Source organism: Phocoena sinus, chromosome 10 (genome assembly GCF_008692025.1).
Source record: "Phocoena sinus isolate mPhoSin1 chromosome 10, mPhoSin1.pri, whole genome shotgun sequence".
NCBI lineage: Eukaryota > Metazoa > Chordata > Mammalia > Artiodactyla > Phocoenidae > Phocoena > Phocoena sinus.
Genome location: NC_045772.1, coordinates 102,672,044 through 102,816,222, shown reverse-complemented (window position 1 = coordinate 102,816,222; position 144,179 = coordinate 102,672,044). Strand labels below are relative to the sequence as shown.

Genomic DNA, 144,179 nt, shown 5'->3' with positions numbered 1-144,179 from the left:
CAAAAGAGAGAAATTCTTACAAAATTCGTTCAGGGGTTGTGATGCAACCTGGATTGACCACATCTACATCCACAGCCAGGTGAGACATAAGGCTGGACACTTGGGACTGAGAGGATTGGTGCGGCTGGGTGAGCTAATGCAGACCTTTAAAGTAATACTGCGTGCTACCCATTCCATGGGTCTCAACTCTCCAGGTTTAAGGGAATCTTCCTACAGCTAAAACATACATGGGAAAGCCAGAGGATGGTCCACCGTGTGATCGGGAAAGGTTTCTAAAATGCACGTCATTTTTCCTCTCCTGGTGCTCGGGTTCACCGTTCCAGCCTCTTTACTAACAACCTCGCCACTTGGAGAGTCAGCGCCTTTAACTTCCTATTTCTCACAGTGTGCAAGTTGTGCGGAGAATGAAAGGAAACAGGGGGAGCAAATGAGAGATTCGGTGTAGGTGTCTGGTCGGGCACATTTCACTCTAATTTCCCATCAGGAAGAAGAATTAACCAAAGGCTTAGCCTGCCACCCCAGAACTAGAATAGGGCCTGAAGCAATCCTGCAGTTTTGTGGCCAGCTCACAGAAAAGGGAGTTGAAAAATGGAGCTCAGGGGCACTGCAGTTCACAAACCTGCAGAGTCATAAACGACAACTATCGGTTAAAAATATATTGAGTTAAGGCAAAGAAGAGGATTCGAAAGCAAGGCAGAATTGCAGGAAACTGATTTCGAGAGGTCGATTGGAGTCGCCTTTAAATCACATGAAAAGCAGCAGAACTTCGACAATGATGCAGTTGGCCAAAAAGTGCATATGCGTTTTATCCTGAATATATTCAGGATAAAACGCATACGCACTTTTTGGCCAACCAAGCAAGCGGGAAATTCAAATCTGCACTACAAAGAAGTCTCATCCTAACACGTACCCTAACCCTATCCCGCTACCGTACCCTAACCTGTACCTGAGACCGTACCCGTTCCCTAACCCTAACCCTAACCCTTACCCTAAGCTGTACACAAACACTAACCCGTACGCTAACATGTACCCTAACAGTAACACATAGCCATACACTAAACTTTATCCTAACCCTACCCCGTATCCTAACTGTTTCCCTAAACCGTACCATAACCCGTACCCTAATCCTAACCCATCCCCTAACACTAACCCATAACCTAACCCGTACCCTAATCCTAACCCATACACTAACACGTACCCTAACCCTAACCCGTTGTCATACCCTAACCTGTAACCTAATCCGTACCCATTCCCTAACCCTAACCCTAACCCTTACACTATCCCGTACCATAATCCTAACCTGTACACTAACACTAAACCGTACCCTAACACTTACCCTACTCCTAACCCGTGGTCATACCCTAAACTGTACCCCAAACCATACCCGTTCCCTAACCCTAACCCTAAACCTTACCCTAAACCGTACCCTAATCCTAACCCATACACTAACACTAAACTGTACCCTAACACGTACCCTAACCCTAACCCTTTGTTGTTCCCTATCCTGTACCCTAAACTGTACCCGTTCCTTAACACTAAACCTAACCCTAACCCTTACCCTAACCCGTACCTAACACTAACCCATACACTAAACCTAACCATAACCCTGAACATAAACCATACCCTAATCCTAACCCATACCCTAACACTAACCCATACCCTAACACTAAACCATAGCCATACCCTAAACTGTACCCTAACACTAACCCGTACCATAACCCTAACCCTAAACCATACTCTCAGCCGTACAATAATCCTAACCCTAAACCCTAATCCTTACCCCTAGCTTAATTTTGTTTTTTTGTATTTAAAAATATTTTTTCTTGGGTTAAAACAAACTAGCAGAACAACAAAATAGGGGGCTTCCCTGGTGGTGCAGTGGTTAGAATCTGCCTGCTAATGCAGGGGACACAGGTTCGAGCCCTAGTCTGGGAGGATCCCACATGCCGTGGAGCAACTAGGCCCATAAGCCACAACCAGTGAGCCCTCGCATCTGGAGCCTGTGCTCCGCAACAAGAGAGGCCGTGATAGTGAGAGGCCCGCGCACCGAGATGAAGAGTGGCCCCCCACTTGCCACAACTAGAGAAAGCCCTCACACGGAAACTCAGACCCAACACAACAAAAATAAATAAATAAATAATAAACTCCTACCCCCAAAAAAGAACAACAAAATAAAACAGAAAGTAACCTGAGTGTCCCTCAAAAAGCTAAGTCTGAAATAGTTGGTACTTCTGTTCTATGGACTGTTATGTAGCCTATAAAAAGTGTGAGAGCTAAGTCTGTTTTTCTACAGTGAGAAGCATGATATTCCAGATGTATAGAACACCTGGATAAAATGAGAAATCTACACATTATGCTGGTCGTTTCAGTAAATGGGAAAGGATGGCAAGTGGTAAAATATTATCTTTTCCTTTAATTTTTTAAATTTCACTTGTTACAAAGAACTTCAATTATAATTGTAATTTTAAAAAGTAACAATGGAAATTTAAAAGAAAAAATATATATTGTGTGTTCAGTTACATTTCATAGAATTATGAAATGCTCCACCCTCTGGCCATTACCTGCAAAAGCAGCTTTAAAACCTATGCTAATTGTCACTTCATATGAACAAGTCCTGCAGGGCTGTAAAGGAAACCTGCCCTCATCATGTCTTGAGGGAGGTAAAGGCCAAAGTATTTCAAAATGTGGCACATATTTCAAGAAAACCATTTGAAGAACTAAGCTGTAATAACCGTTTGAAAAATAAAAGGACATGCCTGAAAGCTCAATTTCAAAGGATTATGAGACACATGCAAATCCAACCACACAGAGGTATCAGCTCACACCATTCAGAATAACCATCAGGAAAGAAACTACAAACGATCAATGCTGAAGAGGCTGTGGAGAAATGCATACCCTTAATTTGAAGTGGGACGTAACCTGGTAAGAGGCACTAATGGGAACAGAGTGGAGGTGCCTTTAAAAGGTAAACACTGAGCTACTATATTATCCAGCAGGCCCACTCCTGGGCCTAAGAAGACATAATTGGAAAGACACAGGCAGGCAAATCTGCACTGCAGCAGTATTACAATAGCCAAGACATGGAAGCAACCAAAAGTCCATCAACAGATGAGTGGACAAAGAGGAAGTGTTACATGTAGAGATGGAATATTAGCTCGGGAAAAAAATGAAACAATGCCATTTGCAGCACCATAGATGAGTCTAGAGGTAATCATGCAACTTGTAGCAAGTGAGAAAGTGAAAGACACCTAACGTATATCACTTATAGGTGTTACCTAAAAATTGATACCAATGAAGATATTTCCACAGAGAAAGGTAATCACAGATTCATTAAACAAACTTATGGTTCCCCAAATCGAAAGGTGTGAGGATTGGATACATTACGATATTGGGGTTAACAGAGATATACAAACACATGTGAAATATATAATCACCAAAGACCTACGGAATACCAAGAGAAGACTACTCAACATTGTGTCATAACCTACCTGGGAAAAGGTTCCGAAGAAGAATAGATATATGTATATGTGTGAAAGAACCACATCTTGCACACCCAGAACAAAAAAAAATTGTAATCAAATTTGCTGCAATAAAAAATAAAAATTAAATTAAAAATATGAACAAGAAATAATGAGACATAAACTGAAAGGAATTTTTCCTGGCACATTCCATTCTAATTTTCAACCTAGAACAGGACTTCCATTAAGGCTCTGTTGCCCTGGTAACCAGATTTGGTAAAGGAGAGATGCTGCCGCCTTGTGGCTGTTTCACACAACAGCAGCTTTAAACCAAGAGGTAATGGTCACTTAACATTCAGGATATGTGCAGTACTGTAAAGGACACCGGGCCTCAAAAAATGTCCGGGGGTCGTAATCGGCCAGAAAATTCAAAAGACGTCAACATTTCAAGAAGACAATGTCAAGAGGCATGTTTTACGCACATTTTGTCTTTTCTCTTTTTTCTCTTTAAAATAAAAGGGAATTGAAAATGCGCAACATCAGCAATGAATAAAGCCATGCAAATCCAATGACAGAAATGCTCACCTCACAGCCGTTAGAATGTTCTTCAGCAAAAAGTCTACAAAGAATAAATGCTGAAGGGCTTTCAGGGAACTGTGTACCCTCCAGCTGCTGGGGGGATGTAAACTGGTAACAGCCAGTAGTGAGAACATAATGGAGGTGCGTTTAAGGGTAAAAGTTGAGCTACCATGTGATCTGGTAGGCCCTTTGATGCGCCTATCACCTGAGCAGAGCAGAATGGAAAAGACACAGGCTGGCAATCCTGCACTGCAGGAACATTTAACATAGCCAAGACTTGGAAGAAACCAAAATGTCCATCAACAGAAAAATGCACAAAGAGGAAGTGGTCCATGTAAACAATGGAATATTAGCCATGGAAAACAATGAAACAGTGCCATTTGCACCACCACATAAAGACCTAGAGATAATCACCCAACTTGAAGTAAGAAAGAAAGTGAAAGACAGATATCCTATGACATCACTTCTAGGTGTTACCTAAAATTTGATACCCATGAACTTATATCCAAGAGAAGGAAAAGCATGGATTAAGAAAAAATTATGTTTAACCAAATGGAAAAGTATAAGGAATGTGTGAATTAGGATATGGGGGTTAACAGACATGTACTAATACATATGAAATATATAATCACAAAATACCTATGGAATACCAAGAGAGGTCTAGGCAACACTCTGTAATAACCTACACGGTAAAGAATGCAAAGATAAATGACAGATACATTGATATAATGAACCAGATTCTGTACACCTAGGAGAAACAAAATATTTTTATCAAGTTTGCTCTGATAATTAATAAAAATTAAATTTATAAAACAAACAAGAAGTAAGGAGATATAAGCTCTTGGGGATGTGCTCTGGCACATTCCACTCTAATTTGCAGCCTACTAACACGATTTCCAGGAAGGCTCTGCTGCCCAAAAACCCAGAGTTGGAAATGTAGAAATTCTGCTGCCTTGTGGCCGTTTTCCGCAAGAGCGGCGTTAAGCCCACAGCTAATGGTCTCTTAACATTCACAAGGACTCAGGGCTGCAAAGGACACCTGCCCTAAACAACTGTGCTGAGGTAGGGAATGGACAATAAAATTCAAAACTGGCAAATTTTTCAAGACGATAGTATGAAGAGGTAAGTTTGACTCACTCTCTTGTTTAAAAAAAGGAAAATGGGTGAAAGCTCAACCTCAGGAATTATTAGACTCATGCAAATCTAATCTACAAAAAGGTTTCAACTCACACCAGTCGACTGACCATCAGCAAAAGGTCTACAAACAATAAATTCTGAAAGGGTTTTAGAGAACTGTGTACCCTCTAGCTGCTGGTGAGATGTAAAGTGGTAACAGCCAATAATGAGAACAGAAAGGAGCTACGATTAAAAGTAAAAATTGAGGTACCATTCGATGCCGCAGTCACACCACTGGGCCTCTCACCTGAGAAGACCAGAATCGAGAAGACGCGGGCTGCAAAAGCTGCACTGCAGCCTTATTCACAATAGCCAAGACGGTGAAGCTACCAAAATGTCCATCAACATATGTATGGATGAAGAAGAAGTGGTCCACGTTCACAATAGAATATTAGCCATGGAAAACAATGAAACACTGCTATTTGAGGCGCCATAGATGAGCTTGGAGATAATCACAGAATATGAGGTAAGTCAGAAAGCAAAAGACCTATATCCTATGATATCACTTATAGGCGTTATCTAATAACTAACACAAATGAACATATTTCCACAGAGAAAGACACTCACAGACTTAGAAATTAAGTATGCTTATCTAAAAGGAAAGGTGGGCAGAATGGATAAATTAAGATTAGCGTTACCATACGTATACAAATACATATTATAAACATATATCAAAAAGACGGACCATATAGCAAGGGAGGTCTACGGAACACTCTGTAATATTTTACATGGGAAGAGGATCTGAACATGAATAGACATATATATTGTACAAATGAACTAGATTGTGTACATCTGGACAAACAATATCTAATCATTACCCCGATTAAATAAATTTTAAAAACCAAGAAGAAGTAATGAGACATAAACTTATGGGCATTCCTCCTGGCACATTCCATTCTAACTTAAAACCTAGGACCACGACTTCCAGAAAGGCTCTGCTGCCCTAGTACCCAGATTTGGGAAAGGACAAATGCTGCCTCCTTGTGGCCGTTTCCCACAACAGCAGCTTTAAACCCAGTGCTAATGGTCACTAAATATTCACCAAACTTGCAGTTCTGTAATGACATCTGCCCTCCAAAAAAATCCTGGGGTCGAATATCGACCAAAAATTCAAAAGAGGGCAACCTTCCAAGAAGACAGCTTCAAGAGATATATTGTACTCACACTTTATTTTTAACAGAAAGGAAAAAGGCGTGGAAAATGATGAATTTTAGGAATTTTTTAAGTCATGCAAACCCAAATTACAAAAACCTATCAGGTCACAGCAGTCAGATTGGCCATTGGCAAAAATACTGCAAACTATAAATGCTGAAAGGATTGTGGAGAAGTTCGTACCCTCGGTTCTAAGGGAGACATGGTAAGAGCCATTAATGAAAACACAATGGAGGTGCTTTGAAAAGGTAAACATTGAGCTACTAGTCAATCAGCCCACTGCTGGGCCTATCACCTGAGAAAATGAGAATCAGAAAGTCACAGGCTGAAAAAAAAAGTCACAGTCTGGCAATCTTGCACTCCAGCAATATGTAATATAGCCAACACTTGGAAGCAACGAAAATGTCCATCAACAGAGGAAGGCACCAAGAAGTGGTCCATATACACAATGGAATATTACTCCGATAAAAATATAAGTTAAATTTTAAAAACAAACAAAAGTAAGGAGACATCAGCTTTTGAGGGTTTATCTGGGCACATTCCACTCTAATTTATAACCGAGGAAGACCACTGGCCGGAAGCTCTGTTTCCCTAGTACCAGCATGGGGAACAAAGAAAGGCTGCTGCAATCTGGCCGTTACCTGCAAAAGCAGCTTTAAAGCCTGTGCTAATGGTCACTTCATGTGAACAAGTACTGCAGGGCTGTAAATGAAACCTGCCCTCAAAATGTTTTGAGGGAGGTAATGGCCAATAAATTTCAAAATGTAACACATACTTTAAGAAAACATTTTGAAGAGCTAAGCTGTAATCACAGTTTGAAAAATAAAAAGGACATGCCTTAAAGCTCAATTTCAAAGGATTATGAGTCATATGCAAATTCAACCACAAAGAGGTATCAGCTCACACCAGTCAGAATATCCATCAGCAAGAAAACTACAAACAATAAATGCTGAAGCCATAAAAAGAAACGAAATTGAGCTATTTGTAATGAGGTGGATAGACCTAGAGTCTGTCATACAGAGTGAAGTAAGTCAGAAAGAGAGAGACAAATACCGTATGCTAACACATATACATGGAATTTAAGGAGAAAAAATGTCATGAAGAACCTAGGGGTAAAACAGGAATAAAGACACAGACCTACTAGAGAATGGACTTGAGGATATGGGGAGGGAGAAGGGTAAGCTGTGACAAAGGGAGAGAGAGGCATGGACATATATACACTACCAAACGTAAGGTAGATAGCTAGTGGGAAGCAGCAGCATAGCACAGGGAGATCAGCTCGGTGCTTTGTGACCACCTGGAGGGGTGGGATAGGGAGGGTGGGAGGGAGGGAGACGCAAGAGGGAAGTGATATGGGAACATATGTATATGTATAACTGATTCATTTTGTTGTAAAGCACAAGCTAGCACACCATTGTAAAGCAATTATACTCCAATAAAGATGTTAAAAATAAATAAATAAATGCTGAAGGTGTTGTGGAGAAATGCATACCCTCAACTTTAAGTGGGATGTAACCTGGAAAGAGCCACTAATGAGCACAGAATCGTGGTGCATTTAAACGGTAAACCCTGAGATACCATATGATACAGGAGGCCCACTCCTGGGCCTATAACATAAGAAGACAGAATTGGAAAGACACAGGCAGGCAAATGTGCAGTGCAGCAGTATTACAATAGCCAAGACATGGAGGCAACCAAAAAGTCCATCAAGAGGTGAGTGGACAAAGAAGAACTGGTACATGTACAGATGGAATATTAGCTAGGGAAAAAAATGAAACAATGCCATTTGCAGCACCGTAGATGATTCTAGAGGTAATCAGGCAAATTGTACTAAGTCAGACAGCAAAAGACACATATCCTATAATATCACTTATAGGTGTTAGCTAAAAATTGATACCAATGAAGATATTTCCACAGAGAAAGGCAATCACAGATTCATTAAACAAAGTTATGGTTCACCAAATGGAAAGGTGTGAGGACTCGATACATTAGGATATTGGGGTTAACATAGATATAGAAACACATGTGAAATATATAATCACCAAAGACCTACGGAATACCAAGAGAAGACTACTCAACATTGTGTCATAACCTACATGAGAAAACGATCTGAAGAAGTATAGATACATGTATATGTGTAAAAGAACCACATCTTACACACCTAGAACAAACAAAACATTTTAATCAAATTTGCTCTGATAAAAAATAAAAATTAAAAAAAGAACAAGAAAAAAAGGAGATTAAAAAAAGAACAAAAAGTAATGAGACATACACTTAAGGGGATTTTGCTGGCACATTGCATTCTAATTTACAACCAGAACACGACTTCCATTAAAGCTCTGTCATCACTAATAAAGCAGCTTTATAAGCAATGTTGAAGGTAGCTTAAAAGAATTCTCACTAATTATTGACAGTAACAAGAAAACAAACAAAAGTAAAAATCTCACGGCAAAAAGTATACATAGAGTAAGGGTAGTAGATCAAACATTTACTAAACTTCTATAAAGAATAAAAGACAACAGTAGTATTTTTTTTTAAAAGACAGGGCCCAAATAAATCAGAAATGAAAGAGATGATGTTACAAGAGCCACCACAGAAATACAAAGTATCCTAAGATACACACAGGGTAACTCAGAGCTCAGACTGGACAGAGCCCACTCTCCATTCCCCTGTACATGACTTACAGGAGCCTCAGGAACTGAGGAGGGGGTCCCTGAGGAGAGGCACAAGATAGAAGATGTTAGGCATTAACATGACTACATTCATCTTAAACGTACCTGAACTACATTCACACGAGATGATTTTGTCCTGTATGTACATCAGCACCTCTAGTCGGAACTGCAGATCTTTGGCTTCACCACCTCTATGACAGCATTAGCTTCACCTGCTGTGGACCGTCTCCTATAGGATTTCTAGAACCACAAAGCATCGAAGCTTCACAGGACCCAGAGTCTGTGCAACTCCACTCCGAGTCTCAGAGTCTCAACTGCACTCAGAGACTCAGAGTCTCAACAGACCCTCCATTCTTGGAGGACACACACAAAGTAGTGTGCACATCAGGACCCAGGGGAAGGAGCAGTCACCCTGTAGGTGAATGATCATACCTAGCTGCTAGTTTTAGAGGGTCTCCTGCAGAGGCGGGGTGTGGCTGCGGCTCACCATGGGGACAACGACACTGGCAGCAGAAGTTCTGGGAAATACTCCTTGGTGTGAACTCTCCCAGAGTCCACCATTAGCCCCACCAAGAACAAGGTAGGCTCCAGTGCTGGGTCGCCTCAGTCCAAACAACCAACAGGGAGGGAACCCAGCCCCATGCATCAGCAGACAAGTGGATTAAACTTTTTATTAAACTTTTATTTAATCCACAGACAAGCAGATTAAAGCTCTGCCCACCAGAGCAACACCCACCTCTACCCACCACCAGTCCCTCCCATAAGGAAGCTTGCACAAGCCTCTCAGATAGACTCAATCACTGGAGAGCAGACAGCAGAAGTAAGAAGAACTACAATTCTGCAGCCTGTGGACGGAAAACCACATTCACAGAAAGATAAAGAAAATGAAAAGGCAGAGGACTTTATACCAGATCAAGAAACAAGATAAATCCTCAGAAAAACAACGAAATGAGGTGGGGATAGGTAACCTTCCAGTAAAAGAATTCGGAATAATGATAGTGAAGATGATCCAAGACCTTAGAAAAATAATGGAGGCAAAGATCGAGAAGATGCAAGAAATGCTTAACAAAGACCTAGAAGAATTAAGGAACAAACACCTAGAAGAATTAAAGAACAAACAAACAGAGATGAACAATACAATAACTGAAATGAAAAATACACTAGAAGGAATCAGTAGCAGAATAACTGTGGCAGAAGAACGGATAAGTGACCTGGAAGACAGAAAGGTGGAAATCACTGCCATGGAACAGAATAAAGAAAAAGAATGAAAATAAATGAAGACATCCTAAGAGACTTCTGGGACAACATTAAATGCAACAACATTCGCATTATAGGGGTCCCAGATGGAGAACAGAGAGAGAAAGGACTCGAGAAAATATTTGAAGAGATTATAGTTGAAAACTTCCCTAGCATGGGAAAAGAAATAGCCGTTGAAGTCCACGAAGTGCAGAGAGTCCCAGGCAGGATAAACTAAAGGAGGAAAATGCCAAGACACACAGTAATCAAATTGAAAAAATTAAAGACAAAGAAAAATTATTGAAAGCAACAAGGGAAAAATGACAAATAACATACAATGGAACTCCCATAAGGTTAACAGCTGATTTCTCAGCAGAAAATCTACAAGCCAGAAGGGAGCGGCATGATAAATTTAACGTGATGAAAGGGAAGAACCTACCACCAAGAGTACTCCACCCAGCAAGTATCTCATTCAGATTTGATGGAGAAATCAAAAGCTTTACAGACAAGCAAAAGCTAAGAGAATTCAGCACCACAAAACCAGCTCTACAACAAATGCTAAAGGAACTTCTCTAAGTGGGAAACACAAGAGAAGAAAAGGACCCACCAAGACAAACCCATAACAATTAAGAAGATAATAATAGGAACATACATATCGATAATTACCTTAAACGTGAATGGATTAAATGCTCCAACCAAATGACACAGGCTCACTGAATGGATACAAAAACAAGACCCATATATATGCTGTCTACAAGAGACCCATTTCAGACCTAGGGACACATACAGACTGAAAGTGAGGGGATAGAAAAATATATTCCATGCAAATGAAAATCAAAAGAAAGCTGGAGTAGCAATACTCATATCAGATAAAATAGATTTTAAAATAAAGAATGTTACAAGAGACAAGGAAGGACACTACATAATGATCAAGGGATCAATCCAAGAAGATATAACAATTATAAATATATATGTACCCAACATAGGAACACCTCAATATATAAGGCAACTGCTAACAGCTATAAAAGAGGAAATCAACAGTAACACAATAATAACAAGGGACTTTAACACCTCACTTACATCATTGGAGATCATACAGACAGAAAATTAATAAGGAAACACAAGCTTTAAATGACACAATAGACCAGATAGATTTAATGGATATTTATAGGACATTCCATCCAAAAACAGCAGATTACACGTTCTTCTCAATGGCACACGGAACATTCTCCGGGATAGATCACATCTTGGGTCACAAAGCCTCAGTAAATTTAAGAAAACTGAAATCATATCAAGCAGCTGTTCCGACCACAATGCTATGAGATTAGAAATCAATTACAGGGAAAATAACGTAAAAAACACAAACACATGGAGGCTAAACAATACGTTTCTAAATAACCAAGAGATCACTGAAGAAATAAAAGAGGAAATCAAAAACTACCTAGAGACAAATGACAACAAAAACACGATGATCCAAAACCTATGGGATGCAGCAAAAACAGTTCTAAGAGGGAAGTTTATAGCAATAAAAGCCTACCTCAAGAAACCAGAAAAATCTCAAATAAACAATCTAACCTTACACCTAAAGGAACTAGAGAAAGAAGAACAAAACCCAAAGTTAATAGAAGGAAAGAAATCATAAAGATCAGAGCAGAAATAAATGAAATAAAAACAATAGCAAAGATCAATAAAACTAAAAGCTGGTTCTTTGAGAAGATAAACAAAAATGATAAACCTTTAGCCAGACTCAAGTAAAAGAGGGAGAGGACTCAAATCAATAAAATTAGAAATGAAAAAGGAGAAGTTGTAACAGACACCACAGAAATACAAAGCATCCTAAGAGACCTCTACAAGCAACTCTATGCCAATAAAATGGACAACCTGGAAGAAATGGACAAATTCTTAGAAAGGTATAACCTTCCAAGACTGAACCGGGAAGAAATAGAAAATATGAACAGACCAATCACAAGTAACGAAAATTGAAACTGTGATTAAAAATCTTCCAACAAACAAAAGTCCAGAACCAGATGGCATCAGAGGTGAATTCTATCAAACATTTAGACAAGAGCTAACACCCAATCTTCTCAAACTCTTCAGAAATTTTCAGGGGAAGGAACACTCCCAAACTCATTATATGAGGCCACCATCACCCTGATACCAAAACCAGACAAAGATACTACAGAAAAAGAAAATTAGAGACCAATATCACTGATTAATATAGATGTAAAAATCCTCAACAAAATACTAGGAAACAGAATTGAACAACACGTTAAAAGGATCATGCACCATGATCAGGTGGGGTTTATCCCAGGGATGCAAGAATTCTTCAATATACACAAATCAATCAATGTGATACACCATATTAACAAATTGTAGAATAAAAATATGATCATCCCAATAGATGTAGGAAAAGCTTTCGACAAAATTCAACACCCATTTATGATTAAAAGTCTCCAAAAAGTGGGCATAGAGGGAATCTACCTCAACATAATAAAGGCAGTATATGACAAACCCACAGCAAACATCATTCTCAATAGTGAAAAACTAAAAGCATTTCCTCTAAGATCAGGAACAAGACAAGGATGTCCACTCTCACCACTATTACTCAACATAGTTTTGGAAGTCCTAGACACAGTAATCAGAGAAGAAAAAGAAATAAAAGGAATACAAATTAGAAAAGAAGAAGTAAAATTGTCACTGTTTGCAAATGACACGATACTACACATAGTGAATCCTAAAGATGCCACCAGAAAACTACTAGAGCTAATCAATGAATTTGGTGAAGTTGCAGGATACAAAATTAATGCACAGAAATCTCTTGCATTCCTATACACTAACAATGAAAGATCAGAAAGAGAAATTAAGGAAACAATCCCATTCACCATTGCAACAAAAAGAATAAAATACGTAGGAATGAACCTACCTAAGGAGGTAAAAGACCTGTGTGCAGGAAACTATAAGACACTGCTGAAAGAAATAAAAGATGATATAAACAGATGGAGGTATAAACCATGTTCTTGCATTAGAAGAATCAATATTGTGAAAATGACTATAGTACCCAAAGCAAGCTACAGATTCAATGCAATCCCTATCAAATTACCAGTGGCTTTTTCTACAGAACTAGAACCAAAGAATCTTAAAATTTGTATGGAGACACAAAAGACCCCGAATAGCCAAAGCTGTCTTGAGGGAAATTAAAAGAGCTGGAGGAATCAGACTTCCTGACTTCAGACTATACTACAAAGCTACAGTAATCAAGACTATATGGTACTGGCACAAAAACAGAAACATAGATCAACTGAACAAGATAGAAAGCCCAGAGATAAACCTACGTACTTATGGCTAACTCATCTATGACAAAGGAGGCAAAGATATACAATGGAGAAAAGACAGTCTCTTCAGTAAGTGGTGCTGGGAAAACTGGACAACTACATGTAAAAGAATGAAATTAGAACACTCCATAACACCATACACAAAAATAAACTCAAAATGGATTAGAGATCTAAATGTTAGACCAGACACTATAAAACTCTTAGAGGAAAACATAGGCAGAACACTCTATGACATAAATCACAGCAAGAACCTTTTTGACCCACCTCCTAGAGAAGTGGAAATAAAAACAAAAATAAACAAATGGGACCTAATGAAACTTCAAAGCTTTTGCACAGCAAAGGAAAACATAAAAAAGACGAAAAGACAACCTTCAGAATGGGAGAAAATGTTTTCAAATGAAGCAAATGACAAAGGATTAATCTCCAAAATTTACAAGCAGCTCGTGTAGCTCAATATCACAAAAACAAACAACCCAATCCAAAAATGGGCAGAAGACCTAAATAGACATTTCTCCAAAGAAGATATACAGATTGCCAACAAACACATGAAAGGATGCTCAACATCACTAATCATTAGAGAAATGCAAATCAAAACTACATTGAGGTATCACCTCCCAGCAGTCAGAATGGCAATCATCAAAAAATCTACAAACAATAAATGCTGGAGAGGCATTTACTGGAGAAAAGGAAACGCTCTTGCACTGTTGCTGGGAATGTAAATTGGTATAGCCACTAGGGATAACAGTATAGAGGTTCCTTAAAAAACTAAAAATAGAAGTACCATATGACCCAGCAATCCAACTACTGGGCATTTACCCTGAGAAAACCATAATTCAAAAAGAGTTATATACAACAATGTTCATTGCAGCTCTACTTACAATAGCCAGGACATGGAAGCAACATAAGTGTCCATCGACAGATGAATGGATAAAGAAGATCTGGCACATATATATAATGGAATATTACTCAGCCATAAAAAGAAACAAAACTGAGTTATTTGTAGTGAGGTGGATGGACTTAGAGTCTGTCTTACACAGTGAAGTAAGTCAGAAAGAGAAAAATAAATACTGTATGCTAACAGAGATATATGGAATCTAAAGAAAAAAAAGTTTATGAAGAACCTAGGGACAGGACAGGATTAAGGACACAGACGTAGAGAAAGGACTTGAGGACACGGGGAGGGGGAAGGGTAAGCTGGGACGAAGTGAGAGAGTGCCATGGACATATATACATTACCAAATGTAACATCGATAGCTACTGGGAAGCAGCCACATAGCACAGGGAGATCAGCTCGGTGCTTTGTGACCACCTAAAGAGGTGGGATATGGAGGGTGGGAGGGAGATGCAAGAGGGAGGGGATATGGTGATATATGTATATGTATAATTGATTCACTTTGTTATACAGCAGAAACTAACACTCCATTGTAAAGCAATTATACTCTAATAAAGGTGGTAAAAGGAAAAAAAAAGAAAGAAAGCCCAGAGATAAACCTACACACCTATGGTCAACTAATCCATGACAAAGTAGGCAAGACAATACAGTGGAGAAAAGACAGTGTCTTCAATCAGTGGTGCTGGGGAAAATGGACAGCTACATGTAAAAGAATGAAATTAGAACACCATACACAAAAATAAATTCAAAATGAATTAGAGACCTTAATGTAAGACCAGACAGCATAAAACTCTTAGAGGAAAACATAGGAAGAATACTCTAACATAAATCATAGCAAGATCTTTTTTGGTCCACCTCCTAGAGTAATGCCATAAAAAAGAAAACTAAACAAATGGGACCTAATGAAACGTAAAAGCTTTTGCAAAGCAATGGAAACTACAAACAAGATGAAAAGACAACCCTCAGAATGGGAGAAAATATTTGCAAACGAATCAATGGACAAAGGAATAATCTCCAATATATATAAACAGCTCATGCAGCTCAATATTAAAAAAACAAACAACCCAATACAAAAATGGGCAGAAGATCTAAATCGACATTTCTTCCAATAAGACATAGAGATGGCCAAGACGCACATGAAAAGCTGCTCAACATCATTAATTATTAGAGAAATGCTAATCAAAACTAGAATGAGGTATCACCTCACACCAGTTAGAATGTGCATCATCAGAAAATCTACAAACAACAAATGCTGGAGAGGATGTGGAGAAAAGGAACCCTCTTCCACTATTGGTGGGAATGTAAATTGATACAGTCACTATGGATAACAGTATGGAGGTTCCTTAAAAAACTAAAAATAGAATTACCATATGATCCAGCAATCCCACTACTGGGCATATACCCAGACAAAACCATAAATCAAAAAGACACATTCACCACAATGTTCATTGCAGCACTATTTACAATAGCCAGGTAATGGAATCAACCTAAATGCCCACAGACAGACGAATGCATAAAGATGTGGTACATATATAAAATGGAATATTACTCACCCATAAAAAGGGATGAAATTGGGTCATTTGTAGAGACGTCGATGGATCTAGAGACTGTCATACAGAGTGAAGTAAGTCAGAAAGAGAAAAACAAATATTGTATATTAATGCATATATGTGGAACCTAGAAAAATGGTACAGATGAACCAGTTTGAAGGGCAGAAATAGACACAGATGTAGAAAACAAATGTATGGACACCAAGAGGGGAAAGCCATGGGGGGGTGGCAGTGGGAGGAGTTGGGAGATTGGGATTGACGTGTATACATTTATATGTATAAAATAGTAACCAGTAAGAACCTGCTGTATAAAAAATAAGTAAAATAAAATTTTAAAAAATTTTTTAAATGGAAAAAAGTTATTCCCTTCACATACATGTATTTATATGAATGAATTATTTCCATGCTTATATCTATAAGTACAAAAAAGAGGAATAAAATCTACCTTGAACCAAAAAAGAAAAAACAAAAGAACTCACCAATTATACAGAGGAAAACCCTATCAGGACACTTGCTCCAGTGGTAAACAATTCTGAAGTTGGTCAGAGGTGGGGAATCGTCTCCCATGCAGCCAGCAGCCCTGCACCCCGCAAGGAGCGTCCTCATTGCAAAGCTGGGGGACCATGCCGAGGCGTCTGTGAGTAAACGTGAGCTGAGCCCCAGGCCAGCTGCTGCTGAACTGTTCCCACCCTTCCCAGGTAAAACACCTGAATATGTACAAGGACTTGAAAGCCTAGAGGAAAGGGCTTGGAGTCACACCAGCCACAGCACGCAGGCTGAGTTTGTGCCTGCAGGCCAGCCAGGATGGTCCTGGCCCCGGGCGCTCTTCTGGAAGCTTTCCATTTCCCTGCCTGAGATACCCCTCCTGTCCAGGTCCCCACTGCTTTTTTCCTTCCTCACCTCTGCCCGGGGAGAAATTCCAGTGTAAGGTATGGGTGACACATCCTCTTCTTTAGCAGGTGGCAGCCCGGCAACTCCTGCAGAAATTCCAGCAGAGCCCACTCACACCGGTCCACCCACAAAGCCGTGGCCCCTCACTCCCATCCACCAGCCCAGCCCCGACACTGCTGACGGGGCAGAGAATATGGCGTCAGGCACAGCTGCAGGGGCTCTTGCTGTCTGGAGTGGTGTTTATATTGACCTCAAGCCAGGCACACCTGGGGAGGGCTGGCCTGCATGGCCAGGCTGCCCAGGTCAGCCAATCCTCACCCCTCAGGGGCTCACAGTTGCAGAAAATGGACCTTGCTGAACCAGCCACGTCCAAGGAAGAGGTGTGGGCTCCTGAGAGTCAGGATAGACAAGGGGCTGAAGCTGTGGCTTGTTTTCTAATCATTTTATCTGGCCCGTGAGTGGGAGACAACTTCAAGAAGACCCTCTCCTAATGAGAGGAACCCAGGAGTCATGGAGAGGAGGGGTGGTGGGTGGAGACAGAGGCCTGGTGCCCCAGCTGCAGTGGAAGTCTCTGGAAGACCAGGTGGAGGGAAGCCCCACAGAGTGACGCCCAGGGTCACAGACCTGTCAGAGCTGCTGTTTGTTAGCTCAGGTCCTGCTCTGAGGTGCTCTGTGTCAGCTCTGAGCGACAGGTGAGCTGGGGGTGCTCTGCATTGAGAGTTATGTGCACTGTTCCTGTGTGCCCAGCCCTGCCGGGGTACCTGCCAAGGGGAGCTCTGTATCCTGGGAGGGGCCTTACCACAAGAGCCCCATGGGCTGCTGGCGTCTGCCCAGGTGAGCTCCATATCCTGGGAGAGGCATGACCACGAGAGCCCCGTTGGCTGCTGGGGACCTGCCCAGATTAGCTCCATATCCTGGGAGGGGCCTGACCACGAGAGCCCCATGGGCTGCAGGGGGATGGGGGGATCCTGCCCAGGTGAGCTCCATATCCTGGGATTGGCCTGACCATGAGAGCCCCGTGGGCTGCTGGGGACCTGGTAAAGGATGTCAGGACAGTCAGTGAAGCCACCCAGGATATACATCCAGTAGTTCCTAATCCCTACATCATGCTGGTCATTCTACCATCCACCAGGACATGGTATTCTGTATTAGACTTCAATTATACCTCCTTCTGTATTCCATTAGTCCCAGAGTCACAAGAAATTTTGGCTTGTGGGTGGCAGGACTCAACATACAACAAAAACAATACTGCTGGGCCGTCCTGCCCCAAGGGTTCAAAAATTCCCACACCATCTTTGGGGAAACATTAGGTAAACACCTAAAAGTTCTACCTCTGGAAAAGGGACCCCTCCTTCAATATGCAGACGACGTTCTGATTGCCAGCCCTACTAAGGAGGCATCTGAACTACCAAGCCGATAAAGGATAGAAATTGTCCAAGAAAAAGCTCAAATATCACAGACTAAGGAGACCTGCCTGGGCTTCATTCTCACAGAAGGTCGGAGAAGTCCATCCCGGGAAAGGGAAGAAACCATTTGCAGCCTTACCCCTTTCTAAAACTTGAAGACAGCTTAGGGGTTCCTGGGGAAGCCGGGGATTGCTGCATCTGGATCCCTAACTACAGCCTAAAAGCTGGGCCTCTATATGAAACACTGAAAGGAAAAGATGATGATACTTTTGAATAGAATCCAGAAGTGGCCTTTCAAGAATGGAAAGAGCAGTCAGTTCAGACCCTTGCCCTGGAACTCCCTAATTTAGCTAAACCCTTTGACCTTTACATTCCTGGTGAAAGGTGAATCGCCATTGAAGTATTAGTGCAAAAACTGGGACCACTTGAAATGGAACGCAAGAATGCCCTCCAGGTAGGATAAACTACGGTCACCAATGGCTTGGCCCACCACCCCATCCGACCAGGGTACTGGGGGTATCTAAGAACCTGGAAATCAGCAGCCCACAAGGCCAGCTCCCTCCTAAGGGAAAAGGACCCCACGTGGTGATCCTAACCACCCACCATGCCCTGAAGTTGCAGGGTTCGCTCCGTGGGCACACTGACCTCGAGTGAGGAGGTCCTCCAACTCCAACCTCCAGAGAGACAACCGGGGGCAACGGGCCCCCATGACGACTCGTGTGACCATCACTTGACCTGGAGCTTCTCTCAGAAAACAACAAGAGTGTGCCCCAAAAGAGCAGACTACTGTTTGCAGGACTTACGGCACCCAGAGGGGAGCTAATAAACTTGGCGGGGGAACAGTATATCACACTGTCACCATAGAAAAGCCTACAGACACTGTGATGATGGTGGCCAATAAGACCGGCTGGACTCCTGGCTACTTCAAAAGGCCGTTGACTCAGTGGCCGTCATGGTCCTGGATCACCACCGGGCCTGGACTGTCTGGGAGTTGAGCGGGCAGGGCTCTGACACCTGGTGCTGTTTCTACGTTAATTCAGGGGCCTAATTGAAGAAAGCGCAGACTACTGGTTAGAGCATCTAGGCTGGCAGAAACCATCAGCCTAAGGTGGCCGAACAAATGTGGGGCTGGGTGAAACCGGCCCCCACAGCGTCTCTGCGCGTCTCTTTCCTGGACCCTTAAAGGTCATTAGAATCTATAATACTTCCAATGCTGGCGCTCCGGTGGACGAGCAGTGAGGCAGGAGGCCTGGGGACAATCAACCTCACCTGGAGGCTGCTGGGGAGAAGTTCTGCCCCTCCCCCCCGGGTATGAGGACTCCCAACTCAGCACTCAGCAGTTACAGAAGAGGGGTCTGCACCCTCAGCGCCCCAAGAATGAGGAACGGGACAAAAGGCAGAGGAGGGGTTTGTCACTGCCAAAGCCCATGAAAAACTCCTGGGAGATAAAAATAGAATCTGGGCAATAAAATAAAGTCTAACCTTTTTTTCCTTTGTGCTTTGTCTAATTTCACTTGCTCCTAGGTTTCCACATGCAGAGGTCCCACAGCCGGCACTTCAGACCCGATTTCCTAATGCAGAATGGCTGGGTCGACACCTCAGCTCACGGTGCCCCATGCAGACTCCGTGACATAGAGCCTGAGCTGCAGCCAACCCGGCCCTCGAGAGCTCCGCCCCCTCCCTCCCGCTGAGGCTGCCAGGGATCCCTACACAGCAGCCCGGCCCACAGCCCGCGGGGTAGCGCATGCTCTCTTCTCTCCACTCTCTGATCAAAATATAAAATTTCCCTTGCTTCTGAACCAAACTCAGTCTCGATCTGTTGGCTCCAATGACACTGGGCGGGGGGACACTTGTTGGGGTCCACTCTGGAGGATCAGTAACAGAAACTGAGAACACTGTAACTTCAATGAAAGATGTGTGAGCCAAACTGTAATTAACATAGAACAGTGTATAAGACTTGGGTAAAATAAGATGTTTCTAACACTTCCATTGGCTATTTCCATCACTTTATTATAAGCAAGTTCAGTGAAAAGGTTGGTCTTATTTGTCAGGTCAATATTAGAGAAACGAAGTGATTTCTTTCCAAGGATGTACATCTAATAATCTTGGCTGAAGCTTCAATCTTGTTTTAAATGCTTTTCCATTGAAAAGCATACCTCTCGGGCTTCCCTGGTGGCGCAGTGGTTGAGAGTCCGCCTGCCGATGCAGGGGACACGGCTTCGTGCCCCGGTCCGGGAAGATCCCACATGCTGCGGAGCGGTTGGGCCCGTGGGCCATGGCCGCTGAGCCTGCGCGTCCGGCGCCTGTGCTCCGCAATGGGAGAGGCCACAACAGTGAGAGGCCCGTGTACCGCAAAAAAAAAAAAAAAAGAAAGAAAATGATACCTCTCAAGAGTAAGACACGGAGATCACCTTCCTCCCCACAGATACACCAGAAATACATCTACGAGTGGAACAACTCCTACAGAGCACCTACTGAACGCTGGCAGAAGACCTCAGACCTCCCAAAAGGCAAGGAACCCCCCACATACCTGGTTGGGGCAAAAGAAAAAAATAAACAGAGACAAAAGGATAGGGATGGGTCTTGCACCAGCGGGAGGGTGCTGTGAAGGAGGAAAAGTGTCCACACATTGGAAGCCCCTTCGCGGGCGGAGACTGTGAGTGGCAGAGTGGGGGAGCTTTGGGGCAGCAGAGGAGAGCACAGCAACAGGGGTGCAGAGGGCAAAGTGGAGAGATTCCAGCGCAGAGGATCGGGGCCGACCGGCACTCACCAGCCGAGAGGCTTGTCTGCTCGCCCGCCGGGGCGGGCGGGGCTGGGAGCTGAGGCTCCGGCTTCAGTCGGAGTGTGGGAGAAGACTGGGGTTGGCAGCGTGAACACAGCCTGCAGGGCGTTAGTGCACCGCGGCTAGCCGGGAGGGAGTGCGGGGAAAAGTCTGGACCTGCCGAAGAGGCAAGAGACTTTTTCTTCCCTCTTTGTTTCCTGGTGCGCGAGGAGAGGGGATTAAGAACCCTGCTTAAGGGAGCTCCAGAGACGGGCGCGAGCCGCGGCTAAAAGTGCGGACCCCAGAGACAGACATGAGACCCTAAGGCCGCTGCTGCCACCACCAAGAAGCCTGTGTGCGAACACAGGTCACTATCCACACCCCCCTTCCAGGGAGCGTGTGCAGCCCGCCACTGCCAGGGTCCTGGGATCCAGGGACAACTCCCCCAGGAGAACACACGGCGTGCCTCAGGCTGGCAACGTCATGCCGGCCTCTGCCGCCGCAGGCCCGCCCCGCACTCCATGACCCTCCCTACCCCCCCGGCCTGAGTAAGCCAAAGCCTCCGAATCAGCGGCTCATTTAACCCCGTCCTGTCTGAGTGAAGAACAGACACCCTCCAGCGACCTACACGCACAGGCGGGGCCAAATCCAAAGCTGAGCCCCTGGGAGCTGTGAGAACAAAGAAGAGAAAGGGAAATCTCTCCCAGCAGCCTCAGAAGCAGCGAATTAAAGCTCCACAATCACCATGATGTACACTGCATCTGTGGAATACATGAATAGACAACGAATCATCCCAAATTAAGGAGCCGTGTGGATGAAAGGCTCTTGGTGCTGCAGCCAGGAGTTAGTGCTGTGCCTCTGAGGTGGGAGAGCCAACTTCAGGACACTGGTCCACAAGAGGCCTCCCAGCTGCACATAATATCAAACGGCGAAAATCTCCCAGAGATCTCCATCTCAACACCAGCACCCAGCTTCACTCAACGACCAGCAAGCTACCAAGCTGGACATCCTATGCCAAACAACTAGCAAGACAGGAACACAACCCCACCCATTACCAGAGAGGCTGCCCAAAATCATAATAAGTCTACAGACACCCCAAAACACACCACCAGACGTGGGCCTGCCCACCAGGAAGACAAGATCCAGCCTCATCCACCAGAACACAGGCACTAGTCCCCTCCACCAGGAAGCCTACACAACCCACTGAACCAAACTTAGCCACTGGGGACAGACACCAAAAAACAACAGGAACTACGAACCTTCAGCCTGCAAAAATGAGACCCCAAACACAGTAAGATAAGCAAAATGAAAAGACAGAAAAACACACAGCAGATGAAGGAGCAAGATAAAAACCCACCAGACCTAACAAATGAAGAGGAAATAGGCAGTCTACCTGAAAAAGAATTCAGAATAATGATAGTAAAGACGATCCAAAATCTTGGAACTAGAATAGAGAAAATGCAAGAAGCAGTTAACAAGGACCTAGAAGAGCTAAAGATGAAACAAACAATGATGAACAACACAATAAATGAAATTAAAAATACTCTAGATGGGCTCAATAGCAGAATAACTGAGGCAGAAGAATGGATAAGTGACCTGGAAGATAAAAAATGGACATAACTACTGCAGAGCAGAATAAAGAAAAAAGAATGAAAAGAACTGAGGACAGTCTCAGAGACCTCTGGGACAACATTAAACACACCAACATTCGAATTATAGGGGTTCCAGAAGAAGAAGAGAAAAAGAAAGGGACTGAGAAAATATTTGAAGAGATTATAGTTGAAAATTTCCCTAATATGGGAAAGGAAATAGTTAATCAAATCCAGGAAGCACAGAAAGTCCCATAGAGGATAAATCCAAGGAGAAATACGCCAAGACACATATTAATCAAACCGTCAAAAATTAAATACAAAGAAAGCATATTAAAAGCAGCAAGGGAGGGGGCTTCCCTGGTGGCGCAGTGGTTGGGAGTCCGCCTGCCGATGCAGGGGACCCGGGTTCGTGCCCCGGTCTGGGAAGATCCCACATGCCCGGAGCGGCTGGGCCTGTGAGCCATGGCCGCTGAGTCTGCGTGTCCGGAGCCTGTGCTCCGCAGCGGGAGAGGCCACAACAGTGAGAGGCCTGCATACCGCAAAAAAAAAAAAAAAAAAAAAAAAAAAAAAGCAGCAAGGGAAAAACAATAAATAACACACAAGGGAATCCCCATAAGGTTAACAGCTAATCTTTCGGCAGAACCTCTGCAAACCAGAAGGGAGTGGCAAGACATATTGAAAGTGTTGAAGGAGAAAAACCTGCAACCAAGATTACTCTACCCAGCAAGGATCTCATTCAGATTTGATGGAGAAAATAAAACCTTTACAGACAAGCAAAAGCTGAGAGAGTTCAGCACCACCAAACCAGCTCAACAACAACTGCTAAAGGAACTTCTCTAGGCAAGAAACACAAAAGAAGGAAAAGACCTACAATAGCGAAGCCAAAACAATTAAGAAAATGGGAATAGGAACACACATATCGATAATTACCTTAAATGTAAATAGACTAAATGCTCCCACCAAAAGACACAGATTGGCTGAATGGATACAAAAACAAGACGCATATATTTGCTGTCTACAGGAGACCCACTTCAGACCTAGAGACACATACAGACTGAAAGTAAGGGGGTGGGAAAAGGTATTTCATGCAAATGGAAACCAAAAGAAAGCTGGAGTAGCAATTCTCATATCAGACAAAATAGACTTTAAAATGAAGACTATTAGAAGAGACAAAGAAGGACACTACATAATGATCAAGGGATCGATCCAAGAAGAAGATATAACAATTGTAAATATTTATGCACCCAACATAGGAGCACCCCAATACATAAGGCAAATACTAACAGCCATAAAAGGGGAAATCGACAGTAACACATTCATAGTAGGGGACTTTAACACCCCACTTTCACCAATGGACAGATCATCCAAAATGAAAATAAATAATGAAACACAAGCTTTAAATGATACATTAAACAAGATGGACTTAATTGATATTTATAGGACATTCCATCCAAAAACAACAGAATACACATTTTTCTCAAGTGCTCATGGAACATTCTCCAGGATAGATCATATCTTGGGTCACGAATCAAGCCTTGGTAAATTTAAGAAAATTGAAATTGTATCAAGTATCTTTTCTGACCACAACGCTATGAGACTAGATATCAATTACAGGAAAAGATCTGTAAAAAATACAAACACATGGAGGCTAAACAATACACTACTTAATAACGAAGTGATCACTGAAGAAATCAAAGAGGAAATCAAAAAATACCTAGAAACAAATGACAATGGAGACACGACGACTCAAAATCTATGGGATGCAGCAAAAGCAGTTCTAAGAGGGAAGTTTATAGCAATACAATCCTACCTTAAGAATCAGTAAACATCTTGAATAAACAACCTAACCTTGCACCTAAAGCAATTAGAGAAAGAAGAACAAAAAAGAACCAAAGTTAACAGAAGGAAAATCATAAAGATCAGATCAGAAATAAATCAAAAAGAAATGAAGGAAATGATAGCAAAGATCAATAAAACTAAAAGCTGGTTCTTTGAGAAGGTAAACAAAATTGATAAACCATTAGCCAGACTCATCAAGAAAAAAAGGGAGAAGACTCAAATCAATAGAATTAGAAATGAAAGAGGAGAAGTAACAACTGACACTGCAGAAATACAAAAGATCATGAGAGATTACTACAAGCAACTCTATGCCAATAAAATGGACAACCTGGAAGAAATGGACAAATTCTTAGAAAGGCACAACCTGCCAAGACTGAATCAGGAAGAAATAGAAAATATGAACAGACCAATCACAAGCACTGAAATTGAAACTGTGATTAAAAATCTTCCAACAAACAAAAGCCCAGGACCAGATGGCTTCACAGGCGAATTCTATCAAACATTTAGAGGAGAGCTAACAACTATCCTTCTCAAACTCTTCCAAAATATATCAGAGGGAGGAACACTCCCAAACTCATCCTACGAGGCCCCCATCACCCTGATACCAAAACCAGACAAGGATGTCACAAAGAAAGAAAACTACAGGCCAATATCACTGATGAACATAGATGCAAAAATCCTCAACAAAATACTAGCAAACAGAATCCAACAGCACATTAAAAGGATCATACACCATGATCAAGTGGGGTTTATTCCAGGAATGCAAGGATTCTTCAATATACGCAAATCAATCAATGTGATACACCATATTAACAAATTGAAGGAGAAAAACCATATGGTCATCTCAATAGATGCAGAGAAAGCTTTCGACAAAATTCAACACCCATTTATGATAAAAACCCTCCAGAAAGTACGCATAGAGGGACCTTTCCTCAACACAATAAAGGCCATATATGACAAACCCACAGCCAACATCATCCTCAATGGTGAAAAACTGAAAGCATTTCCACTAAGATCAGGAACAAGACAAGGTTGCCCACTCTCACCACTCTTATTCAACATAGTTTTGGAAGTTTTAGCCACAGCAATCAGAGAAGAAAAGGAATCCAAATCGGAAAAGAAGTAAAGCTGTCACTCTTTGCAGATGACATGATACTATACATAGAGAATCCTAAAGATGCTACCAGAAAACTACTAGAGCTAATCAATGAATTTGGTAAAGTAGCAGGATACAAAATTAATGCACAAAAATCTCTGGCATTCCTATACACTAATGATGAAAAATCTGAAAGTGAATTCAAGAAAACACTCCCATTTACCACTGCAACAAAAAGAATAAAACATCTAGGAATAAACCTACCTAAGGAGACAAAAGACCTGTATGCAGAAAATTATAAGACACTGATGAAAGAAATTAAAGATGATACAAACAGATGGAGAGATATACCATGTTCTTGGATGGGAAGAATCAACATTGTGAAAATGACTCTACTACCCAAAGCAATCTACAGATTCAATGCAATCCCTATCAAACTACCACTGACATTTTTCACAGAACTAGAGCCAAAAAAGTCACAATTTGTATGGAAACACAAAAGACCCCGAATAGCCAAAGCAATCTTGAGAACGAAAAACGGAGCTGAAGGAATCAGGCTTCCTGACTTCAGACTATACTACAAAGCTACAGTAATCAAGACAGTATGGTACTGGCACAAAAACAGAAATATAGATCAATGGAACAGGATAGGAAGCCCAGAGATAAACCCATGCACATATGATCACCTTATCTTTGATAAAGGAGGCAGGAATGTACAGTGGAGAAAGGACAGCCTCTTCAATAAATGGTGCTGGGAAAACTGGACAGCTACATGTAAAAGTATGAGATTAGATCACTCCTTAACACCATACACAAAAATAAGCTCAAAATGAATTAAAGACCTAAATGTAAGGCCAGAAACTATCAAACTCTTAGAGGAAAACATAGGCAGGACACTCTATGACATAAATAACAGTAAGGTCCTTTTTGACCCACCTCCTAGAGAAATGGAAATAAAAACAAAAATAAACAAATGGGACCTAATGAAACTTCAAAGCTTTTGCGCAGCAAAGGAAACCATAAAGAAGACCAAAAGATAACCCTCAGAATGGGAGAAAATATTTGCAAATGAAGCAACTGACAAAGGATTAATCTCCAAAATTTATAAGCAGCTCATGCAGCTTAATAACAAAAAACAAACAACCCAATCCAAAAATGAGCAGAGGACCTAAATACACATTTCTCCAAAGAAGATATACAGACTGCCAACAAACACATGAAAGAATGCTCAACATCACTAATCATTAGAGAAATGCAAATCAAAACTACAATGAGATATCATCTCACACCAGTCAGAATGGCCATCATCAAAAAATCTAGAAACAGGGGCTTCCCTGGTGGCGCAGTGGTTGAGAGTCTGCCTGCTGATGCAGGGGACAGGGGTTCGTGCCCCGGTCCAGGAAGATCCCACATGCTGCAGAGCAGCTGGGCCCTGAGCCATGGCCAAAGAGCCTGCGCGTCCGGATCCTGTGCTCCGCGACAGGAGAGGCCACAGCGGTGAAAGGCCTGTGTACCGCAAAAAAAAAAAAAAAAAATCTAGAAATAATAAATGCTGGAGAGGGCGTGGAGAAAAGGGAACCCTCTTACACTGTTGGTGGGAATGTAAATTGATACAGCCACTGTGGAGAACAGTATGGGAGTTCCTTAAAAAACTACAAATAGAACTACCATATGACCCAGCAATCCCACTACTGGGCATATACCCTGAGAAAACCATAATTCAAAAAGAGTTGGGCTTCCCTGGCGGCGCGGTGGGTGGGAGTCCGCCTGCCGATGCAGGGGACACGGGTTCGTGCCCCGGTCCGGGAAGATCCCACGTGCCGCGGAGCGGCTGGGCCCGTGAGCCATGGCTGCTGAGCCTGCGCGTCCGGAGCCTGTGCTCTGCAACGGGAGAGGCCGCAGCAGTGAGAGGCCCGCGTACCGCAAAAAAAAAAAAAAAAAAAAAAAAGAGTTATGTACCAAAATGTTCATTGCAGCTCTATTTACAATAGCCCAGAGATGGAAACAACCTGAGTGTCCATCATCGGATGAATGGATAAAGAAGATGTGGCACATATATACAATGGAATATTACTCGGCCATAAAAAGAAATGAAATTGAGCTATTTGTAATGAGGTGGATAGACCTAGAGTCTGTCATACAGAGTGAAGTAAGTCAGAAAGAGAGAGACAAATACCGTATGCTAACACATATATATGGAATTTAAGAAAAGAAAATGTCATGAATAACGTAGGGGTGAAACAGGAATAAAGACACAGACTTACTAGAGAATGGACTTGAGGCTATGGGGAGGGGGAAGGGTAAATTGTGACAAAGTGAGAGAGAGGCATAGACATATATACACTACCAAACGTAAGGTAGATAGCTAGTGGGAAGCAGCCACATAGCACAGGGAGATCAGCTCGGTGCTTTGTGACCGCCTGGAGGGGTGGGATAGGGAGGGTGGGAGGGAGGGAGACGCAAGAGGGAAGAGATATGGGAACATATGTATATATATATAACTGATTCATTTTGTTGTGAAACTGAAACTAACATACCATTGTAAAGCAATTATACTCCAATAAAGATGTTGAAATGAAAAAAGACAAAAAAATAATAATAAAGAAGTCCACAAAAAAAAAAAAAAGAAAATGATACCTCTCTTTCAGCTCCCCCATTTCTGAAAAGTATAAAATCTTATAATTTATTATTACCAAAGGGGAAAGGTGGGAGGAGGGATAAATTAACAGTTTAGGATTAACACATACACACTGCGATGTATAAAATAGATCATCAACAAGGAACTACTGTATAGCACAGGGAACTACACTCAATATTTTGTAATAACCTATAAGGGGAAATAATCTGAAAAAGAATAGGTATTTTTATTGACATCATCTATCAATGACAGTTAAAATGTAACCTAAGGGAAGCCGACGGTGAGTGCTTCTGACCCTGAAGACTTCAATCATCTAAAGTTTGGCCTCTGCCTACTTCCCAAGGCCCTTAATGAACATACGTGTAGCCGTAGCTTAAAAAATTCCCCAGTTTGGGGTTCGGGGAGACACTGATTTGGAAGAATCCCTGGTGTTCTCCTTACATGCACGGGACCCTTCCTACTGCCAAAACATGCCTGTCACACCCAGAGGATGGTACACCGTTTGATCGGGAACAGTGTGGAAAAGGCATCTCATCTCCTGGTGCTCGGGTTCACCCCTCCAGCGTCTTTCCTAACAATCTCCCCACATGGGGATGTCAGCACCATCAACATCCTGTTGCACACAGTTTGGAATTTGTCCAGAGGATGAAGCAGAAAGATGAAAAACAATGAGAGACAAGTCCTAGGTGTTCAGACCGGCACATGTCACTCTAATTTCCAATCAGGAAGACGAATTGGCCAAAGGCTAGGATTGCCCATGGAAACAGAATACGGCTTGAGGAAATCCCACTGTTTTGTGGCCAGTTCCCATAAACACAAGTTGAAAAATGGAACTCAGGGGCACTAAAATTCACGAAACTGCAGAGTTGAAAATATCTATCACTGAAAAATGTCTTGAGGAAAGTCACAGAAAAGGACTTGTGAGCAAGGGAGAATGGCAGGAAAGGGATTTGAAGAGGTAGAAAGGACTCGCCATTAAGCACAAGAAAAGGGGGTAAACATTGCCAATGATGCAGTTGGCCAAAAAGGGTGTATGCGTTTTTTCTGAATATATTTAAGAAAAGGGCATACACCCTTTTTAGCCAACCAAACAGGTGGACACTGGAAATCAATACTACAAAAGGTATCACTTTGCATCAGTCAGAAGACCCATCCTCATAAAGTGTAAACACCAGAAATGCAGGACAGGGCGAGGAGAAAAGGGAGCCCTGTGAGGCTAATAGTGGAAATGTAAATTGCCAACAGCCACTCTGGAGGAGTGTATCGTGTTTACTAAAGCATCTAAAAAGTGAGCTACAGCACATAGGGCACTTGCACTCATGGGCGTATATCTTGGGAAAAACAAAAATCGACAGGACACAGGCACCCCAATGTTTACCACCTCTCTGTTTAAAAGAGCCTCGACTTGGATATAACCTAAATGTCCCTGGAAGAAAAAAAATGGATAAAAGAGATGTGGAATTTATGTAGAGTGGAATATTACTCAGCCCAGAAATCAATGAAATAAGGCCAGTTGCAACAACTCCAGAGGAGTTACGTACGATCATTCTAAGTGACATAATTCAAAAAGAAAAAGACAGATATCATAAGATATCACTTAAAGGTGGAATCAAAAATGGCTACACATGAAATAAATTACAAAACAGAAACATAGTCAAATATGTAGAAAACACACATAAGGCTTCTAAAGGGGAAAGGTGGGGAGGGATGAGGCATTATCCAGGAGGTTGAAATTAGCAAAGATACTGTTCCAAATACCAAATTGATAATCGACAAGGCCTACACGGTACCTCAAAGAACTGCATTCAGCACACTCAAGTCACCAGAAAAGAATATATCCAACTGGTAAGAATCTGAAAAAGAATTTATTGATGTTTCTCTGTACGTGAATCAAGTGGATGTACAGCAGCAAGAAACAACTGTAACCAATATAATAATAAATTAAAAAAATAAAAGACAGTGAGACAGAGAAAAATTCTTACAACTTTTGCTCAGGGGCTGTGATGCAACATGGATTGAACACATCTAGACCCACAGCAGGATGAGACATAAGGCTGGAAACTGTTCGCGCTAAAAGAATTAGTGAGGTTGGGTGAGGAAATGCAGACTCTTTAAAGTAATACTGCCTGGTACCCATTCCATGGGTCCCAAATCTGCAGGTTCAAGGGAATCTTCCTACAGCTAAAACATGCATGGGAAACCCAGAGGATGGTACACCGTGTGATCAGGAAAGGTGTCTAAAATATACCTCATTTTTCATCTCCTGGTGCTCGGATTCGCCATTCCAGCCACTTTACTAACAATCTCCCCACTTGGAGAATCAGCGCCTTTAACCTCCTGTTTCACACAGTTTGCAATTTGTGCGGAGGATGAACGGGAAAAGGGGGGACCAATGAGAGACTAGCTGTAGGGGTTTGCACGGGCACATGTCACTCTAATTTCCCATCAGGAAGAAAAATTAACCAAAGACTCAGCCTGCCGCCCCGGAACCAGAATAGGGCCTGAAGCAATCCTGCGGTTTTGCAGCCAGCTCACAAAAAAGCGAGTTGAAGAAAGGACCTCGGGGGCACTGCAATTCACAAACCTGCAGAATTAGAAAGGACAACTATCGTCCAAAAATATATTGAGGTAAGGCTGCGAAGAGGACTTGAAAGCGGGGCAGAATTGCAGGAAACCGATTTCAGGAGGTAGATTGGAATTGCATTTAAAGCATATGAAAAGAGGCAGAACGTCGACAATGATGCACTTGGCCAAAAAGGGCGTATGCGGTTTTTTCCTGAATATATTCAGGAAAAAACCGCATACGCCCTTTTTGGCCAAGCAAGCAAGCAGGCAATGCAAATCCGCACAACAAAGAAGTCTCACTTCCCACCGGTCAAAAGGGCCATCCTGAAAAAGTGTAAAATCCAGAAAGGCAGGACCGGCCATGGAGAACAGGGAGCCTTGTTACGCTGATGGGCAGGGTGTAAATTGCCGAAAGCCACTCTGGAGAAGTGTATGGTGTTTCCTAAAACATCTAAAAAAACAGAGCTACAGAGCATAAGGCACTTCCACTCACGGGCGTGTATTTGGGAAGACTAAAAATCAACAAGACACAGGCACCCCAAAGTTTAGGGCTGCTCTGTTTACAAGAACCTCGACTTCGGTACACCTTAAGTATCCCAGGAAAGGGAACAATAGATAAAGAAGTTGTGGTACTTACGTACAATGGAATATCACTCAGCCATGAAATCAATGTCATAAGGCTAGTAGCAGCATAATGAGTGGATTTAGGTATGATGATTTAGGTATGAAATAAGTCACACAGAAAAAGAAACTTATCATAAGATATCACTTATAGAGGGAATGTAAACATCGCTACACATGAACTGAATTTCAAAACAGAACAGAGTCACACATTTAGAAAACACACTTATGCCTGCTTAAGGGGAAATGTGAGGTGGGGTGATGCATAAAACAAGAGGTTAGGGCATCCGTGGTGGTGCAGTGGTTGACAGTCCGCCTGCAGAGACAGGGGACGCGGGTTCATGCCTGGTCTGGGAAGATCCCACATGCTGCAGAGTGGCTAGGCCCGTGAGCCATGGCCGCTAAGCCTGCATGTCCACGGCCTGTGCTCAGCAAGGGGAGAGGCCACAACAGTGAGAGGCCCACGTACCGCAAAAGAAAAAAAAACAAGAGTTTGAAATTAACACAGATACCTTTCTATAAACCAAATATGTAATAGACAAGACCTACTCCTTGCTCAATGAACTGGACTCAACACCCCCTATTCACCGCAGAAGAATATATCTGACTACTAAGAATCTTAAAACCTATGTATTGATATGTCGCTGTAGGTGAATCAAGTGTGTGTAGAGCGGCATAAACACAGCAGTGAAAATCAGCTAAACCCTATTGTAAAAATAAATTTCAAACACAAAGACAGTGAAAGAGAGAGAAATTCTTACAAAATTCGTTCAGGGGCTGTGATGCAACCCAGACTGACCACATCAACACCCACAACTGGATGAGACATAAGGCTGGACACTCTTGGGGCTGAGAGGATTGGTGAGGTTGGGTGAGCAAAGACAGACCCTTTAAAGTAATTCTGCGTGCTACCCATTCCATGGGTCCCAACTCTCCACGTTCAAGGGAATCTTCCTACAGCTAAAAGATGCATGGGAAACCCAGAGGATGGTACACCGTGTGATCGGGAAAGGTTTCTAAAACACACCTCATTTTTTCTTTCCTGGTGCTCGGGTTCGCCATTCCAGCTGCTTTACTAACAATCCCCCCACTTGGAGAATCAGCACCTTTAACCTCCTGTTTCGTACAGCTTGCAATTTGTACAGAGGATGAATGGGAAGAGGGGGAACCAACGAGACACTAGCTGTAGGTGTTTGGGCAGGCACATGTCACTCTAATTTCCCATCGGGAAGAAGAATTAACCAAAGGCTTAGCCTGCCCCCCAGAACCAGAATAGGGCCTGAAGCAATCCTGCGGTTTTGTGGCCAGCTCACAAAGAAAGCGAGTTGAAAAATGGAGCTCAGGGGCACTGCAATTCACAAAGCTGCAGGGTTATAAATGATAACTATCCTCCAAAAATATATTGAGATAAGGCAACGAAGAGGATTTGAAAGCAAGGCAGAATTTCAGGAAACAGTTTTCAAGAGGTAGATTGGACTCACCTTTAAAGTACATGAAAAGCGGCAGAACTTCGACAATGATGCAGTTGGCCAGAAAGGGCGTATGCGTTTTTCCTGAATATATTTAGGAAAAAACGCATACGCCCTGGCCAACCAAACAAGCGGGCAATGCAAATCAGCACTACAAAGAAGTCTCACTTCGCATTCATCAAAAGGGCCAACCTGGAAAAGTGTAAAAACCAGAAACACAGGACAAGCCATGGAGAAAAGGGAGCTGCATTACGATGATGGAGGGGGCGTGTAAATAGCCAACGGCCACTCTGGAGAAGTGTATGGTTTTTCCTAAAACATCTAAAAAACAGAGCTACAGAGCATACAGCACTTCCACTCTTGGGCATATATCTAGGGAAAACCAAAAATCAACAGGTCACAGGCACCCCTACGTTTAGTGCTGCTCTGTTTAGAAATGCCTCGACTTGAGTACATCTTACATGTCCTTGGAAGGAAAAAATGGATAAAGAAGATGTGGTACTTATATACAACAGAATATTACTCAGCAATTAAATCAATGAAATAAGGCCAGTTGCATCAACTCGTGGAGACTGGGGTACGATCATTCTAAGTGACGTAAGTCAGACATAAAAAGAGACTTATCATAAGGTATCACTTATAGATGTTATCTAAAAATGGCTGCACATTAACTCAATTACAAAACAGAAACAGAGTTACACATTTAGAAAACACACTTATGGCTACTAAAGGAGAAAGTTGGGGTGGGGTGATGCATAAACCAGGAGATTGAAATTAGCATAGATGCGGTTCCAGAAACAAAATAGGTAGTCGACAGGACCTACTGTATTGGTCAAAGAGCTGGACTCAGCACACTGTTGTCACCGGAAAAGGATATATTAGACTGGTAAGAATCTGTAAAAGAATTTATTGATGTCTCTCTTTAAGTGAATCAAGTGGATAGATGTAGAGCAGGAAGAAACACAGTATTGAAAATCAGCTATACCCCATTATAAAATTGTTGTGGATTTAGTGTCAGACATTCATTTGGGGGAGATTCTCAGTCATTTTCAAAAAAATATTTTCTGTTCTTTGTTATCTTTATTCTCCTCCTGCTATACCCATTATGTATAGGTCACAGCATTTTCATTGTTCCACAATTATTGATTACTCTGTTATGTTGATTTCTTTCCTGCCCATTTTCTCTTTTCTTTTGAGATTTAAAGGTTTCTCTTGATATGTCACAGATATTTCTCCTCAGCCAGCTCTTTTACTGCTAAAACAAAATATGAGAGACTTGGTATTTTATAAACAACAGAATATTTTTGTTTTCTCGTAATTGCTGAGGCTGAAAAGTTCAAGAACAAGTTACCAGGGGCTTCCATGGTGGTGCAGTGATTAAGAATCTGCCTACCAATAAAGGAGACATGGGTTCAAGCCCTGGTCCGGGAAGATCCCACATGCCATGGAACAACTAAGCCCGTGCACCACAAATACTGAGCCTGTGCTCTAGAGCCCACAGGCCACAACTACTGAGCCCATGTGCCACAACTACTGAAACCCGCACGCCTAGAGCCCATGCTCTGCAACAAGAGATGCCACCCAATGAGAAGCCCGCGCACCGCAACAAAGACCCAACGCAGCCAAAAAATTAATTAACTGATTTTTTAAAAAAAGAACAAGTTGCCAACTGGCTTAGTGTCTGGTGAGGGACAAATTTCTGGTTCATAATATAGGCCTTCTCGCTCGGCAGTGAAATAATGTAATGGGCATAAGATCTTCTGTGTGCTACGTTTATAAGGTCACTAGTCCCATGTTTGAGGTCTCTGGCCTCATGACCTTACCACCTCTCAAAAGCCCCACCTCCTAATACCATCAACATGGGAGCTGGGTTTCAAACTTTTTAAATTAGAGGTACAAAATGTTTACACCATAACAGGGACCACAGAGTTAACTGATTTTTCCTTTCATGTTAAAGGTTTGCACATTTATATTTATTATATAATCCCAAAACCCTTGTTTTTTTTAAGATTCTTTTCCTGTATACGCCAGTACAGACCATTGAGTACATTTCCCTGTGCTATAAAGCAGGTCCTTATCAATATTTATCTATTTTATATATAGTAGTGTGTATATGTCAGTCCCAATTTATCCCTTCCCCACTTATCCCCTGGTAACCATGTTTCTTTTTTATATCCATGACTCTATTTATGTTGTGTAAATAAGTTCATTTGTACCTTTTTTTCTTTTTTAGATTCCTCATATAAGCAATATCCTATGATATCTGTCTTTCTGTGTCTGACTTGCTTCACTCAGTATAACAATCTCTAAGTCCACCCGTGTTGCTACAAAACCCTTAATTGTTAAGGATAACTCTCAATTTTTTCCAGTATCATCAGCAATTCTCTCTGGCAGACATGTGATAACACTTTTTAAACAGGGATATTGAGACCAAGCCTCCTGACCTGCAAACAAACAAAACATCATTTATATAGTGAAAAGTTTGCATATCAAAGGATGAAAGCACTAGGTCTAAATCCCTTTGCGCCCACACTGCTGACAGCGGGCAGAGGAGTTTGACTCACTAATCTTCCTTACGTGCACTTCTTCCTAATGGGGTATTCCATCTAAAACTTATAAGAAGCGGGAATGCATCATGGAACACAGCAATCTCTACTACAGATTCTGAAGCAGCAAAAAAAAAAAAACATGATGAATCCATCCAAATGGTTCTGTCCACATTGTTACAGTAGTTTCCCTTGCACTGTCAACCCTTTTCAAACCCTATCACTTGAACCTACTGTCATTTTTTTCAACAAAAGTAATGTTAATCTGAAGTTACACGCTCCAGTAATATCCCTTGTGCAAGGAGGTACGGATTTGAGGAGCTATGGGAGGCTATCATGAGAGGTTGCCTAGAGTAATTAGGACATTTTATTTATGTTGGCTCTTCTCCCTAAGATGTCTGCTGTCCTCTTCTTTTTGTAGCTACTAGCATTGAGAAAGTGACCAAGATAAGGCCCTTCTCTTTTACTGCCCATGAATGCAGCTGTGATTAACCCCACAGACCTTGGTGCTTCCAGAATCCCCTGAACTTACTGACCTTCCATGCATGGCATGACATAGATAAGGATGGTGACGTGTATATTTGTATAGAGCATGCTATAAAATTTTCGACTCTTCCCTTCCTCATAATTCCAAAGAATAGATTTCTTTGGATTTCTGCTTAATGCTGCTGGAGTTTGTACATAAGTTGAGGGAGGTATCAGGGCACACCAAAAGAGAGGGTAACTGCACAGAAAATACAAGCAGGTACATTTCTGTGTAGTTTCAAGCAGCTCATTTGCTGTATCAACCATGGTGACATGTTGACCCTTCCTCTTTCTACTAGTAGTACAGCCAACATAAAGGATATTTAGGCTGCTTGTTTTATCCCCACCTCTCTCAATTGATCTGCATTCACATATAGGACAATGAAGGGCCCTTTCTACCATCTTAACCAATACTTGAGAACTAGAAAATGTCCAGATTTTTCCGGGGGTTATTTTCACATTCCCTAATCAGGACTATGAAGGAAACTTACCTATTGTGTTTAATGAAGTCATATCTCTGACGGCATCCCATCATCAACAAAACTGGAAAGAAATATGGTCTTAGATTTTACCATATTTGAAATTCCAATATTTTAGCCTGACATGTTTTTGGATTTTAGAAAAAAATATTTTAAATGAGACAAAAAATCATTTTTATGACACAAAAAGACAGCAATAATTTTATATTTTTATCTATTCCACTTGCACACAAAAGTCTCATGGGGTTATGTAAAGCAGTCCTGTTGGGTGCGGTGCACGGTGCAAGTATGGATTAAAGCTTAGGAATCTTAAGCTTCAGTCACCTGAAACTTTTAAAGTAGGATGCAAGCAATACTGTCCAACATTTGAACAGAGCAAGACACTGTCTTTATTTGTCAGGTAATTAATCTGTCTTTTGCCCCAAGGAGAGAAACAACTGGCACCTTCCATCAATGTGTTGTACAAAAATCTTTGAACAGAGAGTGCAAGCAGAGGCTGATACAAGATGTGAAGAAAAAAAAATGAGAGACCCCTGTGGCATTTTCTCCTAACTTATTGTAATCTCCCATTTAAAATGTGGGAATAATCAATCTTCTGAGGAAAAAGGCCCAAGGAAGGTTTTTGCTTTTGTGGAATAATGGGATGGCTAAAAATTTCAGGAGGCAAGAAGAATTAGTGAGAATGACCATGAGAAATCAGAGAAAAGACAGATCCATGGATGAAGTAATCTTTACCTCTGTGAATCAATGAGAAGTAGGAGCAAATGTAAAGAAAGCTGAATACAACATTTTCTGAATAAATGTGACCTTTCAACTGTCATAGAAAAATTAATACTCATTATGATATGACATATTTAGTTTAGAAAGTTAACTTAAATTTAAATCTCAGAGGAAGAGGGGGAAGATGGTGGAAGAATGAGACGCGGAGATACCTTCCTCCCCACAGATACACTAGAAATACATCTACACGTGGAACAACTCTTACAGAACACCTACTGAACGCTGGCAGAAGACCTCAGACCTCCCAAAAGGCAAGAAACTCCCCACGTACCTGGGTAGGGCAAAAGAAAAAAGAATAAACAGAGACAAAAGAATAGGGGTGGGACCTGCACCAGTGGGAGGGAGCTGTGAAGGAGGAAAGGTGTCCACACACTAGAAGCCCCTTCGCGGGCGGAGACTGCGGGCAGCAGAGGGGGGAAGCTTCGGAGCCGCAGAGGAGAGCACAGCAACAGGGGTTCGAAGGGTAAAGCGGGGAGATTCCCGCACAGAGGATCGCTGCCGAACGGCGCTCACCACCCCGAGAGGCTTGTCTGCTCACCCGCCGGGGCGGGCGGGGCTGCGAGCTGAGGCTTGGGCTTTCGTCAGAGCGCAGGGAGAGGACTGGGGTTGGCGGCGTGAACACAGCCTATAGGGGTAAACGCACCACAGCTAGCCGGGAGGGAGTCCGGGGGAAAGTCTGGACCTGCCAAAGACGCAAGAGACTTTTTCCTCCCTTTTTGTTTCCTGGTGCATGAGGAAAGGGGATTAAGAGCGCTGCTTAAAGGAACTCCAGAGACAGGCGCAAGCTGCGGCTGACAGCGCGGACCCCAGAGATAGGCATGAGACGGTAAGGCTGCTGCTGCCACCAAGAAGCCTGTGTGCAAACACAGGTCACTCTCCACACCTCCCTGTGCAGCCCGCCACTGCCAGGGTCCTGTGATCCAGGGACAACTTCCCCACGCACGGAGTGCCTCAGGCTGGTGCAACGTCACGCCGGCCTCTGCCGCCACAGGCCCGCCCCGCACTCCGTGCCCCTCCCTCTCCCTGGCCAGAGTGAGCCAGAGCCCCCGAGTCAGCAGCTCCTTTAACCTCATCCTGTCTGAGCGTAGAACAGACGCCCTCCGGCGACCTACACGCAGAGGTGGGGCCAAATCCAAAGCTGACCCCCGGGAGCTGTGCAAACAAAGAAGAGAAAGGGAAATCTCTCTCAGCAGCCGCAGGAGCAGCGGATTAAAGCTCCACAATCAACTTGATGTACCCTGCATCTGTGGAATACATGAATAGACAACGATTCATCCCAAATTGAGGAGGGGGACTTTGAGAGCAAGATTTATGATTTTTTCCTCTTTTTGTGAGTGTGTATGTGTATCCTTCCATGTGAGATTTTCTCTGTATAGCTTTGCTTTCATCATTTGTCCTAGGGTTCTATCCGTCCATTTTTCTTTCTACTTAAAAAAATTTTATTTCTTAATAATTATTTTTTATTTTAATAACTTTATTTTATCTTTATTTTATTTTCTTTTAACCTCTTTCTTTCATTCTACTTTTTCTCCCTTTTATTCTGAGCCGTGTGGAGGAAAGGCTCTTGGTGCTTCAGCCAGGAGTCAGTGTTGTGCCTCTGAGGTGGGAGAGCCAACTTCAGGACACTGGTCCACAAGAGACCTCCCAGCTCCACATAATATCAAATGGTGAAAATCTCCCAGAGGTCTCCATCTCAACACCAACACCCAGCATCACTGACCAGCAAGCTACAGTGCTGGACACCCTATGCCAAAAAACTAGCAAGACAGGAACACAACCCCACCCATTACCAGAGAGGCTGCCTAAAATCATAATAAGACCACAGACACCCCAAACCACACCACCAGAGGTGGACGTGCCCACCAGGAAGACAAGATCCAGCCTCATCCACCAGAACACAGGCACTAGTCCCCTCCACCAGGAAGCCTACACAACCCACTGAACCAAACTTAGCCACTGGGGACAGACACCAAAAACAACGGGAACTATGAACCTTCAGCCTGCAAAAATGAGACCCCAAACACAGTAAAATAAGCAAAATGAGAAGACAGAAAAACACACAGCAGATGAAGGAGCAAGATAAAAACCCACCAGACCTAATACATGAAGAGGAAATAGGCAGTCTCCCTGAAAAAGAATTCAGAATAATGATAGTAAACATGATCCAAAATCTTGGAACTAGAATAGAGAAAATGCAAGAAACATTTAACAAGGACCTAGAAGAACTAAAGATGAAACAAGCAACGATGAACAATACAACAATGAAATTAAAAACACTCCAGAAGGGATCAATAGCAGAATTACTGAGGCAGAAAAACGGATAAGTGACCTGGAAGATAAAATAGTGGAAATAACTACTGCAGAGCAGAATAAAGAAAAAAGAATGAAAAGAACTGAGGACAGTCTCAGAGACCTCTAGGACAACATTAAATGCACCAACATTCGAATTATAGGGGTTCCAGAAGAAGAAGAGAAAAAGAAAGGGACTGAGAAAATATTTGAAGAGATTATAGTTGAAAATTTCCCTAATATGGGAAAGGAAATAGTTAATCAAGTCTAGGAAGCACAGAGAGTCCCATACAGGATAAATCCAAGGAGAAACATGCCAAGACACATATTAATCAAACTGTCAAAAATTAAATACAAAGAAAACATATTAAAAGCAGCAAGGGGGCTTCCCTGGTGGCGCAGTGGTTGGGAGTCCGCCTGCCGATGCAGGGGGCGCGGGTTCGTGCCCCGGTCCGGGAAGATCCCGCGTGCCCCGGAGCGGCTGGGCCCGTGAGCCGTGGCCGCTGAGCCTGCGCGTCCGGAGCCTGTGCTCCGCAACGGGAGAGGCCACAGCGGTGAGAGGCCCGCGTACCGCAAAAAAAAAAAAAAAAAAAAAAAAAAGCAGCAAGGGAAAAACAACAAATAACACACAAGGGAATCCCCATAAGGTTAACAGCTGATCTCTCAGCAGAAACCCTACAAGCCAGAAGGGAGTGGCAGGACATATTTAAAGTGATGAAGGAGAAAAACCTACAACCAAGATTACTCTACTCAGCAAGGATCTCATTCAGATTAGATAGAGAAATTAAAACCTTTACAGACAAGCAAAAGCTGAGAGAGTACAGCACCACCAAACCAGCTTTACAACAAATGCTAAAGGATCTTCTCTAGGCAGGAAACACAAGAGAAGGAAAAGATCTACAATAACAAACCCAAAATAATTAAGAAAATGGGAATAGTAACATACATATCGATAATTACCTTAAATGTAAATGGATTAAATGCTCCCACCAAAAGACACAGACTGGCTGAATGGATACAAAAACAAGACCCATATAATACTGTCTACAAGAGACCCACTTCAGAACTAGAGACACATACAGACTGAAAGTGAGGGGATGGAAAAAGATATTCCATGCAAAAGGAAACCAAAAGAAAACTGGAGTAGCAATTCTCATATCAGACAAAATAGACTTTAAAATGAAGACTATTAGAAGAGACAAAGAAGGACACTACATAATGATCATGGGATTGATCCAAGAAGATATAACAATTGTAAATATTTATGCACCCAACATAGGAGCTCCCCAATACATAAGGCAAATACTAACAGCCATAAAAGGGGAAATCGACAGTAACACATTCATAGTAGGGGACTTTAACACCCCACTTTCACCAATGGACAGATCATCCAAAATGAAAATAAATAATGAAACACAAGCTTTAAATGATACATTAAACAAGATGGACTTAATTGATATTTATAGGACATTCCATCCAAAAACAACAGAATACACGTTTTTCTCAAGTGCTCATGGAACATTCTCCAGGATAGATCATATCTTGGGTCACGAATCAAGCCTTGGTAAATTTAAGAAAATTGAAATTGTATCAAGTATCTTTTGCAACCACAATGCTATGAGACTAGATATCAATTACAGGAAAAGATAAGCAAAAAATACAAACACATGGAGGCTAAACAATACACTACTTAATAACGAAGTGATCACTGAAGAAATCAAAGAGGAAATCAAAAAATACCTAGAAACAAATGACAGTGGAGGCACGACGACCCAAAACCTAAAGGACGCAGCAAAAGCAGTTCTAAGAGGGAAGTTTATAGCAATACAATCCTACCTTAAGAATCAGTAAACATCTCGAATAAACAACTTAACCTTGCACCTAAAGCAATTAGAGAAAGAAGAGCAAAAAAAAACCAAAGTTAACAGAAGGAAAATCATAAAGATCAGATCAGAAATAAATGAAAAAGAAATGAAGGAAATGATAGCAAAGATCAATAAAACTAAAAGCTGGTTCTTTGAGAAGATAAACAAAATTGATAAACCATTAGCCAGACTCATCAAGAAAAAAAGGGAGAAGACTCAAATCAATAGAATTAGAAATGAAAGAGGAGAAGTAACAACTGACACTGCAGAAATACAAAAGATCATGAGAGATTACTACAAGCAACTCTATGCCAATAAAATGGACAACCTGGAAGAAATGGACAAATTCTTAGAAAGGCACAACCTGCCAAGACTGAATCAGGAAGAAATAGAAAATATGAACAGACCAATCACAAGCACTGAAATTGAAACTGTGATTAAAAATCTTCCAACAAACAAAAGCCCAGGACCAGATGGCTTCACAGGCGAATTCTATCAAACATTTAGAGGAGAGCTAACAACTATCCTTCTCAAACTCTTCCAAAATATATCAGAGGGAGGAACACTCCCAAACTCATCCTACGAGGCCCCCATCACCCTGATACCAAAACCAGACAAGGATGTCACAAAGAAAGAAAACTACAGGCCAATATCACTGATGAACATAGATGCAAAAATCCTCAACAAAATACTAGCAAACAGAATCCAACAGCACATTAAAAGGATCATACACCATGATCAAGTGGGGTTTATTCCAGGAATGCAAGGATTCTTCAATATACGCAAATCAATCAATGTGATACACCATATTAACAAATTGAAGGAGAAAAACCATATGGTCATCTCAATAGATGCAGAGAAAGCTTTCGACAAAATTCAACACCCATTTATGATAAAAACCCTCCAGAAAGTACGCATAGAGGGACCTTTCCTCAACACAATAAAGGCCATATATGACAAACCCACAGCCAACATCATCCTCAATGGTGAAAAACTGAAAGCATTTCCACTAAGATCAGGAACAAGACAAGGTTGCCCACTCTCACCACTCTTATTCAACATAGTTTTGGAAGTTTTAGCCACTGCAATCAGAGAAGAAAAGGAAATAAAAGGAATCCAAATCGGAAAAGAAGAAGTAAAGCTGTCACTCTTTGCAGATGACATGATACTATACATAAAGAATCCTAAAGATGCTACCAGAAAACTGCTAGAGCTAATCAATGAATTTGGTAAAGTAGCAGGATACAAAATTAATGCACAGAAGTCTCTGCCATTCCTATACACTGATGATGAAAAATCTGAAAGTGAAATTAAGAAAACACTCCCATTTACCACTGCAACAAAAAGAATAAAATATCTAGGAATAAACCTACCTAAGGAGACAAAAGACCTGTATGCAGAAAATTATAAGACACTGATGAAAGAAATTAAAGATGATACAAATAGATGGAGAGATATACCATATTCTTGGATTGGAAGAATCAACATTGTGAAAATGACTCTACTACCCAAAGCAATCTACAGATTCAATGCAATCCCTATCAAACTACCACTGGCATTTTTCACAGAACTAGAACAAAAAATTTCACAATATGTATGGAAACACAAAAGACCCCGAATAGCCAAAGCAATCTTGAGAACGAAAAATGGAGCTGGAGGAATCAGGATCCCTGACTTCAGACTATACTACAAAGCTACAGTAATCAAGACAGTATGGTACTGGTACAAAAACAGAAATATAGATCAATGGAACAGGATAGAAAGCCCAGAGATAAACCCACGCACATATGGTCACTTTATCTTTGATAAAGGAGGCAGGAATGTACAGTGGAGAAGGGACAGCCTCTTCAATAAATGGTGCTGGGAAAACTGGACAGGTACATGTACAAGTATGAGATTAGAACACTCCCTGACACCATACACAAAAATAAGCTCAAAATGGATTAAAGACATAAATGTAAGGCCAGAAACTATCAAACTCTTAGAGGAAAACATAGGAAGAACACTCTATGACATAAATCACAGCAAGATCCTTTTTGACCCGCCTCCTAGAGAAATAGAAATAAAAACAAAAATAAACAAATGGGACCTAATGAAACTTCAAAGCTTTTGCACAGCAAAGGAAACCATAAGCAAGACCAAAAGACAACCCTCAGAATGGGAGAAAATATTCGCAAATGAAGCAACTGACAAAGGATTAATCTCCAAAATTTACATGCAGCTCAATAACAAAAAGTAACAAAAAAACAACCCAATCCAAAAATGGGCAGGGCTTCCCTGGTGACACAGTGGTTGAGAGTCCACCTGCCGATGCAGGGGACACGAGTTCGTGCTCCGGTTCGGGAAGATCCCACATGCTGCAGAGCGGCTGGGCCCGTGAGCCATGGCCGCTGAGCCTGCGCATCCGGAGCCTGTGCTCCGCAACAGGAGAGGCCACAACAGTGAAAGGCCCGCATACTGCAAAAAAAAAAGGGCAGAAGACCTAAATAGACATTTCTCCAAAGAAGAAATACAGACTGCCAACAAACACATGAAAGAATGCTCAACATCATTAATCATTAGAGAAATGCAAATCAAAACTACAATGAGATATCGTCTCACACCAGTCAGAATGGCCATCATCAAAAAATCTAGAAACAATGAATGCTGGAGAGGGTGTGGAGAAAAGGGAACCCTCTTGCACTGCTAGTGGGAATGTGAATTGGTACAGCCACTATGGAGAACAGTATGGAGGTTCCTTAAAAAACTACAAATAGAACTACCATATGACCGGAAAATCCCACTACTGGGCATATACCCTGAGAAAACCATAATTCAAGAAGAGTCATGTACCAAAATGTTCATTGCAGCTCTATTTACAATAACCATGAGATGGAAACAACCTAAGTGTCCATCATCGGATGAATGGATAAAGAAGATGTGGCACATATATACAATGGAATATTACTCAGCCATAAATAGAAACGAAATTGATTATTTGTAGTAAGGTGGATGGACCTAGAGTCTGTCATACAGAGTGAAGTAAGTCAGAAAGAGAAAGACAAATACCGTATGCTAACACATATATATGGAATTTAAGAAAACAAAAAATGTCATGAAGAACTTACGGGTAAGACAGGAATAAAGACACAGACCTACTGGAGAACGGACTTGAGGCTATGGGGAGGGGGAAGGGTGAGCTGTGACAAAGCGAGAAAGGGGCATGGACATATATACACTACCAAACATAAGGTAGATAGCTAGTAGGAAGCAGCCGCATAGCACAGGGAGATCAGCTCGGTGCTTTGTGACCGCCTGGAGGGGTGGGCTACGGAAGGTGGGAGGGAGGGAGACGAAAGAGGGAAGAGATATGGGAACATATGTATATGTATAACTGATTCACTTTGTTATAAAGCAGAAACTAACACACCATTGTAAAGCAATTATACCCTAATAAAGATGTTTAAAAAACATAGAATACCTAAATAAATAAATAAAAGATATCTGCATCCAGCCAGTTCTCTTCAAGGAAACCAGAAGATATTTATCTAAAGTATACAAAGCAAGCAAGGTAACATTTCACTACAAGCTGGAGCTTTGACCCCAAACACCAGTACAGAACTCCAGTGGCTAAGCCAAGCTAAGTGGAGGACTCATTTTTCCAGTATCAGACAGGCCTCTGTATCCTCTGTTCAAAGAAGATCACAAGCCACTCTGTTATTTCCACCCTGAAGTCCAATCAAGCTTTTATCAATCTATCAGAGCCAAAGGAAAGAAGGAGAGAAAAACAGAGCAAGTTTGCCCCAAACCTAGTATGAAAGGACAGGACTCCCAGATGGGAACCCCCTCCAACATCTTACCTAACCATGGAATTGTCCAAAAAGACTGTATTCACACACACACCAACTTCTAACCCCCCACAGTTACTCCACCCACTAGCAATTACAACTAGGAAGAAATGTTAAATTTTTGCAACGTAAAGTAATAATACTAACGAATAAATTAAAGTCAAGCAACAGACTGGGGAGAAATATTTGCCACATATGTAATAGATAAAGTTATTATCCAAAATAAATGAAAGCTCCTATGAATCAGTAACAAAAATGTAAAATACTACAAGGACAGAGTATATAATAGGAAATTCATAGAAGAGATACAGATGGTTAATAAACATATGGAAAGATACTCAACTGTATTAATCTGTAAATTAAATCTGATCTAATCAATAATGAGATTTTTAGGGCTTCCCTGGTGGCACAGTGCTTAAGAATCCGCCTGCCAATGCAGGGGACACAGGTTCGAGCCCTGGTCCAGGAAGATCCTGCATGCCGCGGAGCACCTAAGCCCGTGCACCACAGCTACTGAGCCTGCGCTCTAGAGCCTGCAAGCCACAGCTACTGAGTCCACGTGCCACGACTACTGAGCCCGTGTGCCACAAGTACTGAGCCCACAAGCCACAACTACTGAATCCCACGCACCTAGAGCCCACGCTCTGTAACGAGAGGCCACTGTAGTGAGAAGCTCGTGCACTGCAACCAAGAGTAGTCCCTGCTCGCTGCAACTAGAGAAAGCCCACGTGCAACAACAAAGACCCAATGCAGCCAAAAATAAATAAGTAAATAAATAAATTTTTTAATGAGATATTTAAAATCTATCAGACTGACAAAAATTAAAACTTACTAAGTAATTGGTGTTAATTGGAGTCAACTTGGCAGTGCCTACTACAGTTTTAGACACTCATGCCCTTTGATCCAGTACTTCCACCAGGTACTGAACCTGCAGAATATTTACTCATGCACAAAAATACATCTAAAGGTGTTCATTCGCTCTGCATTTTAAATAGTGAAAAAATGGGAATGCCCTCAATATTTACCAATACAGGAATGGGAAAAATATAGTGTATCTATTTATGGGTTAAATGTAACAATTTAAAAGAATATTATCCATCTGTATGCAGACTTGGAAATTTTCCTAAGACATTATTAAGTGAAAAAAAAACAATGAGCAGAATAATTTGTACAGTAGAATTTATGATGTAAAAAGTATTTGTATCTGCTATATACACATATGCAAATGCCTAGAAGGAGGCCTAGAGGGATATACACATTTTACTACTCTGAATAGTATGCCCTACAATTCCTATCCACTTGGAATCTCAGAATGTGTGAACTTATTTGGAAATAGAGTCTTTGCAGATGTAATCAGACAAGTGAAAATGAGGTCACGCCAGATTAGGATGGGCCCTAAGTTGTGGCTGGTGTCCTTACACTAAAACACACAGGGAAGACAGCCACGGGAAGACAGAGGTAGAGACCAGAGTGACCCAATGACACGCAAGCAATGACAGGCAGGGCCGTACCACCAGCTGCCAGGAGAGAGGCTAGCCAGACTCTCCTTCACAGCCTCCGGAAGGAACCAGCCCTGTGGCACCTCGAGTTCAGACTTCTGGCATCCAGACTGTGAGAGAATAAAATTTCTCTTGTTTTTAGCCAAGCACTTTGTGATAATTTGTTACGGCAGTGCTGGGAAACGAACACACCTGTTTAACAATGTTTACGTCTCAGGAAGAGGTTCTATCAATATATTTTACAGTGAGAATTTATTCTTGCATGGCTAATTTTTTGCCAATAAAAGTAAAATAATAAACCACCCACATTTCACGTTGGAAGTTTTGGCCCCTGCCACTTACCAAGTATGAAACCTGGAGCAAGTTGTTAAACATGTGAAGGACTCAGTCACTTCATCTGTAAGACGGGGCTGTCCACATACTCACCTCCCAGGTTGGTACGGATTCTCCCGGGACCCCCCCTCACCATCCATGTTCTTCCTCTAACGTGGTTCCAGAGACTGTGAACGCCCTTCCACCCACTCTGCCACCCTCTCTCTAATCCACGTTGCCAGCCCTGGCAAATCCATTTTACGAAAACACCACTAACTGTTCCTTTCCTTTTTGAACCCTTTCCAAAAAAAAAGAAATTCCTCATTACTTATTAAATTAAACCCAAACTTCTGAGGCTAGATCAAGACCTTCTACATTCTGAGCCCCACTTCCCTTCCATCCAGGTGTGTGGATGACCTTTGGACCTTGAACCTTGCCCTTTCAAGCATGCCACTGGGTATGCTTCTCCCTGTAAACTAACTGTCCTCACTCTAAGCCCCATTTCAGCCTTCAGGCTTCTCCCATGGCCCCCAAACAGGAGAAATTTCACTTTCCTTTGAATTCCTGTAGCATTAACCCTTAGTATAACCCCCATTAAACTAAAAACTCCTTTTGAGAGAAAGAACTTTATTCATTATTGTGTCTGGCACACCATCTCACGGAGAGTAGGTGATCAATACATATTTGCCAAATAAATGAATAACAATTACAAAGCACTTGAGTTTTATGTAATTGATACAGGTTCTAAAATTTTTTAAATTATAAACAGAAATGATATACAGTCAGTACCAACCAGTACAGTAACCTTAGCTGTAAAATATGGAAATAGTTCCCTACCACTGCCCCTTGCCACCTGACTGCCCCCTGCTACCAGTGCTGGCCTGGTTTCTACTCCCCTGGTAGCCTCTGGGCTCCACAATCTCCCAGCTAAAGGACCACCACCTTGTACAGCAGGAGTACTCCAGACCTGATGCAGCCATGGGGCCAGGGTCCACTGGTGGAAGTATCCACTCTGACTGATCCAAACCTGCACAGTGTCACTGTTAAGTATTTTGATAACCACCACTGACAATAAATAAAGTTTAATTAAACAATTCCAAAACAGTGCCTCTCCTCACTGCAGAATATCTTAAAAGAGTCTGCAGATCCAGGAACAGAAAAGGAAAATGATACTCTGCAGGTCTCTGAAGGTTTAGGGTACATCCATTAGGACTCAATCTTCATGTAAACCAGAAGATATGCAGTTTCCTGCCTAGGAAGAAAACAATTGCAACAGCGTCACAGAAATGAAACATTCATAGTTAATTAATACATTATTAATTCACGATAGGACACCCGTCAGAAAACTTTCCAGGTTATTGGATCAAGTCTTCATATCCATCACCTTAGAGGGGACAAAACTGGTGACCTGGGAAAATAACTATTATTAAGCTGCTAGTTAACGTCTCAATCAGGAGTTGACAAACTATGAGCTTGTGAGCCATATCCAACCCTGTTTTTGCAAATAAACATAACTGGAACAAGCCCACGCTTATTCACCCACGTATCATCTATGGCTGCTTTTCTGCTGCAGAGGCAGAGTTGAGGAGTTGCGACAGAGACTTTGTGTCCCAGAGGCTGAAACATTCACTCTCTGGCCTTTTACAGAGAAAGTCTGCCAAATCCTGATCTAAATAATGGGTTATCAGGACCTCCCTGGTGGTCCAGTAGTTAAGAATCCACCTTCCACACAGCAGTTAAGAATCCGCCTGCCACATTTTTCACAGAACTAGAACAAAAAATTTCGCAATTTGTATGGAAACACAAAAGACCCCGAATAGCCAAAGCAATCTTGAGAACGAAAAAAGGAGCTGGAGGAATAAGGCTCCCTGACTTCAGACTATATTACAAAGCAACAGTAATCAAGACAGTATGGTACTGGCACAAAAACAGAAAGATAGATCAGTGGAACAGGATAGAAAGCCCAGAGATAAACCCACGCACATATGGACACCTTATCTTTGATAAAGGAGGCAGGAATGTACAGTGGAGAAAGGACAGCCTCTTCAATAAATGGTGCTGGGAAAACTGGACAGGTACATGTAAAAGTATGAGATTAGATCACTCCCTAACACCATACACAAAAATAAGCTCAAAATGGATTAAAGACCTAAATGTAAGGCCAGAAACTATCAAACTCTTAGAAGAAAACATAGGAAGAACACTCTATGACATAAATCACAGCAAGATCCTTTCTGACCCACCTCCTAGAGTAATGGAAATAAAAACAAAATAAACAAATGGGACCTAATGAAACTTCAAAGCTTTTGCACAGCAAAGGAAACCATAACCAAGACCAAAAGACAACCCTCAGAATGGGAGAAAACATTTGCAAATGAAGCAACTGACAAAGGATTAATCTCCAAAATTTACAAGCAGCTCATGCAGCTCAATAACAAAAAAACAAACAACCCCATCCAAAAATGGGCAGAAGACCTAAATAGACATTTCTCCAAAGAAGATATACAGAATGCCAACAAACACATGAAAGAATGCTCAACATCATTAATCATTAGAGAAATGCAAATCAAAACTACAATGAGATATCATCTCACACCAGTCAGAATGGCCATCATCAAAAAATCTAGAAACAATAAATGCTGGAGAGGGTGTGGAGAAAAGGGGACACTCTTGCACTGCTGGTGGGAATGTGAATTGGTTCAGCCACTGTGGAGAACAGTATGGAGGTTCCTTAAAAAACTACAAATAGAATTACCATATGACCCAGCAATCCCACTACTTGGCATATACCCTGAGAAAACCAAAATTCAAAAAGAGTCATGTACCAAAATGTTCATTGCAGCTCTATTTACAATAGCCAGGACATGGAAACAACCTAAGCGCCCATCATCGGATGAATGGATAAAGAAGATGTGGCACATATACACAATGGAATATTACTCAGCCTTAAAAAGAAATGAAATTGAGCTATTTGTAATGAGATGGATAGACCTAGAGTCTGTCATACAGAGTGAAGTAAGTCAGAAAGAAAAAGACAAATACCGTATGCTAACACATATATATGGAATTTAAGGGGGAAAAATGTCATGAAGAACCTAGGGGTAAGATAGGAATAAAGACGCAGACCTACTGGAGAACGGACTTGAGGATATGGGGAGGGGGAGGGGTGAGTTTTGACAGGGCGAGAGAGAGTCATGGACATATACACACTAACAAACGTAGTAAGGTAGATAGCTGGGGGGAAGCAGCCGCAAGGCACAGGGATATTAGCTCGGTGCTTTGTGACAGCCTGGAAGGGTGGGATGGGGAGAGTGGGAGGGAGGGAGACGCAAGAGGGAAGACATATGGGAACATATGTATATGTATAGCTGATTCACTTTGTTATAAAGCAGAAACTAAAACACCATTGTAAAGCAATTATACCCCAATAAAGATGTTAAAAAAAAAAAAAAAAAAAGAATCCGCCTGCCAGCGCAGGGGACATGGGTTCGAGCCCTGGTCCGGGAAGATCCCACGTGCCACGGAGCAACTAAGCCCGTGCACCACAACTACTGAGCCCGCGTGCCACAACTACTGAAGCCTGCGCGCCTAGAGCCCATGCTCCGAAACAAGAGACGTCACCACGATGAGAAGTCCGTGCACCACAATGAAGAGTAGCCCCTGCTCGCCACAACTAAAGAAAGCCCATGGCAGCAAGGAAGAGCCAATGCAGCCAAAAATAAAAGTAATTAATTAAAAAAAAAAAAAGAATCCGCTTTCCAATGCAGGGGACATGGGTTCGATCCCTGGTCAGATAACTAAGATCCCACATGCCGCAGGGCAACTAAGCCTGCGCGCTGCAACTGCTGAGCCTGCATGCCGCAACTAGAAAGAAGCCCGTGCGCTGCAATGAAAATCCCTCGTGCCACAACTAAGACCCCATGCAGCCAAATAAATAAATAAATATTTTTTTATAAAATAATAATAATGGGGGATCACTGACAACCAAAAGGTAACAAAGAGTGGGCATCTAAGGAGATGCTTAGAAGAAAAGAAAGAGAAGACGAAAGGTACAAGGTGGAGGCGGGGAGGATTCCAAGCACGAATTTCACCTAATTCATTGGTTTCCAAGTGAAGGCCTACGTGTGCAGCTGGGGTCATCCTGCACATCATGTTTAGTGTACAATGTCACCTCTAAGCTTAGCAGGAAAAACTTACAAAGTCTCTGCTTTACCTTCACCCAGCTTTTTTCTCTCCAGCTTCCCCTCTGTAGTTATTGATTTTTAACAATTTAGTTATTGTTATTTACTACATGCAAGCCACTGTACCAGACAAAGAAGGAGGAAAAGAGTGATCTTTGCCTCCAAAAGTTCGTGGTTAATGTGAAAGAATGTTATGTAGGCGAACACTTACAGAGCAGTGGGATCCTTGCTGTAAGGGAGGTGAGCTCCAAATGCAGTGAAAGCATCTGAGAAGCTCCTACAAACCTGCCTGGATGCTGCTGGGAAGCCTTTACAGAGCAGGTGGGCACGAGCAGAAGTACTGAAGCATGAGAGGGGGGTTGCCGCAGTGACAAATTAGGAAAAGGCAGCACAGGCCGGGAACAGCCCGCGCAAAGCCACGCATAGCGTGATATTTGGGAGCCACTTATACTTCAGTACTGTTGGAGTCTAAACTGCAGGAAGAGCAGTGTGGTGGGTGGTACTGAAAGATGAGGCTGAGCAGTATTCACTAGGGGGCCATCCAAAGGCGAGTGGCAGCTGAGTCCGTGAGCGTTTCATAGAGCAGCTAGCACCCTATACTGCTCAGGGTGTGTGAGCGCGTTGGGACCCCACCACCCCAGTGCTCTCTCACCAGCGGTAGCTGTGATCTCCATAGGTACACTGGACGTCTTCCCAGGACACCTAGAAGCACACAGAGAAGGTGAAGCGGCCCTCCCTCACTCACCCAGACAAACCCACCCCCGTTACACCCATGACCTGGATTACCTAGTGACAGGTGCCATGGGTATGAAGTTTCTTTAGTACACTGTCCCTCTGTTTAAACTTGGTGTTGACGAGCCAAGATTTTCTAACTCTTTCTGACTCTTCTTGCTTTCAGTAAGCTTCCCCCAGAGCACGAGGCTACAGGGCACTGAGCCTAGAATCCCAAAAACCTAGACACTGAGCTAAGTGGAGTAGCAGAACGCTGTAAACCAGACAGGGACTCCATGCAGAAAAGGGCTTCAAAGCCCACAAAAGGCCACACACACAGAGAACAGGACCACAGCGTGTCTGGGCCTTGAGGGCCCATCTAGTCCTGGCTCAGAACTTATTAGAGGTGCAGAATCCAGGGCAAGAGGCAATTCTGGAGGATGTTTCTCACCCAGGAAACGTTGGAGTCGTTGAAGCAGAACCATTTTCCATTCACAGTACTCCGGACATAAGCACAGTAGTGACCGAAGTCAGCCTTCCCCACATGGGCAATCACAGCGAAGAGTTCATACTGTCCCCCACGCTGAAGGACACAAGAACAAAGAGAGCCCCATCATCCCTCCTCTTCTGACCCTCGTCTAGGAGGAGGAAACTACTTCATCGTGCCTTTGCTCATTCAGTGCCTTTCTCTGCCAGGCACTGGTACTTCCAGGGCACTAGAAAACCGTCTTTGACCTCAAGACTCACAGCTAATTATGCCAGAGCTGTAATCCCATGTTTTATACCAGGTGCATTTGGAGGTAAATTTGGGAAGAACCACTTTTCGCCCCAAAAGGGAGAAGGAGTGACCTGCTGAGGAAAGCTCCCAGAGAAGACGTGCTTGAACTGATCCTGAAGGGTCATAATGGCACACGCGTGATGGAGTATGGACCAGGAACTGTGGCTGCCCGGTGGGAACAGAACAGTGCACCCGGAAATGCAGCTGGGGGTGCTGGGAGCCATGGGATTAACGTCCACAAAGGCCAAGTCAGGAATCAGAACTTTATCCCGAGCAGCGGGAGCCGTCGGAAGGCTTTACACAGGGGAGCAACATCATCGGATTTGTGTTTGAGAAACACTGAAATAACGTGGTGTGAAAAATGGACTGAGAGTTCAAGTGAGGCAGAGCCAACGGGACAAGTTAGGGAACCATGATGGCACGAGGAAGAAGTGTTGAGAGCCCAGCCATTACCCCCGGGATCAGCCAGTAAACGATAATAAGCATTATTAACACAGCAATTACTAGCTGACTGCCAGCACCTGGTCAAGTCTTCCCATGCATTGTTCCATTTAACATCCACAGCAAACCTGTAAACTGGGTGCCAGCATAAATCCTACTTTGCAGACGTGGAATCTGAGCTCAGGGAGCAGAGTAATTTACTCAAGGGTCAGAGCTCATAAAGAGAAGAGGCGGGAGTTTAACCCAGGCCTGCCCGGCTTCGAAGCCCAAGCTCTCGACCCCTATACTGAGGAAGTGAGGGTGAACGTAGAGACGAGGGGACAGATTTGTGCAAAGTTAAGGAAAAATAATAAGTTCCTTTGCAACTGATGGATATGGTGGTGGGGGAGCAAGTAGGGGGCACTACAAGGATGAACCCCAGATTTTTGGCTTGGAAATTAGGAAGACGCTGCTGCTATAAGGTCACACATGGAACAGAGGTGTCTGGGGATGAAGACAGTGCATTTGGGGACCGTGTGACAGCACTGAGTAGGAGGTGGACACACTGTTTGGAGGTCAAGAGTGAGACCTGAGCAGGAGACAGGGACTGGAAGTCTTCAGTTTGAGGTGATTGAAACCATGAGAATTAATGAGATGACATTCAAAAAATGGGAAGAAAAAGGAATGGAATTAAAACTAAATACCAATAAAAATGGGCAGGAAAGGATCCAGCAATGGAGAAAGAAACCCCAGGAGAGAGGCCTAGAGTAGGCAGACTTTGAAGGAGAATAGGATCAATAACAGAATATCACAAAAAGATCAAGTAAGGGAAAGACCAAAAAGTATATTCACTAGGTTTGGCAGTAAGTCTTTCTACTCCCTCAAATCTTAGCAAGTCAAGATAGGAGAGAATTCTCTGTGAAAAGACAACAGTGGCAAGAGAGAGAGTTTTCACTGATTGTGAGCAAGATCTCCACATGAGTTGGGAAAATTGTACTTGTTTTCTCAACACAGTCAAATAATATCCCTAACCTGAGACTTTGAAACAAGATCGTGAAGGGGACAGGATGAGGGTAGGACAAACGAAGCTTAGTCCCCCAAAAGGGAGGGCTAAAATCATTCTCTATTCTCACGTGGGGATGTTACACTGGATTTTTTTTTTTTTACATCTTTATTGCAGTATAACTGCTTTACAATGGTGTGTTAGTTGCTGCTGTATAACAAAGTGAATCAGCTATACGTAAACATATATCCCCATATCCCCTCCCTCTTGCATCTCCCTCCCACCCTCCCTATCCCACCCCTCTAGGTGGTCACAAAGCACCAACCTGATCTCCCTGTGCTATGCGGCTGCTTCCCACTAGCTATCTATTTTACATTTGTAGTGTGTATATATGTCAGTGCCACTCTCTCACTTCGTCCCAGCTTACTCTTCCCCTCCCGTGTCTCAAGTCCATTCTCTACGTCTGACTCTTTATTCCTGTCCTGACCCTAGGTTCATCAGCACCTTATTTTTTTTTTAGATTCCACATATATGTGTCAGCATACGATATTTGTTTTTCTCTTTCTGACTTACTTCACTCTGTATGACAAGACTCTAGGTCCATCCACCTCACTACAAATAACTCAATTTCATTTCTTTTTATGGCTGAGTAATATTCCATTGTATACACGTGCCCCATCTTCTTTACCCATTCATCTGTTGATGGACACTTAGGTTGCTTCCATGTCCTGGCTATTGTAAATAGTGCTGCAGTGAACAGTGTGGTACATGACTCTTTTTGAATTATGGTTTTCTCAGGCTATCTGCCCAGTAGTGGGATTTCTGGGTCATATGGTAGTTCTATTTTTAGCTTTTTTTTTTTTTGTTTTTTTTTTTTTGTTTTTTTTTTTTTTGCGGTACACGGGCCTCTCACTGTTTTTTTGGCCCCTCCCGTTGTGGAGCACAGGCTCCGGATGCGCAGGCTCAGCGGCCATGGCTCACGGGCCCAGCCGCTCCGCGGCATGTGGGATCCTCCCTGACCGGGGCACGAACCCGTGTCCCCTGCATCAGCATGCGGACTCTCAACCACTGCGCCACCAGGGAAGCCCCCTATTTTTAGCTTTTTAAGGAACCTCCATACAGTTCTCCATAGTGGCTGTATCAATTTACATTCCCAACAGTGCAAGAGGGTTCCCTTTTCTCCACACCCTCTCCAGCATTTGTTGTTTGTAGATTTTTTGATGATGGTCATTCTGACTGGTGTGAGGTGATACCTCATTGTGGTTTTGATTTTCATTTCTCTAATGATTAGTGATGTTGAGCATCCTTTCACGTATTTGTTGGCGATCTGTATGTCTTCTTTGGAGAAATGTCTATTTAGGTCTTCTGCCCATTTTTGGATTGGGTTGTTGGTTTTTTTGATATTGAGCTGCATGAGCTGCTTGTATATTTTAGAGATTAATCCTTTGTCAGTTGCTTCATTTACAAATATTTTCTCCCATTCTGAGGGTTGTCTTTTTGTCTTGTTTATGGTTTCCTTTGCTGTGCAAAAAGTGCGGGGCAATCTCTGGATCTAACTCTCAGTTCACGAGAAATACCAGGGCTAGAGGAGTATGTTAAATAAGACCCGCCAGCCAATTCTGGATATACATTTAAAAAAACCTTCAAGCAAATAAATTTCGAGGAAAAGAAAAGGAGGAGAAGCATCAAAGAAACTTAAGCTGAAGAAGAAAGAAAGGCAAGGGGGAGGGAGGGAGGAAACAAAGGTAAGCAAATACAAGTGTAGACTTTATTTGGCTCTAGATTCAAACAAAGCAAACAACTTACAGGACAGTCAGGGAAATCCAAATATTTACCGGCTATTAGAGGATATTAAAGAATCATAAGACGGACTTGGTCATGTTTGGAAAAAGAGTGCTTATTCTTTAGAGAGACATAATGAAATGCTTACAAATGACATGTATGGTGTCTGGGATTTGCGTCAAAATCATCCAGTAGAGGTTTGGAGAGAGAAGAGGATGGGGTGTAGGTGAAGCAAGAGTGGCCATGAGTTAGGTAACTGTTTAAGCCGTTGGTGGATGTGGAGATTCATTCTATAATTCCTCACAAGTCTTTTCAAGAGGAAAAAAAATGTTAAGATATATTTCATTAGGTAGGCTGTGCAAGTGGAAATAAGGAAACTAGAAGGAAAGAAACTGAGAATCCTATGAAATGTACATGCCCTGAACAGGGGAGGAGCCACTATAACACGCTGTCAGGCCTCAATGTTTAAAAAACCATGGTTCTAGAGCATGGATAGTAAACCGCCCAGTGGAACAAAACAGAAAGTCCACACATGGACTCACATATGTATAGGAATAAATGTAGCATTTTAAACCTATGGAGAAAAGACATTTATGTCACTTTTTTCTCAGAATTTCCCAACAATTCATTAGCTCAAGACAATTGAATCCAACTTGACTCTGAATCAATTTGGCCCAACGTGCTGGCTGCTTTCTTATTATCCCCGAGGTAAGCATAAGCTGTCGGAAGTAGAACGTTAGGCTGGGGCTCTATTTAGGACCCAGGGTGCTGTGGTTACCTGTGGCTACGTAAGCACTGCACATCCTATTTAAAAGGAACGTTCTGACTTATGGGTTCCTTCCCTCATTGCTGTGAGGTAGATGAGTACAAATCCAATCATCAGAAATAAAGTCTTTTGAATCTTAAAAGAAATGCAACGGCCAACAGCAAATGTTGGTGGCAATGTGAGGCTAACAGCCCATCGCTGTTATCCAAGAGACTCGGGTTCCCATCATTAAACTCCTTTTTTGAAAAACAAGTGTTTCTCGAGTGTATGAATATGTTTCTATGAATCATACCAAGCCATTGGTGACCGTCCCTCCCTCTGTGCCCCGACCTCGGCCACCAGAGAAGAGAAGGATGCTCAAAATGCATCTCTGGTGATCTTGATGCCAATCATCTCAGGGGAGGGAAGACAAACAAAGGACGGGGTGTCTTACGTGGGGGGTGGAAGGGACACGAGGGGCCCTCACCTGCTCCTCAGCAGCGCAGGGCTCTCCCTCCATCTCAAGGAGCTTATTTAGATCCAAGTTCTGGGGGAAACACAGTGAGTGGCAGATCTTTTCTGTCTGCAGATTTTTGCTGGAGAAACGCATGAGGTGGATGGTCAGTGTCTGGGGCAGGTGGGTCAGTGTCAAGACCTGGAAAAAGCAAAGTCACCGTGGAGATGAGTCCCAGGCACTTGAAACAGGTCAATTCCGAGAAACACCAGGGCCGATGGTATGTTCTTCTTCCAGAAAAGAAGGGAGCGGAATGGAATCACACGGTAAGGGCCCCGCCTGCTGGATCTGCTGGGCCTCCCACAGAAGGCTCAAGAAGCCCAGGGCTCCGCCCAGGAACCCAGGGGAACTACGGGGTCTGCTCCCCTCCCAGGGGAGTCTGGCCCTGAGGGGAAAACAGCCCCCGCTCTTGTGCCTTCCCCCGTCCGTCTCAGTGATGGGGTCCGAGGAGCGTACCCAGAGCCCTGGAAGTCACAAGCCCCAGGATCCCCAGCCTGAAGGGATTCCCTCCCTCAGTGGGAGGCCCCCAAGGGGAACCCCAGACGGGCCAGAAGCACCCGGTTTGGGAGCAAGTACCTGCTTCCAGCAGGTCTTCTTCTCACAGTTCCCACAGAAGCACTTGTCCTCGCTGGACAGCTCCCTGGGCTGGAAGAAACAGCGGAGGGCGTCCTCCTGCCCCAGGGGAGCAAGGGAAAGGCAAGGTTATTACCTTCTGGGTACAACCCCTCACCCTGCCGATGAGCTTAAGCTTCTCTCCTCGTTTTCCCCAGGTCCCCTAACATCCACCCCAGCGTGGTACACGTGCCAGGGTCTCAGGAAAGACCTATGTTTTGGAGGAAGCAGTGAGGATAAGGGGCCGTAGGAGGAGAAACGTTTTTTCCCCGCAAATGAAAGGAGAACTTAGCCAGAGCCATGCAAAGGAAGCGGAAATGATTTTTTAAAAGCCAAGGGTGGATTAAAGAAGGAAGGGGGCACCAGAAGCTCTGGGCTGTGCGGGAACAGAAAACTCCCCACAAGGACCCCTCACCAGTGTTTTCAGGGGCTTTGAATCCATGTCGAAAAGAGAGACGGGGAGGGTCAGCATGCTGCTGCTTCTGTCACTCTCCACGGTACATCCAAGGCAAACGAGGGACTCCCTCACACGAATGGCATAGAGGGCCTGCAGCCTCGCTACCTGCAAAAGGAAGGGGAGGAGGATGAAGGTGCAGAGAAAGCCGCGAGTAAGCAGGTCCGGCCAAGCTCCAGCGCTGGAGCCACCGCACACAGCTCCGGAAGGGCAGCCGCTCCCCGCTCGCTCACAAAGGCGTAGAGAAATCACAGCAACTGCACTATGCAATCGTGCTAAGCATTTTACATGCACTTCCCCTTTCGATCCTCTCTACACGTCACACGGACAGCATCTTCACCTTCTGAGCTCTCTCGCTCTAGGACTTACCAAGTCCGCATCTGTGATTTGGTCTTTAATCAGGTTCCAGACTGTGAGGTAGAGCTGGGCAGCATCATGCTGGACAAACACTGGCCAAAGAGAAAAGTAACGCCCAGGGTGAGGACCCAGGGACACCTGTCCTGCCCTCCTGCCCCAGCTACCTAGATGCAGGCGAACTCTCATGACGTTGCCTTTCCCCGCTTTCAGGCTAAGTTTCCACAGGATGTTCGGTCATGAAAATGAAAGATAAGCTTGGTATTGATTTTGAGAACTCCTTTTAAAACTCAAAGTCCAGCCCCAGCCCCACTGCATCACACAAGTCTTCTGTCCTCTGAGTTGCCACCCACCCCTGCTGGCCTCCGCTGGTGAACCCAGCTACACAAAACCAATAGTCAGTGGTGGATTCTCTCCTATGTCCCTGCCAAGCCTCCAACTGGACTCCTGTGGCCACTGACTTCTCTATGCCTCTCCGTATTTTCTTTATTCACTCCCCTTAAAATTGAGCAGTTTCCCAACACTAATACCTGACCCAGGTCTTCCCCAAAGGTGTACGGGAGAACAAGAAGGGAAATAACCTTCTCAGTGATAGAGGGTGCTAGCGGAGAGGAAGCAGGAATAAGCCATGAATCCTACACACGTGAACATCAGGCTACAAGCGGTGCACAGGGGTGAATGAATCCATGTTCCCGAGTTGCAAAGACGTTGCAAGAAAAGGTATTAAACATTCATATCTGCTATCTCAACACCATTTCCTCCATGATACTTATCACAATCTGTACTTAATGTTTTGGGGTTGTATTTTGTTTTGGCCTGTGTCTCTCCTCTAAACTGTCAGCTCCATGGAGGCAAATACTCTGTCAGTCTAATTCCCTTACCAGCTCAGTAACTGGCACATAACAGGTGAACATTACATATTAGTTGAATGGTTAATTAATCCACATTCCAAGCTAATAATCCCAAACTGTAGACAAGCAGCCTGGTAGCAGGCTGCACTGATGCAGTCTCCAGGGAATTATTTTCAGAAGGCTGTCCACCACACAGGACATAAAGGGAGTCGCGTCAGCTTGCCACGTAGAGCCACCTTGCCACATCTGACCATCCCAGAACCAGAAGTCCCGATTCATCTAAGAAATACAGGGATGCTTGCCCAACCCATAACTTCCTTCACACTTGCTACGTGCAAGGCATTGCAGAGGCCAGAGAAAGTTCCTATCCCCAAGAAACCTATAGTCTAGTGGGAGGCAAGTATCCATGTACTCACAATTCAAAGAAGAATTTAGGGCCTTCCCTGGTGGCACGGTGGTTAAGAATCCACCTGCCAATGCAGGGAACATGAGTTCGAGCCCTGGTCCGGGAAGATCCCACATGCCGTGGAGCAACTAAACATGTGTGCCACAACTACTGAGCCCGTGTGCCACAACTACTGAGCCCACGTGCCACAACTACTGAAGCCCGCATGCCTAGAGCCCGTGCTCCGCAACAAGAGAAGCCACTGCAATGAGAAGCCCGCACACCGCAAGGAAGAGTAGCCCCCGCTCACCACAGCTAGAGAAAGCCCACACAGAGGAACGAAGACCCAACTCAGCCAAAAAAAAAAAAATTAATAAATAAATTTATTTTTAAAGAAGAAGAAGAATGATAAAAATTCCCCAGGTGTACAAACTGCTATGGAAAGCTAAAGAAAGGTGACATACAACTAGGAGAGTGGAGTGCGGGTCTCTGTACAAGCAGGATGCCTGCTTTCACCACTTCTATTCAACACAGTACTGGAAGTTCTAGCCAGAGCAATTAGATAAGAAAAGAAATAAAATGCATCCAAATTGGAAAGGAAGAAGTAAAATTACCACTGTTTGCAGATGATATAATCTCATATGTTAAAAGACTCCACGAAACAAAGCTTTTAGATCTAATAAATGAAATTAAAAATATGATACAAAATCAACACACAAAAGTCAATTGTATTTCTATACATACATGAACAATAAACAATTTGAAAATGAAATAACACAAACAAATCCATCTATAATAGCTTCAAAAACAATAAAATACTTAGGAATTAACTTAACCAAATTGGTAAAAGAGTTGTATTATGAAAACTACAAAACACTGCTGAAAGAAATTAAAGAAGTCATAAATAAATGGAAACACATTCCATGTACATGGACTAGAATATTTAGTATTATTTAAAAGTCAATACTACCCAAAGCAATCTACATATTCAATGCAATCCCTAACAAAATCCCAATAAGATATTTGCTGAAATAGAAAAACTCATCATAAAATTCATATAGAGTCTTAAGGGGCCCCCAAATGCCAAAACAATTCTGAAAAAGAATAACAAACTAGAGGACTCACACTTTCTCATTTCAAAACTTACTACACAGCTATAGTAATCAAAACAGTGTGGTACTGGCATAAGGACAGACATACAGATTGATGCAATAGAATAAAGAGTCCAGAAATGAATCCTCAAATGTATGGTCCAATAATTTTTGACAAGGGAGCCAAGAGTATACAGTCGGGAAAGGATAGTCTCTTCAACAAATGATGCTGGGGAAACTGGATATCCACATGCAAAGAAATGAAGTTGAACGCTTCTAACTGCATATACAAAAATTAATTCAAAACAGATCAAGGACCTAAATGTAAGACCCTAAACAATAAAATGCTTAGAAGAACACATAGGACAAAAGCACATGACCTTGGATTTGGCAATGACTTCTTGGATGTGACACCAAAGGCACAGGTAACAAAAGAAAACATAGAAAACTTCAACTTCATGAAAATTTTTTAAATGTATGCATCAAAAGACAGTATCCCCAGAGTAAAAAGGCACCCCACAGAATGAGAGAATATATTTGCAAAGTATATATCTGATAAGGGATTAACATCCAGAATATATAGAACTTTTAAACTCAACAACAAAAATAACCCAATTCAAAAATGGGCAAAGAACTGGAATAGATATTTTTCCAAAGAAGACATACAAATGGCAGTAAGCACATGAAAAGATGCCCAGCATCACTAATCCAAAATGGGCAAAGAACTGGAATAGATATTTTTCCAAAGAAGACATACAAATGGCAGTAAGCACATGAAAAGATGGCCAGCATCACTAATCATTAGGGAAATATAAATCAAAACTACAATGAAGGGCTTCCCTGGTGGCGCAGTGGTTGAGAGTCCGCCTGCCGACGCAGGGAACGTGGGTTCATGCCCTGGTCCGGGAAGATCCCACATGCCGCGGAGCGGCTGGGCCCGTGAGCCATGGCCGCTGAGCCTGCGCGTCCGGAGCCTGTGCTCCGCAACGGGAGAGGCCACAACAGTGAGAGGCCCGCGTACCACAAAAAAAAAAAAAAAAAAAGACAATGAAATACTACCTCACAGCCCTTACAGCTACTTCAGACCCCCTGCAGCTCTCTCCAAGGATGGCACAGTTATCGAGGTCGTGGACCCCAGCAGCCTGAGCCAATGAGATATCACACCCACCCAGACCCAGAGCCACCACAAGCCTCACACCACCACACCTGGATCACAGCACACCCCAGCTGCAGGTGAAGGTCCTTCTTAGCAAAGTCCCTACACGAGTACGAGTCTACAGGGATCATGGACAATCAGGGACACGTGATACCACCAAAAGAAAACAGTAAACTTCCAGTAACTGAAACCAAAGAAATGGAGATACCAAATTGTCCGAAAAATAATTCTAAATAATTGCTCTAAAGATGCTCGGAGAGCTACCAGAGAACACAGATTAACAATTTAAATAAATCAGGAAAACAATACAAGAAAAACAGAAGTTCAACAAAGAGATAGAGAACATAAAAAAGAACCAAAGGGCAATTTTGGAGCTAAAGAATATTGAACTGAAGAATTCAACAGAGAGCTTCAAAAGCAGACTGGACCAAGCAGAAGGAATCAGTGAACTAGAAGGCAGGTCATTTGAAACTGTCCAGTCAGAGGAGCAAAAAGACTGAGAAGGATTGAAGAAAGTCTATGGGACTCCATTAAGAGAAACAACCTACACTTCAATGGAGTCCCAGAAGAAGAGAGAGGAAAGGGGGCCGAAAACTCATCTAAAGAAATAGTGGCTGCAACTTCCCAAATCTGGGGAGAGATTTAGACATTGAAGTTCATGAAGCTCACTGGTCCCCAAACATATTCCCTTCGAACAGATGTTCTCCAAGACACATCACAATACTGTCAAAAATAATGTCGAAAATCAAAGACAAAGAGAGATCTTAAAAGCAAGAGACAGGAAGTTTATCACCTACAAGGGAACCCTCATAAGACTATCAGCACATTTCTCAGCACAAACCTTACAGACCATGGGAAAGTGGGATGATAGGGCAAGTGATGAAAGGGAAAACTGCTGATAAAGAAAACTGTATCCAGCAACACTGTCCTTCAGAAATGAAGGAGAGACAAAGGCTTTCCCAGACAAAGAAACACTGAGAGCTCATCACCACTAGACCTGCCTTACAAGGACAGCTGAGAGGAGTTCGTCAAGCTGAAATGAAAGGATGCTTGTTGTAACAAGAGACTGAATCAATTCAGTGGGGAAAGAGTAGTATTTTCAACAAATGGTGCTGGAACAATTGGATGCCCACATGCAGGAGAATGAAGTTGGACTCCTATCTCACACCATTCACAAAATTTAGCTCTAAGTGAAACATGGATCTAATGTAAGAGCTAAAAGTATAAAACCTAGAAGAAAACAAAGGAGAATGACTGCTAATGGGTATGGGGTTTCTTTGGGGGGTGATGAAAATTTGCTAAATTTAGATTGTGGTGATAATTGCACAACTCTGTGAAATACTAAAAACCTCTGAATTGTACATTTTTAATTGACTGAATTTTACAGTATGTGATGTATATTTCATTAAGGCTGTTACAAAAAACTAAGCTATTTAAGAGTTTCCTTTTGAGAGAGTCATGGACATATACACACTAACAAACGTAGTAAGGTAGATAGCTGGGGGGAAGCAGCCACAAGGCACAGGGATATTAGCTCGGTGCTTTGTGACAGCCTGGAAGGGTGGGATGGGAGAGTGGGAGGGAGGGAGACGCAAGAGGGAAGACATATGGGAACATATGTATATGTATAGCTGATTCACTTTGTTGTAAAGCAGAAACTAACACACCATTGTAAAGCAATTATACCCCAATAAAGATGTTTAAAAAAAAAAAAAAAAAAAAAAAAAGAGTTTCCTTTTGTAGAACATGGTTTCTCCTTATGAATCCTTTATTCTGTTTCCCTAGAATCCTTTACCTGCAGTTGAATCAGCTTTGAGGAGACTCTTAGGCTTACTTACTCCACTGGGAGGCAGAAAAAGAGTGAGTGTGGAAGTAATACATGCATAGATAACATCATAACCCTGGAAGATGGGGGTTCCTTAAGATATCTCACATCCACACACGTGCCTCCGACACAAGGGTTTCCTTCCTGTTCACTCACTGAGCCTCAGTCCCCCTCCTCTCCTCTCCTCTCCTCTGCTGCCCCCTCCCGTGTCCCCTCCCCCTCGCGCTCCCCTGCCTCTCAGAGCACCAGGCCAGGAGCCCGAGCTCCTGGAGGAGGACCGCCTTACGTGGTACACTGTACATCTGGAGACAGTAGGCCAGCCCCATGGGTCGCACCGCTTTCTCCCGGCTGTCCTGCATCTTCTCCAGTAGCAAGAGCAGCTGGAAGGGGACACTTCTCCTCTGCTCCGCAGCTCCCCTTGGCACTGTCATCCTGCCGGGTGAGAACAGCCACGAACCTCCCTGTCCCCGCGGTTCCCAGTGCCAGGGGCACACCACAATCACATGGGAGAACTTTCAAAAATCTCACGTCCAGGCCACTCTGCAGACTAGCTACATCAGAATTTCTGGGGGGGGGGGGGGCAGTTACCAGGATTTTTAAGTTTCCTAGATGATTTAGACATATAGACAAGGTTGAAGAGCTACCGTGTTAGCAAATCAGCTATACGGGAGTATCCTCTCGAGAGGGGAATCAGCACAGCTGCGGCCTCACCCCTCTCCCCACCCTGCACGGCAGTCACACCAAAACGAACGGCAGGTGCAGTAGGTCCTGCACCCACAGCAAAATGGCCAGTCTGAAGTTCTCCAAAGGCCAAAAGCAAGTATGACCTAGGCCCTGGGAAGGACACATAAAGGAATGGCAGTGTATCTTGGCAATGGTTTGTTTCATCACTGGCATCTCTCAACTGCCCATGCCCATGGAAGGGGAAAAGGAGAAAGCAAAAGGCAGAAAAGAATGAGTGATAAAGTTTATGTATGTGAACATATACATATGGGCATGGTGCTTGAATTCCCAAGGAAATTTGCCTGTCAGTCCTGGCGGAGTCTCAGCATGTCTCTGCAGAATAGGTTGAGAAGAAAGAAGGGTTCTCGGGCTTCCCTGGTGGCACAGCGGTTAAGAATCCGCCTGCCAACGCAGGGGACACAGGTTCGATCCCTGGTCCAGGAAGATCCCACATGCCACGGAGCAGCTAAGCCTGTGCGCCACAACTACTGAGCCTGTGCTCTGAAGCCCGCAAGCCACAACTACTGAGCCTGCGCGCCACAATTACTGAAGCCTGTGCGCCTAGAGCCCGTGCTCCGCAACAAGAGAAGCCACTGCAATGAGAAGCCCGTGCACCACAACAAAGAGTAGCTCCCACTCGCCACAACTAGAGGAAGCCCGCGCACAGCAACGAAGACCCAGCGCAGCCAAAAATAAATAAAAACAAAATAAAATAAAATTTTAATCATTAAAAAAAAAAAGAAAGAAGGGTTCTCACGATGTGTATACTGTGTGAGTGTGGATGTGTTTCATTTGAGAAAAATCAATAGACTCATAGACCTGCCCCTTGATTAGACACTGGCAGGGTCCCCACTTCCTTTTAACCAAGTCAGTGGCTGCCAATCTGGCTACACTTTAGAATCACCTGGGGAATCTTTTGAAAAGTACGAATGCTTGGGCCCCACCCTAGACACCCACCTAGGCCCCAAGTGGAACCAAATATCTGGGGGTGGGATCAGCATTTACATTTTTTAAAAATCATCTTAGATGATTATAGTATATAGTCTAGATTGTGCAAAGCAAGACCTTTTCTCTGTTAGCTTTTGGAAGTAGACTTCTAAGAGCCCAAACCACTGTGAGTAACTGAACAACTGAAAACATAAAATAATACACACATTCATCCGCCTGAACAATTGCCTTACCTCTTCAATATCTTGGTGAATTCCGCGTTCATAACGAACACCTGGATCAGGGAGTTAAGGCAGCAGGTCTGCCCAATGTTGTGTAAACCCACCGGGCCTATGAAGAGCAGAGGGAAGGTACTGAGGGAAGCCCTGCCACAGAATTCAACGAACACCAAACACTCCTCTAGACCCTCCTAAGGACATGAGATTCTATAAGGTACTCCCAGAGGCACAAAGAATTCACTAAGGAGCTTGGAAACAAATTGGAAAGGAGAGAGAAACACGAGCCTCTGCAAAGTGAATTAGCAGCAGAAGTTTTAACAGTCCGTCAGGAAAAGAGAGGCCACAAGGAGGTGTACCACTCGTTGTCAAACTTATAACCCAAGCAACAGTAAGAGCAAAGGAAGAGAAACCTTACAGACAGTGCATTGGGGAGAACTAGGGGCCCTGCCCACCCAAGCTGTCCCTACAGAGCTGGCTCACAGCGGGCATCTACGGGCTCAGGGCCGAGAGTCATCTCCCAGGCAATCTACTCTGGGCCCCGGGGGTAAGGCCCCTGCCCAGGCCCTACCAGGTGGTGGAAGGGAATCAGAAGAAAGCTCTGGGGGAGATCCACCTCATCTAAACTCACCTTGAGAGGCTGGAAACCACAAGGAACTTACGAGGATGTGAGAAAACCAAAAGGTAGTATTTCTCTGACCCACTAGCAACCAACCTCCCCCTTTCCCACCCAACCTTGGGCTCCGCAGACCCCACAAGGTGTGTAATTTAAGAGGGAGGGAGTCCACTAATCTCAGAGCTCCCAGGGAAAGGGCTCTGGTGTACGAGCTGGGGCAGGAAGAACGTAAGAATCCGTGGTCAGCAGGAACCCAGTCAGCAGAAGCACCTTGTCACCAGTCACACTAGCACCCGGGGGAAGGCTGGGGGCCACGACATGCCAAGCGCAAGATTAAAGCAGCTTCCACAACAACCTCGTTATTCTTCCCAACAATCCTATGGGCTCCGGGGCATAATCATCCCCACTTCACAGATGCAGAAGTGGAGGCACAAAGAGCAGCAATCGGCAACCACAAAACTCTACGGTCCGGCGGACGAGCAAAGCATTTCTGCGCAGTCAAGAGAGAAGACTGGGGTTCTCGGCCCATTGGGAGCCCGGGCTCGGGGCTCCCTGTGTCTCTTCCCATTGCTGCTCCCGTCCTTCTCCTAATGGGCTTTGCTGAGAAACGCTGAGACAGCCGAGACCGGCCTAGGGACCCGGAACCATACCCATCAGCAGTCACTCCAAAACCCCCGGACGGCAGCTGCAGGGCGTCTTCAGGACGGTGCGACCTCACTTCCGGGAAGAGCTCTCATGAGCCGGCCTTGGCCGGACCTCTGTGAAAACACACCGCAGAGGAAAGGATGAGAGAAGGGGAAGCATATCCATGTGATCAGTTCTGATCCCCAAGAGCCAGGCTTGGGGGGAGATCAGTGTCTGGGGAGACTGGCCCGCCAAGCTCTAGGGCGAGAAACGACAACTCAGTGAGACTCCGTCCCCTTGGTCCCTCATTCCCACTGTGTCCTCATTGGGACCCACGGCCGCAGCCTCTGCCCTGGGCTCTCTGTTCTGGCAAAGGTTCAACATTCACCAAGGGGGTCCAGACCAAGACACCTGGGTCTCCCTGTTCCTCACTCCCAGGCCCTCCACTGCCTGAAGGCTGCTCAAAGCCCTCTCCTTGCTGTCCACACGCTGGACCCAAGGAAGCCCGTCCTGGCTCCTGGGGAAGGGGCTGCTGTGAACACCCACACGTGTTGTACACAGGGCCGTTCAAGTAACTGGGGCTGGGAACAGCTATGTCTGCCTGTAGCGGGAGGTGGTGACCACTCACACTCCGGCGGAACAGGAGCCCTTCCCCAGGCCACCGGGTGTTGGTGGTCGACGGCCCCCAGCTGAGGCCCCCTCCAGAATTCACCCCAGTGAAGAAAGCTGGCCCGGTCCCTATCCAGAATCTGGGCGATGAGGGGGCCTAAGGGCCTTACCACCTGCCTGAAGGGTCACCCAGCCCCCGAGCTCCCCTTAGCATTGGCTGAAGCCTCTGTCACAAATTTTGGGAGTTCAAGTCCTCCGTTTGCCCACCCTGCTGTGCTCACCCTCTGGGTGTCGTTCCCAAGGGTGCTCCCCAGCAGACCTTCCCCACGCACAGCTCAGCTGGGACTACACCGTCAAAGGAGGGCAAATCAATGGCAGGGCCTTGAGTCTATTGAGCTTTCTCAGACAAAACCCACACACACAGGGTATAGAGACTTCTTCTCAACGGGCTCCACACCAAGAAATGCTGAGACTCAGCCAGGACTGGCTGGCGAATGTCCTTGGGAACCCAAACGCCACGCCCATATGTATATATTCACATACATAAACTTTCTGACACATTCTTTTCCGCCCTGGGCTTTCTCCTTTTCCCTTGCATGGGCACAAGCAATTGAGAGAGGCCTGTAATCAAATATCCTTGTTTAATGTGAAATGGAAAAAGCAGTATATTTTCAACCGTTTCACAGTGATGCCTGATGTAGCAACAGAACATTGCAGAATGTTCTGGCTGTCTTCGATTTTTTGCAGTTATAAAAAAACCGCAGTGAACATTTTTAGGTATAAAACCTTTTTCTACCTATGTGATTTTTCCTCAGGCAAACCAAAGGTCATGGACACAACAAAACTGCAGCTATAAACCAGGTCATGTTAACCAGAACCCAGTCTTCCTGGCAACACAGGCTTCAGCCTGTGAATTCTCCCCAGGTGTGTGGGAATCTCAGGAGGAGTCTCTTGTGTTTTGGAGCGAGGTCACAAGCACCATACCCTGTCCCTACCTGCCCTGGAGTGCCCACTGGTGTCTGCAGGGCACTGCCCGACACAGCAATCCATGCACAAAGGTTCCCTCGTATCTACAAGCAGGGCCTTCACATGGAAGTGGGATACAAGCCCAGTCCTCCCACTGCCTCGTGCCTTTTCATTTCACCAAGTTCTTCAGCTTTGCGGGAAGCCATCTCTCCCCAGGGCTCAGGCCTGCCCCCGGGTCTAAGCTTGAGCACAACCCCTGCTGTTTCCTCAATGGCTCCTCTGTCCCCGTGCAAATAAACCTGTGGCCTTCAGATACAACCAGACGCTAAATCAACGTCTAGGAGAGGGGCCGCCCTGGCGGTCCAGTGGTTAGGACTTCGCCTTCCAATGCAGGGGGTGCGGGTTCGATCCCTGGTCGGGGAGCTAAGACTCCACATGCCTCGCGGCCAAGAAACTAAAACAGAAGCAATATTGCAACAAATTCAATAAGGACTTTAAAAATGGTCCACTTCAAAAAAAAATCTTTAACTATCTAGGAGATATTCTTTTTTTATATAAATTTATTTATTTATATATATATATTTTTTGGCTGCATTGGGTCTTTGTTGCTGAGCGTGGGCTTTCTCTAGTTGCCGTGAGCAGGGGCTACTCTTGGGCTACTCTTCGCTGCGGTGCACGGGCTTCTCATTGTGGTGGCTTCTCTTGCTGCGGAGCACAGGCTCTAGGCACACGGGCTTCAGTAGTTGTGGCACACGGGCTCAGTAGTTGTGGCTCGCGGGCTCTAGAGCGCAGGCTCAGTAATTGTGGCACACGGGTTTAGTTGTTCCATGGCACGTGGGATCTTCCTGGACCAGGGCTCGAACTCGTGTCCCCTGCATTGGCAGGTGGATTCTTAACCGCTGCGCCGCCAGGGAAGCCCTAGGACATATTCTTAAAAATATAATTACAAGGTCACAGTGTACAAAGTTTAAGGCTCTTAATATACGTAGCTAAATGACCTGCCCCCGTCTGTACTCTAGCCAGTGGCTCAGAGGCCCGTCAGGATTCAGTGGTTTAATGAAGTGACCTAAGTTCACTGATATTCACGAGGGCAGGGTTCGTGGGGAAAGTGAGTCTGGATCTGAGTTTATTAAAGAGGAAAGGGTATGGTTTAAAATAAGGGGCACCTTGAGGCAGGGCAGGTGTTATGCAAAAAAAGCCCAGGGGTCTGGGGGAGAAGGATGTGGGGAAGAGTGTGCAAAGGGCTGTGAGCAGACCTGCACAGGTGAACCCAAGCCAGGACTGGAATAAAATGTAGACATTCCAGAATTTTAGTTTTTATAAAAAGTAAGTGGTCACTAGTGGTCAGGGAAGTGCAAACCTTGACCATAATGAGATACCATTTTACACTATTCAACCGGCAACAGTTAAGAATTCTGATGGAACCAAGTGTTGGAGGGGATGTAGATAAATAGGGTCTTTTATATACTACTAGGGGAGGGTGTAAAATGGTACAGTCGCTTGGGAAAACAACGTGGCATCATCTTGTAAAGTTAAACATTCACTTAACTTCAACCTAAAAATTCAAAAGAGAAATTCTTACATGTGTCCCTGGAGACATAAACAAGAATGTTCATAGCAGTGCTGTTTGTGCAGCAAAAACATGGAAACAATCCAAGCGCTCGACCCAAATGTCAGGAGAGCGGGTACGTGAGCTGTAATAAATGTACACAATGAAATAATATTCCTCAGTTGCACCTGAGTGAACATGTCACAATAGGGTGAATCTTAGAAACGCAATGTTGAGTCAAAAGGCAATTCTTAGAAGATAAGATCTAGTATTTCGTTTTGTAGATTCAAACTCAAGGAAAATGAGACACTACGCTATTTAGGCATCAACGTGCATGTGTGACAAGGATTTTTAAATGGATAATGAAGATCAAAAAGACCAGGCCAAGGACTTCCCTGGTGGCACAGTGGTTACGACTCTGTGCTCCCAATGCAGGGGGCCCGGGTTCAAACCCTGGTCAGGGAACTAGATCCCACGTGCATGCTGCAGCTAAGGAGCCCGTGAGCTGCAACTAAGGAGCCCGCCTGCCGCAACTAAGACCTGGGGCAGCCACGTAAATAATAAATAAATAAATATTTAAAAAAAACAAAAAAAGACCAGGTCATTACCTCCAATGGACAGGCAGAGGGATGAGAGAAGTAGAGAGCATGTAATCGCCAGTAATGTTCTAGTTTGGGGGGAAGGGTTTCATAAGTGTTCATTTTATCATTAATTAGTTAATTAATTAATTGGAACTTGGAGTCAAGGCCAGTGGTCTGAGGCAAACAGACATGGTCTGATGCGGGTGTGGAGTCATTCTCTGCAAAGAGCACGCACAGAGCCCAGCAGTGAAGGCACAGCTAACTCAACTGCTGACAGATCTGAACCACAAATCACTTCCAGGACTTTCCCCAACAAGCTCAGTTTTAATTGACTAGAGAAGTTCTTAAGGCAGATGCCCTTAGATCTCTCTCTCCAGTGAGAAAAGCAGAAGCCTAACCAGGCATGGGAATGTCGGCACTGCCCCCTAGTGGATACATGGGAATGTCCCGGTGGACGTGGGCTGAAGACAGACTGCCAAGGCTGGTACCAAGTAAACAGACAGGAGCACACACTCAAGGACAGATAATAAAAGACCTAAAACGAAAACCCTGAATCATACCGAAAGACCAGTCGCTCCCACCTACTGCCAGAGCACTTAATGATAGTGGCATTGCATCCAAATGCATGCTAAACGTTGTATGAAGACTTACATTTTTCAGATGAAGTAGAAAAGTACCAAAGCGTGGCTTCACTTTATTATTATTATTCATCTGAGATCTGCTCCTTGGCCTCAGCCTTTGAAAGGCCATCCACCAAACGCCCACCCCAGTCCCCTTCTGGTGTCCCTGCGCTGGTACACAATCAAGTGATCACTTTGGTTACCACCCCATGTGACCAGTGTAACAGAAAGGGGGGGGGGGGGGGTGGTCACTTGGATTAACTGTTAATATCTGAATATCCAGTTGCAAATGATCCACACAACTTAGGGTAGAAAATCTCATATATTGTACTTTGTATGTTGAGATATAAAAGCATAATTTTCACTGCAAAAGAAAGATGCTGCAACAGTGAATGGTCTGGGCCATTATATGCATAAATTTATTTTAAAATCTTAAAAAAGGAAAAGAAATTAATACATATAGTAAAGAGAGAGTAAGTCTGCTAAACAGTTTATAGAGGATATTATATCTTTTTTGGCTTACAACTTTATTAAATTTTAAAAGTAATTGAGAATAACAGAGTTAGACTGTATCTAATTTTAATTATTTTAATTATTTTAATTTTAATCCCAATTAAATTATTAATTATTAATTATTAATAATTTAATTATTAATTTAATTTTAATTATTAATCCCAATTAAGCCATGAGTCTTTCAAGAGAAAAACCCTATTTGCAAATTCTTCACATCTTGTGAAGATGAATTAAAACCAGAACATCAACTTTACCACTTAACATGAGGAGGAAAAACTCCAAACGTATCTACAAAAAAATCAATAATTAAATCATCATTCAATCCAGGTGTGATAAAGAATATAAAAAATCTGAAAAGAACCAAAGCACCCAAAACACAGCTTGTTCTCACTAGTCAAACTTCAAAAACCACAGACTACACACGTGAATCAAGCACACTGCTCTTTGTAATGTTTGGTCTACTTATGGAGGCTAAAAACTGTTGTTCAAATGATGGCTTTAGATTGTCACTCAGTTTAATAGTTGGAAATAAAACTCTCAACTTTTGACAGTTACCCAAACTATGAATCCTAGGGACAACATTGCTCTGGAAAATACATTCCTAAAAATAATTTTCCTGAATTATATTCCGCTGTGTGCACACACACACACACACACACACACACACAAAAACAGTGATAGTTTTAAATGTGCTACTTCTATATCATGTATATCAGGCATCTGAACAGGCAGAAACAACCAGAGCCTCTTTTAAACAGAACAGTGGGTTAATGGTGAGTTCGGTCAGATTCTCTCCTTGCAAGTCTGATTGAAGAAATATTTATAGACTGGAAAACCAGTTTTTTAAATGTCAATGCCATACAGTTGTCATCAACAGTGGAACAAAGAAGATGAAGGCTATGAATGGTTTGGGAATCACAGACTTTAGTCAGGGCTGACTTGGCGAGTACACAACCTGTGTAGCTGCCCAGACTTGCACTCAGAAGACCCCGGCTTGGTTTAATGCTCTCCTGTTGCAGTCCTGAAGTTCTTCACAATTGTTTAATAAGGAGCCCCAAGTTTTTACTTTACTAGGGGACCTACAAGTTATGTAGACTGTCTTGTATATAGTGTTTTGTTCACATCCTTCAGTATGCGTACAGGAGGGTAATTACAGCACAGAAGAACGTAACAAGAAATCCTGGTCAGAGGAGAAAGATGGGGAGACGGTTTCATCATCCCTCATCAGAGACTTTGGAATAGTCTCGTCAAGTACTTATGTGAGATGTTCAAACACTATGGGGTAGCAGACACTATGTGTTTAAAGGGCTACTAAGACAGTAACGACCATGGGGTTGGGGGCGGGGGAAGCCCTAATGCTGTAGTTTTCAGAACTTAGCACCTGCAGTTTGTTCACTAGAAACTACTGAAGTAACCACACTAAAAGTCTTCTTGAGAATCCAAATATTTCTCCTGCGATAACTGCTGTAAGATCCTCCCGTTCTACAGTCCCAGTGATGTGCTGAAATTACTGTGCATTTAAGCAAAGGTGAGGGGCAAATGGCCTCAACTGTAACCAAACACTGAATCTAACACTCAGCCCTTTAGTGTTCTGCCAAAAGGTGTAAAAGCTTTCCTGAATGCAGAGATTTTCAGTGTGTTTTCTCAATTAATGGCTACTAAGAGTTCAGTTCTTATCTGAAGGGGAGCTGGGTCCTCAATTTTTTTCTTTTGTTCTGCTAAAATATTGGCAACCACTGGTCCAGCATCTTGGAAGCAGGTAGGCAGGTCTCTGGACCTGCAGCAACAGCATCACCTGAAGTTTGTTAAAAAGGCAGGCTTGGAATCTGCCTTTTGACGAGATTCCTAGGTGACCTACGCAAGCATTAAGGTTGAGAAGCTGTTCTAGACAAGCACTGACCAAGCTCAGGCTGCAGGCGACTGGCCCCCGGCATAGAGGATTTACTGCAGACCAGCTACCTTCAGGTCATTTCATGAAGACTGTTTTCAGTTCAGTCCCAGCGTTGCTCTCCCTAAAGGTGCATGATTCCCGGCTGCTTTATTTCCACTTAAGGGGTCACCAGTGAAGACCTCTTGGTGTTACTTGTGCAGAGAGATCTTTCAGTCCGGGTCCACAGCAGCAGCCAGCTACTGGGAGTGGACACTGCCACAGCCAGCCTGGACGACCACTTGGCAACATGTACCGCAACCTTGAAAATGACCCCAGTGGACGCCTGTCATTTCTGCCAGCCCAGTGCCCCACCTTTTGGTAGCATACTCACCTCTTCCTTACAAACACTATCTCCACTTTCAGAATATGAGTACTGGATGGAGCCCACACGCACAGTCTGGCTCAAAGCCCTGGCCACTCAGGGCCCAAGGTGACTGTTTCAGCAATGGTCACGTGACCCGCTCAGGGCTGATCATAATCAGCCTCTTTTTAAGCCAGAAGCATAAAATGCCTCTTTTTAAGGCGTTTTAAGCCAGAAGAACATAAATCAGACCATCTTTTCCACCACAGGAAGAAAAACCACCAGCCCAGGAAAAGAGCCAATGACACAAGCCTCACAGTGTTCTAAATCCAACCCATCATGGCAACGACAGATTCAGACCTCATTCTTAATCATTCGTGTGTGTTTCTCAAGTGATGGTAATGTGCTGGGCACACAGATTAGAACACTCCAGATGAAACCCATTTTCCCCTTTGCAAGCTCATCATTATGTAAAAATGCCCAAACTGTGCAACACATTTCTTTTTAGTGAAAATACAAAAAGTGGTTTCTTTTTTTTTTTTCAGTTCTTTGATAGTGATCCAAAAACCAGGATGGATCTGTGCACCTGTATTAGTCCGATGTGGATGAGCACATTAGACCACCTGGATGTCTAGGCCTGAACCGTCCGCCTCACTCTCACAATATAACACCAGAAAGAAATGTTTTAAGTATTTGCCTCTTTTTTGAGCAATTTCAAAGTATAACTACCTCAATGCTGTAAAGCATGAAGTTAAAGGCTCTGCTTTAGTTTTCAAAACACTTTGAACCCAGATTTTTCAGGGGTCATAGAACAGAGTTTTAGGTTTAAAGGTCTAAATCTAGCTTTCTTCCAGGAAAAGAGGGAGACGGTAGGAGGCGGATTTTGCAATTTCTTCTTTAATTAAAAACAGTCGTGCAAAAAAAGTCCAAATAAATATATCAGCGTGGGAAATTTTCACTGATCTAATATACGTATTAACGAATACAGACCATTATTATAATTCGCTCAGCCCCCAAAAATCCCATAATTATCCACGTGGCATCTGAGCACAGCCCCGTTGTGCCTTCCCTGCAAAGAAAGCCTCCAAAAGTATCACCAAACTTGCCTCAGATGCAGCGAAGAGTCAGACCCGCGCTGCTAAGTTGGATGAGGGAGAAACTCAGCAACCGCGTCCGGTCCTCCAGGCAGCGGCGTGGCGGGCGCTGCGGGCGGGGTGAGCGGGGCCCCGTCTGTCCCCACCTAGGTCCCCAAGTCTAGGTCCCCAAGTCTGTCCCCGCACCTCTGTTCCCACCTCAGTCCCTGCGCCTCTGTCCCCGCGTCTGCCTCCGCGCCTCTGTCCCCACCTCGGCCCCCGCGTCTGTCCCTGCGACTCTGTCCCTGCGTCTATATCCCCACCTCGGTCCCCGTGCCTCTGTCCCCAAGCGCCGGACCCCTCTGTGCCAGCACCTACGTCCCCGCCCACGTCCCCGCCCCGCCGCGCCCCGCCCCGCCCCGCCCCGCCGCGCCGCCCAGCTTTCGTTTCCTGCGAACCGAAAGCGAAACTCAACCGAGGCTTCGCCTCAAGGGCCCAGCGTTTCGCCCCGGCGCACCGAGCAAGTGCAGCTGAAGCTGGTTTCGCGTTTAAACGTGCGCGCACTTTGCATTACATGCCCTTTCCCAGCGGCTCCTACGCTAAGCACTTCTTTTGACATTTGAAGATCCTCGTAGTAATTAGGGGGCGTCTTACAATCGTTTGGCATTTCGTAGTACACGTGGCAGCATGTTTTTCTTTTTTAAAGACATCATTTCTTAAATTGGGTATCTTAAAACCGATGGCTTGTAGATTCGATGAAATACGGCGCATGGGTACCAAGCCGTTATCCTATCTTTCTGCTCGGAGGGGAGGACCCGCTGTGACGCAGAGCAGTTGGGGAAAAGAAAGTGAACTGCCTTTTGCTGCTTAGAACCTAACTAACATACACTGGATCCCAGAGAAATGCCAGGCTCGCTTCTAAACTCTAAACCTGATTCAATCTGTGCAGCAGTGTCCTGATGTAGCCCTATTTTTATCCCAGTCCTATAGGAGGGAATATTAAGTTTCAAAGAGGTTAAGTGACCTGCCCAAAGTCACGAGATCACAAGCGGTCGAGCCAGGATTCCAGAGGGGTCTTAACCCCCCACTGCCACCACCTTGACTTTAATTGCACCCCTTCATGTGAAATGCCAGTTCTGTGAAGTCAGGGGCTCACCGCGTGTGCATGCAGATAGGTTAAGGTTCAAAGAGGGATGGACAACTTGCACACGTGAAACTCTTGTTACCTCTTTAGAACGCACTTCACGTGTTTAGACCCATGGCGTGGCAGCAGAAGGGTTGTCTGCCAGGGGCCTCAGACACCCTGCTGGACAGTGGTAGATTTGTGCAGGGAAGCAGAATGGAATCTCCTCACAAATGTTCAGCCTTTCGGAAAGCCATCCGTTGGCCAGGTGTGAGGGTGAGAGGCTTCAGAAACCCAAAGCTGCCGGGGCCTCACTGAGGCTGCAGCAGGTCTGCAGTGAGGTATCCTGTTCACACTGTCCTGGTGTGAAGATATACGTAGCATAACGTGTCTGTTAGAAGCTTGAACAAGGCACATGTATCCATGCTGCATATACCTGTCGGTGTGCATGAATCACGTATACCCTGCACATAAGCTAAAGCTCCCCTTCCCCGCTGTCGGAATGGAAAGCAGGAGAGAGCACTGCAGGGCACGTCCTCTCCAGACTGGGGGTGAGTGTACGCAGCCCGTGCTTACACAGGTGCAGTGACTGCAGAGCAATCCATATAACCAATATCACCCATCAGTAAACGGGAGCCTCAGGCCCCTGAGGCGAGGGCATGGGGAGAGGGTGTTGTAAATTAGGTATAATTTCTAAGTACTTTAAGTCAGTAGAATTCTAGGGAACAGTTGTATCTGCCTTCAGTGATTCTTAGCAGATGCTACTTGTAGTCAATCAGTTCATTCTATTTGAATCTTGGTAACGCAGTGGAGCAAAGGAATTGGCATTGCTGCCCGGGTGTAGCACGGTCAGGGTCAGTCTCGGGGCTGGAGACCGGACTACACAATGTAAGAATCCATAACAATTATTATGAGGCCTGAGCAAGGGTGTTGGCCCCCAAGTAGGGTGAGAAGGATAATTGGAACCAGATTTGTCACCATCAGAGAGGCCGATGGGGGAATGAACCCTACTGTGTTGAACTGGAATGGGAGTTTCAGAACATTTAGAGAGAGAGGCAGAGAAACAAACAGAGCGGTAACCGTGTGTATGCATAACTGTGTCCCCAACTCTGTCCACTGAGACGGCCTGGACCCGTGACACCCTGATAGCACTGTGCCCATCGAGCGCCCAGATTTTGGCTTCTAATTGCCATTCTCTAGTTACGGGAGCCAGAGCGCTTAGAGAAATTGTTGTTTTCAGGGTTAAGTACAAGATGAGCCTAGGATGCCTTGTTCTGTCAGAAAGTAAGAAAATGCTCAAAGAATGATGAGGACGTGTCAAAAGGACATGGAAGCCAGCTGGAAGGCACTCCCATTGGCCCAACCTAGAACAATCTGAGCATCAAAATAAGTGACAAAACAGACAGATTATAACTCACTAGATAAAATAGGAACTCACTGTCCACACCAATAAAAATAGTTGAATAAGCTCCAAGTTTCATGAGGAACAGAATATTTACACAGTTTTAAAACACTTTGCCACCAAACACATACTATTAATTACTAATATTATGCACAAGTAATATTACATTATACTTACAATTAATGTAAATGTTAATTACAAACGGGAAAAGAAGTACTTTCACTGGACACCATCAGTGATGGGAAATGGAGTTACGTGCCATCTGTTAGGATGAAATTGGAGGCACACAGCATCACTTCTGAGATGCTCCTGTAGAAATACACAACCTGAATCCATCCAGAGGAAGCACCTGACTAACCCAAACTGAGGAACATTCTACAGAACAGCTGGCCTGTAATCGTCAAAAGTGTCAAGGTCATAAAAATCTTTTTTAAAAGGCTTGAGAAACTATTCCAGACCAAAGAGATAATTACAAGCAGATGCAACAGGAGAGACTGAACGGGATCCTTTTGCGATAAAGTACAATATTGGGTCAGCTGGTATAACCCGAATGGGGTCAGAGGACTAGGTAGCCGCAGCCTCACACGGAGGCATTAGGAGAAATGAAGCGCCGTGCGGAAACTTACTCTCAAATAGTTCAAGGAAAACAAGGTTTGTACTTTTCTGTAAGTTCAGCACTGTTTCAACATTTTTTAACGTAAAAAAGTAATATGGGTTGGTGTTTTTTTCTGAAGTCTATTAAAAAGATTGTGCTCTTGGAGAGCATTAGTTGAAAGATTTCTGAAAACCTTGTCAGAAAGAGTTCAAATTGAAACTGCATAACACCTGTTTCAAAAGAAAGTTTGGGCCCCGAGTAGTTCACGCAGTATTTCTGCCTATTTAGGAATTTTTTTGGGTGGTGGGGGACCGCGCCCCGCAGCATGTGGGATCTTCCCCGACCAGGGATGGAACCCGGGCCCCCTGCACTGGGAGTGCGGAGTCTTAACCACTGGACCACCAGGGAAGTCCTGAGATATTTTTAGTGTCACTGAAATTCTCAGCAGCTGGATTTCTTTCTCTTTATCCTTTTTTTTTTTTAATTGGATGTATGAGGCAAGAAGCCACACCTTCTGCCTCTCTTGAAAATTCTGCCTAAAAACTTGCTCACGGAAGAAGGCGCTTGACGGCTTTATGGGATAACCTAGTTCTCCTTCATGGTGGAAGCTGCTTTAGAGAAGTTATGTGTCCAAGGTGAGGAGCAATTTATAGAACCTGACACTAATTTTTGCTCTACGAAAAGGGAAAGTGGTGTTTTAAGAAAAAGAAAAGGAAAACAATGACTAATAAAGTTCACTTCTCTGCAAACAGGTGGCTCTGTGTGACCTGTCCGCCTCTTCCCTCTGCACGACTCCTGCCCATTTTCCTCTCTGCATTTTGTCAAGATATGCCTTTTTGTTTTAAATTTTACTTTATTTTGTAGGGTTCCAAAAACAACTAATAAATTTGCCTTTAAGGTGTGTAGATCGAACCTCCCCCACAGGATTCATCTGGGTGAACAGACTCCTGAGAAGGAGGGCTGGGAGCAAACGGAGCAAACAGGTCTCAGGGCAGCACCGAAACAGCCTGTGGCTTGGCGTTCCTTACCATCCCTGGTCATTCTCTGTCCTCTAGTGATTTGTTGCCTTAATGGAGAACTCTTTTTAAATTAAATAGTTTATTTTGGGACTTCCCTGGTGGCGCAGTAGTTAAGAATCCACCTGCCAACACAGGGGACCGGGGTTCGAGCCCTGGTCTGGGAAGATCCCACATGCCGCGGAGCAACTAAGCCCGTGTGCCACAACTACTGAAGCCTGCGCACCTAGAGCCTGTGAGCCACAACTGCTGAGCCCTCGCACCACAACTACTGAAGCCGGTGCACCTAGAGCCCATGCTCCGCAACAAGAGAAGCCACCGCAATGAGAAGCCCGTGCACCGCAATGAAGAGTAGCCCCTGCTTGCCACAACTAGAGAAAGGCCGTGCACAGCAACGAAGACCCGACACAACCAAATAAGTAAATAAATAAATTTATATAAATAAATAAATAGTTTATTTTGGAAAATAAATTTTAGGGATTTCCCTGGTGGCACAATGGCTAAGACTCCACGCTCCCAATGCTGGGGGCCTGGGTTCCATCCCTGATCAGGGAGCTAGATCCCACATGCACGCTGCAACTAAGAGTTTGCATGCTGCAGCTAAGGAGCTGAGAGCTGCAACTAAGACCTGGGGCAACCAAGTAAATAAGTAAATACATAAAATATTTTTTAAAAAATGTAACCGTACAGAAAGGTTACAGAACTATCCCAGTGATGCCATATACTCTTCACTCGTTATTAACATTTTGGCACACTTTATTACTTTTCTCTCTTATACACACCCACACACCCTATATTGATATATATTAAATCAGCTTTTTTGTTTTTTGTTTTTGCTGGGCTATTTGAGAGGAAATAGCAATCAAGACTCGTCAGCCCCAAATAATCTAATATACCTGCTAGGGCCAAAAACATGTTCTTATATAACTCCAGTGTAATTATTATCAAGTTCAGGGAATTTAACACTAATACAATATTACTGATATTTTCTAACATATACAGTCAATATTCAAACTTTGCCAGTTATCCCAGTATTGTCCTTTATATCAACTCCTTTTTCCGATACAGAATCTAAGCCATAATCTCATTCATTTAGATTTTTTGTTATTAAACTTCTTATTCTGCGATAATTGTAAGAAACAATGCAGAGAGATTCGAATTTTCCCATCTTGTAGAACTGTGGCACACATCACAACCAGGATATTGACGCCAACGCAGCCAACATCAATACAGAACATTTCCATAGACTCAAGAATCCCGGGACTTCCCTGGCGGTCCAGTGGTTAAGAATCGCCTTCCAATGCAGGGGACGCCAGTTCGATCCCTGGTCAGGGAACGAACATCCCACGTACCACGGGGCAGCTAAGCCTGCGTGCCGCAACTAGAGAGAAGCCCACGCACCACAGCAAAATATCCCACGTGCTGCAACTAAGACCCAACGCAGCAAGAAAGAAAGAGAGAACGAGAGAAAGGAAGAAAAGAAAGAATCTCGCAGGTTGCCCTTCATAGACACACCTACCTCCTTCCTGCCCATCCCCCTCCTTCACCTCTGGCAACCACTAATCTGTTCTCCATTTGTATAACTTTGTCATTTCAAAAATGTTATATAGGGAGACTTCCCTGGTCGCACAGTGGTTAAGAATCCGCCTGCCAATGCAGGGGACATGGGTTCAAGCCCTGGTCCAGGAATATCCCACACGCCACGGAGCAACTAAGCCCGTGTGCCACAACTATTGAGCCTGTGTTCTAGAGCCCGTGAGCCGCAACTACTGAAGCCTGCACGCCTAGAACCTGTGCTCCACAACAAGAGAAGCCCCCTCAATGAGAAGCCTGCGCACCGCAACAAAGGATAGCCCCCGCTCAGCACAACTAGAGAAAGCCTGCGCTCAGCCACGAAGACCCAATGCAGCCAAAAATAAAAAATAAATAAATTAAAAAAAACATTGTATAGGGGAATTCCCTGGCGGTCCAGTGGTTAGGACTCCATGCTTCCACTGCAGGGGTCACTGGTTTGGTCCCTGATGGAGGAACTAAGATGCCACATGCAGTGGGCTATGGCCAAAAAAAAAGTTATACAAATGGAATGACACAGTATGTAGCCTTTGGGGACTGGCTTTTTTTCACTCAGTTTAGCTCTCTAGAAATCCATCCAGGTTGTTGAGTGTATCAAGAGTTTGCTCCTTTTTATTTTCATGGACCACAGTTTGTTTATCCATTCATCTGTTGAAGAATATCTGGGTTATTTCCAGTTTTTGTCTATTACAAATAAAGCTGCTATTAATAATCATATGTGACTTTTTTGCATGGACATAAGCTTTTCTTTTTCTGGCATAGTTGCCCAGGAGAGCAATTTCTAGGTGGTAGGATGGTGTATGCTTAATTTTTTAAGAAATTGTCAAATTCTCTTCCGGAGTGGCTATACCATTTCACACCCCCACCAGCAGTCTGTAAGTGATCCAATTTCCCTGCATCTCTGCCAGGATTTAGTGTTATCAGTGTTTTTCATTTTAGCCATTCTGATGGGTCTATAGTAATAGCTCATTGGGGTTTTTCATCTAGTTTTAATGTCTCTTCAGTTTCCTTTCCTCTGGGGTTGACCTTTTACTGTCCTACATGACACTGGCATTTTTTAAAAGTACAGGCCTCTTGTTTTCCGGAATGTTCCTTAATTTGGGTTTGCTGGCTTTTTTCCTACTAATATGATTCAGGTTCCACGTGACTGACAGCAGTGCTGTGTACATGACGTGTCCTCTGTGCCTTAAGTCAGGAGCCACCCGATGGCCATTTGTCTTGTTTTTGGCGATGATAGCTTCCATCACTTGATTAAGACGGTGTCCACCAGATTTCTCCGCTATAAAGGTAATCTCCCCGCCTTTAATTAACGAGTAATCTGACAACAGACACTTCGAGAATGTGTAAATATTCTTTAACCCATGAGAACTCTAAAACCTTTGCACATGAACTCCGTCCAAACCTCTGAACAAAGAGACTTGATTTAAAAAAAAAAAAAGGGTAGAAGTGGGGGGAAAAAAAAACAGAGAATTGACCAAACTTTAACACAGCTTCTAGCAGCAAAGCCACATCCTTGGGACACCCAGCCCTCTCTTGAGTTTCTGTCTGGAAAAGCCTCAGGGCTGTCAAAATAATTTACTGTTTGTTCTGATACCGGATGGTAGGCCCCGACCTCCATTTCTCAGAGCATTTACTCAAAAGGGCTCACAATTGTGAATCCTTTCTCTGTCCCTCCAAGATGTATTTGTATCTCCTTCAGCTCAGAAGCGTCTTTCTCATATACCTGAAAGCCATTCCTTTGCGATGCGGGCCTCTGTCCCCGGTCTCTGTGGCAACAGAGCCCTCCCTTGGAGCACAGCCAGCAGCAGACACGGCTGGCCTGGTCACACTTACACTGACCAACCCTCTGTGACTTCTCATTTGAGCCCCCTCCCTACACCCTCATTCTCCCCTTGAAACACCCAGTCACCTCTGTGCCAATCAGAAGGGAGTTCAGCTCTTTCCCCTACTGTCAGCAGTTACTGAATAAGATCTGTTTTCACCTCTTAAACTAATAGCCGGCTTTGTTTATCTTTGATACCCAAGAACCTTCCCCTAGTGATTCTGTCATGCTTCTCCTTTATTAGTCGGCGTTCTACTAGAAAGAAGACCTTTCTCTTCTCCCCCTCCGCTCTGCTTCTTTGTTCCTTCATATTATACTCAATGTGTGCTGCTTTTATTAACTGTGGTGCTCAGTTGGCCAGTAGGAGCTCTGTCAGACTGGCTCCTGTGTCTTTATGACATGTTTTCCATCATTTTTTGAGCACTTCTTTACCTTCTGGCACAAGATGTTCCAGGTTCATCTTGTACTTTTCCTGATTCAGCCCTGAAATCAGCCAGTTCTCCAATGAGTCATAATTCCTTTTAGAGGGGAATGGTATTTAGAAACCAAGATACAAGCACTAGATGTTCTCATTGCTATGGGGTGTCATTGCTGCTAGGTCCTTTCAATGGCAGAGCTAAAAAATAAAAACCAAAGAAGCAAACATGAGGGACTTCCCTGGTGGTCCAGTGGATAAGAATCCGCCTTGCAATGCAGGGGACGCAGGTTCAATCCCTGGTCGGGGAACTAAGATCCCACGTGCCACGGGGCAACTAGGCCCACTCACCACAACTAGAGAGCCCAAGTGCCACAACTACTGAGCCCATGCGCTCTGGAGCCGGCACACCACAACTAGAGAAGCCTGTGATCTGCAACTAGAGAAGCCTGCACGCCACAACTAGAGAGAAGCCCGCACACTGCAACGAAGAGCCCACGCGCTGCAACGAAGACCCAGTGCAGCCAAAATTTAAAAAAAAAAAAAAAGAAGCAAACAGGAGTTCATACTGAAGACTCCAATTTACAATATGATCCACTATCACAGGGCTGTTCTTTGCTCTATCCCATTCCATAATTGTATATTCCTTCTTCCACAGTGAGAACTCTGGTTCCCATTAGCATGAATCTGTTTCTTTCTTTGCTCAATCTGAGAACACATACACCGTAGTTTGAGAATAGCTACACTACCTACCAACAGCAAACTTACTAAGTTCAAGATATTTTTTTCCATTCTTTATATCTTTACACAGAAGATATATAGTCAAAATACTGTGTTCAATACTGTGGATTTTATTTTTCTTCTATGCGGTTATGGTGCCCATTTGATATACAGTTCAATGTATTTGTTTCTGGTGATGTAGTTTCAGGATGCCATGGGTATCCCAGGTGTCTCTGCTATGGATAAGAGTACAGGAAAATAGATCAAGATTACCATCAAAAAATGACAAGGGCCATTTGAGCAAAGAACACATTGAGCTTATGGTCCAAAAGCTAAGAAGTACAAAGCTGAATATGAGAAGCAGAGGAGCAGATGGCTTCCAGAAATCCACTTGAGTTCTGTGCATTCAACATGAAAGCAAAGGTTGAAGATGAGAGACTCAAAGGCAAGATCAAAGATGAGGACAAACAGAAGATTCTTGACAAGTATAATGAAATCATCAACTGGCTTGATAAGAATCTGACTGCAGAAAAGGAAGAACTTGAACTTCGGCAGAAAGAGCTGGAGAAAATTTGCAAGCTCATCGTTATCGAGTTGTAGCAGAGTGTGAGAGGAAGCCCTGGGGCTTCCCGGGTGACGGAGCTCCTCTTCCGGGCCCACCTTTGAAGATGTAAGTGAAGCCAACCTGAGCATAGATAATTCAGCCCTGTTCCACGGTAAAAAAAAAAAAAAAAAAAAAATTGAAGGAGCCAAATTCACAACAAATCCAGTGACAGTCTTAAGGTTGAGCTATTGAGTAATTCAATACTGCACTGAATTACTGGCTTTCTCATTACGTAGGGAATATGTGCACAGGGAAAGGAAATAACATTGCATTTTATTAACATGTTGTAAAATGCAATGCATTAAATAAAATCTGTATTTACAATCAGTGCCCAAAAAAGCTTATTAAAAAAGAAAAAATTGTTTGGTCATGCCATAGTTTCAAAAGGAAAAAATCGCTGGGTGAGCTCAACAGAAGAGAGATGACAGGAGAAAGAATCAGTGAATTTGAGGATTGAACAATTGAAATTATCTAATATTAACAACAGAGAGAAAATAGACTGAAAAATGTTAGCAGAGCCTCAGTGGCCTGTGGTACTATTATGGAAGATCTAACATTCACTGAGCTCCAAAGAAGAGAAGAAAGTGTGAGGCTGAAAACTATTCAGATATGACAAGCTGAAAATTTCCCAAATTTGGCAAAAGACATAAATCTGCAGATTTAAGAAACTGGGTGGACTCCCTAGATAAGGCCACAGAAATCCACATCAATATACATTGTAGGACTTACCAGGTGGTGCAGTGATTAAGAATCGCCTGCCAACGCAGGGGACATGGGTTCTATCCCTGGTCCAGGAAGATCCCACATGCCACAGAGCAACAAAGACCATGCGCCACAACTACTGAGCCGGCGCTACAGAGCCCGCAAGGCACAACTACTGAGCCCGTGAGCCACAATTACTGAGCCCATGTGCTGCAACTACTGAAGCCTGCGCGCTGAGAGCCTGTGCTCTGCAACAAGAGAAGCCACCGCAGTGAGAAGCCCGTGCAACGCAACGAAGAGAAGCCCCTGCTCGCCGTAACTAAAGAGAAAGCCCACGTACAGCAACGAAGACCCAACGCAGCCAAAAAATAAACAAATAAATAGATAAAATAAAATTACTTAAAAAAATAGACTGATGGAATTCCTAATAACTGAACCACGGTTGAATTCCTGGAATAAATCCTTCTTGGTTGTGCTATATTTCTTAACGTGGTATGGACTCTGCTGACATTTTACTAATGTTTTTTGCATTGGCATTAATATAAATCTTGGGGTTTGGGGATTTTTTTTGTTTTGTTTTTCGGGATGTTTCTTGGCCACACCACACGTCACGTGGGATCTTAGTTCCCCAACCAGCGATGGAACCTGTGCCCCCTGCATTGGGAGTGCGGAGTCTTAACCGCTGGACCGCCAGGGAAGTCCCTGGCATTAATACAAAAGATCACTTCATGTGTTTTTATTTCTCCCCACTGCAAGATAATAGAACCTGCTTGGAGAGACAATGTCCTGTCTCACTAACCATGAGCCAAACAAACAGCCTTACATTTTAGACTCCAATGTCTAAGCCCCAAATACAATATGTAGAAGGTCACATAGGGAGTTTCATTTTGCATAGTCATGAAAAAAATGTGGATAAGTGACGACTCACCTTAGCTCTTGGGGGTTCTGTGTATATGGGAAGGAAGGATGAAATAAACTCTACAAAATTTAACGGTATCAGTATTGATATCCTCCCATCTTGCCCCACTCACTCTCTCACCTTCATCCCTAAAGTGGTCGACATCATAAATTTGTCACAAGACCTAAAAATAAAAAACTAATTATAGCACTGGGTTTTTTTTTGTTTTTTAATGTAGACAGTTTAGACTGAGAACTTAAAAAGGGAAGTTTTGGGGAATTCCTTGGTGGTCCAGTGGTTAGGACTCTGCTTGCACTGCAGGGAGCATGACTTCGATCCCTGGTCAGGGAACTACGATCCCTCATGCTGCACAGCGTGGCCAAAAAAACTTTTTTTAAAGGGAAGTTTCTGATTCCTTTAGTAGACTGGCATTGTAATAGGAAAGACAATTGCATGGCGTTGATCCAGTGACCCTTAAAAATTCAGGATGGTGGGGTTAGTGGCAATTTTGTATTAAAGTTAAATGCCAATCAAATCACTGATAGAATCAGCAGTTTGGAGAAAATAAATATATAAACATACTATCCTTTTCCTCAGTAGGTTCTTTTTGGAACCTAAGCTGTTTGCGCTCAAAGGCTGGAGATCTTTCCCTCTTGCTGAGCAGGACCCAGACTGCAAACACTGGGGTGAGGAGTACATATGAATATGCATGTGGATTTCACTAGATACTATGTTAACTACGGGTTCTCCTAATTCCTGGGGTAAAATAGTAAAAAGTAAAAAAGACTTTTTTTTTTTATCGGTAGAAATTACTTAGGAATCCTTCAGAGATGGCATTAGGATTCAAGAAACTGGATAACCCAGGCTAAAGCCCAGTGAGCTAAACAAGCTGCCCACCACGGGCCGTGGCCCAATTCTGGCACCTGCCAAACTTACTTTACCGTCTTAAGAAGTCTCTAGCCAATCCCGTGCTGGAGAATTATGAAGCTGCCTTTTCTTGGGGGAAGATAGAGAATCATCCACTTTCCTATTCACCCTCTTTCTAGGGATGCATTTCTCCAGTTCTAAAATTCAATACTCCTGCTTCGTGAACAGAGATAAAAGCCAGCAGGGCTAGACGGGCCCAACCCCATGATCGGACAGGGACTCAACCAAACAAGGGAAAATGGAAGAGAAAAAACTGGGGAGAGGGCTTCCCTGGTGGCGCAGTGGTTGAGAGTCCGCCTGCCGATGCAGGGGACACAGGTTCGTGCCCCGGTCCGGGAGGATCCCACATGCCGTGGAGCGGCTGGGCCCGTGAGCCATGGCCGCTGAGCCTGCGCTTCCAGAGCCTGTGCTCCGCGGCGGCAGAGGCCACAGCAGTGAGAGGCCCGCGTACCGCAAAAGAAAAAAAGAAAGAAACTGGGGAGAAATACATCCAAGGCCCTAAAATATCACCCCTCAAACTCCCCCTTCCCCATACCTCCCAGACATCACCTCTGTGACTTTGCCATTCGTATTTATTTTAACCTAACTCACATAGATCTAGAGGGAAGGAAGACACTGTAGGTGATTTCCCCTAAACCCTGGTCTCGAGGGTCTGTTACTCTCTCCCTAATTAGGTCCTAGTTCCACACTCGGGAAGTCCTTCGAGGCTTATCTGAAACCCACGGGTAGGTCTCTCACGTCTGTCAGAGGGGAAATGCCCCTTCCTGAGATGGGCCACAGCTCCTGACCCCAGTTCTCCGCACAGCTGGGTCTGTCCCTGCAGCCCCTGCGGGACTTGGTGAGGCGTGACCTCGGGCAAGGGGGTCCTGATGGGCAGAGATCTGGACTCCTCCTCAGCGCCACCATCTCCTTCACAGAAGAACAAGCAAGTGTGGTCTCTCCGAAAACAGTCCTCGGCGAGTGGTTAGCATCACTTCCTGCCGGGTCTTCCTTTCCTTGGAACATTTTATTCTATTTTTCTCGGGGCCTCCAAGGAATACAGAGTAGAAACATGTAGGGAAAGTCCACAGCTGACGAGCTGTACATTTAATGCACAGGGACCTGCTACGGGCCTGACCCTGGGTGTCTTATCAGTACTTTAATCAGAATAGCCTTTTGATTTTTCCAAAAATCCTACCGGAGCTGCCAACTTCAGGGAAGAGATGCATTAATTTGTCCTCTCCTTTGTAATAAATGGACTTTGTTTCTCCCCACCCTTCATTTTATGAGGCAGCAGTTGGAACCGGACACAAACACCAACGGTGGAAAGAGGGCGGCATAGCCGACAGAACAGCCTCTTGGCCCCCGCCCTTTTGTGTCTCCAACACATAAACGCCCTACACCTCAGCTTCTTCATCCATAAAATGAGAAGAATGTCCATTTTGAGATGGTTGGGGTTAGAGATAAGGTATATGTGTATATAAAGCATAGTAGGTGTTCTGCTTAAATCCTTCCAAATTCCACACAGAAATGCTGTGTTTCACCTAGAGAAAACCTAAGCTCCTTATGTCCTGTGCAGGATTAGCCTAAGTGTGCCCTGCACTCCGCATGGCTCTTGGCCACACCCCTCACCTCCATCCTCCGGGTACCTTTACCTCCTTCCCTGCTCTTCACACACCCACCCCGCGTGCTCTGACTCTGGAACCTCTGCGGTGGCTCCGAGCTGCACCCGGGTCTCCACGAGGCCTCTTCTCACCTCACCACCCACTTCTCCCATCACTGCTTTTTCGCTTCACAGCACTGAACACTGTCTGGAATGATCCCACTCGTTTATCTGTGTATTCACAAGGGCAGGAAATGGGCTCTTGCTTCTAACTCTAACTCTGAGAACACTCCCTTTCCAGAATCTCCCCCACGCCCAGATCTCACCTTTCTGCTCCCCAGCCAGCAGGCTGTGTTTGGGGTGAGCCCAGCCTAACAGAGAATTTTAAATCCCGCTTAGGTCTCTGCACAGGTGTGACTGGCCTGCACCCTAACCCAGAGACAGTGACTCTCGTTTCCTTTGCTGACACGGAGCTGTGCTCCCCCACGGGAGGGTCTGGCAGAGCTCAGCGTCCGTGCTGGCCCCGTCACCCACAGGTACTGGTGTCGGGACCCAGGCCGGGGTCTGCTGCTCTAGGAAAAGTTAAACGTGCTTGGAGGGGCAGCAGGAATAAAGAGACACAGCCACGAGGAACGTTTGTATTTAAAATTCCTCCCCTTCGTTTTCTTCTTCAAAAGAATCAGTCCCCACTTCCTCATAATCCTTCTCCAGGGCAGCCAGGTCCTCCCGGGCCTCGGAAAATTCTCCTTCTTCCATCCCCTCTCCGACGTACCAGTGCACGAAGGCACGCTTGGCGTACATGAGGTCGAACTTGTGGTCCAGGCGGGCCCAGGCCTCGGCGATGGCCGTGGTGTTGCTCAGCATGCAGACGGCCCGCTGCACCTTGGCCAGGTCTCCCCCGGGGACGACCGTGGGGGGCTGGTAGTTGATGCCCACCTGGGGAAGAGAGGGTGAAGATGCGGCAGTCAGCGGATAACACAAGCTGGGGCAACTTGGTCACGTGGTGGGTGGGGCAGCAGGCCTGGACGTGAAGAGGGGATCAGGAGGTGGGACGGCGGGTGGGTAGAGAGGTGCGTGTGGGAGAGAAAGCAAAAGCAAGCGGCACTGGGCCGGGAAACTCAAGGGGAGGCGAAGGGCTGGTAGAAACCCTAGTGGGAGACTCAAGCAGGCAAATGAGGATAGGGAACAGGGGGTCAAGCAGGGCGCGTGTGCAGTGCCAGCAGACGGGGGTTATTATAAGTTCACTCCTTCCAATGGTATCTCGGGTTCCTCTTAGTTATGCTGTCAACGGGTTTAGGGCAGTTTCTCTGCCAAGGGTGAAGGGCTGTTTGAAAGATCAGGGAGAGGACTTCTCTGGTGGCGCAGTGGTTAAGAATCCACCTGCCAATGCAGGGGACACGGGTTCGAGCCCTGGTCCAAGAAGATCCCACATGCCACGGAGCAGCTAAGCCCGTGCGCCACGACTACTGAGCCTGCCCTCTAGAGCCCACGAGCCACAACTACTGAAGCCCGCGCACCTAGAGCCCGTGCTCCACAGCAAGAGAAGCCACCGCAATGAGAAGCCGGCACACCGCAACGAACAGTAGCCCCCGCTCGCCGCAACTAGAGAAAGCCCGTGCACAACAAGGAGGACCCAACGCAGCCAAAACTTAATTAATTAATCAATTTTAAAAAAGATCAGGGAGGGCTTCCCTGGTGGCGCAGTGGTTGAGAGTCCGCCTGCCGATGCAGGGGACACGGGTTTGTGCCCCGGTCCGGGAGGATCCCACATGCCGCGGAGTGGCTGGGCCCGTGGGCCATGGCCGCTGAGCCTGCGCGTCCAGAGCCTGTTGCTCCGCAGCGGGAGAGGCCACAACAGTGAGAGGCCCGCGTACCGCAAAAAAAAAAAAAAAAAAAAAAAAAAAAAGATCAGGGAGATATTCTCAAGCAATAAATAAAGAGATGCAAAAGGTTCTGGGGATGGTGTCAGCATTTACCAGGCCCTCTATCTCTGGGGAGTGGGGTTTCTTGGAAGAAAAGCATGGAAATCAAAGAAAGTCAATTAAAACTCTTGCTGGATGAGCCAATCCCCCAAGTTCTGGCAGCATGGAGGGTCCTCCAAGTTGATCCAGCCCAACCTGATGAGGGGGCTAATATCCCGGAAATCTCCCTTCTCCCCACACATACCCCAAAATGGAGCCGACCCCAGGAACTCTAGGAACCTGGAAGGGGCCTCAGGTGACAACTGTGATAATACTCATGGGACACTGAGAACCACGGAGCTGGCCCCAAAATGCCTCTCCACCAGGCCACCAGGTCTTAACTGTCAATCTCTTAAATTCATAGCTTTAAAATGCATGTCCTCTGAGAGGTGGAGGCGGGAGTGGCACAGGCTGTAACCCACTAAATGAATTCACAATGATCTATCGTTCCTCTTAAACAAAAGTGGCATCTTGGGGGTGGAGGTATGCTGAGACAGGGGCAAAGGACCAGAGTGAGAAGGGAGAAGGCAATGCCACGTGACATATTTCACTAGACCAGCCAACTCTGCTCTCTTTTCAGCAGTTACACCCCTTGACCCTGGGGAGGATGCTACAGGGTGAAGTTCAACACCATCCACCCCCACGGCATGTGCTTTTCTGAGAAGCAGCTAAAGGTTCTAGAACTGCCTTATCTTTCTGGTCATAACCCCGGAGCTTCAGCTTAAAATAAAGGGGCAAGAATACGGGGGCATGTCCTTTTTGGTAATTTCTCCACCACCCTCATATCTCATTCTTTTTTTTTTGCCTATTCATTTTACTACTAGCTTGTTTTGTTGTTTGTTTCCATTTGAAAGAAAAAAAAAAAACCCAACAACTTGGGGGAAGATCCTGAATGTTTTCGCAAGAGTGACCAGAGCTGCCACATAAAAATAGGCACAGTCCAGGGGACAGGATTCTGTACGTGGCTGGAGCAGAGCAGGGTGGGAAATGCTCTCCGCCATCAGCCTCTCAGCTGAGAAACCAGCATGAGGTGTCTTATTTCCGTTAAGTCCCAGCAGGGAAAACTGAGACGTGCTCATCTCTGTCTCGAGCAACTGTCACAACCACCTCTGGTGTTCAGCAAACCTCTAAATTATTAAAGGCCTGCCAGGGGTCTAATTAACATGAATGGTGGCAGCCGCTTTGATGGTGGACTCGGATGAGACCGTGGGACACAGGACAAAGCAGTCAAGCAGGCACGAGTGCAGGGGCAGCTGCCTGCCCGGCCAGGGCGACTCAGGGGGGGCTTCCAGTGCTCGACATCTTCTGGTCCTGGGAGCTGGGGGCCTTCCCTGGCTATTGTGTACCCACACCAACCCTCAGAGTCCGGCGTTCCCCAGACCGCAGACCTACAACAGGCTCCCAGCTCACTCCCGGTTAGTGGAAATGTCAGGGCTTCATAACGTGAATCACAACCACATGACAACCATGGAACTCCTTATCCTTACTCGAAATCGATGAAAACTTACAGGGCGAATAATTTTTCAAAATAAACTGGGGAGAGAAGAACACATCTTTTGAGGTGTTAGAGGAGGGAATTACACCTCTCCGGCAACTTGAATAATCTGGTTACTGCATTCTCTGATCTACCGTCAGATCAGAGCTACTTCCACCCAGTCATCCTCTTCATCCCACTTGCACACAAGTTCGTTCTAGCCCCGTTCACTCCTCCCTGTAAGAGAAAAGTCCTTTCTGCCTGACCTTTGAGATGTCTGCAGATCTTAGGGCAGGAGACGTGGAGCCCTTCTCCCTACTGCACTAGTGCCCTCCCCCTCTTCCAATAATCCTCTCAAAATCTCTCCTGACCTAAAATAGGTGAATGAACGAATTAATGAATGAAATTAGTGTTACATTTGGCTTAAGCCCCTCTTCCCATCTCATCCCAGAGCTCCCACGGAATGTGCATCAGTCCAAGACCCTGAGTGTCCACCTCTTTCTCCCCATCCTTGGTGTCTCCCCCTGCTTCTCTAGCTGTCTGTCTCCACCGAGCCACCAGCTCTCACCTTGAAGCCTGTGGGACACCAGTCGACAAACTGGATGGTCCTCTTGGTCTTGATGGCGGCAATGGCGACGTTCACATCCTTGGGCACCACGTCCCCCCGGTAGAGCATGCAGCAGGCCATGTACTTGCCGTGACGGGGGTCACACTTCACCATCTGGCTGTTGGGCTCAAAGCAGGAGCTGGTGATCTCGGCCACGGACAGCTGCTCGTGGTAGGCCTTCTCGGCCGAGATGATGGGCGCATAGGTGACCAGGGGGAAGTGGATGCGGGGGTAGGGCACCAGGTTGGTCTGGAACTCGGTGAGGTCCACGTTGAGGGCGCCGTCGAAGCGCAGGGAGGCCGTGATGGAGGACACGATCTGGCTAATGAGGCGGTTGAGGTTGGTGTACGTCGGGCGCTCGATGTCTAGGTTGCGGCGGCAGATGTCATAGATGGCCTCGTTGTCGACCATGAAGGCGCAGTCCGAGTGCTCCAGGGTCGTGTGCGTGGTCAGGATGGAGTTGTAGGGCTCCACCACGGCCGTGGACACCTGGGGGGCCGGGTAGATGGCGAACTCCAGCTTGGACTTCTTGCCGTAATCCAGGGAGAGGCGTTCCATCAGCAGAGAAGTGAAGCCGGAGCCGGTGCCGCCCCCGAAGCTGTGGAAGATGAGGAAGCCCTGCAGGCCTGAGCAGGCATCTGTCTGGGAGTGGAGGACACGAGACGAGGCTCTGAGGACTCCCTCACGGGCCTCTCTGTCTGCCCCACTCTATCCCTCAACATTGTCAAGTGGGTGAAATCAAAACAGCCTTGAAGGAGCAAGGAAACACAAAGGAGCCTCGGCGGTCTTGGGAGGAACCGCTAAAATACGGGCAGCAAACCTGCACACGCCTCCGGGTCCATGAAGCTTCCAGCCCAGTGGCCTGGCTGGACCAGGAATGAACTTCCAGAACCACGGCAGTTAATGACTTTGCCCCATGAGGGCCCCAGCTCCTTGCCCACTTCCCCAGCCCTAGTCATTTGATCTTGCGGGAAATGCAGACCTACACATCCCAGCCCAACCTTGGAAGGTGGCTCAGGAAGATAAATGGGTCAGAGAACCGGAGATTTAACATCAACTTTGCCACTTCCGAGTTGTAAAAATTCGAGCAAGTTACTGAACTGAACCCTCCAGACTCATGTTTCTTCTTGGTTAAAGTGAGAACAATAAAAAATATTCATCTCGGGCTTCCCTGGTGGCGCAGTGGTTGAGAGTCCGCCTGCCGATGCAGGGGACGTGGGTTCATGCCCCGGTCCGGGAAGATCCCACATGCCGCGGGGCGGCTGGGCCCGTGAGCCATGGCCGCTGGGCCTGCGCGTCCGGAGCCTGTGCTCCACAACGGGAGAGGCCGCAGCGGTGGGAGGCCCGCGTACCGCAAAAAAAAAAAAAAAATTCGTCTCATGAGGTTGTTGTGATAATTAAGCAAGGACCTGACAGTTAGCTCTCACCAGAACTAAGAGAATTCGCAGGTCACAGAACTTCCCCATTGGCCGTGATCTATGACTGTGTTCAGTCCTGTGGTTCTGAGCTTTAGGGATCACAGATGGCTCTGAGACTGATGAACCCTACTAGCCCTCCTCTAAACAGAAAATTCGGCATCCTTAGCTCCCAAGAACCGCTGATCAAGCCCAACCTTTTCCGTTGTACAGATTAGGAAAGGGGGATCAAGTAGACAAGGGACCCACCCTGAGCTTTCTAGTCAAACCAACCCAGTTCAGATCCTGACTTGACCACTTTCTAGCTGTGGGACCCAGACCAAGTTATTGAACCATCCTGGCCCTCAATTTCCCCATCTGTAAAGTTCAAGGACAAGACCTCCTTTGTATCATTATTTAGGGGATTAAACGGAACGTATTTGACATTGGTAATGCCGTTTGTAAGTGCTGAAATAGATCAACAATCTTCCTCTTCTCTTCCAAGTTAAATGCTTTGTTAAACTGTGCTGACAGGAAGCAAAGAGCTTCGCCTTTCTCACACCTGGAATCTCCCCGGACACCACCGTAGAGCACCTGTAAGTGCTACCGGGGCATCACCTGGAGGGCAGCCCACAACGTCCAGCCAGAGGAAGGGGCGTCAGCCCTGTGAATGCCTCTTACGGACATAAGCAGAAATTCCCAAATCTTAGGCGTTTATCCTGTAGCCAGGGGTCACGTGCCTCCACCCAGCCTGTTCAGAGAGGTGAATCCTAGTACGTCCAGCTCACCAGCTCCCTGCCCTTGTAAACACATACCAGCTTGCGAATGCGGTCCAGCACCAGGTCGATGCTCTCCTTTCCCACCGTGTAGTGGCCCCGCGCGTAGTTGTTAGCTGCGTCCTCTTTTCCTGTGATCAGCTGCTCTGGATGGAACAGCTGGCGGTAGGTTCCTGCCCGAACCTCATCTACCAAGAGAGGGGACCATCAGTCTTACTACCTGGTTCCCAGAAGAGAATACACATGGCACCCCTACCTACTGAACTCCATTGAGGTGGAAACAGACAACCGTATAATATACCTGCGAGGCTAAGAGAATTCCAGGGTAACACAGGCACTAACAGAGCCAGAAGCCCGGGACTCAAGCAGCAATGAGAAGCCAGCTGCTCTACTGGCTGGACCTTAAAAAGCCTTGGGTTTACAAAGCTGGCCAAACACCAAAGTTGACTGCCTCTTCCCCCTGGACCCACAAGGCTTCCCTCTTGTTTTTCATTCATGCTGCAAAATTTACCCCAGAATTTAACCCGATTTCACTTGCATCCAAATGTTCCAGGGACACCGAGAAAGATTCAGAATATGCCTGGCTCCTAGGCTCCCCCGGAATTGTCCCAGCCCTAACCTCCATCTCTGGTGGCAACAATACATGTCAGGCATTAGAGATATTTCAGAACAACTTTGAAGCAAAGCTATGTTCCAGGCTCCAGAAGAGCTGGAGCCCAAGAGAGGCCACGGGGCCGGGGGCTCTGCTCACCTCCAAGGTCCACGCAAAGTGGACACACGGCAGGCCAAGGTGCCTCAGGCCCCACCTACAGCCCCTCTCTTCTACAGGGTCCCTCTGCTCCCCCAGGGAAAGCACCCATCTATGCAGTGGCCTGGGAAGCTCATCTGCCCTTTCTGTATTTGTACAAGCGTCCATGGGATAGAGGGCCTGGGGTCTGTGGCCCTAGAAACAGTGTTCAGGCACCGCAGGCAGTGCCCAGACATCCCTGGGGGACTTGTCCACCTTCGCTGGTGAGCAGACTTTGAAGATGAGAAAATCCTGGTGAAGAGCGAGGACTGATCCAGGGGGTACTGGGGCCGGGGGAGCTGGGAGAGCAAGAATCCTGCCCCAACACAAGTCAGAATTCCTGTTCCCTAAGATCCAGAAGAGGTTCACTCTAACCTACGGCAGCCTCTGGCTGTAAGAGAAAGTGCCTGCTATTTCGTCTCGTGAGCGAGATGCTGCAAGGTTATCCCAGGCCGCCGGGACAGACTGCAATTACCGTAGATCGGAAACATACACTTTGGGAAACTGACTGTTTGAGGGCATCTTATAATTTCTGAAATTATTTGTATTTTGACCCTTAGTATTTAATAAACAATGTCGGCAATGTCGGTCTGTCTCAGCAGATTTCAGTGGAGAGCACTAGGTTGGAGCTTTAATGGGCAGCAGAGATCTGTGATCCCCACTTGAGATCCCGAGACTGCGGAGAACTCTAGGAGCCAAGAGTCATGTGGTGGGGGGCTCCGGATGAGCCACCCCTTCCACGTGCAGATCTGCTTCCCCAGACACCACGGCCTCTGCAGTCCGGTGCTGTCCCTGTGCGGGGACCCTGGCCCACACTCACCCACCACGGTGGGCTCCAGATCGACCATGACGGCCCGGGGCACGTGCTTCCCGTTGCCGGTCTCGCTGAAGAAGGTGGTGAAGGAGTCATCGTCCTGGACCTTGCTGGCCTGCGTGCTAAAAGTGCCATCGGCCTGGATGCCGTGCTCCAGGCAGAAGAGCTCCCAGCAGGCATTGCCGATCTGGACCCCTGCTTGGCCCACATGGACGGATATGCATTCCCGCTGCGGGGAGAGAGCAGCCCAGTCAGAGCCCCGGCCCGGCCACGCCTCTGCCCCAGGCCCCCAGGCCCCCAGGCCCCCACCTCTGAGGACCTGTCCATCCCTGGAACTCGACGGGCAGGACACCCATGCCTCCCGCCATGCCATGCCCCAGCCACGTGGGGTCTGGGCACCACAGCATCCGGGTCAAGACTCGGTTCCAAAGAAGCACCACAGCTTTGTGGTTTGCTGTAAAGATTGCTTTCCAGGGTTAATCCTTTGTGTCAAGACAAGGAAAAAGAGGGCAGCTGCGTGGAGGAAACTGGGCTAATTCCAAACCACGAGACTCCTGCACGGATGGAGCCGGTCAAAGGAAGAACCAGTGAGAACAGCAGAAACCACCCCCAAATCCACTGCCGTGCCCAGCGCAGGGCTCCCGTTCCTGCTGCAGCCTGAGTCTCCCAGCCGCCGCCACACACACACACACACACACACACACACACACACACACACACTCACATACACGCTCCCTGTCTCCGCATCACAGAACAGGGAAGCACACGGTGGAATGTACTTTGGAGTCTGTATCATGGGTGTCATTAGTGCTCTGGCTACAACTGTAGGAATGAGAAAGGATCAGTACATCAGCAAGGGAGGGCTGGGAGGGGACAAAGTAGGCACCTCCTGAACTCTGAGGGACTGGAAAGTTCCTCGGTGGCCACCATAACCTGCTCCTTCACCCACGTCAGGCCAAGTGCTAAGGAAAGCTGACCTTTAGAGTGTCCTTTTCTCTATGTTGCTCTGGTGTGAAGCTGCAGTTACCTGATTGGCCCTGGTGCTAACAGCTTAGGATGGGGTGTGCGTGTGTGTTTGTGTTGTGTACATTCGTGTGGTGTGTATGTGTGTATATATGTGTAAGTGTGTGTGTGCGGATGTGAGTGTGTGAGTGTGTGTTATGGTTTTGCTGGGACGGTGAACTCGTCACCCACAACACCCCACCGGGGAAGCAGGGGCCCTGCAAGGAGACTGTGTGCTCGAGATGGAGCTGGGCAGGGAAGCATGTGCTCGCTGTGTGGCCTTCTGTTCTTAACTGTGACCCGACCTGGCATTTTCCAGCTCCGGGGAACCCAAGCCAGGAGCAGAGCCTCCAGAGACCGTGGCTGGGCATGGGGTATGGGACTCCTGGGACCCTGGGGCTCCCTGGGTGTGGGTGCAGGGAAGCCAGTGGTGTCAGGAGCCGGTGCCCTAACACTTATACAACGTGGCACTGCTCCACACCTGTCTCTGTGCCCTGGCCTCTGTGCTTCTGTGAGCCTGGTGGCCAGGAAAGGGCTTTGCTCACAGCCACCCACACCCCAGGGCACAAATCTTGCCTCTCAAGTTACACGCTGTGCTGTGTGACCTGGCCTGAGTTACGTAAACCCCCTTCATCTGAAAAGCATAAGTTACCGAGCACTTTTGTTGTGATCGCTCTTACCCTATCATTATGCATTTTCATTATTGGAGCTTCACTCTCCACCTGGAAGAGGCACAGGCGGAAAGCCGGAGACCTCAGGCTACGTTCCTCTCACAATGAAAGGACTTTATCTTCGGACTCAATTCAGGCCTAAGGCAGCAGGGTCCTTCCCCCAGGAACCCCCCATAACCAGCAGCTACCGACCAGACCACACCTTCACATGCAGCTGTGGCTTCCTGGGGTGGGTGGTGAACTGAGGGGACCCGGAGAGACCTGAAAGGAGCAGGTCCCACATGTTGCCCTGTGACCCCACCTCCCAACCATCCTCCAGGCATCCCCTGGGCCTTTCTGGAAGGAAACAGGGGTATTTCAGGAAGATCAAAGGTCAGAGGAGGAAGAGTAAAGGATCTCAGGGTCCTGAAAACCACCAACATGGTGATACGGAGGTTTTCACACCCCTTTAACCTCATGCTAGTCAATATGCCAGTCTCCACAGATGAAATCAGTCTCACACACACACACGCACGCACACTCACACACACACACACATGCACGCGCACACACACGCACACGCGCACACACGCGCACACGCACACACACTCCTTAGGAGGAGCAGTTTTCCCTGTTACACTAATTCACAAGAGTAACCAGAGGTATGCGATAGACTCAGGGGCTCCCCTGGTGGCACGGTGGTTGAGAGTCCGCCTGCCGATGCAGGGGACACGGGTTCGTGCCCTGGTCCAGGAAGATCCCACATGCCGCGGAGCAACTAAGCCCGTGTGCCACAACTACTGAACACAAACACATCAGGTAAAGTAAACATGGCAGACAAATAGTAATTATTAAATCTAGATGATGGATATATGGGTGGCGATACACTACCGTACTTCTCTGAAGGTTTGACGGTTTTCATACTAAAATGACAAAAATTAAAGAAAGGAAACAGAGTAAGAGCCAAGTGACGGCTCCCCTCACCCTAACGACCCACTGCGAAGGGCCAGGCTCTTCCTGTCCCTTTTCAGTCTGTCATTGATTCAACTAGCAATGACCGAGCCCAGTTTGTCAGGGCAAATGAGAACTTTAAAGTTATGCGAGGGGGGAACTTCCCTGGCGTCCAGTGGTTAGGACCTGGGTGCTTTCACTGTCAGGGCCAGGGTTCAATCCCTGGTCGGGGAACTAAGATCCCACAAGCCACGCAGCATGGCCTAAATAAATTAATTTATTACATAATTACATGAGGAAATCACCAGTGAAATGAAAAGTTAGGTGAGCCCCCTCATTTAACTAATGGTGCTAAGGTCTGTGCACCATTTGCACCTGCTCTGAGAGGACAAGGACCCCACGGCTCCTCTGGCCACTGTGCCTCGTTGCCACCCACCCCCTTCCTGGAGGCTCTACACAGGAACACGCAAAGCACCCCCAGTGCTGACGGCCTGGGGGCCAGCCCTCATGCCCAAGACAGGTCACCCATCTGCCATGACCAGGGACGTTATGTGAGCTCAGAGCCTTCAGGATTCTAGAGCTGGGCTGGCCTCACGGATCACCGAATATGATTCCCACCCCATTATTTTACAGGTGAAAAAGCTGAGGCTCAGAAACGTAAAGGGGCAGATTGGAAATTTCACAGGGCAAGAGCCTGGCCCCAAATCCAGGTCTTCTGACCTCTCCTTGACACCACCCACCCCCTGCCTCGTTTGCACTCTTAACCCTCTGGGCTCTGGTGGGCCACACCTACGGCAGCACAAGCCTGATAGCAGAGAGCAAGGCAAGCTTGGACGGCAAACCTCCAAACCAAAAAAAGCTCCATCGCAGACAGAAACAGAAGGGCTCGCGGTGGGAGCCTCTGAAAGTGGGCCACCCTCCCTGCAAGACCAGGACTGTTTCTCCAGGTGGTGAGTGCCGAGGCCGGGGCCGGGGGGTGAGCTGACCCAGCAGAGGAACTTTACATCATGTGTTTGCTCCAAACTCATGTTTCAGATTGCGTCTCTGGCCAGGCAGAGCTGCTGCTTTCTCTCTCACACTGCTCCTCCCTCAGTTCTATTTTGACTCTGGGCTTGTAGGGCTCAGGCCAGCTTTCTGCTCCTGGGCCCCTGTGAGATGAAGGGGGCCCCACCAGTGGTGCTGGAGCCTCCAGCCCAGCAGTCCAGGGGGTGAAGGGGAGGGAGCTGGAGAGACCTAACACAGGAGCGCCCTTCCTCGAGGAAAACATAACACCCTCCCCAGACCTAGTGCTGGGTGGCTACCAAAGAGACCTGCTCTGTTGGTTCCCGCAGCACAGAGCTACTGTCCTTGTCTGCAAGACGGCATCAGGAGGGACTGGGCCAACTCCCACTCGCCCTTCAAGTCGCTCATTAGTCGTCCCGTCCTGCAGAAGGTCTGGAAGGCCCCACACCAGCCGGGGCCCCACGGCGCCCTTCCTCAGCCCCCGCCTCCCCATCACTGCTCTACTGCACGGCTCCTAGTCGCTCTTTTGCTTTTCTGACTTAGCCGGTGGAGAGCAAGGAGTCCCCATTTCCTGGCCAGATACCCAGCCTCGAGTACAGGGCTTGACTGCAGCAGGGGTGATTGGAAAGAAAACCCTGCCGAGGCTTAGTGTCCATCTAACAAGGGGAGTGGCCAGGGCCTGAGAGGCAACAGGGGCTCAAAGGAGAAAAGACAGCTTGCAGCTTGGTTTCCCCCAGCAGGAATATTTGCAGACATCTTGGAGAATGTAGATGTGCCAGCAGGTGTTTCAGCTGGATTCTGGAGCAGTGTGAACGAGAGGCGGGAGAATTTAGGGCAGCTCCCACAAAAGGCTTGGTTTGTCCGAAGTGTAGGCTTGTGAAGGCTGGGCAGAAGCAGCAACAGAGCTGCCCACGAGCATCCTCCCCGGGGAGGGTGCCCAGTTCTGCAGGACGGCAGAAAAAAGACACTCCAGAACCTGGCAGTCCTCTCATAACTCCACTGCAAGAAATCTTTCCTTAGGTCAACCTTATATTATTTCTGTTTTAATAGTAATCGTTTCCTTTTCATTTGCTCTCAGAGGACTCTGATAAGCTCGCTGCAATCCTCTGCAGAAGGAGGCTTTGTAGCTTTAAAAATAGTTTCGAACCATCACAAAACAGTGAAATTGGCATATTATCTTGGAAGGGACCTGACAGTGTAGGCCAGTGAAAACCTGAGACCAGGCCACATACCCCGACCACCTGTGGGTCAAGGGCCACACAGTTGCCTTCAGGAAGCATATTTTTAGACCCAATTACTTCTAGCTCTCAGGCTAGGATAATAAATCACCTACACTTCAGGATCTAGGTCGGAGATGACAGGTAAAAAGTAGAACCAGTGCTCCAGAGGGATAATTAAAGTACGAACAATGTGGTTCACGAAAGATTGCGCTACCTCTGCTCAAAATCCTTCAATTAGAGCACATTTGGACTCAAAGAATAGACAGCAAGCCAGAAACGGCAGGAACAGAGTCGACCCAAGTTAACATCAGGCTGCAGGCGCTGCAGCAGGGCAGCAACAGGGGTGGCAGAGACGGCCCTCGGGAGTGGCCAGGGCTGGTCGTAGACTCCTAGACTCTCTAGACCCTTCGAGGTCAAAGGCCCTTGAGCTTCAGCCAACACTGGGGTCAGGTGCCGGAGAAAGCGAGCGAGTGTTAATCCGCCGCACACGGTACCCACTCTCCTCCTGGGCTCCTCATCTGGGAGAAATTCTAACAGACAGTCCTGTCAGTCCCTTGGTGGCCAAAGGGAGGGAGCAGTGGGTCTACTCTGCCCCCAAGAGCCACATCTTCCCACCCACCCCATCACTAGCCCTGTACTCACTAGCTCTTTCCTCCTCAAAAATTACTGTAACTTTCTCTCTTCCTCTCAAGGTCACTGAGGTCACTGAGCCGCAGCATCACTCCCAGGCTCTGCGTGGGCCCAACTGTAGCCCAGACGCTCCCGGTGGACACAGTGCCTGGGGGTGGGGCCTCCGCTGCCACCCACAGCATGTGCCCAGGGACCTCTGGGGACCCGCACTTAGTGACCGCAGCCCCCGGGGTGCTCGGAGTCGGAAGCTAAGCCCGGGCCCTGTGGGGCTCAGCCACGCCGCCCGCTCAGGGCGTCCGCAGAGGCCTGTGGACTCGGAAGCAGCATCCGCCTCACCCCCAGGACACTCTGCCTTCTAGCTGCCCATTTCTGCAGGAAGACAGGCTCTTTGTTGCCATCTGATGCCAGTCCCCACCTGAACTCACGGGCCTGCCCCCCCAGGAGGAGTGCAGTGAGGAGGCTGTGCTCTCCACTCCCCCCGTGAACCACAGACACATTCTCTGAGGCCTGGAATCACCGACACCAAAAAGGGTGTCACAGTCTCAGTTCCCAGGAGACCTGATTACCAGAGGGACCCTGGGAGCAGATGGGAATGCTCAGTTACAGGGTTAGTTCTAAAATCCTCACCTAGAAACTACAGAAATGCTGCATCCATCCTCAACACGGGCAGCCTTCCCCAACCCTCAGGAGGGAAGCCCAGCCACTGGAGGAAGGAGAGTCCTTTCGGCACGGGTGGGACTCTGGGTCCAGCTGTGCAGATGTGTCAGCCTAGCCTTTCAGCAATGAGTCAAGGGGTTTTGAAAAAGAGGTTCTGGGGACTTCCTTGGTGGTGCAGTGGTTAAGAATCCGCCTGCCAATGCAGGGGACACGGGTTTGAGTCCTGCCGGGAAGATTCCCACATGCCACAGAGCAACTAAGCCCGTGTGCCACAACTACTGAGCCCACGTGCCGCAACTACTGAGCCCATGTGCCACAACTACTGACGCCCACCCGCTCTAGGGCCTGCATGCTGCAACTACTGAGCCCACGTGCTGCGATTACTGAAGCCTGAACGCCTAGAGCCCGTGCTCCACAACAAGAGAAGCCACTGCAATTAGAAGCCCGTGTACCGCAACGAAGAGTAGCCCCTGCTCGCCACAACTAGAGAAAGCCTGTGCACAGCAACGAAGACCTAATGCAGCCAAAAATAAATATAAATAAATAAATTTAGATTCTGTGAGTGTGAAATGGTCAATAAAAATGTTTTCCCAGGCTTCCCTGGTGGCGCAGTGGTTGGGAGTCCGCCTGCCGATGCAGGGGACATGGGTTCGTGTCCCGGTCCGGGAGGATCCCGCATGCCGCAGAGCGGCTGGGCCCGTGGGCTGTGGCTGCTGGGCCTGCGCGTCGGGAGCCTGTGTTCTGCAACGGGAGACGCTGCAACGGTGAGAGGCCCGCGTACCGCAAAAAAAAAAAAAAAAAAAAAAGTTTCCCCATCAAGACAGTGCTGCCCATTAATATTCCAAATAGAACCTGCTATACAAAATTCAGTGCTTCAAAATAAAGATATTCTCTTTCCAAAATATTCCGCCATAGGTTTTCAGTTAAACATCTTTCAAATTCTTTAGCACATTTAAAATAAGGTTTTACTTTACATTTTTTGGTTTATTAGGTATTTTCAGAAACTGGCCTATTGAATGCACGTTGAAGTTTGCTCAGAGAGCTGGATTAGAATCATGGGGTCCCCTCGAAGACTCACTATGGCTCTCAGGTCAGAATTAAAATGTGCAAGAGACAGCACTTTGAAAATTATAAAGCACTAGCTACGTGCTAGATATTATAAATATTAAATATCAAATCTTGAGTATGCTGCCTAGGATTTGCTTCAAAATAACAGGGAGAGAGGGGAAGGGGAGTAAATGAAGCAAGACTCATCATAAGTAGATAACTGTTGAAATTGGATGAGGCATATACAGGGGTTCATTATAACACTCTTCTTTTGTATATGTTTGGAATTCTCTGTAATAAAAAGGTTAAAATAGTAAAACTAGGTGCAGCCTTGAAAATTTGAACCATAAGCCCTCTTCATTTTGTAGATGAGAAAAACCACTTCAGAGAGGTTAAGTGACTTTCTTGAAGTCACACAGCTAGCTGCAGAGACAGGAGCCAAAACTCTGGACTCCCAGCTCAGCTCCTTCCGTGACCCGGCACCAGGGGCCTCAGGCAGGAGTGGATTCCTCTGGCCACGAGGAGGCTGCTCTGGGGAGGGAGGGTGCGGGACAGACCTGGACTAGACTCAGCAGAGCTGGGGCCAGAGCCAGGGGCCCTGGGCACTCTCCAGAACAAGCAGAGGCCGGGAGGAGGGCAGTCCTCACCTGTCCTGCTGGTCACTGACACCCGGGCAAGAGTGTGGAAAGCCTGACCTTGGCCTGTGAGACCGCTCGCTCTGCCCCCTTCCCCACCCAACCTTTCCACCCCACTCCCAGTGGCCCAGAGAGCCGGGCTCTGGACGAGGAGATTTCTGGTTTTCCAGGCGTCTGGACAAATGTATTGGAGGCAAATGTACCCAGCCCAGGGGGCAGGGGGTGAAGGGAGGAGGTGGGGGAGGTCCTCTCCAGCAAGTAAGTCCGCGAAGGAGGTGGGCAGACCAGAGGCCAGGGTAGAAAACCACTGGTCTGAAGCCCCACCCCACCCCCGGCCTTCCGGAAGGAGAGCCCTGTGGGCCAGAGTCCTCTGGCTTGGACCACTGGAAAAACTGGGGAGTTGGAGCGGGTGCCGGGGGCCTGGGAAGCCCAAGCCAGATGGCCGGGGTTGGGAAAGGAGAACGAAGCCCCCAGGCGTGGGGCTGTGACGCCCTAAGTCCCCTGACACGTTCGGGGCTCTGTCACATTTGGCTGGGTGTAGGGACCTGACCGCCCACGCCCCCAGCCTCCGGGAATCCCTGGACTGCCTGCCCCTCCCCCACTCGGATTCCTGAGTTGCCCCAAGGTGATGCCTCAGAGCCTCACCTCTTCTGCGAGGGCCCCCATGTCCCCCTTCCCATCACCTGAGTGCACATCTCCCTTGGGTCCCTTTAAGGGGCAACTCGCCCCCGTCCCTACTTTCTCTCTACGAGAAGGGGCACTGGCACCGGCTTGTCCTCCGCCCGAGGGTGCGAGTCCCTCGACCCTGAACTGACACCCCCAGGAGACTTCGAACTCCTTAGATCCAAAGCGATGGCTGCTAGCCCCCGCGTAGATGCGGCCCTGCGCTGGGCGCCGCATGCCCCCAACCCCCAGCGCACCGCGCCCCGGCCCGGCAGGCTCACCATCGCGGCCGCTCCCGTAGCCCGCTAGCTCCCGGCTGGGCCTGCCCACTCCAACTGCTCCAGATACAGCCGCCTCCGCTGTTGTGACACCAGGCGGGAGGGGGCCAGCAGCTGCCCTGCAGCATCACAGTGCTGGCGAGGGAGGGACCGGGCAGGTCACAATCGCTCCTCCCCGCCCACCCGCGGCTCGGGTCTCTGCCCGGGCGCCGCACGCGCGGGTTGCGCGGCTGGGCTCCAGGCTCCCACGCTATGCTCTGTAGGATCAGCCTTTGTAATTCCAGCCGCTTACGAAAGAAATGTAAAGTGCTGTTAGAATAAACGTTCACGGTCCCCAAACTTTCATCCTCTTCCTGCGGCCAAACACTAGCTGTGCCAGGAAGGCCCAGCCCAGGCAGGAAAGGCACCTGCTTGGGGCTCAGCTCGAGAAGTCACCCCCAACCCGGGGGAGTGCAAGAGCGGTGGGGCAGGGTACTGGGTGGGAGGGACAGGCTCCGAGCTCAGCCCTGCTGCCGCTCGTCAGCCTGTGCTGAGTGAGGGGTGGAGCCTCTGCTCTGAAGCCCGCTGCGCCTCCATCGAGACCGGCCTGCCTACTGGGGGATTAACTGAGAGAAGAATTAGTGAGAATATAGCAGGTGCTCAGTGCGTCCTCTGTTCCCGCTTTTACTCCTCCCTCCACCATTATATTCAAGTTTCTTTCTTGATCCATTTCTCATCACTCCCTCTTCCTACCTTTAAGCCCAGAACTTGCACAACGATACCAGGATTCTGGCTGCCTCTTTGCTCAGTAATAAGCCTTTCTCTTGGTGACCACAAGTGATGTTGAAGGGCCAGGGGCTTGCCCCGCTTCCTCTGGTTGGTGGGGGTGGGGACAATGGGTCTGGCCCTCTCTTCACACTTCAGATTTTGTCCACCTTACTGAACTTCCCTCACTCTCCCCTCCCCTCCCCAGTTTAGTGGTGGGCAGGGCCATCGTTGATCCTTGGTCTCAGTGCAAACTTCCCCACCAGAGTCCATTCAGTGCTAAAGAGAGTAAAGGCACTTCTGTCTCCTCTCCCGCTCTCCTCAGGCCCCGACCTCCAACCCCATGTCACTCCAGGCAAATCCGTGGCTTTTCCGCAAGGTATTACCACATAGAGCTGCTCTGGCCGGACGTGGAGACTCGCCAAGTATCCAAGCACAAACACAGATTCACTTTCCCTTCCCTTCCCGACAGGTGCCTATCTCCGGCCAATAGAGAGTGAGAACACTTTTTTATTTTATAGCAATTTGTTCTGCTGAGCACCCATTCCTATAGTTTCCTATTTATACTGAGTTTCTAGAGGACGGGACACGTGTCTTAATCATCTTCGCATTTGAGAGAGTCTCAGACACAATGCTTTACCCATCGATACATACAGTGCTTAGTAAACTATGAGTTGAATGTTGTCTACCTTATAATGTAAGCTCCTAAAACTTGAGAACCGTGATTAAGCTAACTGCCAAGCACATGGTAAATGTTCAATAAAGGATGATGACTATTATCAACTATGCATTTATCTCCCTTCCAAACTCCCAGAGTGTACATTTGTCACTTTATCACTTCCATTACATTTAACACTTTCCACTTTGGATTCTTGGTATGTGTACGTGTGCATGTGTTTAAGTATTCCTACAAAACTGGTACACCTTGAAGGCAGGGGTTGTTATTCATCTTGGTTCCCTCCCCCTCAAAAGTAGCTAGTCAAGGGCATCAAAGATGCTCAATAAACATTGCTGAGTAAATTGATTTTTCGAGTTCTCTTTGTAAACCACCAAATATGTTATGAACAGGTTCTTAATGTCTTGGGATAAAAATGATAATGACAACAGTGGTAATTATGATGGCACTCAGAGCCTTCATTATAATTCATTGAACCTCATCGTCTTTCCTCTTTACGGGGTTAAGGGTTGGAAGGAGCCATGTCTACACCATAAATGCTGAATATGACATCTTTTGGTTCCAGGGAAGTAAAAAGATGGGTACCCCGCCCCCTCCAGTTTATATATGAAGCCTTAACCCTCAGTGTGACTGTACTTGGAGATGGGACCTTTAGGGAGGTAATTATGGTTAAATGCAGTCGTAAGAGTGGGGCTCTGACCCAATAGGACTGGTGTCCTTATAAGGAGAGGAAGACACACCAGGAGTGTATGCACAGAGGGAGGCCAGGTGAGGACACAGCAAGAAGGTGGCCATCTGCAAGCCAGGATGAGAGGCCTCACCAGAAACTGACCCTGCTGGACCTTGATCTGGGGCTTCCTGTCTGCAGAATGGTGAGATGATAAGTTTCTGTTGTTTAAGCCACCTGGTATGTGGTATTTTGTTATGGCAGCCCATTCAGACTCAGATAGTGAAAAAAAGACTCAGATAGTGGCCTGACCGTCTTTAAGAGTAAAAATCATCTACTTCTTCTTGGTTTTTAAGACCTCTGTCTCACAATTATTTGATCTGTGGCAACCTGGAGCCCACCTCCATCCTTTCTTTCTGAGTAGAAGTTTGGAAAGGAGGCAGGACACGTGTCTTCAGTCCCTGTGATGGCTATTTTATGTGTCAGCTTCACTGGACCACGGGACACCCAGACACTCGGCCACACAATATTCTGTGAAGGTGTTTCTGAATGAGATGAACATTTGAATCAGTAGACTGAGGAAAGCAGACTGTCCTCCCCAGTGTGGGTGGGCCTCATCCAATCAGTTGAAGACCTGAATTAAACAAAAGGGCTGAGTAAAGGGACCAGCTGCCTGCCTGACCGTTGAGCTGAGATACTGGCCTTCTCCTGCCCTTGGACTGGAACTCACACCAGCAGCTACTTTGGGTTCAGCTTGCAGACTCCAGATCTTGGGCTCCATGATCATGTGAGCCAATTCCTTATTTTCTCTCTCTCTCTCCGTGTGTGTGTGTGTGTGTGTGTGTGTGTGTGCGCGCGCACGCACGTGTGTGTGTCTCCATATATCCCATGGGTGCTCTCTCTCTGGAGAACCCTAACACAGTCCCCCTTTTTTGCAGGTGGAAAAACTGAAGTCAAATTCAGGCTATTCACAGAGGAGAGCAGCATTGCTCTAATAGCTTTAAAGTTCCCTGCTCCCTGTAGAGATTTTTAAAAATCAGCCTTGAGGACTTCCCTGGTGGAACAGTGGTTAAGAATCCGCCTGCCAATGCAGGGAACACGGGTTCAAGCCCTGGTCTAGGAAGATCCCACATGCCGTGGAGCAACTAAGCCCGTGCGCCACAACTACTGAGCCTGCGCTCTAGAGCCCACGTGCCACAACTACTGAAGACCACGTGCCTAGAGCCCGTGCTCTGCAACAAGAAAAGCCACTGCAATGAGGAGCCCACGCACTGCAACAAAGAGTAGCCCCTGCTCGCTGCAACTAGAGAAAGCCCGTGCACAGCAATGAAGACCCAACACAGCCAAAAAATTAATTAAATTTTTTTGAAAAATCAGCCTCGAAAATAGGTGATTTGGGCCCAACTGGGATCAAGAGTTTGTTCTGTTCTTATAAAAAGAGTGAAATAAATTAGCTTTTGCAATGATTAAAAAAAAAAAAGTCTGAGCTATTCATGAGAAAGCAACCTCCCAGTGTGATTTAGGCCTTGTAAAGCGATTACTCCACATCCACCAGACTCCAGAGACCGTGTTATTTCTTCTTGTGTGGATTTAGTGCTATGGAGTCATATTCTCCAACACAGTAATTATAGTGATGCCTAAAGTGCTGAGCCACACGCATCTGAGTAGGAGGTAAGACAATTCCTGTCAATCCCCCAGGAGGAGAGTCAGTCTTTTTGTTTTGTTTTGTTTTAATATTTATTTTAGCTATTTATTTGGTTGCGCCAGGTCTTAGTTGCAGCAGGCGGGCTCCTTCGCTGTGGCTCACTGGCTCCTTAGTTGTGGCATGTGCACTCTTAGTTGTGGCACGCATGTGAGATCTAGTTCCCCGACCAGGGCTCGAAGCTGGCCCCCTGCATTGGAAGCGCTGAGTCTTAGCCGCTGTGCCACCAGGGAAGCCCCTGGGGCCGGTCTTCACGCGTGTGTTCCTTACACATTCCCTGACTCTGAGCACTGTGTGTGGAAGATGCTGTGCCGGGTGCTTATCTCTTTTACTCCTCGCAACAAGCCCCTGAACTTAACACTCTTATCACCCCCATTTTACAGGTGAAGAATCAGAAACTTAGCAGTGTTAGCCGTCATTCCTGATCACACGCTGGTAAGCGACAGAGCTGGGGTTTGCACTCAGGGGGTCAGACTCCGTGCTCAGTCATCACCTCCAGACTGAGCCTCAGGTAGAGGCCTGTCCTCATGCTCGGCTAGACTCGGAGGCCAAATGTCTAGCTGCTCCAGGGGTGGGTGTTAAAGGTGGAGCTGACCGCAGAGGGCGATGGGTGCCTGGAGAGAGAAGACCCGGTACTTCCCGGGTGCCCACGCTGCTGGGGGACTCTGTTTCATAACCAGACAATCTAGATTTAGGTACTTGCCACATGGATTTAACTCCGGTGACCGCCGGCCGTAAGACCACTCGCATCTGAATACTGGACTCCCCGCTTGTGTCTCAGGCACTGCAGGGCGCTGGATGGGCAGGGGGCATCGATGGCCACAGGGTCGTGGGTGCAGCGGTTCCCCTCTGAGGGCGGACGGCTGCGGCACTGAAATCTAGAGGCGCAAATGTGGAGACACACGGTCCAGCCAACCCTTCTCCAAGGCGCGTCCCCTTCCAAAACCAACCGTGGAAGGTCTGGGTGGCCTTGTTTTAAGCTGGGGATGGAAGCATTTTCCTAACGGCCCTGATTCTCCCCTTGCTCCCCTCCTGCCAACTGGCTGATGTCAGAAGTGGGACACTTCATGGCATTGTCTTTGATCCCTGCTAAGCTCACCTCCCAGGGGGCAGCCCATTAGGCCATCACCCGTCAGGCACAGAAAACTCAGCAGAAAGACAAGGCAGCCGGGACGGGAGGCGAAGTGCAGAGAACCCTGAGCTTGGTGAACTAAGAAAAACTCGTCTCCTTCACAAACAGGGGCAAGCTGCTCACAGGCCAGAGGAAGCCCCCGCCCTCACCCAAGGCTCTGTTACCAATCCGGTGACCACCTTCTTCAGCTGCCAGCCCCTCAGAAAGCACCGAACGAGCTGCGCGGGGTAAAGCGGCACCACAGAAAAGGTCCATCAGACACTGAAACGATTGCTGGCTTCTCTGTTTTCCAGATATTTCACATAATGCTGTGGGTATCACAGACATCCAGCCTTTCTGGGCCACACCCTGGCAGCATGTTAAAAGAGCTGGAAAACCGCTCTCACCGTTGCCATAAATCTGCTTCAGAAGACTATCCCAAGAAAATAACCCACAAGGAAAATAACAGTTACATGGCCTTCATACACACAGTCTGTGCAGAGCTGTTGCTCACATTAGCAAAATGTCAGCAAGATCTAGAATGGCCAGCACATCAGTAGGAAGGATTACATGGCTGCTAAAATGGAGAACTGAGACCCCAAAGATTCGTCCACTTGGAACCTCCACTGTCGCCTCATTTGCACGTGTAATTAAGACCTCGAGATGAGATCACCTGGATTAGGGTGTTTCCTAAATTCGGCGACATTAAAAGAGACAGAAAAGCAGAAAACATAGAAACCGAGAAGGCGGCCACATGAGGACAGAGGCAGAGACAGGAGGGATGCGGCCACAAGCCCAGGGACACCTGGAGCTCTGGGAGCTGGAAGAGGCAGGAAGGACCCTCCCCAGGGCCTCTGGAGAGAGACGCCATGACTGTGGGCTTCCAGCCTCCAGAGCTGTGAGAGAGTACGTTTCTGCTGTTTGAAGCCCCCCAGTTTGTGCTAATTTTGTCTCAGCAACCCCAGGAAACAAATACATACAGTAAAGAAGCAGCAATGCTGAAAACTGAATAGATGATCATATTAAATGAAAAACGCAGAACTGAAAGTACTAGATATATGTTTATGACAAACAACATGCATATGTATCGAAGAGAAGATGGAGATGATGTTTCTACGGAGTTTTTAGTAAGGTTGTTTGAATGAACACATTTCATGTCTTACAAACATAATGAGTAACGTGGCCTGTTCACTGATCTGAAAGTAAAGTCTGGTCATCCCACGTGGCAGCAGAGCCAGGCTTGGACCCCGGCTCTTTCTCACTCTGGTCAATTTGGTGTCAGAGTTTTGACCCCAGCAGTACCGGCTCACAGATCCATCTCTAAAATTCGAGTGCCCACCTGCACCTGCTTCCCTGTCATGAACTCTCCCCGCCTCTGAGAGAGTCACCACCTCAGACCACAACCCCCAGCCTTTGTCTTTAGCAAATATTCTCTCACAGAGTCCATCGCCTCCCCACTCTCCAGCCCCACCCTCCTCCTCCCACAGGCCTGAAGTAAAGGTGAGGCAGAGGGCGTGTCATTTCCTGGCCTAGTCCTGATTATTTTAAAAAGAGGAGAGAAAGCGTTGATTTGCATTTGCCTGTGTAACTAGACACAGATCCCTAGTGGGCCATTAGTCTTCCTTAATCCAACTAAATGTGCCCATATGGAAAGTCAGTGTCTGTGTAACCTATTTCATGCACCTATTTCAAATATTTTAGACCTATTTTATCAGAAAGACTTAACCGGGCTTCCCTGGTGGCGCAGTAGTTGAGAGTCTGCCTGTTGATGCAGGGGACATGGGTTTGTGCCCCGGTCTGCCGCAGAGCGGCTGGGCCCATGAGCCATGGCCACTGAGCCTGCGCGTCTGGAGCCTGTGCTCCGCAACAGGAGAGGCCACAACAGTGAGAGGCCCGCGCACCGCAAAAAAAAAGACTTAACCATCCTATTTTATAATAGTAAATATTTCGTAGTGTTTTAAATACTCCATCCCGTGTATGTATGTATCACTTAATACTTTTCAAAGTTCTTTTAGTGGACTTTTGCTCATATGATACAAAAGTATCGTAAAGAAAATAAGGCAGAAAAATTTTATCCCCATCTTTAAGGTAAGAAAATTGAGACCTAAAGATTAAGTGCTTTTTGCAAAGTTACAGAGCAATTCAGCAGCAGAGCTAGAACCCAAGCCAGCAGAAGTACACGTTATAATAACCTATACTCCTTTATATTCCTCAAAATCATGCCGCTTCTTTGAAAAATAAAAAAGGAATAGAAGTGTGTATACTTTTATTTAAAAACAGGAGAAAATGGGATTGATAACCAAATTTGAAAAAATTTATATACAAAGAAACTCTAGAAGAAGAAATAAAAAACAAATAGCCTGTGAGGTCAGAGATGGGGGTGGAGAGCAGACAGAGCAGAGCTGCCAGCAGAGCCCTGAGGGTGTGCTCCCTCCAAGCACGCAGGCCAAGGGCAGGGGGAAACCAGCCCAAGAAACAGAAAGGGCAGAGTCAGAGCCCTCAGAGGCAGCAAGGAGCCAAGGAAGGGACTATGCTCTGTTGCATCTGGAAAACAAGCCTCTTAACATGAAAGCATCAGTGCTTTTCTCCGGAACTGAATGCAGCTCTGCGGGTGAGGCTGCCGGTTACCTTCTAAGGACCGTACACTTTGGTTTTCTGCCTAAGCAACCTCTCCACATCAATAATGCTGGTGCTACTGCTGAAGTGACTCTTCTCTATGCTGACGCACTTCCGCAAAAATCCTTTCATTTTTCAACCCAGTCTCCAAATATTACCTGATGCCTGTCAGTCCCCATCGGATGGTAGAAAAAGTGACAAGGGGATGTGAAAAGTTTCAAAGAGGTGCTTGAAAAGGAGGAGCTGGGGAAGAGTGGACCCAAGAGCCCCGGTTTAGAAGTGGAGTGTCCGGAGTGTGAGAGGCCGGCTCTCAGCTCCCCTGTGGCTGAGGCAGTTAGCAGGCAGACAGCAGAGGTGTGACCCCCACCTGCTAATCTCAGACTCGGGCTTAGGAGAGGGTGGAGAGGCTTCACTGCATTCAGGGGAAAGGGTACGGGCTTTATACTGTGAGCCTATCATACAACGGAATACAGAGCGCTCGTTCGAATAAGGCAGCTCTACATCAGCTGATACGGAACGAAATCCAAGATTAAGTTTTTAAAAAACTGTGGCACGTGTGTGTAGGATGCCATCCTCTGCAGAGAGGAAGAGAAGCTTCGTGTCAGAGGTTAGCTGTGGGAGGATACGGATGGCAGCGGTGGTAGGCTGGGGCAGGTGGCCGGGGAAGGAAAGACGCTCTTTCACAAACACCCTTTTGTGACTTCTGAATTCTGTACTATACACGTAAACTGCAAATAGTTTTTAAACAGTCTAGACACACACATGTGCAAACACACCCACGGCGTCACCTGCACAAAGCCACGAAATACGCCCTCGGCCCCTCGGAACCCCCTTCTAGAAGCAGAACCCTGCGTCCTCCCCTCCGCTGCTCCCCACCCACACCGGTGACCACCCACCGCAGCCCAAGCCCTCGTCACTTCACCCCGCCTCCCCAGTGGCCCCTCGGCCACAGAACCCACATCGTATCCTCTCAGAACCTGCAGGACCAGCCCACTCGCTCGGGCCGTGGTACCTTCCAGACACAGCTGCATGCTGAGAGCGAGCTTCGGCGGCTGATCTCCGGGCACGTGGGGGCACCGTGTGCAGCGAGGGGACGCTGGGTGGATAGGAGACCCTGGTCTCATGCAGGCTGTCACCTGGGGGCTCACTTCACTCTGGGGTCCCCATTTCCTTAACTCACAAAGGGGCTACAAGAGGTGGTCTTTCCAGATTTCCTGTCTGGAGACCCCACTATATGGGCCGCTTCTCTGGGCCGGACGTGTGCTGGGTGCTGGCGAGTGCTGGCCCACAGAAACATTTAATCTCCGTGCAAGATTGAACATTCTGGGAGCCCCCCCACCAAAAGTGAAAAGAAACAGGTGAAATTCATTTCAGTAATAGATTTTATTTAGCCCAATATACCCAAAAGATTGTCATTTTAACATGCAATCAATATAAAAATTATCGAGTTTCCACCTTTGTAGTTCTTCTATGTGTTTGAAAGCAGCGTGTATTTTACGTTTACAGAACATCTCCATATGGACCAGCCACACTTCACGGGCTCAAAGGCCATCTGCAGCTCATGGCGACCTCACTGGTCACCACAGGCGCTGGTGTGACAAGGCGGCTCTCCTTTCGCTTCGGACCTCGTCAAGCCCAGAGCTGAGGACCAGCCAGAGCAGCAGCTGCACCCTCAGAAACGGCCCGAGCCACCCGAGCAGCAGGGCCGAGTGCCTGTCTGACTAGGAGGGCTAGATGCCAAACAAGGCTGCGGAGCTCAAGACAGACAGGAAGCAGAGACCCTCAAGGCCTAGAGCAGGGCCACATGGGGGCTTCCGGGGCGAGAGAAGAGGCTGGAAAGTCGGGGCTTCCACAACACAAACCCACACACACACCTGTGGCAGAGGCCTCCCGTCATGTCAGTTACATCCACTTATTCTTTTAAATGCCTCTGAACACCTTCTAACCCCCCGCCTTCGGGCAGGCAATGGGAACACAGCTACCTCTCATGGGAGCTCTTACCCGGGGCAGGAGATGTGCTAACACCGCACCAGAGGCTCATTTACTCACCCACGTCCCTGTGAGGGAAGAACCAACTTACACATGCGGTTAAATCACTTTTCAACAGTCCCACACCCAGCGAGTGGGAGGGCAGGGATCTACCCTCGACTCAGCACTGCGAAGAGCCACACTCCCCAGCTTCAGAGAGGCCACAGAACCCCCCAATCACAAGGCCGTGGGGTCACCACACAGAAAGCACACGAAACGGGGGCCTGGAGCAGGGGACACCAGGAACGGACGCACAGAGGCAACCCCTGGGTAAGTCTGGAAGTTTGAAAGGGCTCATCAGGCAAAAGGGGAGCTGGGCCTCCAGAGGGCTCAGCAGGTGCAGAAGGCACAGCGGTGCGAGGGGTGCAGTGCTCAGAAAACTAAGACCATGGGGGGCTGGGCTGGATCAGAGGCCCCACGCGAAGTAGGGGTGTCCGCCAAAACCAGTGCCCAAGGGCCTACACAGCAAGAACCTGTGCTTTACCCTTGGGCCGGGGGAAGCCGTTGAAGAGTTTTATCCAGGGTGTGAACAGGACCAGATTTTAAAAATCATCCTGAAGGACAGAGAGCAAAGCTCGGTCGCCTCCTTTCCTCTCTGCAGGGCTCTTAACTCTTAGCTTCAGCGGACCAACCCTAGGACTAACCGCCCAGGCCTTCCACCACCCCACGGCACGTCCTCACACGGAAACAGGTAGGATTCTTGGGGCCACCGACAGGAAGCACTGAAACATTTCAGCTGCTCAAGCGCTAGGGCCCGTGTCTCCTCCCTGCACAGGAGTAAAATCGTTCGCTGCCTGCAGAGGCTCCCTCCACCCAACCCCCTCCACACATGCTTCCAGCTCACCTGACTACCCCGCTCCATTTTCAGCTCATCAGCCTTTGAGGCTGGCCTACTTTTCATGGTCACAGAAGCAGAAACACTTGCGTGTTATACAGGCAATAGAATATAACTAGAATAACAGGGCATAGGAAGGCGGGAACCAGTAAAGGCGTGTACCAAGGAGGCAGGGATGCAGGCAGAACCTGGTGAGACAACCATCGGGCGAAGCCCAACTACCGCATGGCAGGGGGAGGAGTTGACAGGAGGGAGAGAGGGCAGAGACACCGGTGTAACAGAGCCCCGCCTGGCCACTGACAACCTGGAAATCTGAGCTGAAGCCCAGGAGGCACCAGGCCAGATCCCCTCACCCAGCACCAGGGGCTCAGGAAGCCATGCCTGGTCTGAGCAGAGATGGGCCCACTGCACACCTCGGGGAGGGGTAGTGGTAAACCAGACCAGACTGTGGAGCCCTCACCCTGCCCGGGGAGGGCCTGCACTGGGGGCGACCTTCAGAGGTTAAGTGTTCCAAGCAAGTGAAAGGCCAAGTCCCTCCACCAGGACCTTGTTCTGAACTTCCAGCTTCATGAACACCCTGGCCTGAAAAATCAAACCCCTGCCTTTGCAGGAAGATGAAATGTTTCAAGGACAAAGCACTCTCCTTTCCCAAACCCCTCCTGTGCAAGGGGCCTCTGCAGGGCTGTGCATCTTGTTTCCACACCACCTGCCAAGCCGGCCAAAGTGGGGCGCAAAGGGGAGGGCATTCAGGCAGCAAGATACAGTGCCTGGGCCAGGTCAGCTCCTCCTAGAATTAGGCTGGCCGCACTGGCAGGGCCCATCCAGCTGCAAGAAACAGGCTGCCGTGGATGATTGGCTCTGTTGTCCGGCAGCCTTAGGGACCAGGCGGTCAAGGTGAGCAGGAAGACCACTCAGTCGTGGATGGGAGGCCGGCGGAGAGGAGAAGCCACGGCCTCGCGGATCCGACGGAAGATCTGAGCCAGCTTGTAGAGGAAGGGCAGGGAAGCGGGAGAAGCTGCAGGGAGAGGTGAGTCAGTGGGCCCCTTCCCGCCCAGACTCTCCCGCCTGGGGAGCGACCCACGCTGGTGCCCCTTGTCCCCTCCCGACAGGAAAGAATGTCCCTTTCTCCAGGATATAGACTCTGGGATGTATTTTCTTCACTTGGATTACAGTGACCTTCAGCTTGCTCAGAAAAAGATCCAAATTTATTATGTTTTAACCTAACTTTTTAATACACAAAAAACTGGTAACGGTGGCCCCCTCTGGGGAGAGGAATTTAGGAAGAGACCTTTCACTACATTCCTTTTTGTATCTTTTAAATTTGGAGCCAAGTGACAGTATTACCTATTTTTATCATAAGTTAATTATATTGAAAACAAAAGTAAAATCCACCTCTTTTGAATGAGAGCTGAGTTGGCTGTTTGTTTTGGTTTATTTTTCCTTATTTGAATTACTGATTTTTAATTGATTTTTTTTTTCTTTCTTAAAAAGCAATATGTTACTGGAACTTCCCTAGCAGTCCGGTGGTTAAGACTCCACGCTTCCAATGCAGGGGGCGCAGGTTCAATCCCTGGTTGGGGAGCTAAGATCCCGCATGCCACAAGGCGTGGCCAAAAAAAAAAAAAAAAATGTTACTTTTAAGAAAGCCATTATAGTCCACCCTCTTTACATCCTCTCTGCCGAGTTCTAACTGCAGCCCAGCCCTGGGTTCTCGCCAGCTCTGCACTGAGTCAAGACTGTCCTGAGGGTGGGACCACAGCCGGGGCTCCCTGATGGAAGAAGCTCAAACGGTCCCTTGCTGTACCCACTCAGGAGACCAGGGCTTATGAGACTGAAGGACTCATAAGAACCATAAAAAAGTTTCGAAGCCTCTGGAACAAAGTAAAAGGTCAGATGGTGGACAGGAATGAACACAAACTCTCCTCAGCTTCCCTGAGGCCTAACAGAGCTGTTCAGAGGGAACTCCTGCTCAGTGTTCAGCCAAGGGGTCAAAGGGACAACCTGAGCTGTGCAGAAACGGCTCCTGAACGAGAAAAAGGGAAGTGGGGGACACGGGCAAGATCTAAGGCTAAGTCAAGAGCAACAGACACACGTTTGTGTGACTCTGGAGTCATCTTTTCTCTTTTCTCTCTGGTTCTTAGGTTTCTCAACCAAAAACGAAAGAAAATGAAGGGACTGAAACAAGGGTTTCCAGTTTTCCTTTCAGTTTTGAAAGTTACATAATCCTAAAACTAGATTCATGAGATTAGGTCGTAACTCACACAGAGCAAGACACAGAAAAGTCCACGAGTGAGCACCTAACCATTGACCCAGTGCTTACAGGTCTGAGGAATTAACCCTCAGCAAAGAGCACAGCAGAAAACGGAGTAAGAAATCATCAAAATGTTCAACGATAGGGCATTGTAAAATCAATTATGGACGTTCCTATAATTTGAAATATTATTTAGCCAGGTAAAGCTTTAAACACATTTTTTTTTTTTTTTTTTTTTGGCTGCGCTTCGGTATCTTAGTTCCCTGACCAGGGATCCAAACTGGGCCCTCAGCAGTGAAAGCGCAGAGTCCTAACCACCGGACCAACAAGTCCCTAAAGCCATGTTTTAAAGAATACTTGTAGAGGGATGGGCAATTGGAAGAAGGTACTTCCAGTTATAAGATACATAAGTATCAGGAATGTAATGTACAACATGACAAATATAATTAACACTGCTGTGTGTTAGATACAGAAGGTAAGAGAGTAAGTCCTAAGAGTTCTCATCCGAAGGAAAAAAATTTTTTTCTATTTTTAAATTATTTATCTATATGAAATGATAAAGCTTCACTAGACACACTGTGGCAATCATTTCATGATGTATGTGAGTCAAATCATTATGCTGTACACCTTAAACTTATACAGTGCTCTATGTCAATTATAACTCAATAAAACTAGAAGGAAAAACAAAGAATACTTAATGACACAGAAAATTGCATCTATATCCAGAGAAAGACTAAGTATAACCATTACAGTAGCCGGCTTATGGGTGATTTCTGTTTTCTCCTTTATACTTTTCTCTATTTTCCATATTCTCTAAAATATTATATATATTTTTCTATTGTAATTGTATTTCTACAATTTAATATGTTTTAAATTAACATAAAGTTTTTACTCATTATGATGACGTTTTTCTTTTTTAACTCTGAGGCTCTCCTCAGAGTTCACCCCTGGACGTCCAGGGTCAACAGGGCAGAGTGGACTTTCTCCAGGGCTGGCTCCTGCTTGGGTCCACCAACTCCTCCTTGCAGAAGAGACCAGGGAAAACCTCCACCCCCAGGAGGGCTCCCAAGGGCCAGCCCCTGTCAACCGCCCCGTCCCCAGGAGGGCGGGAGGCGTCTTCACTCACCGGGATCAAACCTCACCACCAAGAGGCAGAGAAGCAAGGCAGCCAGGAGGCTCTTTCTGAAGGGCAGGGAAAAGAAGTGCCTCACCGCAGAGTCCCAAAGCTGGCGAAGCAACGTCAGTAGTGACAGGAACCTGTGGGAGGAGGAGCCTGGCCGGGGAGACGGAGCATAACTTCAGGGTAAGAACCAGCTTCCCTGACTCTGAGCTTTGAGCTTGATTATAAAAGTCGAGCAAAAGGGTAACAAGACTGGCTTTCTCATGCAGTTCATAAAGTGGTTCTAAAGGAAGTTCCAAAAGCTCCAAAGGTGCTTTAAGGACAGACTAAATCACCAGAATACCATCTCCTTACGAGAGGACTTTGACAGAAACGTCTACTCAGCCAGGGAAACCTGGCACATCTGGTGCTTCTTTAATAGCCTGACTACTTTACAGCATTTTGGCCTAAGACGTATGCATGGAGTTACACAGGGCAATAGTTCCTGATGATCGATGAATGCAGAAAATAAAGGGCACCTAATAGGTACAGTGAAGAATTCCAGTCTTGGACCGTGAGTACAAACATGAACACTACCTCCCAGCCCTGAACTCCTCCTTCCCAGGCAGTGGACAGGCAGGGGGTCTGGGGGGTCACGTGTAGTCCCTGAAGTCAACAACCTGTTTGCAAAGAAGTGATCCTAACTCAGCAGGTCCATGCTCACAAAGAAAGCACAGAAAGGAAAACACTTTGGAAACAGGACTTCAGTCTCCTAACGGGCCTTTCATGTAAAACGGACTAGGCCTATTCTACGTGTTACCAACAGAAAAAGCAAGAATCAGTAGGTTAGAAACTACCAGAAGGAAACGTTAAACTCAGCCTCAGGAAGAACTTCCTTAAAGAACTGTCCCCAGCTGCATCAGGAGACAGGGACTTTTCTGTCCTTGAAAGTATTCATGTACAGACTAGACGATCACTCGAGGAAAAGGTGATGAAGAGGCTTCAGGGACCAGGGAAGAGTCCGGAGTAGAGAGCCTTTAAGTCCACCCCCCCCCCCGCATCCCTGCCCGTGCAGGCGCCCTTGCAGCTGCTAGCCAGGTGCACGGTGTTGGGTCTTGAAGCGGCTTCCACCGTTTATAAAGCTGCACTCTACTGGCAGAAGCTGGCTGGCCCTGAAACGGGGCAGACGTCAATCCCTGAAGAAGACCCTGAGCGAGAGGTCTGCTAAGGGAAGGCACACAGGAGGCAGGGCAGGGGCCCAAACGGAATGCCGCAAGTCGAGCTAACAAGTTACCATGTCAGCTGTTCATTCTCCTTTGGCTATCCCCAACTACACCTCAGCGGGGTCTGCATTTGGGCCAGCATTTAAAGCAGTAACATCCCACCCAGGCCAGCACCGTGGAGGCAGACCTAACGACAGGACCCCAAGGAGAAGGTGGCTGTCAGGAGACAAAAGCCAAGTTTCTGTCTGAGGACTGCACCACCCACCTTTCACTGCCACCTTCCGAGGGTCTGGGCTGGGCTATCTAAGCACCCCAACAGGTTTCATATTCTGTGATCTGGAAGTTACTCACACAAAGAACTGCTCCAAGGTTCAGGAGAAAGCCCATTACTTCCCTGTAGAGAGGCCAAAAAGGACAACGTCTCACCTTCCTGGTTTAGCTTCTGGGTCTCCTCAGAGCCAGACTCTGCGTGTTTCTGCTGTTGCCTCGCCGTGCTAATGGCCTGAAGTGCGTCCAGCCGCTGCGTCTCACTGAAGACTGCAGAGCCCGCCACCAGCTCTTCAGCCTCCGACAAGCAGCCCAGAGGAAGCAGCACCCGCTGCAGGTGAAGTTCTGCTAAGGCTCTGTACTCTGGAAGGCCCTGGTTGTCAGCATCTTGGAGCCAAGCACTGACCGTATCCAGCACAGCTCCAGGCTCTCGCATCTTGCTGTATAAAAGAACACTGCAGCCCCAAATAATCCAACCCCGAAAAAAGAGCAGTCAGTTCTTCGCAGTTTGTTAATTTCTCATAATCACCACACTCCTCCCACCCAGCCCGGCCCCGGCCCTCCAGCCCTTCCCTCCAGGATGCTGACACGCTAAGAACCAGGAGTTCTTAGGAGAAGCAAGAAGCTCTCTCAGCTCTGACACACCCCACTTCTGTCACCCCACTGCTCGTCTCCTATTCCTTCCTCTTTTCCCTTCCCCCCTCCTAAATTCCTCCTTCCACATCTTTTATCGTTATGTTTTGAAGTCGGGGGCGGCGGCACAGGGAAAGAATCAGATCTGAAGGGAAATGGTATGGAAGGGAAAAGAGGAGATATCAGGGCTGCATCGGCAGAAGACTGGAAAAGCCTCTTGCTCCTGCACTGACCCGTGGGGAAGCAGTAAGGACCTAAGGACCTACCACAGCTCCAAGACTTTGGGGGGCAGCTTCTCAGGAACCTGGTAACACCGAAGAACCCAGGACAGCACTTCCTGCCACCGATCCATCTCTGCCAGCGCCTGGATCCCCACAACACACAGAGAGCATTTCACCTCCAAGCAGCTGTCCGCAGAAAAGCCAATTCAAGTCCAGAAGTGGTTCCCCTGCATTGCCATTCCCACCTCCACCCTGAGACTGTTCCTCGCCAGCTCCCAGCTCAGCAGCCATCACCTCTCTCCTCGCCACTGACATTCCAGTGGGCCTCACAATTACCGTCACTCTCATGGGCCCCAACACAAGAGAAAACTGCCCTCTTCCCAGGAGCTAAAAGTTCCTGTAAACCTAGAGGCAAACCTAGAGGCTGCTGCCCAACACACATCCCTGTATCCAGGTAAATTCAGGGTTAGCAAACAGGAAGGGTTCATTTACTCCCGAGGGGAAAAAGTCAAAGGGCAGCACAAATGTGTGGGTGGAAAGAGAGCTGGAGCTAAGAGTTTGCTTAGTGAAGAAAGGCGCAGGAGCAAGGTCTCCGCCTGAGGGCAGCACCCAGAATCACAGCCTTCAGCATTTACTGCAACAAGCCTTCACCGACCCCTCAACACACAGCCAGGGCTCCCCAGTTCATCCATCCTTCTCTGGGGACTCTACCCCCTCCCTACTGCGGCCTAATCCAACTCTACAACCCACAGAGAAATGATGCCCTCAGCTACAGGAGAGGCTAGCAGCATCAGGAAGAGCAAGGCAGCACCAAAATTCCGATTCTTTGATACGATCCTTCAACAGGACCAGAACACACCCATTTATCAGCCAAGGTGAGAGCGCTCGGGGGAAGGGTGCGCCTAGGAGAGAACTTCGCCACCTGCTTACTGAAGTGATTTAACAACTCAATTCTATCTTCCCGTCAGGCATTCTACCCTGGAACAGGGAGAAAGAACTGGCTGTGGGTCCCCCTGAGCCCGTTACACTACTCAACCTCTTCCTCCTCACTGGGCAGCGCCTCGTTCTCTCCCCGGAGAACCCGCACAAGGTGAGCCGCTGCCTCCGGAGAGTCACCGCGAGAAAAGAAGGCATAAGGCTGGCGTGAGCGACCGGATGGCAGGAGCGCTGGGGTCTGGCGCCCCTCCCACCGCCCCCGGAGGCGAACCGAGCCCAGCACTTACGCGCCCGCCGGCTCCTCCGCCAGGCCCTGCCAGGCGCGTTCGCAGGTGCGCAGCGCCGCGCGGAAGTCCAGGTGCACCACCAGCAGGTCGGCCGCCTCCTCCAGCAGAAGCGCGGCCGCCGACGGCGCCGGAGCGGCGCGCACAGGCTCGCTGCTCCGCAGGAGCCCCCCGAGCCCCCTCAGGGGGACTGCGGAAGTCGCTGGGTCACTCCTCATAGGCCGGCGCCAAGCCGCCGCCCTATGCGGGCTGCGGGGTACCCGGTGCGGCCTGGGGAGGAGGGAGAGTACTCACAGCCTGGCCCACAAGCCTCCCCGAGGCCGCACCCCGAGAAGGAAACCGGGGAGCGGCTGGGCTCTCCTGCGGTTCCGGCGCGGGACAGCCTCGCGCCCTCGGGTTTGCAGAGCAATGCGTCCTTGGACACCCGGCCCCACCACAGGGACTGGGACCCTCGGCCCGAGGAGGGCCGCTCCCTGGCCTCTCTAGCTGCAGAGTCGCCAGCCCCGGTGCGAGAACGCGGCCAGCGACATCGCTGCGCGCGCAGCCCCCGCCGACGCTCCGGGCTCGGCGGCGCGACGGCACTCTGGGAGTTGTAGTCCGGCTCCTGAAGCGGCCGGCCTCCCGGCGCAGCTGGGAACTGCGGACTACAAGCCCCGGCATGCCGCGTCCCGAAAGTCGTGGCAGCTGGAGGAAGCCCGGCGACGGAAGCCGCGGGCTGTTGGAGTTGAGGCCCAACGGGGTGCGGGCGTAGGCGTGGTTCTCCGGCACCTGCTGTGGGGACGCCCCGCGGGCAGCGGGCGGGAAAGGGCGTCTGTGTGCCGTCTTCCGCCGGGCTCCCGCCCGGCTCCCGGTCAGTCCGCACGGAGACTCCATACCTCAGGCCAAGTAGAGAGCTCGTGGAAAACAGCCGTACAGTGTGTAATGCAGTTTGCAGTAAAGCACTGGGACAGAGTAAGTATTCCATACGTTACGGCTGCGATAGTAATTATTAAGTGGTTGTACACAGACACGTAAGTGACATTTATTATTATATTCTGTGCTTCACTCAGGCTTTTGGGGGCCTCCCAGGTTTGTGTTACCTCAGTTCGGTTCCTCCCAGTTCCTACCTTTGAAGTCTCTCGAAGCGGGTCCGCTTGTGATTAGATGAGACGGACCAGGCTAGGCGCAGGGTCAGGACCTGCCCGCGTCGGCCTCCCCTTCCCTGGTCAGCAGCCTGGGCCCTCAGCTGTCCGCAGAAAGTCCTCCCGGAAAGCTGAGGCAGAAGCGTTCAATGCGTCAGACTCTGCGGCTGAGAAGTGTGGAGCCGTAACCGTATAAGGTGACGAAGCCAGGACTCACTTCTTCCGCAGATACCTAACCTCCTAAGTGCCAGGCCTCGTTCTAAACACTGAGGGTCCCACTGAACAAAGGCAAAAATAGCAGCCTCTGTGGAGTTTCCATATAGTGAAAGGAAACAAAATTGAACACGAACGAGTGAAGTACATACAGTCGTATGTCAGGTGGGGATAAATGCTAAGGAGAAGTAAACCAAATACAGAAGAGAGCTTGGGAGTGACAACAGGGACGACAGCTAACTTTGTTTTCTAACAGTAAAGCCAGGGCTGGAGCATAGCAGAGAGAAAATGTGGCCCTTGAGCTCAGGACTGGCCTCCGTTGGTGGGGTCACTGCCCTCGGGACCAGTATATACTCAGCGTGCATCTTAAATCCCTCTTCAACTCCGGGCGCAGTATTCATTCCCACACAGCAAACTCCGGAGGCAAGCAGGCCAGAGGAAAGTGTGGATCAGTTCAAGGCTGAAGTTACCAAAATGTTTTATCAGTTCTGCCTCGAGTCTGACAGCAGCTAATGAAGATCATTAGAAATGACATAATTATTGGACTGCAACGAACAAAAAACCTGTTTCTCAGAGCTGGTTTTAGAAGTCTTCCCTGAAAAATCGGGTAAGCAGTAGCATCAGAACATGGATGTACCAGGCCTGGGCGAGCTGAGACTGGTACAGCCACGCCTCAGCCTCCGGAAGTGCCACCTCCAAGCTTTTGCTGCCTGAAAAAGGCCCCTTCCTTCATCCCTAAGGAGAAGGTTCTTGCAATGCCCAGGCCTTTCCAGGAGATGGCAGCACAGCCCTAAAAGAAGCCAACTTGCCAGCAGGTGTAGTGCCGTGGCTGCCGGAATGAGGTCAGGATATTTAAGGAAGTGGGCGGTTGCAAAAAGCCATATAAAAATAGGATTGTGTTCTATTTCTGTGTTTCACCCAATCTCTGACTGTGCAGGACTACATAGTGATCTGGCTGTCACCACACAACTTCAGCACTGCTGTACCCGCCGCCTGATTCCTGAACACCAGCACTGTGACGCTCCCCACCCCCCACCCGCTTCTGAACGTACCCAGAACTTCTCAGCCTAAGACGCGGCAGCCCTAATGTATTCCAGCTGAGGGAGAGTGAACAGGGCCCATGACTCAAGCTTTGAAACCACCTAGCCTCCCCCGGGATAAAATGAGTGGAAACAAGCCAGTTCTCTCAGACCTGTAAGACCTGACCCATCTCAATATTTGTTTTGCTGGAATGCTTTCATTTTGGGAAAACTAGTAAATGAGACTCAAAACCCACTTGATAGCCATCCCCCAGCCCACCCAAGCTCTGGGACCTGCCACTCTCCCTTCTGTTCGTCGGGTGCTCAGTGTATCTTGCCTGAGAAGTGTCCTGAGGGTGTGGATCTGCTCGGCTGCTTTGAGCAAGTGATGAGTCCGTGTTTCCATAGCAAAAAGGGCTCTGGTCTGGGAGATGAGCTACACCATTTGGAATCCCGAGGGCCTCTGAAAAGTCAGGCCAGTCCTCTGAGCCTCGGTTTTCTCATCTGAGGACATTGACACCAACACCTGCCATGTGGGTGGTTGTAAAGGTCAGAAGAGGTCATGTGACAATGCCTAGAATGCCTTTTTAAAAACATTTATTGGTTTGTTTGACTCTGCTGGATCTTCATTGCTGCACGCTGGAATCTTTAGTTGTGGCCTGCAAACTCTTAGTTGTGGCATATGGGATCTAGTTCCCTGACCAGGGATAGAACCCGGGCCCCCTGCATTGGGAGCGCAGAGTCTTAGCCACTGGACTACCAGGGAAGTCCCTAGAATGCTTTAAATCACTGGAATAGTTCAGGCTGATAATAAGATGAGATGATACACTGGGGGTGGGTAAGAAGAAGAAAGAATCCAATTCCACCTCAAAGTCCTGTAATCTTACTTTCTGACCCAGAATCAGACTCTTGACCTTACAAAGGTCAGATGCCCACATCTAGAGTCTGCCCTTTCCAAGCTGGCCATGCATTTCGTGATGATAGGCAGCATCCATAGCTGCCCCTCTGGGCACGCTCGTCCAGCCAGAGCCCCTCTGTACAGGGACACCAGTGGGAAAGCCCTGCAGGCAGTAGGATCATGCCTGGTGTGGACTTTGGCTAGAAGCAAGCCAAAGACATAAATATTGGCAGGGTGGAGATGATGCTTTTCCAGGCTGGTCACGGGCCCCAGACCTTCGTCAGTTAGATGGCATTTTTATGGCTCATTTTAGAGCCTGGACTTGGAGTTCAGGGCAGAACTCTGCTTCCCGTCTCCTCCTCTCCAGGTACACACACAGTGCTCACTTTGCTTCTGTGTCTAAGGAGTGTCGTCATCCCCACCCCGTGCAGTACTTTACAGCATAGGAACGCCGGCTCAGTTTGGTGCTCCAGCATCAACCATGTGCTGGGCGCTGTTCTGAGTGCTTTACATCCACCTCATCTTAATCACCAGCAGCCCTGCGACAACAGCCCTGCTGTGGCCCCCAAGTTGTGGGTGTAGAAGCCAAGGCAACAGGGCAGTCACACAGGAATGCAGAGGGGGGCTGGGACCTCAGTAAGGCAGTTTGGCTCGAGTGTTTTTTCTCAGCTGATAACGTAATTCTGGCTGTACAAGGTGCTCTCACCCTGTTTGAGCTGGACAGCAAACCTGTGAGCAAGGCAATACAGGTATATTATTCTTATTCCTATCACTAGATGGGAAATTAAAGCTCAGAAACTGTCTGAGTTCAGAACTCATGGTTTCAGTGGCAAAGCTGGAACAACTACTGGAGACTTCTCTCACCAGAGCCCACGGCAGGGCATTCTTCAGAGGGCTGGCAATAGCTCCTCCCTATCTGCCCTCAGCGCGACCGGGAGCCCCCCACGCAGACCTGCCCTCCAATTTCCACATGTTCTCACCCACCCCGGGAGCCAGAGGGTTCACCTGAGCAAATCTTCACGATGCCAGACCAGGCCTGATGTGAAACAAGTAACGGCTGCTCACTGGGGACTAGTCAGCCCTGCTCTGTCGTGGAAGGTGGAAGGATGCTGGGCCCTCCTGAGTCTTCCCTGGTCCCACTCAACTCAAGCTAATCACTCCTCCCTTCAAACTCCCCACTGTGCTTTGCATTTTCTTATAGTTATTTGTGCCATTCCCTTACTCAGCGGTGCCATTCCTGAGGACTCCTGAGTGCCATTCCTTATCTCAGGGGGCATCTGGCATGGTGCAAAGCGGTAGGCATGCGCTGCTCCAAGGGCCCCCGCCTCCCCTGAGCTGTTTTGCATCATTTGATCTAGACTTGCAGGTACCCTCACTGGTGAGCACTGTGAGAAAGGCTGGAAGCTGAGGAGATACATGCCCTAATGCAGCCCGCCCAAAAGGAGGGACACGTGGCGGTGTTTCCAGATACTGGTACCCCGGCCTGCCTACTTGCCTGTGAGTGATTTGCAATGTTCCTTCTAGTGCTCCCTTCCTTGTTTCCTAGGAAATAATCGAATAAACTTAGTCACCCTGAGTGATACAATTTCAGGGTTGGAAGGAGCCTTATTCTACAGCCAAACTGAGGCCAGGAAGGGGAAGCGACAGCTGCTGTCACCCACAGAAGGATGCAGCACCCCTGCCCCCGACATGCTGCCCCAGAGAGGACCTCGCCTTGACTTGAAGTGTTTCCTCACCAGCCCAGAGATCCCCGTGCTTTGGGGTGGGTCTCAGCATCCAAGGCCACTGTTCATGCCCAGATCCTGCTGGGAAGAGCACTCCCCACCCCAGGGCTCCCTCCCTGTACCCACCCCCATCCCCAGAGCAGCTCTGGTCCCCAAAACCTGTGGCTTCCCCCAGCGGGCCCTCGGGAGGGGCTCTCAACATAGTTTTAATAGTTCAGTTGTATGGTTACCTGAGATGAAGCTACGATTCTTACTGATCAATAGATTTTATTTTCTAGAGAAACATTCCAAAAGAGGGTTGATGGAGGGGCAATTAAAAGTGGTCATTTGTATTTAAAAGCCTGGGAACCACTGACAGAATCTTTATGTCCCAAATTATTTCCTGAAGTTACTTCTCCAAATGGAATTTCGGGTCAGCAAGCCCTGATGAAGGCATATGGGCAGTGGGTAAGGAGGAGAAATGTTGGGAGGATTTCCAGAAATCTTCATTTCACACCTGACCCAGGTGAGGGCAGTGGAAAGAGAGGGGTGGTGAGAACCTCAAAGAAGCAGAAGGGCGGCGCTCCCAACCTTGGAGGCTTCAGTCAGCCTGAAAATTGGTTTTCTTACTCAGCTGTCTACAGCGAGGAAAACACACATGTGCCCAACACTATCCCACGGGTCCAGGGCCTAAAAGAAATAAAGTAATAACTATAAAATAAACAAAAGGAATTGCAGTTTGCCTTTGCATTTGTCTTAATGATTTTTCTCAGACTGTAACCTCAAGGGCGTCTTGGTATCCTCACCTGAGCCTAGTGCCCTGCTCCACAGGTAAGCTGACCCCACCCAGCATCTGGTTCTGGGGCAGGTTCAGAATGACACCAGGTGGAATGCGTGAAAGCTGGTAAAGTGAGGAAAACAGGTGTCTGAACATATTTTTTTAACCCATGACAATTCAGTTCATTTCAAAAATTGTTCAGGACTACTTGGCCAAGGTCCAGTTTGTTGGTTTTGTAAAAGCCTCTTTCCCTGCAAATCAGTCTGCGCAGGAAAGATCACCCTTCCGGGGCGGGGGGGGGGGGGGGTAATCAGGAAGCCCCAGGAGGTGCCAGTCCACGAGTCTGGGTTGTGAGGTTCCACCACCACAGGGCCTGACGTGGCAGCCCTCTCTCTGGCTCCATGTTAACGTGGGCTTGGGTGAGAAGTCTTTCTGGGGACATCCTCAGTGTCTGTGGCAACAGGAGGGAGCCTGCCCTCTCCGGGGATGGGCTGCCCCAACAGACAGGCTGTCCTGGAGCCTGCGCGGACTCGCCTTGGGCGTCCTCTGGGAAGAAGGTCGTGAATGGTGAGGCGTGCGTCACCGTCCCTCCTATCTTGTGTCCTGCTGGGAAGCGAGTTTGTTCTTTGTGCGTCTGGTTCTGAGATGTAGTGGGACAGTGGGAGTGGACTAGGTAGGCTCACCACACCCTTCCCCTAATCCCTCGTGACAAAAGGTGATTCCCTGGGTCGCATGAAGGAGGGGGTGAGTTCCTGAGTCCTAGGGACTGCAGAGAGCAGAGGTGGAAAACCGGAGGCTCGACCTACCCCTCGATGGTGAAACTGCTGTGTGGGTACAGCCTAGGAAGTAAACAGACGTGAAAGCGTCCCTTCCTGTCTTTCTGGGGCCATCCTGGAGGGACTCCATCCCCCTCTGGCTTCTCTTCACAGGCCTTGGGCGTAATTTCCACAGACACGCCTAAGAAAACGTTCTCTGGGGTTAAAGGATCCTCCTCACATTTTACAGCCTCTAATCAGAGTGTTTAGTACCTGCTCTTTTAACTGTTTTTGTTAAAATGATGCATACCCAGACAAGACCAAAAAGGACAAGAATCATCTGAAATCCCACCATCCATAAGTGACAGCCTTAACCCTTTGATGGCCACCCTCCATAAACACAGCGTGCTCGTATGATTAGACGTGACTGTGCTGCCCTGTGACCTGGTGTGCGGTGTGCACAGGAGTCCTTCTTACTCCGCAAGTGGACATGGTACTACCCACACCTAAAACAAGAAATGAATAATCCTGCTGTTCCTGGTGACACTTTACATGCTTATAGCTCTTTGTACTAAAAAGCAATTGTACCTCCTTGATCCCGTGGAAACTTGGGGCCGGGAGGAGACCTCTGGGGCTTCCATCGCCCTTGTCTGTGTGCTCAGTTCTAATCACCCCTCATCATTAAGTTGTAAAGTGTAGTTCTTTACAGCTTAGAAAGCACCTTTACATTATTTTCATTGATCATCACAAAATGAGACGGTCATAAACGAGACGTAATCACAGTGCGATGATGGTGCGTGTGGAGACTCACGACTCCATGTGTGCAAGGCACTAACAGTCACAGCGGCGTTTACTGAGAAGCCGCAGCGCCAGGCTCTGTGCAGGGGGCCGCACGTGGTCTCGGGATCCCCATCCTAGAGAGAGAATGCCTGAGGGTCAGAGAAGTCAAGTAGACCGATTGCGTGTCCACAGTGGACCCTGGCAGGACTCTGATCCAGACGTGCATCCCTTCGGGCAGCGTCTCCACTTCATAGATGAGGAAACCAAGGCCAGAGATGAATGACTTGCCTCAAGTCCCAGGGCCAGGATTCTAACCATTTGCTTCTAAGCTGCTGCTTCCGCCGCATGCGACCAGTCCCTTTCCTGTAACTAAAGGTGCTGGGTGGCAGAACTCTTCCCTCAAGTATCTGGAGAAGGGAGTTCTTGCTAAGATCTTTCAGGGAATTCCCTGGCAGTCCAGTGGTTAGGACTCCACAGTGGTTGGGGAACTAAGATCCTGCAAGCCGCGTGGCGTGGCCAAAGGAAAAAAAAAATCTTTCAAAAATCCTTCCTGCTGCACCGAAACCTCTGTGCCTTCTTCAGAGGGAGCAAAGGTCAGCCTCTTGCACAGAGACTGAGCTTGCTGCCACACCCAGGCATGAGCCGAGGAGCTCAGAGCAGGCCCAGCCCATCCCTTCTTCGTGACTTTCTTGTGCTTTCAGCATAGGGCAGAGTTGTCTAACTCATCCACTCCTTTCAGAGAGGAGAGAGCGAGCGCGCATTTATTCTTGAGGATATGAAACAAAGGATGATGAAACAAAATGGAATGAGATGCAGGGAAACTATTTAAATGCAGGGTGGGTGGAAGGCACATACAAGGAACGAAACAGCATCTTTTGGACATGTAGGCAAAGGATTGGCTTGTGAAGGCAATGAGGCAATCAAAGTTAATATTTTCCTCTTTAAAGACAGCAATTTTTATTTATAAAGCACTCCTTGCTGGCACGAGCTCAAAGCATTTACTGAGTGCTGGATAATTACCCCTCCCAACAAACAATCTGGCAGGTAGGAAAAGAGAGATAATTATCCCTATTTACAGGTGGGGAGACGGAGCCACAACCAAAACCAGCTTCCGAGACCTGAAACCAGAAGGTGAGCCTCCTCATGGCACCTTCCGCCCCTGCGTCCAGACGTCCTCCTGAGAAAGGACAGCCCACTTGCTGGCGGGGGCTCGTCGGGAACTACAGCTCCCAGCAGACACCGAGAGGGGACGCTGTGCCCCTAGTGCCTGTTCCAGATTCCCAAATATGGAGAAGGACTGGGTTGGGGAAGAGGAACCGAATGTTCCCCGAGGGGGAGAGAGGGGGAGGATGAGGTAAGTTTGGAATATTTAACTCTATCACCTAAACGTCTGCCTGGGCTTTGAAAAGCAGCAGCCACGGTCATGGCCTCAGTAAATCTAGAAGAGCTCACCTTGAAATCAGGCAGTTATCTCAGCAGAGCCCTGTTTTCTCCTAAGATTAGGTGTGTGCTGTTCTAGGAGGGCAGATACCCTTTCTCTGAGTCCGACCAGCTCAGAAAGTGATGTTGGCAGTGTTGGGAAAGGAATCCAAGTGGAGGACAGCTCTGCTGCCATGGGAGCGACATTCCAGGGGCTGGGCTGGCAGCCGAGCCCAGGATGAGCTGAGCGGGGAGGACAAGGGTTACTCTTTTCCTGCTGTGGAGGCTGCTGAGCCCGCCTGGTAGGAAAGGACTCTTTCCCGTTCTGTCTTCATTGTGTCAACAAACATTTCTAAAAGCACATCCACTCGAGGTCCTGGGCTGGATGCTGGGCAGGATGCTGGGCAGGATACGCATCACCAAGACCAGATCTCTGTCCTCAGGACGCTTTCTACAGGGGAGGACAGGCACACGAGGAAACGATGCGAGGCGGTGTGTTTTTTGTTTGTTTGTTTTTTATTTTTGGCTGTGTTGGGTCTTCGTTGCTGTGCGCGGGCTTTCCCTAGTTGCAGCGAGCGAGGGCTACTCTTCGTTGTGGTACGTGGTCTTCTCATTGTGGTGGCTTGCTGTGTAGCACAGGCTCTAGGTGCGTGGACTTCAGTAGTTGTGGCACGTGGGCTCAGTAGTTGTGGCGCACGGGCTTAGTTGCTCCGCGGCATGTGGGATCTTCCTGGACCAGGGTTCGAACCCGTGTCCCCTGCATTGGCAGGTGGATTCTTAACCACTGCGCCATCAGGGAAGTCCCAGGTGGCGTGTTATTTACACTGTCCATCTAGCGTTGTTACCCACCACCCACCACGTGCCAGCCGCTTGGAATCCGATGGGAAAGACAGAAAAAGCAAAGCTTCTGCTCTCGTAGATTTCCATTCTGGTAGCCCTGGATGTCGGGGGGACGAGTCCTCCAAGCAGCGGGAACAGCAGGTGCAGGGCCTTGAGATGGACATGAACTTGGTGAGTCTGAGAGTGACCAGTGGGGCTGAGGGGCCGGATGAGGGCAAGAGCAGGAAGAAACAAGTAAGAGACCTGGGCCGGGTCGAGTCACACCTTCAGAGCTGTCTAAGGATGAGATGCGTGCATTTCATTCCAATCCTAACAGAAGCCGTTGTTTCTGGGCAGTGGTTTGACATCTGAGGTACAGTGCCAGACTTCCAAAGGAGTTTGGAGTGGCGAGGAGAGGTGTCCCTGAGCTGAGTGGGCAGGGAAGGGGAGCAGAGTGGGGAGCCGAGCGTCACGGGGCAAACAGGAAGATCTCCAGGAGCCAGGATGGCACCTGGCGGGTTCCGATCAGCAATCTGCCGCAGCTGTGGTCGTGTGAGGGTAGCGGGTGGTGCGGCTGGAGGGGAGGAGATTTACAGTCTCCACGTCAGAAGGCTCTGGAGCACAGTAATGTGGACACTATTCTCAGGCTTCCGTGTCCGTTTGAGGACCTGGTCTCCTCCAGGCGCCGACATCTTCCCCTGAAAGACTTGATGCTATGAAGGCTTTCGAGTCCCACGTTGAAATTGAGGTGACTCCGAAGAGCACCGTTTACATTGTGAGAGGCGCCCCATCGAATGACACAAGCCGCAGGCGGAAGGTACCCTCGGGGCCGTGCACAGCGGAGGTGCTGGTCCGTGTTCTGGGGGACGGAGCGCCGAGTAGCCGCCAGGTGACTCGCAGTGCTTAGCGGCTTCCTTCACCACTAAGACGGAAGCCCCGCGAGCCGGCTGCAGAGCAGCAAGGGGAACGGGGTGCAGAGAACCGTGAGACAGGCGGAGGGTAGGATGGAAAAGAGAGGGATTGAAAGAGGAGGCCGGGGAGAGGCACTAAGAGGGGAGTAAAGGGTGGTGGGTGGTGGCTGGGCTCTCGGGAGCGCTGCCCCGGGTCTAGAATCCCTCTCCTTCTGTGGTTGTCTCGGTGCCACTGGTCTGTGGGCCTCAGGACGGCGGCTGGCTGCCCAGCCGAGCCGCACTCTGCTCCGGGGTCTGTCTCGTTAAGACCCCGCCCCTGAGACAGTCAGCCTGACCGCCAGTTCCTGGACAGCAGGACAAGCTGTACATCTACCTTAAGCGCCTCACCAGGGGTCTCGTCCTAAGTGTTCCCTTTCTACCTGAATTTGGGGGAACCATGGTGCTGTCCCAATAGGTCAAAGCAGAATAAACTCAAAGCGAAGGACATGCCCGGCCATGCCCTCTTCCTCCCCAACCTCAGCAGGCAAACGGAAGGGCACTTGCCCGAGCAGGGGGCGGCAGGCTGCTGTGCGTGCGGTGGCTTCCCGGAGGGGGGGGCGGTCATTTCACGTTCCCGGCAATAGGAAGTGGCGGTCACACCAAGGCTCCGCCGCCCACCATGTGCCAGCCGCTTGGAATCCGATGGGAGAGACAGAAATTTGACAGCAAAGCCGTCAGACACGGGAGGCCCAGCAGAGCCCACCGCGAGCCCCGACTCCAGCGGCGTCTCCTCCCCAGCCTCTCACGGGCCTCCAGCCCCCTGGTCGCTGCACGTGAGCAGGGCTGCCCCTTACTTCCGGCTGCACGCCCAGTCAGGAACAGGGGAGCAGCCGGACCTCAGCGTGGCGGTCTCCATGTGCGTGTGCGGCAGGAAGCCTCGCCCCCCTAAGCTGCCCTGCGCCACACCACGGGCCCGCTGCTCCCGAACCCGGGCTCTAGTACGGGCTGCATACTTGGCGGGGGCCGAGGCCCCCGGCGCACTGGGCCCCCATCACCTCTGCAGGCAGTGGCCCGCATCACCTCCGGGACCCGCCCCCGCCTGCCTTCCCAGCCCTGCTCTCACGCCCAGCTCCAGGCCGCTCTCCTGACCCACCCTTCTCTCCCCAGACCTGGGCCTCTGAGCGGCTTACTCCCTCCTCTTGGGGGCCCCTTCTGGCTTCCTGGACAGGCTCACCCCCAGAGTTCAGCACAGTTATCACCTCCTCTGGGAAGCTTCTCCTTGACCCCCCCTTCTCAGGTAGATTCAGTGCCTCCCTGCCTGTGTTCTTGTAGGGCCTGTACCTGCCTGTATTGTAGCGGATGAGCCATCTATCTGTTCACTTCAGGGAAGACCCCTGTGAACAGCTAACTCCTTTAGGGTAGAGAGCTGTATATTTTACTTTTGTATTTCCAACTCCGAACCCAGTGAGGTGGTCGTGAATGTTTGTTGAATGAGTGAGTAGCCAGGATCCCTTGGCCTAATGAGTACCAAGGTCTCCTCCAGTGAAGTCCGATAAAGAAGTAAGGCAGGACCTGGGTTTTCTGGGCCAAGTAACACTTCCCCTCCTGGAACCCTGGCTTCGCCGGCGCTCTCAGAGCCCCCTCTGCCTTCCCCGCTCCCACCCAGTCGTCACCCCCGCGTCGTGCCACCCTCTGCCCTGAGGTTCCCCTTCAGGACTTGTTTGGCCACGAAAATACTAGTGCCTTTCCACATTACCAAGAAGAGGGCACCTGTGTCCATGGTTGTCAGCTTTCCTTTCCCCCTCCTCCTAGATCAGGGGCATGTTGGCTGCTGGCACCTGTCCCAGACTGTGTCAGATGGGGCCCCGTCCCCATCCATCCCAGCTCCCCACTGAAGCAGGGAGGGGCTACGAAACCTCAGCAACGGTCTAGAGGTGAGAAGTGAACTCAGTATGAAAAATAAGATTTGTGCAAGCAAAGCACAGAGGTTGAGATGATCAGCATTTAAGGGGAGGGGAGGCCTGGTGGGACGCAGCTGGTCCTGTCCCGGAGAGCTCTTGCAGGCAGGTTGGGGAGCTGGGCTGGAAGGTCAAGGAAATTAGGTGTCCACAGCAAGCGTTCCTGACGTGCTCAAGGTTTTAATAGATTTCCACCGCAGGGTGTCTGCTTGGGGTCAGGGTTGGGGGTGAGTGCGAGACCCCGGGAAGCCCTTCCTGCTCTGGAATTCCATGCTCAGGGCTGGCTGTGGACTTCTGGGGACCCAAGTTCCATTCATTGGAGCTATTTTTGGTCTGCAGTAAGTTAGCCAGGCCGCGGGGCTGGGAAAGCGCTACCGCTGAAGGAGGTGATTCACTGGGACAGGATGCCCTGAGGCCACGTTGTGAGCCCCTGGGATCCCAGAACAAGGGTCTCTAGTGTTTGGGACGCCCTGGGTTCAGGGGGTAATCTCTGCAGGGCCTTCAGGAGAGAGGGGGCAGGGAGGACCCTCAGATGAAACGGCAGAGGCTTTTGAACTCCTTCTCCCATACCTGACGTCAGCCCATGAGCCAGGTTTAACTGCACAAACTATCCCGCTGGGTGCTTATTAGTATCCCATTTGACTGAGGCTCAGAAGGGTTAAGAGACTTGCCCGAGTTTACCAGGTAGCAAATGCCAGAGCCAAAATTCTAACCCATAAATCTGACAGCAAAGCAACGGCACCACAGCACTCCATGCTTGAGGGCCCCTCCCAGAGGGACGGAGCCAGTGTGTCCCGGGGAGGGAGGGGGATGCATGGGAGAGGACTGAGCTCTCGGTGCCCAACGGGCACGCTGCGGCATCCTGCGTTGTCCTTTCCTCCAACCCTTTCATTCCAGCAGGGCCAGTGCTCAAAGGCTCTGTAGGAGAAGAGTTTGGACCTGAAGAGGTGTCCTGAGGTGGTGGACAGAGCCCTCGTCTGGGCAGGAGTGTCCAGGTTCTTTTTCTGGTTAATGCAGGACAAGCTACTTACCCTCTGATCCTCAGTTCCTTTATCAAGGAAAGGCAGTGGGATGGGATAGAGGAATTAGGATGAGTAAATGCCCACTGTACTGACCTCACTAAGTTACAAAGACAAAACGGAACCCTGAATAAATAAGTCACCAAATATAGTCATGTTATAAAAATCCTAAGTTCTTATCTAGTTGACTCTCCAGCTCAAAATGTTTTGTAGATATATTTTGGTGCTCAAATGGCTCAGCCCAAGTCGTGAGGCGTCCTAGGGTTCTCTGTGAGTCTCTCTGGCCAAATCACCCAAGGTCATCATCAAACCCTTGACTGGTTCCACTCTTGAGCAGCTGTTTACTTCTGACACGAACAGCCTCAATTCTACTTTCTGAAAAGTCAGAGAGCCCGGCTCTTTCTCCCCACTGGAACTTTGCAGAGTCCACGTTCATAACTCGGAGTCCTTGGTCTGGTCACCCCCTTCAGTCCACGTCCAAAAGAGGCCACGGCTTGTCCACATTGTATCTTCACAGCTAACTCAGCGCACGGCACACAGCGGTGCTCGGCGAACTTTGATGCATACGTGAACTTTCCTCTGATTTCTCCCCCCATTCCCACTGATGTTTTCATTGCCATGGAGATGGGGATATTTCTGACCTCATCCTTTGGGAATACCACAGAGATTAGCTAATTAATAAGGCGGGGAGGGGGAAGCTCTTCTGGCACTTAGCGTTTAACCGAAATGGCTGGGAGACAGTGGTGAAACCCCAGGGCCTTCTCAGAGCATCGTGAAGACACACAGTGGGAGCCCTGACCCTTGATGTTCGTTGCTCTGGGACCCTCCTCTCTTCTCTTGGCAGGCGTTGCCCCAGCGTCCATCCTGGAGGCTGACCCCCCTACCAACTCCCCTGCACAGTGCCCCTTCCTCAGGGGATTCTTCCTGCAGCTGTGCAACAGCTGGAGCCTTTGGAAGCCCCGCAGGGTCCAGAGGCCACAGTCACCTGCTGCCGAAGTCACCCCCCCGCACCCCCCACTTTCCCGTTTCCCAGATCAGGCGGGCGGGAGTGGGGGCGCACGGGTCCAAGGGTATGAGGAAGGGCAGTTTACTTGGCTTTCCCCTGTGATAGAAAAGTGGATTGGAATGGCCACTGGCAGTGAATAAACCAGAGTAAAAGACCCATGCCAGCTGGTGACCACTGGAAAAAAGCAGCAAATTCATGAATTACCCTATTTACACCAGAAATAAACTAATAGTTTGGACCTTTGCTTGATAGATTGTGCTGGAATTATAGGCCACTCATGAAGACACATGGGTGAAGCTGGTTTCCACCCCTCCTTACTCATTGACGGCTTTGGCACCAAACCCTAATGTTCCACTCCACCAAGGCTTGCTGGCATCCTGGGTAATCAGTGTCAGACAGACCAACTGTTTACAAACTGGGAATCGCAACCCATTAGTGTGTCAGGAAACTGATTTGGAGGATTGTGACTAGATTCTTTTTTTTTTTTTAAGAAACAGTATAGAAATAAAATATCAGAGTACTTCACATGTAGGAAGGGTAGTTTGGGGGTAAATCTTTATTTCAAAGACATGTATGTTATTATATGATAACATATACTAATAACATATTATTTCAGTAACATAATACATGTGTACTAGGTCATGACATCAAATACACTTTTTATTATGGACCATAGTCAAAAGTTTAAAAGGGATAAGCGTATGTATAAAGGAATACTATTCAGCCTTAAAAGGAAAGGAAAGTCTGACACAGGCTACACTGTGGATGAACCTCGAGGACATTGTGCTCAGGGAAATAAGCGAGTGACGAAAGGACAGATACTGTGAGACTCCATTTATAAGAGGAGCTTAAATAGTCACATTCATAGAGACAGAATGTACAGAGGTGGTTGCCAGGGTCCAGATGGGGGGCAGGGAGTGGGGAGTTCGTGTTCAGTGGGAACAGAGTTTCAGTTTTTTGTTTTTGTTTTGTTTTATTATTTATTATTTGGCTGTGCCGGGTCTTAGTTGCAGCAGGCGAGATCTTAGTTCCCTGACCAGAGTTCGAAGCTGGGCCCCCTGCATTGGGAGCGCAGAGCCTTAGCCACTGGACCACCAGGGAAGAAGTCCCCAGAGTTTCACTTTTGACGATGACGCATCCCATGGACGCCAGCCGCCAGCCGTGGTGGTAGCACAACACGGGAATGTGCTGGCACGCGATACACTCATTGCTCTTCAGTACACTTCCAGTGATCATGAGGGTAGATTTTATGTTTTGTGTGGTTTTCCGACCACAGTTTTTTAAAGATAGCTGCAGGGGAAGCCTCCTGGGTCCTCACAGTCAGTGACGTACACCCCCCTTCACTCCCAGCTCCCTTTCTCCAGGGCCGTCCCAGGAACCGTCACACCGCCCACCACGCTGACCTCGGCCTCCTGTCTCTTTCCTGCCTTTCCTCCCCTTCTGAAACCCGTCTGTGGCACCGCCGCCCTCCAGCTCACAGCACTCATGGTAAGCCCCTGGTCACCCAGCTCTTCTGGTCGGCCACCTTCACTCCTTCCCGGGTCTTCGTGAGGTCCCTGCCCTCCACTCGATGGCCCCGGAACTGCACCAAGAGTGAGGTGTCTGCATTTCAGTCTGATTCTTCACGCGTTCCCCACTTGAACCCCCAATGGCTCTCTGTTGCTCTGAGGGAAGGCGTTAGCCGGGCAGAGAAGCCAGCTGCACGTCGCTCCCCGGCTAACCTGCACACCGCCTGCCCATCCTCCTTTAACTGTACTTGCAGTTCCCCGAGTTCGCCCAGCTTTCTTTGCTTCTGAGTCTTGGCCTGGGGTCTTCCCCACCTCACTTGTTTCTGTACACGCCAAGTCCTATCACTCGAGCCTGGGTTGGTACCCAGCCCCTCTGAGAAGTTTCCCTCTGCCCTCGTAAGGCCAGATCTGGGGCCCTTGAAGTGAGTGAGGTCCTGAGCACTTGTGCCTCGTCGGATCAGAGCACTTACCGTGCGGCACAGCAGTCCCTGTGTGAGTCTCCTCTCCTGACTGTCCTCTGTGCCCTCCTGAGTGCCGGCGCTAGCACCCGATCCCCCTCACTGCGTCCCTGGGCCTGCCACGCTGACTGCCCCACGGTGGACACTCTCTGAGGGGTGAGTGGGTAGGCACAGGCGGATGTATCGAATGTATGGATTTTCACAAGGTTTTGAAATTCAAATCTGGGAATCAGTTTTGGTCAACACTTTCAGCTGGAAATACCTTCGATCAAGGTCTAAAGAACGATTTATCCAAATTAGTAACAGTTGCTATATTTGTGTAACATTGAACATCCTATAGAACACTGTCATTTCTTTTTCTTATTTGACACACTTAATAACTTAAGTAAGAAGGAAGGCCTTGGGCTTCCACTGGGGGCGCAGTGATTGAGAGTCTTGCCTGCTAATGCAGGGGACGTGGGTTCGTGCCCCGGTCCGGGAAGATCCCACATGCCGCGTGAGCCATGGCCGCTGAGCCTGTGCGTCTGGAGAGACCACAGCAGTAAGAGGCCCATGTACCACAAAAAAAAAAAAAAAAAAAGAAGGAAGGCCTTTGTCATCACATATGGCACGTGAGGAAGCTGTGGGTTGTCCAAGGTCAGCAGGTTAGTCAATGGCAAAGGCAGGACAAGGGCTCACATCCCTCCCACTCACTTTAGCATGATCCCTTTAACTTTCAGAAATGAAAAGAATCAGAGTAATTAGTCCTAAAATCAGGACGTTTCAGAGAACAGGGAGTGTATATTTTCTGGCCTTTAATAGGGCCCTACTAAGGTCCCAGTTCACAGGTACTTAGTAAATATGAACTAGCTCCACTCTGGCAAAACCATCCCTGCTGTGCCTTGCTTCTTCTACATTTTCCAGAAAAAGAAACAAAACCAAGCCCCCTAAGGACTGATGTCCAACAACGTACTGGGATTTTTCCTTGTATTCGCTCTACATCTCTGTGTTGCAAATCAAGCCCAGTTTCTTTAGTTGATTCTCAGCAGTGAGAATATTATTTATACCCCATCTGCATCCAAAAGTTAGAAAAAAGAAAAGAGTTTATCACTCGTCCCCATAAAATAACCCTCTTCCTCTGCCCTTCCTAGTCCAAGGTAAACAGTTCTAACTGCATTTTGCAAAGGATCTATTTCCTGTCACTTTATTTTTTTCTTATATGGACCCTACCAATTGTTCCCAGTCTCCTTTTACTTTTAAAGCCAACACTGGACATCGGTCACTAGTAGATCTGGTTAAAGCCAAGAATAGTGAGCAGGAGGACTTCAAGGACATTGGGCCACTTTAGAGCATCTCAGGCACACAAATCCAGCTGCTGTGCGCACAGGGCAAGTGCAGAAAGCTCAACCAGGGCGGCAGAAAAGCCCTCCCTCCTCCTGCACAGGGCACCACGACCGCTCTCTCCCCTCTGTCCAGGTCAGTTAAGTACTGATACTGTCTTTCGCAAAGTAAAAGTGACCAAAGCCTGAAGCTCTGATTTCAGGGACATTGAGAAGGTCCTGGTCTATGTAGTCACAAGTCCTGGAGTTTTCAGAATTATCCTGACTTCAAAAAAAAAACATTAAATGAACCCTAGAAGTTGCAACATTTCTATTTCTGAATATACCTAAGAAGAAGCTTCTTACATCTCAAATCAATTATAAAAAAAGATCTTTTGGGGCTTCCCTGTGGCGCAGTGGTTGAGAGTCCGCCTGCCGATGCAGGGGACACGGGTTCGTGCCCTGGTCCAGGAGGATCCCACGTGCCGCAGAGCGGCTGGGCCCGTGAGCCATGGCCGCTGAGCCTGCGCGTCCGGAGCCTGTGCTCTGCAACGGGAGAGGCCACAACGGTGAGAGGCCCACATACAGCAAAGAAAAAAAAAAAAAAAAAAAAAGATCTTTTGGTGGACAATGTGTCCGAATTTTTTTATGTAAAAAGATAGTCAATAAATCCAAGTTTCTCACAAGCAGCATCCTCTTGCTTGCCCCAGCCTACAATTCCACGACTAGAGCTTCATTCCTTTTTACTGTAAGGCGTTGTCAGGGCTACTAGTTTGCAAGTATCCCCATGAGAGATGCTATTTTATAAACTTTTATCAGACATAACTTAGAGGGAATGTGTCTTAGATTCTTTGCTGAAAGCAAAGTTTTGATCAGGAGAGAGGAAGGCGAGAGCTAAGATTAAGGTGATGTTGTCCAACCATTTTGTTATTATCGCATCTTAAAGAGTGTTTTTTAGTATCTTTTTTCTGATTGACACGCCCCCAAAGAAATTTTAATACCATAGATACACTGTATATCTGTTTGTGTGTGGTGTGAATATCAGTGCTTTATACATAAAAATACTAAGGTGTTTTTCAGACCCTAACCTGAGAACCAGTCCCCCTGCTTGGGGGCAACAGCGCCCGTGAGCATGCGTCTGGAGAAGCCGCCACCTACAAGGGAAACGCGAGTTTGGCTAAGAAGTTGCGGCACCTGAGCCAAGCTCCTTGGGCAGAGCTGCTTGGTCGGTCCGACCATGCTGCCCCCTGCATCCCAGACTGCAGGGCCAGGATTCAGCCCGCGCAGCCTCCCCGGCTCCCAGGGTCCTCGTTCTCCATGCCCTGACAGGACCCAGGGTAACAGCCCCCTGAGCAGGACAGAATGTTTGCTGGGCACGTAGATTCCCAGGCGACACGGGTTCACTGCGGACGCGGAGGTGTTTAGTTCACAGGGCTGCAGGGATGGGCTGCACTTTCCCACCTGTGGCGGCTGAAGGAGGGCCTGGCACCATGGAACACGTGACTGGCAGAAAGGGGGAAGGAGTACCAAGGCCCCCTCCCTGGAGGCAACGAGACACTGCTAAGAAAAACCATCGCCAAGTGCTCACCAGAGCCAATGGTGTCTTTTTTTTTTTTTTTTAATTCTAGTTACTGCCTTGGTAACTGGAAATTCCAAACTGTCTGATTTTAAAAGAGCCCCAAAGATGAAAGATGAGAAGAAAAACAGAGGAATTAGAAATCCAAGGCAGCAAAGAGCAGCAGATAAAAAGCTGCCCCCCGACAGATGCAGATCTGGACAAAGAGAAAGTAAACAAGATAACCCTAGCTAGGGTTGTCCAAGGAAACAAGAAAGGTTTCTATAAATATAACCAGAAAAAAAATATTTGTCTGAGCTGATGAGATCACCACACATGGCTCATGATAGGGATCTTTTGTTGCTCCCTAACTGAAGATTGGAGGAGGACAAAACTGAGGCAGAACTCAGACTACTGGCCACAAGGCCTGGGTTCCAGCAAGCAGGCTCAGTTTTAATTAAATGCAGCTGGAGTCATTAAGACGTGATGCCATCGATCTGGACTGTGGCCTGTATTTTCACTGACGTGCTGGCCCCGACGCCCAGCAACAAACAGGCTGGCGGCTTCTCCACACCCTGCAAATGGGGTCAAACACAAGAGGAAGCATGTGGCCCTGGACGCAGATCTAGGGGCGAGAGAGGCTTCCCAGGGACCCCTTCCTCTCTGCAGGGGTCGCTGTGTGGGACCAGAGCAGGAGGGGAGCTGGAATCCCTCCAGATGTCTACCCCGCTAGGGGCCAATCCGCATTCCAGGCTGGGACTGTGGCAGTGAACGGGACAGGTCCCCACCTCGAGGAACTTCCACTTGGAGCAGGGGTGGGAGATGGGGGCAGCGGGAGACAGACAACACAGTGATTATGCCAGGTAATTTCCCATGCTGACAGGTGCTTGGGGACAGAACATGAAGCGAGGAGGGGGTGATGGGAGGGGCCCACTAGCTCAGGAGGTGAGGTGGGGTGATGGGAGGGGCCCACTAGCTCAGGAGGTAGAGCAGGCCTGTCTGAGCAGGTGTTGCCACCTGGAAGGTGAGGAGGCCACCGAGTCCCAGGGTGAGTGTTTCCATGGAGGGAAAGTCTCTGAGTCAGGAAAGTACTTGGCATGTTGAGACGACATACAGAAGGCCAGTAGGGCAGTATCCTGTAGACCATGGGAGAAGGGGCAGGTGCCCGCAAATGCAGACAGGGCCAGTTTTGTAGGGCCTGGTAGGACACGGGCAGGGATTTGAAGTCTGGAGGATTTTTAGGGGAAGAGCGCTATGAGGCAGTATCTGTCTATCTTAGAAAGATCACTAGGGCTCATGTGGAGGATGGACCGGGCCAGAGGGGGCCAAGAATGGAGGTGGGAAGATAGGGACCGTGGTCTGAGGAACAGAGAGAGCCGTGGTTTAGGTCTGGTGGAGGTGGTGAAGTAGTTAGCTGTGGTACTTTGTGCAATGCATCTTGAAGGTGAAACGGAGAGGGGTATTCATAGAGAAAGCAGAGTTAAGGATGACTCCTAGGTTTTGTCCTGAGCAACAGAGTAAATAGTGGTTTCACTCAATAAGATGGAGAAGACAAGGAAATCAGTGGGTTTGGAGTGGGAAGCAGTCCACTCAGTTAAGTCTGAGATGCCTGCTCTTATTCTCTCTTGGACTCCAAGAGAGTTTGGTGAGACTTATGCCTCAGTTTCCTCATTTTGAAATACAGTAGCACTGACTACATTATAGGGTTGGCGTGAAGAGTAAATGAGTTAACATGTATGCAGTGGTTAGGAGAGTTCCTGGCACACAGTCAGCAGCAAGATAGAAGTGTTTAGTATTAATATTAAGGCAATTTTTTCTTTTTAATTGCAAATAATGGGGGGAGGAGAAGGGGCAAATAATTGAAAATTTGTGAGAGAAAGGGAAGAAGCAAGGTGAAGAGCTTGTGGAAACACGGGATGGTTCCCAGAGTCCCGGTAGAAGGCTGACCTCAGATAGAACAGGGGCACGTGTGCAGCTGAAGCTGGGACCCCCGCCCACGTGGCACAGATGCATCCGGACGCAGGGGCGGCGGTGGGAGGTGACGGCTCTCCTCTGACCATACCGTTTTCTCCACGAAGCATGGGGCAGGGGCCTCATCTGGTGTGAAGGGCAGGGAAGGGAGACTCAGAGTGAGGGTCCGCAGTATGAGACGGTTTCTGCAGAGGCGGAGGATGGGCTCGCTAGGAGGCCAGAGCCTGGCAGGTGGGAGAGGCACGGGCATCTCAAACCCTCACGCAGCACAAGGCGGGTGTGCTGCCCGTTCCAGGTATTTATTCTCAGCTGAGCAGGTGTTTGGTGAGTAGCTGCTGTGTGTCTGGTGCTGGGCTGCGTGCTCGTAAAGCGGGTAAAGAGGGGGACAAGGTATGTGCAGTCTGGATGAAGAGAAAGGTTTTAGATGAAAAGAAATAACTGGAGGACAAATGTAGTTCAATCTGGAGCCAAAAGACCAAACCACAGAAAACCGTGCTGCCAAATTCAGGGTAATGGAATGTATGTGTGCCGGGCCCGTAAGGATGGCCTCCCAGGGGAAGTGGATACGAACTCGGAACTCACTCAGCCACCCCCAAACCGGAGGCCGCTGCTGCC

At 47.3% G+C, this 144,179-nt stretch overlaps 3 protein-coding genes and 1 long non-coding RNA gene across 9 annotated transcripts; 1 reads left to right on the top strand and 3 right to left on the bottom strand.

Annotated features, from left to right (window-relative positions):
• Nucleotides 1-47,657: 47,657 nt before the first annotated feature.
• On the bottom strand, nt 47,658-75,559 carry USP18 (ubiquitin specific peptidase 18). 4 transcript variants are annotated; one of them, XM_032647224.1, is made up of 11 exons: nt 75,211-75,559; nt 67,062-67,169; nt 65,814-65,910; nt 64,196-64,341; nt 58,617-58,696; nt 58,209-58,355; nt 57,758-57,853; nt 57,155-57,322; nt 52,391-52,522; nt 51,881-51,930; nt 47,658-48,299 (listed from the first exon to the last, which is right to left on the bottom strand). In XM_032647224.1, exons 2-11 carry the CDS (start codon nt 67,063-67,065, stop codon nt 48,254-48,256), a joined length of 966 nt encoding a protein of 321 aa, XP_032503115.1. In that variant the 5' UTR covers nt 67,066-67,169; nt 75,211-75,559; the 3' UTR covers nt 47,658-48,253. The 4 variants fall into 4 exon arrangements, with proteins under 4 accessions (XP_032503115.1, XP_032503116.1, XP_032503117.1 ...); XM_032647225.1 differs by lacking the exons at nt 67,062-67,169; nt 75,211-75,559 and adding an exon at nt 65,274-65,278; XM_032647226.1 differs by lacking the exons at nt 51,881-51,930; nt 52,391-52,522 and having other exon boundaries at nt 75,211-75,513.
• A 13,620-nt stretch (nt 75,560-89,179) lies between these two features.
• On the bottom strand, nt 89,180-105,831 carry TUBA8 (tubulin alpha 8). The gene is made up of 5 exons (XM_032644525.1): nt 105,107-105,831; nt 96,375-96,597; nt 94,807-94,955; nt 92,559-93,239; nt 89,180-89,491 (listed from the first exon to the last, which is right to left on the bottom strand). Exons 1-5 carry the CDS (start codon nt 105,107-105,109, stop codon nt 89,198-89,200), a joined length of 1,350 nt encoding a protein of 449 aa, XP_032500416.1. The 5' UTR covers nt 105,110-105,831; the 3' UTR covers nt 89,180-89,197.
• Nucleotides 105,832-113,983: 8,152 nt separating this feature from the next.
• On the bottom strand, nt 113,984-122,960 carry PEX26 (peroxisomal biogenesis factor 26). 3 transcript variants are annotated; one of them, XM_032644526.1, is made up of 5 exons: nt 122,400-122,960; nt 121,222-121,362; nt 120,482-120,777; nt 118,860-119,006; nt 113,984-116,497 (listed from the first exon to the last, which is right to left on the bottom strand). In XM_032644526.1, the coding sequence occupies exons 1-5, from the start codon at nt 122,612-122,614 to the stop codon at nt 116,394-116,396; spliced, it is 903 nt and encodes a 300-aa protein (XP_032500417.1). In that variant the 5' UTR covers nt 122,615-122,960; the 3' UTR covers nt 113,984-116,393. The 3 variants fall into 3 exon arrangements, with proteins under 3 accessions (XP_032500417.1, XP_032500418.1, XP_032500419.1); XM_032644527.1 differs by having other exon boundaries at nt 113,984-118,754; nt 122,400-122,766; XM_032644528.1 differs by having other exon boundaries at nt 113,984-117,072; nt 122,400-122,766.
• Nucleotides 122,961-123,003: 43 nt separating this feature from the next.
• On the top strand, nt 123,004-128,088 carry LOC116760138. Its single transcript, XR_004351658.1, has 3 exons — nt 123,004-123,347; nt 127,006-127,144; nt 127,239-128,088. It is a non-coding gene; the product is annotated as an uncharacterized LOC116760138 (long non-coding RNA).
• The last annotated feature ends 16,091 nt before the right edge of the window (nt 128,089-144,179 follow it).

Coding starts and splice junctions, on each gene's coding strand:
- USP18 (XM_032647224.1), bottom strand. Junction 64,342..65,813: donor TTCACCAAGATATTGAAGAG/GTAAGGCAATTG, acceptor CTCACCCGGCAG/GATGACAGTGCCAAGGGGAG. Junction 51,931..52,390: donor ACGACTCCAACGTTTCCTGG/GTGAGAAACATC, acceptor GTGTGCTTCTAG/GTGTCCTGGGAAGACGTCCA.
- TUBA8 (XM_032644525.1), bottom strand. Junction 94,956..96,374: donor TCTGGAGCCCACCGTGGTGG/GTGAGTGTGGGC, acceptor CTCTCTTGGTAG/ATGAGGTTCGGGCAGGAACC. Junction 93,240..94,806: donor TGGACCGCATTCGCAAGCTG/GTATGTGTTTAC, acceptor CTCCACTCCCAG/ACAGATGCCTGCTCAGGCCT.
- PEX26 (XM_032644526.1), bottom strand. CDS start 122,614: ATGAGGAGTGACCCAGCGACTTCCGCAGTCCCCCTGAGGGGGCTCGGG. Junction 120,778..121,221: donor CCCAAAGTCTTGGAGCTGTG/GTAGGTCCTTAG, acceptor TTGGGGCTGCAG/TGTTCTTTTATACAGCAAGA. Junction 119,007..120,481: donor CCAGAAGCTAAACCAGGAAG/GTGAGACGTTGT, acceptor CTCCCCGGCCAG/GCTCCTCCTCCCACAGGTTC.